Here is a 136,406-nt window from a genome sequence, read left to right as displayed (position 1 = left end):
TTTGTCCTGGTGGACAGCAGCAGCCAGAGGTGGCTCCTGGCGTTTGGAGTTGGGCTCAGCTCATCCTCCCCGCTCTCCCCAGGCACTGCAGCACCATCCCAAACTTCCTCTCCAGGATGGACCGGAGCCCGTGGGGCTGGAGGAGGTGGAAGGAGCCCAGGTCACAGCACGAGTTCCCCCTGGGGACACGGGAATGGGGCCTGGACACCCTGGAATCATGGAATGCTCTCAAAGCTCATCCTATTCCAAACCCCTGCCATGGGCAGGGACACCTCCCACTGTCCCAGGCTGCTCCAAGCCCTGTCCAGCCTGGCCCTGGACACTTCCAGGGATGGGGCAGCCACAGGGAAATCCATTCCAGGGCCTCACCACCCTCACAGGGAGGAATTTCTTCCCAATATCCCATCTATCCCTGCCCTCTGGCACTGGGAAGCCATTCCCTGTGTCCTGGCACTCCAGGCCTTGTCCCCAGTCCCTCTCCAGCTCTCCTGGAGCCCCTTTGGGCACTGGAAAGGGCTCCAAGGTGTCTCCAGAGCCTTCCCTTCTGCAGGCTCTGCTCCCTCCCAGCCCCACGGATCTCTCTGATGCACACATTGACCAGGAACTCTCCAAAGCCCAGGGAGTCAGGATCCACAGAGGGATCTGGGGGGTCTGGGGCAGTGCCCTGTGTCCATGGAGGGGTCCGGGGCTGTGCCTGTGTCCATGCAGGGACCCAGCAGGAGCAGAAAAGCCCCAGCTCAGCAGGGAATGGAGCTCACAGGGGCTGCTCCTGGCACAGCCCCTGGAACCACGCCAGGAATTCACAATGGAACGGAGCTCAGCCGATCCTGCCGGGACCTGCCGTGTTTGCGAGGCTCGGGCACACCCAGAAATTCAGGGCTTCGGAAAAAAGCCCTCAGCACCTGGGCAGGGGAGGGGGAGGGAGAGGAGGAACCACTTCAGAGCTGAGGAATCCCAGGTGAGTCAGGCTCTGACGCAGGAAGCAAACAGGGCTGGGGATGGTGGGACGAGGGCTCTGGGAGGGGACCCCGGGGCCAGGCAGCCCCTCTGCCCCTGTGCCCAGGGACACTTGGACCATCGGAGTTCATGGAATGTTCTCAGCTGCAGCAAAGCTGCTCCAAGCCCTTCCCAACACCCACCTCTACCTGCCTGAGAACCAACCCGAGGGTCCTAAAATCTCCTTTGTCCCAGTGCAGCACCAAGAGCAGCCCCCTGCCCAGAGAGAGGCAATTCACCCTTGAGAAAAGGGATAAAAACAACTGGAGCTTCATTCCCAAAGCTTCCAGAGCCTCATCATGGAGCCAAAGGCATCTGTCACTTCCTCTGGGCAGGAGAAGGGAAGCAGGGATGAAGACCCCACCACTGACATAAGGCTTGGAGCCTTTGGGGGTTTGGGGTGTGGAATTGCAAGTGGAGGAGTAAAACAGCCCCAGTTCAGTGCCTTGGCTGCAGATCCACTCTGGATTCACACCCCCTGCCCTCCACCATGGGTAAATCCAGCATTCCCTCAGCATTCCCTGGGTGATTCTCCAGAATGACCGACCTGCACCAGCTCATCCCCCAGCATTCCCAGTGCTGACTCCAGTTTAAGTCTCAGTTCCTGAAGTGAGGACCTCATGGAATCCCAGCTGCTCTCCTGGTTCAAACAACAACGGAAAACCCTCAGAAACTGGGACCCCAAACCCAGACTAAACCAGGGGAAATAAATCCAGGTATCTGGACCACAAGACACTCCAAAAAATCCCAGAGTTCATCTAGCCTTGGATTTGCCATGGGCAATCTGAAATTCAGGAGCATGAGACGTTTCCCCTCTTTGGATAGGAATGTCCTTCCCATCCTCTGCCTCCCATCCTGTGCCCTGGACCCAGAGAGCTGCTCCCAGATTTGGGTCCTCTGGCTCCTCGGTGGCCCTGGGCTGCTTTGGATCTCCCAGGGAAGGCCCCAGGAGAACAGGAAGTATCTGTGATCCAAAAGGGCCCCTCTGGAATGAAGGGCCAAAGGGAAATGGGGGTGCCCAGGATGGACCTGGCCCAGGTGTGCAGGAATTTCTCCCCTTTGGAGAGGGACTGGAGGAGTTTTGGGAGGGGAAGCTGACCCTGGAAGGGCAGAGTGTCTCCCAGCAAAGCTGCTCCCAAATTTGGGTCCTGCAGCACCTCAGGGAACCTGGTCTGGTTTGGATGTCCCAGGGAAGTCCGTCTGGGAACAAAGGAGCACCAAAAAGACACCTCTGGAATGAGGGGGTGCAGGGAAATGGGGTGCCCAGGTGTGCAGGAATTGCCCTTTGGAGAGGGGCAGGAGGAGTTTGGGAAGGGGAAGCTGAGCAGTGCTGAGTGTGCTCCCCTCATTCCCAAAATTGGTCGCACGGGATCAGCCCTGTCCGAGGTCCCCCAGCCGCTTTTGGGGAGCAGCAGCGGAGCCTCGGGATGAAGGGCTGGGCTCCCTCCATCCCTGCTCCCGGCAGTTCCCGGCAGCAGCTCCCGCCGTGCCCCCACCCACGGGACAGGCTGGGACCTGAGCCGGGATTTGGGATCCGCCCAGCCCGGCCCTGGCGGCACCTCTGCCTTACACAACCCAGGCACAGCTTGGGCACGACCTGGGGATCCCACCTGGGCCGGGGGAGGGCAGCCAGGACTGAATTCCAACACAAACTGCCCGAGTGTCCCCCAGGAGCCCAGCCCGCCCTGAGAGCAGGAAGGAGCAACTCAGGGCCTTGTATTTGGCTTTATAAAAGAGGCCTCGAGTGGCTCCAGCCCCTGCTCTGGATAAAATCCCAGTCCACAACTGGGAATTGCCTCTGGGCTGCTCACCCTGTTCCTCGCTCCATCCTGGTTAGGGGCAGCATTCCCACTTCTTCCCAAAGAGCCCCCAATTCTCCTCCCAGGCAGAGACCCCCCCAGCTGCACATGGATAAGGCAAGGGCAGCACAGACACACTCGTGGTGCTCCTGAGTCCCCCAAAATCCTGCTGCCCCAAGCCAAGGCCAGGCTGGGCTGGGCTCAGAACAACCTGGGCTATGAAGGTGTCAGGAATGGGATGGGCTTTAAGGTCCTTTCCCACCCAAACCGTCCTGAGATTCTGGGACTAATCCAGGTGTACCTGAAGGGAGGCATTGACAGAGCTGCCAGCTTAAACCCAGAATTCCAGCTCCAGCACAAATGGGATGAATCCCTGTGGATTTTGTTGGAGTTGGGCCCCTTTAACAGTTCCCTTGTGCCAGTTCCTGTGTTTTTTACTCTGAACTGGGAGTTTTTCACCAACCATCCCAACCACGCCAGGAATGGGGTGGGGATGTTTTGACAGGGAGCCCTGGATCACGTCCAGATCCCACCCAGCTCCCTCCTCTCACCTCTCCCCGTTCCTGATGTGCTTGGCTCCGAGTGTCAAGAGACTGGAATTTGAGAGAAAACAGACTCAGGGAGCAAACACTGCCCTTAGCAGGGGGAAATCCAGGGCTGTCGGGCCCAGGATCACACACGTGTGTGGGAATGGAATATCTGGGGCTAAACCTGCATCTGTAAAACACACCTCGGGGAGCATCCCTGAATCCCACCTGTGTGGGAGCATTCCTGAAAATCCGGGAGCACATCCCTGTTTTCAGTGAGGATCCTCGTTTTTCCTCAGCTGTCTGCACCTGGCTGGGAAAGGCTGGGGAGGCTCCTCCCGGCCCCGGGGCAGCTTTGGGAGCAGCTTTGGGAGCCGCTGTGGGCGCGTCCCCGGAGCCTCCCGATCCCTCTGATCCTCCCGCGTCCCTGCCCTGGGCTGGGAACGCCGCGCCTCTGGCTCCGACCCACTCTGCTGGTTTTGCACAGGAGGCAAATCTCGGTGCTGCAAAGCTCCCACATCAGCACATTGGCAGGAGCCGAGCCTTCCCAGCCATGCCGGCACACAAACGCCAAGGCCAGGGAGGGAAGGGGGGCTCCTGGAGCCTGGGGAGGTGCCCAGCTCCTGCTCCAGCCCTCCCGAGGTCCCTTTGGGGGTGCTGCTGGGGTTGGACTGGATGATCCGCAGTGTGTCTTCCGACCTTGGTGATTCCATGATTATCTCCCACCCCTTCCCTCTGAGCCAGCCACCTCCAATCCCCCCAGTCCAGCTGCTCTTCCACCCTGGGACCACGGTTCAGATGTCCAGGGAAAGCAGCTCCTGTCATGGGGAGAGCAGGACCTTTCCCTGTTCTGTCACCAACAAAACCTGGATTTCTGGGACAGGACATCACAGACAGGGGCTGGGATGAGCCACTCTGGGATCCTCCAAGGGGTCCCATGGCTCCTCTGGGCTTCCCAAAGCCTTGCAGACCCTTGGGATGCTCCTGCATGAGGTGTTCCCTCGGGGAGCAGAGGATTCAGTGTCCCGGCCCTGCACCCAAAACCAGAGTCCAATGGAACCAAGTTCTGCATCAGCCAACTGGGGCCATCCTGGGGGTATTTCCCAGGGAACATGGGGACAACCAGGGAATCCCAGAAGGGTTTGGGTTGGGAGGGACCTGGAAGCTTCCAGGGCTCTCTGGAATCTCCGGGTGCCCTGTGCCATCCTCTGCTCCTGTGTCCACACAACAGAGTCCCACGGGATCAGAGGCTTTATGGGCATTTCCACTCACTAAAACATTCCTTCACCTTCCAACTCTCTAAATCCTTAAAAATCCTTACAACTCTTCCTTTGGAGCCTGAAGGGGAACCAGCCCAGCTCCACCATGGAGCCCAGGTCCTTCAGCTCCTTGCAAAGCCTTTCCTGGCTGAGCCTGTCCCTGTGAGTCAGCCCTGCACAACGCCCGAGTCAGCACTTCCCACAAAGCAGCTGGAGCTGGGCCTGGAAAAACGCTGGAAAAACGCAGCCACATCCCCAGAGGGACCAGCTGAGACCTGCCAGGCTGGCACAGCACTGGGAATGTGCTGCTGACAGAGAAACACAGCCAGGGAGAACAGGGAGCAGCTCTGCCTCCCCCCCAGGCACAGGGCCCTGTTTGGGACATGTCAGAGTCTCCTGGGAAACCTGGAGCCAGCCCAGGCCTGGCCTTCCCCTCTCCCACAGCCAGGGAAAGCTCCTTTGGCCACAGGAATCCCCCCAGGTCAGATTTGCACTGTGGTTATCCAGGTGAGATCCCACCCCCAGCATCCAGAGCACGACCCTCAGCAGAAGGGAGCTCAGGAAGCCCAAAAATTCCTGGTTCCATTCCCGAGCCTCATCCAGGGTTAGCCAAGCTCAGGTGAGATTCCCATGTCCAGCCTCAGTGTTCAGGAGAATGGAGCTCACAAGGCCCAGGAGGTACTGCAGGAATACTCGATTCCCAAACCTCATCCACACTCAAAGCTCAGGAGATACTCCAGGAATGTCTCATTTGATTCCCAGTTCTCATCCAGTCACCCTCCTTTCCTCTTTCCCTCCTCTGCCAAGCAGCTCCCAGGCTCACAAATCCCATGGGATCCCTGTTCCCTCTCACTGACAGCACTTTTTCCACTCAGACCTTCCCTGCACATTCCTGTGCTCCCAGGTGCCCCCTCTGCTCTCTCCTGGCTTTTCCATGGAAACCTGGACACGTTTCCCACCTGCCCTGAGCACTGAACAAGGTGTCCTGGATGGAGCCCAAGCAGAAGCCCCCCAGATGATTGGAAAGGGCCCTTCCCAGGACCTCATGGCTGCCCAGATCCAAGGACAAGGCTGTCGACAGTTGGGATCCACAATGGGATTGAGGCAAACCAAAGGCAGCTCTCAGGAATTCATCCTGTGGAAGTTCTGAGGAAAGGACTGAGCCCCATCTGTGCCAGCAGTGGGGCAAGTGTGGAGGTAAAGCCCAAGCTGAGGAATGTGCTGCAGGTCCTGCTGCAGGGGCTGGGGGACAGGAAACCCTTCTGGATGTGCCCCAGTTATCCCCCAGGAGCTGGCACTGGTCAGGCTGGGAATGGCCAGGCAGACAACACAGGGGTGACTCCCACAAATCATTCCTAGGAGATCCACAAGGCCTGGACAGAACCACCACACATTCCAGAGGAGCCCTCACAACTCCCAAATCCCCTGTGTCCATGCACTGCCACCCTTGGAGATCCTGCAGGGGATGTTCCTGCCTGAGGGATGGATCTTCTCCAGCTGGACACGGAACCAGAGCAGCTCCCAGGGCCTCTGGGGGAGATATTCCATAGCTGCATACATTTATTACAGATTTGGGCAAAATCCTTCACAGAAGGGTTGTCCAGCCCTAAAAGGCTGCCCCAGGGTAGGGGCAGAGTCCCAGTCCTGGAAAGTGTCCAAGAAATGTGTGGATGTGGCACAGTCAGTGGTCACCTTGGTGGCACTGGGTTGGACATGATGATCTCTGAGGGCTTCTCCAACCTGAACAATTCCACGATTCCTGGCTCAGGGGTGTCACCTGCTCTGAGGGGACACCAAGACTCGCTGGATTAGAGGAGCTTTTCTCATAAAACCTTCACCCTCCTGCCTGTTTTCCTCACACAGGGAACGGGAATTCTACCCAAAATGTCAGCAAGGATCTCAACCCTCACAGCAATCCCTTCACTGAGCTTTTCCCAGCACCATCTCCCACAGATCCATGGAATAGTTTGGGTGGGAAGGGACATTAAACCCATCCAGTGCCACCCCTGCCATGGTGCCACACCTCCCACTGTCCCAGACTGCTCCAAGTTCTGTCCAGCCTGGCCTGGGACACTTCCAAGGACGGAGCATCCACAGCTTCTCTGGGAAATCCATTCCAGGGCCTCCCCACCCTCACAGGGAGGAATTCTTTCCCATTTTCCCATCTAACCCTGACCCCTGGCAGTGGGAAGCCATGCCCTGTGTTCTGGCACTCCATCCCTTGTCCCCAGTCCCTCTCCAGCTCTCCTGGAGCCCCTTTAGGCACTGGCAGGGCCTCCAAGGTCTCCCTGCGTCCTTCTCCTCTCCAGGTGAGCGCCCCCAGCTCTCCCAGCCTGGCTCCAGAGGGGCTCCAGCCTTTGAATCCGAGCTGAGAGTGCCTGGAGCAGGGGTGTCCGGCAGGGATGTTCCCAGAGTTAATGGAGATGCAGAGCTGAGGCATCCCAGGGCTGGCAGGTTTGGGAGCCTCCCTGTTCCCTCCCTGCTCCCTGTGTTTGATCCCTGCAGGATCCCAGGGAGCTGCTTTGATGTGTCAGCCTGGCAGCAGGGCCTGTCCCAGCACGACTGCTCCCAGATTCCTGCGGGAACAAAGCTGCACCTCAGCAGCTTCCAGAGGCTGGCACTGACCCCGGGGCACAGCAGGGACACCAGGTGACACAGAGGGACCCCTCAGCATCAGCTGCCCTGTCCTTCCCAGGAATTACAACCAACAACCCAGCAGAATGGGTTATTCTGGGATCCTGGTGCATCCCATCCCACAGGGCTGGATCAGATCCCTGCCCCACCACATGCCAGGGGTTTAATCAATTATCCAACGTGTGTCCTGCCATGGAAACGTGTATCAGATCCCTCCTGAGCCTCCCTGCCCCACAGCAGGGTCCCCACACAAGTTTAGGCAGCTCTGGCCTCGGAACTTTCTCACTCCCAATAAAAGCAGCTCCGTGCTCGGGGGAGGACCCAAGGCCAGAGCAGCTTTGTTAAACATCAGGATGGAATTCCAGGGGGCTGATAAGCAGCAATTTATGATCCTGACTGAACTGGGATTGTCAGGTCAGAAGAGATAAGGTCTGAGAGCATTTTCTATTCTCTGGAAGCAGATCCCCACCCTGGATCACGACTGCAGCCCCTTCCAGTGGGCCCAGCTCCAGGGGAACAAGGAAGCTCCAAATTAACTCATTCCAAGGAACTTGAGCTAAGAAATGATGGCAAAGATTGTCCATAATGATCCAATGGACTTCCGTGCCAAGGGGGAAAAGAAATCTGCCTCAGTTTGTTCCATAAGTGAACACAATGGGAAACCTGAGGTGTTGAAACAAAATCCCAGAGAGGGACTGAGGAGCTCCATGAGAAACTTCCACAATGTGCCAGCTTCTCCACCAGGACCAGGGAGGATAAAGCCTTGGAGACTCCAAGGAACCATTCCCACTTGGAAATCAAACCCAAGGGTTCATGGCCAAGGCACTTCCATTTCCAGAACTGACAGCCCAAGGAAGGAACAGCCAAATTCTCCCTGTTTGTGACCCAATGGAGCAGGACCTGCCTGCAGTCAGGGAATCCTGGAATGGTTTGGGTGGGAAGGGACCTTAAAACCCATCCCATGCCATGGGCAGGGACACCTCCCACTGTCCCAGGCTGCTTCCAGCCCCATCCAACCCGGCCTTGGACACTTCCAGGGATGGGGCAGCCACAGCTGCTCTGGACAAATGTGCAGAGTGACTCCAGCCTCACTCTTGGGTTTGTGGTTGGTTTTCCCACCAAGATCCCACCAAGGCTCTCCCCAGTTCACCTTCCCCAGAAGGAAGAAGTTCAACCTTTGCCCCAGAACTGGTGATACTGGGAGGGAAAAGCCAAACCCCCAAATGGTGGCTGGCTTGGGACTGCTCTTTTCCCAGCTCTCCAGAATCAGGTTCCCAGACTTCCACAGGCTGCCACCTCTCCCTTTTCTCCTGTAATTCCAAAGTGACAGGAGGAGCAAGAAGGAACCTGCCCTGAGCTGAGCCAAGGAAATCTAAACCTCTGCCCTGGGACCTGCAGGGACAAGTTCCTGGGCCCATGAATCTGCTGCCAACTCCCAGCTCCTGAAGTAGGTCCCTCCACTCCTGGGCTGCTTGGATCAAACTGGAAGTTGAGCTAATCCATTTTTTGCCAGTTAGAAATCATGGGGTGGCCTGGGTGGGAAGGGACATTAAAGTCCACCCTGCCATGGGCAGGGACACCTTCCACTATTCCTGGGTGCTCCAAGCCCTGTCCAACCTGGCCTTGGACACTTCCTGGGATGGGGCAGCCATGATTTAACATTGACAGAATTCTCCTTCATTTTCCCAGCCAGGGATTGCCAGGGGTGGGAGCTGCCCACCCCTCAGCATCAAAGCCAGACACAGCTGAACAAACTCTTTGAGAAAGCTTTTTATGGATATGATCCAGCTCTGGTTTGGAGATTCCCTCTGAGGAAATGCAATTCCATTTGCTAAAGTCCAACCCAGTTCCAGGAAAGGGAACTCACAGAAACTTCTAAATGTGGTAAATTTGGGAAGTGGAGAATGAAAAACCTGGATGAGCTCTGGGAAAGGGACTGCTGGTGGGGACTCATCCCTGCCAGGGCCAGGGGTGGAGAATGGGAAGGAATCACAGCTGAGTTGAGGAGTCTGAAGAATTCCTCCTGCTCCAAGGGCTCAGGAAAAGCAGCCATGGAAATGGCACAACGAGCACAGAACCATGGAATGGCTTGGGTTGGAAAAGCCCTCTGAGGTCATGGAGTCCAAGCACTCCCAGCACGGCCAAGGCCACACCGACCATGTCCCCAGGTGCCACATCCCCACAGGGCTGTGAAATCCCTGCAGGGCTGGGGACTCCCTCTCCAGCTGTGTCAGGAATTCTGGATGTGCAAGGGAGCAGTCCCTGGACCTTTGGCGCTCTCAGGTTGTTTCCTCTGAGCTCTCCAGTTCCTGCCTTGGCCCTAGAGTTCCACACTCCATTTTTCCCTGGGAATGTGTCCTTTCTGCTCCCCCAGCACGGGAATCTGGGAAACAGCAAAGTGTCCCTTAGAGGAAGTGACATTGAGTGTCACAGGAGTGGCAGTGAAGAGAAATCCAAAATAAAAATAAAAAGGGATCTCATCGATTCCAACCCAATCCCACTTCATCCAAGGGCTGGAAGCACCTGCAGAACCACCTGCAAGTGGAAGCTCCAACGTCTGAATTTGGATGCTTCAGCTCCCCTGCCTCGATTCCTCCATGCAAGGAAGGGGAGAGTGACCTCCCCACAGCAGGGGGGAGGCTTAATGAGTCCCAGAACTTGGTAGGTGACTAATTAATCCCTGCAGGGATTATTGGGAACAGGGCACAGCTCTGAGCCCAGGCTCCGGTTCAGCTCCTCAGGTTTTCCATCCCAAAAGTGCTGTGCAGTCACAGCCAAGATTCCCCATCAGGCAATCAAACCCATTCTGGGGATGGAAAAACTGAGGCAAACTGGGCTGGAGGCCAGGGACAATCCCAAAGCTCGGAGCTCAGGAGCTTCCCCAGGCACAGCCAGATGCTCATGGGGAGCTCTGCACTCCCAGAGAAGCTCCAGCTCCCTCAACAGCAGCAACCAGCCCTGGCAGGCCCATGCTGGGATCAGGGCCCTCCCTCTCCTGCCCAGTCCGGGTATCCTGAGCCCTACCAGGGTGACCAAGCCCAGGGGTCCCTCGAGGAAACCGAGTCAGGGTGCCCAGAGCAGCTGGGGCTGCCCCTGGATCCCTGGAGTGTCCCAGGCCAGGCTGGACAGGGCTTGGAGCAGCCTGGGACAGTGGGAGGTGTCCCTGCCATGGCAGGGGTGGGATGGGGAAATGTTTGGAGTCCCTTCCCAGCCAAACCATTCCCTAAATCCAGGATCTCCATTTCCCCATGACCATTCCTTCTCCTTGAGGAAGGAGCACAGAGATTTGCTGCTGTCCCAGAAGCCAACATGGCTTTAACCCCAGCTGGAATTTCTCTCTGTCCCACCCTCAGGAAAACCAGGAACACATTTTTGCCATATGGGAAATGCAGAATTGTGCAGATCCTTACAGCAGCTGGGATCCCTGGGATCTCCTCCAGGCTCTCCAGGCTGTACCCCAGAGCTGCTCTCACCTCTCCAATGCCAACACCCTCCTGGACAGCAGGAGCACGGAGCTGAAAGGAAGATAGAAATGATCTTTCCTCCTCTTTGCTGAAGGACTGACTCCATGCTGGGCTCTGCAGTACCCCAGGATCACAGAACCATGGAATTGCTCAGGTTGGAAAAGCCCTCAGAGATGATTGAGTCCAACCACCAACACAGCACCCCTGGCCATGTCCCCAGGTGCCACATCCACACTTTCCTTGGACATTCACAGGGATGAGGATGCCCACACTGCCCTGGGCAGCCCTTTCCAGTGCTTTACAACCCTTTCCATGAAGGAATTTTCTCAATATCCAACCCAAACTTCCCCTGGTGCAACTTGAGGCCGTTTTTCCCTTGTTCCCTGATCCCAAATCCCCCTCAGCTCCACCGTGCTGTCAGGGAATTTGGGAGAGGGGCCCCCCTAAGGCTCCTTTTCTCCAGGCTGAGAACAGGGACTTGTGACCATTCTGAGCCGTATTTGTGGCAAAAACCAAAGGATTTGGCTGTGCCAAAGCCAAGCAGAGGGAATTCTCAAACTGGGCCATTCCCAAGCTGCTGGGACAGAGCCATATCAGCAATTCCAAAGTCCAGGAATGAGAGATAAGGAGCCATTGTGCAGTTACAGACACACCAGGCATGGACAGCATGGAAAAACTGGAAAAATAGGAATTATCAACTCCAACCCACACTCCTCCCTCTGCAGCAGCCCAGGAGGACTCCCCAGGCACATCCTGGGGGGATTCCCAGTCAATAAGGAACATGAACCAGGGTCTTTCTGAAGGAAAAGATTCTTTCAGCCAGGTGCAGGGACAACAATTTGCTTCCTAGCAACTCTTCCTAGAATTTTTCACAGGGAAGCAAAATCCCCAAAGGAAAAGAAAGGCAGAAATTCTTTGCCCCTTTAATTGAGAGCAGGGACAGGGCCGGGCTGAGATCAGAAACATTTCAAAGGTGAAAGAAAACAGCACCAAATATTGACACAAGGGAAGGGAAACATTCCAGGGGGAAGGGTGTGGGATAAACCATCCTCCAGTGCCCCCAGCAGCACGGCTGGGAAAGAGCAGCTGAGCAGGAGGAAAGGCAGGAAACCACGAGATGAGTGACACCCCTGGAGTCAGCAGAGCTGCTCCAGAGCTCCTGGAATGCCAGGGAGCTGCTCAGTTCCCAAAGGGATTCATGTGCTGGAGGAGCTGCAGGATCCCTGTGCAAGCTGCATGTATGGGAAGGGCCTCAAAATTTTCCTGCAACCCTGCTCAGCATCCTGAAACACCCAGAATCATGGAATGCTTTGGGAGGGAAAGGACCTTAAAATCCATCCCATCCCATCCCATCCCATCCCATCCCATCCCATCCCATCCCATCCCATCCCATCCCATCCCATCCCATCCCATCCCATGCCACTGTCCCAGGCTGCTCCAAGCCCCAATGTCCATCCTGGCCTTGGGCACTTCCAGGGATCCAGGGGCAGCCACAGCTGCTCTGGGAATTCCATCCCAGGGCCTCCCCACCCTCACAGCCAGGAATTCCTTCCCAATATCCCATCCATCCCTGTGATCCATTCCCTGTGTCCTGTCCCTCCACCCCTGGTCCCCAGTCCCTCTCCAGCTCTCCTGGAGCCCCTTTGGGCCCTGCAAGGGGCTCCAAGGTTTCTCTTCCCATCCCCAGACCGATCCACACATTTGCTTTTCCCCCTACACTCTCCCCGCGGGGGGGAAAAAGGAATTCCCGGTAAGGACAAAGACAAATCCATCCCGGTTTTCCCGTGTCCCTGCTCACCTGGGCAGGAGCAGGACACGAGCACCACCTCCTGGAGATGCCACCTCCTCTCCTCTGGAATGGAGCTCACCTGGAACAAGGCTCGGGACACCCCTGGGCTTCCCTCACTCCCTTGGAGCAAGGAAAAGTGAAAGTTCAACAGAATTAGCAGCTCAGTTCCCTGGCACCTCTCAGGTGCTGAAAGGAATGGGAATAAAAACAAGATTTAAAACCCCAACACAGAATTTAGGATAAAATTCAGTGATTTTTATTCCAAGGACATTATTCCCAAAACACTCACCATTAGGGATGAACCCCTGTCCCAGAAGAGCTGAGCCAGGGCTGCTGGGAGGGGAATTGTCCTGCAGTGCCTCACCCGAGTCCTGAGGGGAGTTCTGGGTGGATTTTGGGAAAAGGTTCCTCATCCAGAGGGTGTCAGGCACTGGAACAGCTCCCCAGGGAATGGTGACAGCCCCAAGGAGCCAAAGCTCAGGGTGCTGGGATTTTGGGATCAGTGGCATTTTTGGGTTGTCCTGGGCCAGGAGTTGTAGCTGATGATTCCTGGGGGTCCCGTCCAACTCAGGGCACTCCATGACTCTGTGATCCTTGTGGGTCCCTTTCAACTCTGATTATTCCATAATTCTGGAGGTCAGGGAGTGCTTGAACAACACTCTCAGGCACTGGGTAGGATTTTGGGATGTCCTGTGCAGGGCTAGGAGCTGGACTCCATGATCCAGGTGAGTCCCTTCCAACTCTGGATGTTCCATGACTCTGTGATCCTCGTAGGTCCCTTTCAGCTCTGGATATTCCAGCAGTTCTGGAATGTCTGGATAATTTGAGCATTGGGATTTTGGGATTAATGGGATTTTTTTGGTATGTCCTGTGCAGGGTCAGGAGCTGGACTTGAGAATCCTTGTGAGGCCATTCCAACCAGGACATTCTACAATTCCTTGGGCATATTCCCTGTTATTCCAGGGAATATTCCTGATACACATGGAAAGCACATGTAGGAACTTGGACTCCAGGAGCACTTCTTTGAACAGAAAATAAGTTAAAACTTGTCCCAAAAAATCAGTCACGGATATTCCTTGCCTTGGATTCCCCCAGGAGGTCAAGGCCTGGTCCTAACAGGGATTTAGGAATTCCCAGACCTGCCCCCTTGCCCAGGACCCCGTGGATGTGTGAGGCAGTTTCTCAGCAGGAGCCCTGGGGATGGGCACTGGTGGATTTGAAGAGCAGCAGGCTCCTGTCCCAGCTGGTGCTGCCGAAGGAGCAGACGAGCTCCATGGCGCACTGCTGGGTCAGGATGCGGGTGATGCTCTCGGCCATGTCCCCCCTGATCTGCAGGGACCGGAAGTGCTCGAAGTCGCGGCGGCCCAGGCGGCGCAGGCGGCGCGCGGCCGCCCGGTAACAGCGCCAGGGCTGCGGCTCCACCAGCACGAACGTGCACAGCGAGGCCAGCAGGGCCAGGAACTCCAGCAGGCCCCTGTCCCCGTGGTTCAGGTGGATCCACATGGTCACGGACATGCAGAAGCCGATGTCGAAGGAGGAGCGGCCGAAGCGCTGCAGGAAGGAGCTCAGGAAGGGCTCCCTGGCTCTGGGGTCCATGATGTCCAGGCTGGCGAAGGAGATGGAGGCAGGGAAGGGGCTGCTCTGCTGGGCCCTCTGGATCAGCTCGGGGTCGATGTCACAGCACAGCAGCTTCAGCTCCTTCCCGGCTCCCGGCAGCTCCGTGCTGGAATCGCTGTCCTGGAGCCCCAGGAGGTGCTGGTACAGAGCCACGCTGAGCTCCTGTGGGAGGAAAGCAGGGGTTCAGGGACACCTCCTCTTGGGGGTTGAATTGTTCCCTTTTCTTTCTGTGGAATTTTTCCCATTGTTATGCTAAGTATTTGTGGCTACACCTTAGTAGCAACAGTTTTCTCTGGCAGGGGGGTGGGAGACAAGGGGAGACTGGAAAAGGAAAGGTGGGACAGGGGTCTGCGCTCTCGCTCTCTCGCTCGCTGGTGGAGTGGAAGTAAGACGGCCAGGGCTCCTACCAAGCATCTTCCCCCCCATCCCAGCACTGAGATCCACGCTCCCTGCCTTTGGACATCGCTCTGCTGCTCTCCTAGCTCACCCTACTACCTCCGGACACTCTGCTGAGCACCACGACCGACACCATGAGGGGGGAGTCACTTTCCCCATCCCCGCTCACCCCTGGGCCGCGGCCGCCATCACCCAGCCCTCTTCAACTGCGCGGGACCTGCCCTGCCCCCAGCACCGGGAACTGAGCGCAGGGAGAGAGGGCCTTGGCCAGAAGGGACTGGAGCGGAGCTAGACTGTTCTGTTGTCAATTTTTATACCTGTTGTTGTTTCTGCTGTTTTGCCTTTCTTATATTAGTAAAGAACTGTTATTCCTATCCCCATATCTTCTGCCTGAAAGCCTCTGATTTGAAACTATCATAATTAGAAAGGAGGGGGTTGCACTCTCCATCTCAGAAAAAGGAGTTCTTGCCTTTCCTTAGCAAATATCTGTCTTTCAAACCAAGACACCTCCCCAGAGCTTCCTCTCCATGGGTGTCCAAAGGAAAATCTGACCGAGATCAGCAAAAGATCTATCCTGGGAGTCCTGAGCACAGCCTGGATCTCCCACACTGAGGGGCTGCTCCACAAACCAGGAATCATGGACTGTGGACACACACATTCACAGAGCTAGGGAAAAGAGCTTATAAATTCTTTTCAGGCCTGGATTTCTCCTGACTCTCAGCTCCATTCCCAGGCTGACAAGCTGACTGCAGCTTCGGTTAGGGAGGAGTCTCCCAGAGTGGTAACATGGTGAAAAACAGAGTGGAATTCATAATAAACATTAACACCTGGTGTCTTTCCCGTAGGATACGTCCTGAGGTGCTGTCCCAAGGATGTTTTTCCCAATTGTCCAATGAGCTCCTGTCCTGTCCTGGCTGCACTGACACACTTTAAATCCGGGCTGACTGTACAATAAATTGGCCTTTTTTCCCTAAAGAGCTCCGTGTGTGTTGCTGTCTTTTCTCCCTCTCTGCAGCGCAGTAACCACACATGGACTGCTCCTGGCTGGAGGAAGTCAGCTCACCCCCTTCCACCCTGCCCTGGCACACCTTCCACCAGACCAGGTGGCTCCAAGCCCCCGGAATTCCCAGCCTGGAATCTTTCCACAGTGCATACTGATGGAAAGTTAATTAATCCTTAATTAAAGGAGATTCCATGGAGCTCCTGGAGCACAGGCACCAGGAATGTGCTCTGCTGGTGACAGGTGCCTCACACTGACCTGCTCCACAGGCTCACCTGGAATGGGATCTGGAATCTCCCTTAGGAGATGCCTCAGGGGGAATTCCAAAGCCCGGGAACAGCAAGACTGCCCCAGCCAGGGTCAGGGCAGGGTTCAGGTGGGATCAACAGTGCACCTGTGCTGGGCCAGGTGAGGCCACACCTGGATCCAGGGCAGGCCTGTGAGGGACTGGAATGTGTCTGGAGCTCGGAATGGACATGGGGAAGGGCTGGAGCACCAGTCAGAGCTGGGAAATCCCTGAGGGAGCTGGGAGGTCTCATGTGAGACCTCCTCACTCTCCAACCTGGACAGGAGGTGGAGCCATGAGGGGTCAGGATCTGCTCCCAGAAACTGAATCAGAGGAAGCAAATTCCAGGGAAGGTTTAGGTTCGATTTTAGGGAAAATTTCTCATGGAAAGGGTGGTTCCGGATAGGGAAGAAGTCCTCATTCCCAGAGGGATTCAACAGATCCAGGACAATGTTTCTTCCCAGTATTTCCCGTCTGCCCCACTCCCAGCATCCCAGGGGGGTGACTGTCCCACTGTTCCCAGTCCTCCCTCCACAGCCCCGGCACTGCCTGCCCCAGTGCTCCCCATCTGTGCCAGTGCCCCCAGCACTCCCCTCCAGTGCCCCCTCGCCGTTCCTATCTGCCTCCCTCGGCTCCTCCATCTTCCTCTGCCTTTCCCAGTATTCCCAGTTTATCCCATTGTCCTCCTCCTTCGTTCCCCACTAGTGTTTCCAGTCTGCACCCCAGACCAGTGTCCCATCCTGAGCCTTTTCCACGGGCTGGATTGTCCCCGGTGCCCCCGAGTCTGTTCCAGTGCCCTCAGTACCAGGGGACTGCCAGTCTGCCTCAGTGTCCCCAGTGCCTCACAGTATTCCCCACACCAGGGCGTCCCAGTCTGCCCCAGTGCCCCCAGTACCCCAAACTGGTGCCTCCCCAGCTGCCCCCAGCGCGTGCCGCCCCTCACCCCGGAGTTGCAGCCCACATCGAGCCCGAGGAGCGGGCGGGTGGCCGCGGGGAAGAGGCTGCGCAGGAGCCCTTGGGGCAGGAGGCTGACGCGCCCCTCGGGCGGGTGGAACCGGGAATAATTTGGGAAGTTCCCGTAAGGAGCCGCGCCGGGCTCGGGGACGCGGCTGCCCTGGCTCATGGGCGCCGCCATTTTCCCACTGCTCCCCGCTCCGGGCGGGAACCGCAACTGAACAGAAGCGTTCCGAGGCACAAACGTTCCGAGGCACAAACGTTCCGGGGAGGGCGACGCGGGCAGGGATAGGGACAAGGGACAGCGCCATCAGGGCAGCCACAGCCTCTTTGGGGTGAAAAGAAGTGATTTTAGAGAATTTGTGTAAAAAACCCGGTTTGAGCCCTGCCAGGCTGCAGGGACCGCGCCGACCGCCCGTGTGTCCTCTTTGAACGCTTCCCCCCTGCGCTGCCATGGCAACGCCGCGGCCCCAGCGGGGTCTCGGGCCTTGGGGTGCTTAAATAATGTGTTATTTAAACATGTACATTACTAAACATGTTATTTCCATGTTAATTAAGTAATATAAAAATCATATTTTATGATATAAAACATTAATTTGGTTCAAATAAATAGCATATTAATGCTACTTATATCAATGTTATTTAAGGCATATTTGACTAATATAAACCGATGTTATAAAATAAATACCATATAAATGTTATACACATAAATAACAAATAAATGTTATTTAAATCGCATTTAAATACATGATTGCACTAGGGGTGCCCAGGGCCCCACAGGCTGCAGCTGAGAGAGGTTTTAAAGCAGAAGAAAATGGAAATTCCATGTTAAAGGGGGTTTAAGAGGAGGGGCAGGTTCAGGCTTAAGGTTTGGGCTTAGGCTGGCACAGGAGGCCGAGTTTCATTCGCTGCTGGTTCCAAGCACAGCGTGAGGGGCAGAGGGCGCCTGGAGCTCACAAATGCAGGTGAAAGGTTCCTGCTCCCTGCATTCCCTTCTGTGTTTGCATGGAATCACGGAATGGTTTGGGTGGGAAGGGACCTTAAAATCCACCCCATCCCATCCCATCCCATCCCATCCCATCCCATCCCATCCCATCCCATCCCATCCCATCCCATCCCATCCCATCCCATTGATCCCATCCCATCCCATCCCATCCCATCAATCCCATTGATCCCATCCCATCCCATTGATCCCATCCCATCCCATCCCATCCCATCCCATCCCATCCCATCCCATCCCATCCCATCCCATCCCATCCCATCCCATCAATCCCATTGATCCCATCCCATCCCATTGATCCCATCCCATCCCATCCCATGCCACTGTCCCAGGCTGCTCCAAGCCCCAATGTCCATCCTGGCCTTGGGCACTTCCAGGGATCCAGGGGCAGCCACAGCTGCTCTGGGAATTCCATCCCAGGGCCTCCCCACCCTCACAGCCAGGAATTCCTTCCCAATATCCCATCCATCCCTGTGATCCATTCCCTGTGTCCTGTCCCTCCACCCCTGGTCCCCAGTCCCTCTCCAGCTCTCCTGGAGCCCCTTTGGGCCCTGCAAGGGGCTCCAAGGTCTCCCTGCAGTGAGGTGAGCACCCCCAGCTCTCCCAGCCTGGCCCCAGAGGGGCTCCAGCCCTGGAGCAGCTCCGTGGCCTCCTCTGGCCTCTCTGCAGCAGCTCCTCATCCTCCCTGTGCGGGACCCCAGCCACAAAAGAAAGGCGGGAAAAAAAGTGCAAAAATAAATACAATTTTCCCTCTTTTCCACGCAATGGAATTCAGGTGTTTGAGGTCTCCTCCAACTCTCTCTGGCTGGATTTAGGATCCCCAAATCCCTGTTTTCAACAGGCATGGGAAGCAGCTTGATCCCTTTCTCTTTTCAGCATCCCTCACACTCTGACAAATCTCCCCCCTTATCCTACATCCTTCTATCCTTCCTTTGATGGACTCAGTCTGATTAATCCAAATTTTTGTCCCAATGTCCAAAAGCCAAGTGCTGAATTTTGATGGAACCATCAGCCTTTTATCACGTCTCTGATAATATCAGGGAATGCTGATGATGCCTCATCCAAATGCTCTTGGACATCTCATTATTTGTGTGGCAATGTTCCACCTCATTCCTTTTTTGTTTCTACAGAAAATGCAGGAAAATCCCTCTTGGCTGCACAGGCTGTTCAGTATCACTTTCCAGGAACCAAATTTCCCACATTTGGGGTTTGACTTCTTCCCAAAAGCACAGACCTGCTGCACTGGGATTTCTGTCCTGGCCAATCCTCCCTTCAGAGCTAGATGGGAGTTTACCTCTCCCAGTGCAGGTTCTCCTTTCGGGTGGTGAGTTATTCCTGGAGGAGTTTTTTTCCTCCATTTACTCTTGGGGAAGCTCTGGCTGCTCTCCAGCACTGCAGAATATTTCCTTGGAGCTGGAGCCCTCTCACAGCTTATCCCTGCTGGATCCCACAAACCTGGGGGTTTTGAGCTTTCTGTGCTCTCTGGCACTGACCCCCTGCAGAACACTGCTTTGGACCTGAGGCCTGGGAGAAGGATTCCAAATTGGAGTGATGGAGTTAAAATCACGGGTGTGCAGTGAAATTGAAGTGAGTGATTTCACATGGTGAAGGGTTTGAAATTGGAGGTTTTTATAACACAGTAATAGGTATGGGACAAGATGGAGGATTTTGGATGGTGTCTCTTTCAGTGCTCATCTTCTTCTTCATTTTTGGTCAGTCAGTGTCACACTGAGGGCCATGGGAATTTGGTTATTGGGTTAAAAGGATAAATAATATAGGTGTTAATTCTCTATTGGACTGTTTAGCTTTAAGAGACCTTGTAGCAGCTGCATCCTCCTCCATTTTCCTCACTTCTAGCAGGCAGCTGGAAGTGCTGCTGAACGCTCTGTACTTTTTGATAATTAATAAACAACCAAGCCCAAACACGAGAAAATCAGTTTCCTTCGTGTATTTTATAATCCTGGCTCTGAGCGAAGGCAGAAGAGACTGAGACGAAGCACTAATTAGGTGATGCAAAACTCCCACCACTGTTACAATCCCCACTCACTGATGTTTGGATCCTGTGGTCACATAAACCAAGTGGGAAAGGGAGCAAATCCCTCATTCCAGGAACCCTTTGGCCCTCAGTTCAGATATTCCTCATCCACGACACCTGTTCCAGATCCATGTGCTCTTCATGGCTCTGTGTGAGATGTTTTCCTTACTCAGAACTGGGCAAGAGGTGACCTGGGCTCTGTAAAACTTTTGGGCTGTGCCATGATCTTGTTTATATTTTAAGGGATGAAGAAGCACCTGCACAACAACCAGAGCAGGAACAGGCACAGGAACAATTTTGCAACCATTTATTAGCAATAGTCAGAGAAGATACAAAATCCTATTTACAGTGAAATCATAGGAATGACAGCTCCAAAGGATTGGGATACAGAGCTGGGTGAGGCCTTGGGGTGGAGGACACGGGAGGAGGGGAGCAGCCCTCCATATCTCACCCCAAATCCTACATTCCTCAGGAACTGCAGCTCCCGGAGCAGGACAGTGCTCAGTATCCATCAGGGCTGGCTGGGATGGGATCAGTGTGGGAAAGGGACCAGGACACATGCAAGGGACACGGGAGAGCAGCGAGTCCCCCCCCACGCAGGTGCCTGGAGCGGGGTCATGCCAGGTGTTCCCTACAGGAGCAGAAAAGCCAGGATATATCAGCTGAAAGCCAGGATGCAGCAGCAGAAAAGCCAGGATGCAGCAGCAGCAAAGTTACTCCACACCAGAAGGAAAAAGAACAATTCCAGAGGGGGCTGCAGGTCCGTGTGTTCCTCCCCAGCTCCCAGCAGGGCATTTTGGAGGAGTTTTGGGACTATTTCAGAGCCAGAGCTCATCATGGAGCTCCACACTCCTCCCTCCAAGCCTGGAAAGCACAAATTCCTACAGGAGACAGCTGTGAGCAAAGAAAGGCTGCCCAGCCAGTCTGCTGAGGGCCAGGAAATTCCCTCTGGAAACTCTTATTTCATCCATTTTTAGGGTTCCTCCCGTGCCATTCCCAGCCCTGCCTGCTCAGCAATCCAAGGATTTGGTTCTCCTCAGCAGGAACCAGCAGGGCATGAACTTCTGCTCTCATCACCTCATGGTGTCCCTCATGGCCACAAAGAACCTGGCTCTGGTTGGGGTTTTGTGTCTGGTTGGGGTATTTTGTGTCTGACTGGGGGGTTTTGGTCTGGTTGTGTTTCTTTTGTGTCTGATTTTTGTCTGGTTGGAGATTTTTTGGTCTGGTGGTGGGTTTTTTGTTTGGCTGGGTTTTTTTGGTTGTGTTTTTTTTTGTTGTTTTGTTTTGGTTTTTTTTGGTTTTTTTGTTTTTTTTGGTTTTTTTTTTGTCTGGTTGGAGATTTTCTGGTCTGGTTATGGGTTTTTTTGTTTGTTTGGGGGTTTTTGGTCTGGTTGGGGTTTTTCTGTCTGGTTGGAGATTTTTTGGTCTGGTTGTGGGTTTTATGTTTGGGTTGGGTTCTTTTGTCTGGTTAGGGTTTTTTGTGTCTGACTGGAGGTTTTTTGTGTCTGACTGGGGTTTTTTTGTGTCTGACTGGGGGTTTTTGATCTAGCTGAGTTTTTTGGGGGCTGTTTTGGGGAGGAAGATACGGGGAAGGCATCACTCGTGCTCATTGGCACAGCCATGGAGGGGCTGGAGCATTTCCATTCCCTGCACAAGAACTTTCCCTGGCCACTGGACACGTGTGGCAGGAGGACTGGACATGTGAGGGGTAAAAGGCAGGGCAGAAGGAGCAGGAATGTGCCGTCCCAGCGTTCTGGCAGAGCCTCTCCAGCAGGGATTGCTGGAGGCAGCTCCGTGCGGGCATTCCCAGCGAGATGGGAGATACCGGCTCCTATCTGCAGCAAGGATCACTCCTGGAATGAGAGCAAAAGGGCCCTTATCTCCCTGGGGAGCTTTACAGCCCCAGATCAGCCAGCTGAGCCCCAAACAGGGAATGTGAGCATGGCCACGGTGGAAAGTTACCTGAGCACATCCAGAGCCACGCTGACATCCCCGTTTGGGAGAGGAGGAGTGGAAAACAGCCAGGGAGAGGGGACACTGCTGTTCCAGTGGCCACAGTCCCTGGGAATAACCCCTCAGGAATGGTCATTTGGAGCAACCAAGACAATTCTGGGAAGGTGTCACATTCTTAGGGTGGGTCACAGGATCCCAGCCCATTTCCCACATGGAATGGCCTTCCCAGCATGGAAACTCAGCCTCCTCCATCTCTCCTCTGGCAATTTTCCTTCCCTGGGATTCCCACCCCTCCAGTGAGGAGCCACAGTCCAAAGAGAACCAGCACATGGGGAAGGGAAGGGAAGGGAAGGGAAGGGAAGGGAAGGGAAGGGAAGGGAAGGGAAGGGAAGGGAAGGGAAGGGAAGGGAAGGGAAGGGAAGGGAAGGGAAGGGAAGGGAAGGGAAGGGAAGGGAAGGGAAGGGAAGGGAAGGGAAGGGAAGGGAAGGGAAGGGAAGGGAAGGGAAGGGAAGGGAAGGTGCTCAGCCCACAGCCAGATGCAAAGGATCCAGAGGAATTCTTCCTGCAGTGTCACCAGGGATGACCTCAGAGAGCTGCACATCCTGAACAAACAGGTTCTCTGTGCCTGGAACACTGAAATCCAGCTATGTGATCCCACACTCCACATTTCCAACAGCAGGAGCCACCAGGAATAGCGCAGAGGCCACCAAGCTCCAAAGGAATGTGGGAAACAGGGCAATGCAAGGATTCCCCAAGGCTTTTCCCTTAGCTCAGCTGCTTTTCCTGCCAGGGTCCAACCAAATTCCCTGCTCTGTTGCCCTCACTGATGTTTTGTCACAGCACTTTCACCCCGTGATGGGCAGGACTCAGAGGGCACCTGCAGCAGCCCCTGGAGCCAGGCAGGTCCTGCTCTCCTGCCCCCAGTGTCTGGACTGGTTTGGGTTGGGCAGGAGCAGGGGGAGCAGAAGGGACACGACACAAGCCCTGCTTTGCTCTCTGGGTCACAAAGGCCTGACAGCAAATGTACAAAGCTGCGGGAGGGGCACGGGGCTCCTCAGTGCATTCCATGGACACGAAGGGAGGGATTGGGTCAGGTTGGTGTTTTGAACCCTTCCACCTCTGCTTTTAAATTGAACCCCTCACATCTGCCAGCACAGGGAGGATCCTGCCCTGCTGCCCTCACTCCTGGCTGGAGCCAAAGAACTGCAGGAAGAAGGAGAAGATGTAGATGATGTCCAGGTAGATGTTGAGGGCTCCAAAGATGTATTCCTCAGGGCTCAGCGAGTACCGGCGGTTCCCCATCAGCATCTGCGTGTCCAGGGCCAGGAACTGCAAGGGAAAGGAGGAAACCCCGGGACAGTGACAGGAAGGGCTCCAATGGCAGGAGAGCCTCCGAAAGTGCAGCCCCTTTTTATGGGCTGGAACCACAATTTAAGAGCTCAGAACAGGGCAGTGAACCAGCTGCAACTTTCCCCTTCCCTCATTTCCCTCCAGATAATCAAACCCTGAGTGTAACTCCCACTCCAGGCCCTCTTCCCTCAGGCTTCCTCCATCCCAGCTCTGGAGCCACCCTCCCTCCTCCTCCTCTCCCAGAGCCCACAGCTTGTTATTCCCACACTTCCCCCGGGTGGGAAACACCCGAGGTGGTCACAGGGTGGCCTGGCCCCAGCAGGACATGGAGCAGCACCACCAGAAATCCCAGGCACGACTGCAATCCACCATTTTCTCCTCCCTCCCTCCCTTTCTTCCTTCTGCCATCCTGCTACACTCCATGGCTCCAGAGCTCTCCAGGGCTGCCCCATCCTCCAGGAGATGCTGCTTTATCCCCCCCAGAACAAATCTCAGCTGAGCTGCCCTGGCAGGGCCAGGCCCAGGCTCTGACTGAGGTTTATGGGGTAATTATCAGATGTTGAAGCCTCCTTGTATTTTACAGAGGGATCTTGAGCCATGAATCAGCACCAAGCTCCCCACACTCCCTTGGAGTGACTTTTATGGGTGAAGAAGGCAATTGCTCAACTGCTCCTGTTCCCAACGTGCCCAGTGGGCACTGCCTGGGAGCCCAGGGCAGACCCAGGCTGAGCCCAGGCTGAGCCCAGCCCCAGGAAACACCAGACCCTCCCCAGGCTGAGCCCAGGCTGAGCCCAGGCTGAGCCCAGCCCCAGGAAATACCAGACCCTCCCCAGGCTGAGCCCAGGCTGAGCCCAGCCCCAGGAAACACCAGACCCTCCCCAGGCTGAGCCCAGGCTGAGCCCAGCCCCAGGGAACACCAGACCCTCCCCAGGCTGAGCCCAGGCTGAGCCCAGCCCCAGGGAACACCAGACCCTCCCCAGGCTGAGCCCAGGCTGAGCCCAGGCTGAGCCCAGCCCCAGGGAACACCAGACCCTCCCCAGAGCCCTCCCCACTGAACCCCAGCACAGAGCTGGGACTGGCTCTGGGGACAGACCACCAGGAACAAGCCAAGCCTTTCCTTGGAGGAGCTGCTCAGCTCCAGGGCTTTTCCCACCTGTGTAAACCCTCCTAATGCCTCTTAATCCCCGATCTCAGCCTTCCCAGTTTTTCTGCACCTCTGTGAGCCAAACTCATCCCAGTCCTTGGCTCGCTCTCACCCAGCCAGCCCCGAGTCAGCTGTGCAGCCTCATCCCTGGATGCCCTGGCTCCCAGGGCTGTGCCGAGCTCAGCTCTGCCTGCTGCCCTCCAGAGGCACCTCTGGCCTGTCCCCAAGATCCCTGCAGAGCCATCCAGCCGGGATTGCTCACCCCACACAGCCTGGCACTCACTCCATGCCCTGTGCTGGCACCAGCACATCCGTGGCACCTCCCCTGCTCTGCCGGGCTCATCGCTGCTCCAGGGCCACCCCGAGCTCTGCAGTGCCAGCCCCGGCTCCCTGCCAGGCTCCAGGGCCACCCCGAGCTCTGCAGTGCCAGCCCCGGCTCCCTGCCAGGCTCCAGGGCCACCCCGAGCTCTGCAGTGCCAGCCCCGGCTCCCTGCCAGGCTCCAGGGCCACCCCGAGCTCTGCAGTGCCAGCCCCAGCTCCTGCCAGGCTCCAGGGCCACCCCGAGCTCTGCAGTGCCAGCCCCAGCTCCTGCCAGGCTCCAGGGCCACCCCGAGCTCTGCAGTGCCAGCCCCAGCTCCTGCCAGGCTCCAGGATTCATTGTCTGCTTCCCCTGCTGGATCCCAGGAGCAGCCACTCACCATGGTGAAGATCCCAGCCCCGAGCAGAGCGTAGATGGCGTGGAGCCACGGGACCTGGAGGCACAGACACGGACACAGACACGGACATGGACACACGGACACGGACACAGACAGACACACGGACACGGACAGACACACGGACACAGACATGGACATGGACACACGGACACGGACACAGACAGACACACGGACACAGACAGACACACGGACACAGCTGTCAGAGCTGGACACAATGGGCTACCCAGGACCTCATTCCCAAGGTGTGGACACACACATTTAGAGAGGTAGGAAATTGCAGCTTGGCAATTCCTTTCAGGCCTGGATTTCTCCTGACTCTCAGCTCCATTCCCAGGCTGACAAGCTGACTACAGCTTCAGTTAGGGAGGCAGTCTCCCAGAGTGATAACTTGGTGAAAACCAGAAGGAATTAATAATAAAGATTAACACCTGGTGTCTTTCTCATGGGACATCCGGACATGCTGTCCCAGGGGATGTTTGTCCCAATTGTCCAATGAGCTCCTGTCCTGTCCTGGTTGCACTAACACACTTTAAATATGGGATGTCTGTACAATAAATTGGCCTTTTTTCCCCAAAAGAGCTCGGTGTGTGTTGCTGTCCTTTCTCTCTCTTTGCAGTGCAGTGACCACACCAAGGCATTTGGCTCCCGGGGGAGGGGAAAGTTGGGAAGGTGCTCTAAAAGCCCAGGCTGGATTTGCTCCACTTCCAACTTCAACAGTTTCTTTGGGAATGTTTCTATGGCACAGAACAGGGCATGGGGCCCTGGTTCCTCTCTCTCTGAAGCCTTTGAATCCATTTGGCTCCTAAATTTCTCCCTCAGGTGTTTTTTATTCCAAACAGCACTTGTCCCCAGTGACTGTCCTATGGAAATCATGGAATGGATTGGGTTGGGTTGGGTTGGGTTGGAAGGGACCTTAAAGCCTGTCCAGTCCCATGGCAGGGACACCTTCCACTATCCCAGCCTGGCCTTGGACACTTCCAGGTGTGGGACGGCCACATGTCCCACTCCCAGCACTCTCCTGATGGGAACACTTTGGAGCACCCCCAGAGCAGATTTATTTACCCAAACACAGCTGATCCCACTGGAAGAAACACCAAATATTCCAAGAGCTGGACCCAGCTTTAGTTTGCCTGAGAGAACAGCTGGATCTTTGTCAGGGGAAGTTTGGGTTGGACATTGGGAAAAGGGTTTTCCCCCACCTGAAGAGCTCCCCAGGGCTGCCAGAGCTCCAGGAGCATTTGGTCAACACCCAGGCACAAGGTGGGACTGTTGGGATGTCCTGGGCAGGGGCAGGAGCTGGACTGGATGACCCTGGTGGGTCCCTTCCCTCTCAGGCTACTCCATGATTCTGTGATTAATCAACAAGCACAATTTAAATGTATTCAGCCGTGGGAGTCACAGGGGGAATTTCACTGGAACTGGGACCAAAGCTCAGCCCCTGCAGTGGCCCAGAGGAGCCAGGAGAAGGTGCTGCTTCAACCCGAGATGGGTTCAGCGAGGCCAGGGCTGTCGCTCCCTCTCCAGGGATTTCTGCCGGCTCCTGCCTCCCGGGCTCGTTCGCTCTGTGCTCACCTCGCCACGTGGCAAACGAGGAGGAGCTGTCTCTCCAGTTTCATGGCTGTGCTTTGGGCAGCTGCTCCAGCCTCACGTTCCCACTGGGGAGAGGAGAAGCTCAAGCCCAGACAGCCAAAATCCAACCCTCTGCAATGCCCAGGCTGGGTTTGTCCAGCACCAGCTCGAGGACTGGGACCAGTGGGAATCTCTGGAGGTCTCCCTTAGGGAATGGCTCAGGACAGAGGAGCTGGCTGGGAGGGGAGGGATTTGGGATCCCAGGAGCCTCTCAGGTGATTCATGGCCCCAACCCCTCTCCTGATCCATCCCCATGTCCCAGGGGCTGCCAGGCTCTCTGTGACACCTCCCAGGTGTCTCAACACCCCTGGGTGCAGCCCAGCCCTGCTCCAGTGTGCTTGGAAGCTGCTCCAAGAATTCCCCTGGTCTGGGGCCAGGAGTGGCTGGAGAGGCCAAAGGAAGTGGCTGGAGCTGTGTGAGTGCCTTGGGGACACCCAGGGGTGTCACTGTCCCCTTGGACGTGGCTCCTGAGGGTCACTCAGGGTCATTGCTGAGAAACGGAGGCATCAAGATTTGACCTCTGTGGGTGCTGGGTGTTAGTCCTGAGTCCGAGTCCTGCCCTGGAATTGGGACAGAGTTTAATCTGTTTATTTCTCTGGTTTTACTGAGGGGAAACTGAGGCCTGAGCAGAGGCACCTGTGCTCAGGTGAGACCCCATCTGCATCCAGGGAGGTGCCAGCACAGGAGGGGCATGGATGTGTTGAAATGAGTCCAAAGGGGGCCATGGAGCTGCTCTGAGGGCTGGAGCCAGGCTGGGAGAGCTGAGGATGCTCACCTGGAGAGGAGAAGGATCCAGGGAGAGCTCAGAGCCCTTCTGGTGCCTAAAGGGGCTCCAGGAGAGCTGGAGAGGGACTGGGGACCAGGGGTGGAGGGACAGGACACAGGGAATGGATCACAGGGATGGATGGGATATTGGGAAGGAACTCCTGGCTGTGAGGGTGGGGAGGCCCTGGGATGGAATTCCCAGAGCAGCTGTGGCTGCCCCTGGATCCCTGAAGTGTCCAAGGCCAGGATGGAGCAGCCTGGGACAGTGGGAGGTGTCCCTGCCATGGCAGGGGTGGGGCTGTGTGGGCTTTGAGGTCCCTCCTGACAGAAACCATTCCATGACTCCACCTCAGGAACAGCAGGAAACGTCCCCAGCCCTGGGCCAGTTCCATCCTTGAGCTGTGTGGAGTTGCCCGTGGGAAGGCTTTGTGAGAACACAGAGCTTTCCCAGGAGCTGGCCTGGGAGCAGAGGATTTCCCAGGAACAAACAAAGGCACCTGCTCCTGTTTTCAGAGGGTGCATTTTGGGAACTCTGTTGTCTATAATGAAAACATCAGTGTAAGAGGCACTGCCTGCTCTGACCAATGGGCTGCATTCTGTTCCTGCAGGAGCACTCCAGTGTATTTAAGGAGTGTGTTACAATAAAACTTTGTCTCTCTCTCTCTCTCTTTCCTGTCTTGAGAGCAGACCATGTTGCTGTGTCTTCTGGCTGTTCCAAGGGTTAATCCTTAACTAGTAGAGACAGAGCTGTATCCCATGGTCCATCCCAGGGAATGACCCCCCTGCTTTTCCATCCCTCCGTGGGGGTTCCCACCCATTTTTAGGGAGCTGGCCCTCTCCTCCCAGCATGCCCAGCATGGCCCAGTATGGCCCAGTTTGGTCACTCACGTATTGGTAGGGCAGGATGACAGCCAGGACCAGGCCCCCCAGGAACAGCACCATGAGCAGCACGAAGAGAACGCCCTGGTATGACGTGAAATCGAACTGTGGATGGGAGGGAGGAATGTCCTGATCCAGGGGAATGTCCCAGAATGTCCCTGTCCCATCCCAGGGGAATGTCCTGATCCAGGGGAATGTCCCTGTCCTGTCCCAGGGGAATGTCTCTGTCCCATCCCAGAGGAATGTCCTGTCCTGTCCCAGGGGAATGTCCTGATCCAGGGGAATGTCCCTGTCCCATCCCAGAGGAATGTCCTGTCCTGTCCCAGGGGAATGTCCCTGTCCCATTCCAGGGGAATATCCCTGTCCCATCCCAGAGGAATGTCTCTGTCCCATCCCAGAGGAATGTCCCTGTCCTGTCCCAGGGGAATGTCCCTGTCCCATCCCAGGGGAATGTCCTGATCCAGGGGAATGTCCCTGTCCTGTCCCAGGGGAATGTCTCTGTCCCATCCCAGAGGAATGTCCTGTCCTGTCTCAGAGGAACGTCCCTGTCCCGTTCCAGGGGAATGTCCCTGTCCCATCTCAGAGGAATGTCCTGTCCTGTCTCAGAGGAATGTCCCTGTCCCGTTCCAGGGGAATGTCCCTGTCCTATCCCAGGGGAATGTCTCTGTCCCGGGCACAGCCAGAGCTCCCGAGCCCCCCAGGACTCACCCAGGGCTGGTTCTGCCTCTCCATCCCAGCAGCCACCCCTGGCACAGAACCAACACTTCCCAAATCCCCGTTAGTGCCACAGGGAAGGGCTCAGGAATCCCAATCACACCTCTTTGTGTCCTTCTGTATCCCACAGCCCAACCCTCCAAAATTCCCAGTTGCCACCATACAGCCTCTTCCAGCCCCACTGACATCCTTGACACATCCCAATCCTCCAAAAATCCCAGATTATTCCCACACATCAGCATCTTCCAGTCACACCTATGGCACATCCCAATCCACAAAAAATCTCATTCCCATATATCAGCATCTTCCAGCCCCATTTACATCCCAGCCACATCCCTCCCTAGCACATCCTGATCTACTCAACCTTGTCGTGACATCCCCACATGCCCCAGGCTGGTCCTGTATCCAGAACCTTCCAGACACTCCCCCATGTGCCCCTTCCCAAGGGAGGCTCCCACAGTCCCACCTTGCTCTGGAAGCTGAAGATGGTGACGGACAGGCAGACCAGGGCTGTGATCCCAAGGCACAGCAGCACTGACTTGGTGTTGTAGTAACTGGAAAATGACCAGGAAAACCACATTTGATCATTCCCACAGAGATGGGAGGGGGGGATTCAGAGAGGCAGGAGCTTGGCAAGGAAAGCAGGAATCCTATGGGCACAAACAGAGCTGGAATTATCAATATTCCACATTAATGTAAAAAAGGAAGGATAGAAAAAAGCCTGGATGGGGATTCCTGCTGTTCTGAAGGATGGGGGGAAGGCAGGAGGATCCATCTGGGCCTCCAGAGCCCTGGAGCTGCCGTGGGCTCCAAATCCACCGATCCCAATCCATGGACAGACAGGGAATGAGGCAGATCCTGACTGGGAGATAACAAAACCAGAGTGACAAAAGTCACTGCAGCACGAGGGGAAACCAAAGGAGCAGCCCTGGGCTCCTGCCCAGCCTGGCTTTTGGAAAGGGGCAGGAAGGAGGGACTGGAGCAGGGACAGAGGCTGCAGACTCAGGCTGGAACGGTTTCCAGGCTGGATCTGGATTTTGCCCTTGGAAAAGCCAGTCCTGCTTTCTCTGGGGAATTTGTGCAGAGTCACTGGAGTTTTCCCCCTGGAGCTGCTGAGGCTGCAGATTTCTTTGTCCCAACACATCCATCACCAGCCCTGGATCGTGTCCCTCTCTCCAGGCTCCCACGTGAGCCAGGAGCAGATTTCCCAGTGCAAATGAGCGGAAGGGAACAGGCTGTGGGATACAAATTCCTGAAACTGCTGGAAAAAATTCCTTGGCTCACTGCAGCCCCACCTGCCTGGGGCAGTGAGAAATGTGGGATCAGTGTGTGGTCACCTCCAGCCCATCCAGGTGCTGCCCTGTCCCAGCCCTCCAGGGCTCTCCTGCAGGATTTGGGATTCAGGAATCCCCCAGTGCTGCCTCCCTTGGGACAGTCCTTGGAAACCTTCCTCAGAAAGTGTTTGCACAGGGAAGCTCCAGCTTTGTGTGGCTGCTGGGAGCCCCAGACAGCTCAGGTGGCCCTGGCACCCCAGGAAAAGGGAACTTTTTCAGGAACAGACAGGACACAGGACAGTGCCCAACCCACCTGGAGAGCATCGCAGTGAGATAGGCCATGGACAGAGTCTGGGGAAAGAGAGCCTGGTTAGTGCCCTCCTGTCATCACAGGAAATCCCTCAATCCCAGAGCAAAGGGCAGGGAAGCCTCTCAGACTCTCAGGAGAAGGAACTCTGGCAGCATTCAGAGCCCTCCAGTGACAGAGCCACAGGAGAGGGCACAGGGAGCATCCCCTGCTCCTGCATCCCTCCCACACAGGAGCCAGCTCCCATCCCACATTCCAGCTCCCAGCCCTGCTCCCACCCCAGTTCCCATCCCTGCTCCCATCCCAGCATATCTCACCTTCCAGCCCTGCTCCCATCCCAGTTCCCATCCCAGTTCCCACCAGACCCCACAGGTTATTTTTTGCAATTTTTTAACAAACAGAGTCTCTCTGGTTTTTTTTCTAGCTTCTCCCATCTCAGTGCAACCACAGCTCCCCAGCCCAAGCTCAGGAAAATAAGAGGATGAAATTCCCACTTTTCCCCAGGAATTCCAGCCCTATGCGTGTCCAGGGCAGATGTTGGCCAGATGTGCTACTCACAAAGATGCTGAGCAGGATCAGATTCCATGGGAAGTATCTCCTGCAAAGGACACAGGGGCCAGTCAGCAGGGAATCAGTGACCATGTAGGTAATTAGTGACTGAGAGGGTAATTAATGGCCATGAGGGTAATTAGTGCCCTGTGCACAAGTGCCAGGGGTGGTGCAGGGCACTGTCACTGCTGGCAGCCACAGGGCTTTTGGGGTCCCCCCGGGCCAGAAGGACAAATGTCCCCAGGATATTCCTGCATCCTCTGGAATGTTCAATTCCCAGCATCGAGAGCTGCAAACGGGGCACTTTCTGCTGCACAGTCACAGCTGTAATCAGACTCCTCAGGGCTGCATCAGGCCTGGAGCAGCTGTTTCAGCATCTGGAACAGTTACAGCTGTGGCTGCCCCATCCCTGGAAGTGTCCAAGGCCAGGTTGGAGGGGACTTGGAGCACCCTGGGACAGTGGGAGATGTCCCTGCCCATGGCACTGGATGGGCTTGAAGGTCCCTTCCAACCCAACCCATTCCCTGATCCCATGGAAACACAGCAGCTGCATCCAGGTGCTGGCACAGCTCCACCCCTGCCCCATGACAGGGCTGGGAGCCTGTGGAGAACATTCCTGCATTCCCAGACCCCAAAGTGATCCCTTTACCTGGGCCCCGAGCAGCAGGCGAGGATCAGGTAGGTGACAAAGAAAACAGCGCTGCAAGGAGAGAGGGAGAGTTCAGGGGGGAATCCAGCCTGGGATGGTGCAGGGGGAATTCCCATGGCATGGGGATGCTGGAAATGCAAACACTCGGTGGATCAAGGTGTTTCCTACCCCTGGTCCCTCTCCTAAGCTCCTTCCCGCCCTCAGGGGCCTCCCCTGCATGTGCCCCTCTCCAGGGTGGGACAAAACATCCCTGGCAAAGCTGAGGGCTGGGTGTAGAGCAGAGCCAAGGCCGGGTTCAGAGCCCGGGGAGCACCCAGAGGTGTTAATGACAAACAGGGCAGGAACTGGATTGGTGTTGGCTCTTAGGAAATTCCTTCATGGAAAGGGAGGTCGGGAGGAAGGGGCTGCCCAGGCAGTGCTGGAATCCCATCCCTGGAAGTGCCCAAGGGCCTGTGGATGTGGCTCTGGGGGACACCATCAGTGCTGAGTGGAGGGTTGATGGTTGGACTCGATGATCACCAGAGGCTTTTCCAACCTTCAGCATTCCAAGATTCCTTGGTTCTGTGAGTTTCTCACATGGAGGTGCGAGGCTTTGGCCCTCGTTTCCAAACCCTTTCAGGCTTGGTGGTGTCAAGACTGGAGGTTTTTAAACCAAGGGCTGGAAAAGTGCCCAGGCTCAGGCAGGGCTGGAAGGGCTGCAGGAGGGAGCTGCTCCCATGGTACATCCCTCCAGGAATGGGAATTTCTGACTTTTCATCCCTGGAAGTGCCCAAGGCCAGGCTGGACAGATTGGAGTAACCTGGGATAGGGGAAGGTGCCCAAGGTTGCCCATGGCAGGGGTGGCACTGGATGGACTTCAAGGTCCCTCCAACCCAGCCCATTCCAAGATTCCACTGCAGGAGTGCTTGAGGAAGAGCCCAGGGCAGGAGGATCCGTTCAGAAAAGGGCTCAGGGACGAGCCCAGGGCAGGAGGATCCTCCCGGCTCAGTGGAGCCAGACTTACAGTGCCTACCCCGCCCCGCCCAGGTCCTGGCAGGTTTTATCTCCCAGGATTTGACCCCTCTCAAAGCACAGCAGCCCCGGAGCTGAGGGAGGCTCTCCTGCCCACAGCTGGATGTTTTTCCAGGCTCTGGGAGCTGCTCCCCTGCTCTCCCCGGGGCAGTGGCTCTGGATGTGCCGATGGCTCCCGATAGCCACTGACCCTCGGCCGAGGCAGGGAGGTGACGGCAGAGCCCAGAGCCACGAGACCCCGGGCACAGAGATAAAGCCAGGCCCAGCTCTCCCACTGGGAAACCAGGAAAGCCAGGCTGGACACGGCTGAGCAGCTGGAAAGAGGCTGCTGGGAGCACAGAGCCAGCAGGGCTGTCCATGCCCTGGCTGCTCTGGATTTATTCACACTGTGCCACTGCAGCAGTGGGAAAACATCCTGGGGCTCCCAGGTTTATTTACAGAGGTCTCTGGTTAGGAAGGAGGCACAGGGCAGGAAAAGCATTTGGAGACACTGGAATGGAGGGAAGGGCTTGGCTCACTGGGCAGTGAAAAAACAGACAAAATTAAAGTTATGGAGTGGCCTGGGTGGGAAGGGAACCTAAAATCCATCCCATCCCACCCCATGGCATGCCACTGTCCCAGGCTGCTCCAAGCCCCAATGTCCAGCCTGTCCCTGTGCAGGACCCCAGGGCTGGAGCAGCTCTGCAGGTGGGGTCTCACCTGGGCACAGGGGGACAATGACCAAGGGGGAAATTCCTGCAGGACAGAACCCCCCCAGCTGCACCAAGGGTGTTCCCATCAGAAAAGAGCAGGGAATAAACTTCATGTGGGCAGGGAGCTGCGAGAGGTGACCCCCGAGGCCAAGGTGGGGACATGAGCATGGCTGAGCCTTCTCTCCCTGTCCCCTGGGAGGTGACACTGCCTCTCCAACCCCCAGCTGCCCTCTGGAGCACCTTTGGTTCCCTCCTGGAGCTGCTGGGTGCTCTCATTCCTGCTGTCTGAGGCTTTTCCCAGGTTATATAAGCTGCTGTCTCATCTCCTGATTTGGGTGTGAACTGATTAAAGCTGAGTTCACCACACTTAATGAGCAGCACTGACCCTGCCAGCAGCCTGGAAACCACAGAGGCAGGAGGTCCCAGTGCTGAAGTTCCATTCTGGGCTGGTCTGGGGGACTGAGGGATGGCATCCCAACTTCAGGGCTCTGGGATGGAGCCCCAGGAATGACAGCCCCACTCAGACATGGCCAGAACATCCAAATCCAGCCCCTCCCATATCCACTGGATATCATGTAATGGAAACCTCGGCAACCACCTGGCCTCCAAAGGGAAAATCCCAAAATTCAGCCTCAGGTACCCTGAACATCCTTCCAGGTGGCAGATATGGGGTTCTGCAGTGTTTCCTTGGATGCTCTGCAAGAAGCTCTTTGGAGCTTCCCCAGGGACATTCCCAAAATCAAGCCTCCAAGGTACCCTGAACATCCTTCCAGGTCTCATGTAGAAGTTCCTGACTGTTTCCCTGGAAACTCCCCAGTTTTCTCTGGTTTTCATCAGGAAATACTCAGGTATTTACTTCACCCTGATTTCTAGAGCCATTTTTGGGGAAGTGTTTGGAGTTCACCTCTCTGGAGTCTCCTGCTCATTCAGGTGAGATTTTTCCATCTGCTCACCTCAGGCTCACCCAAGGATTGAGCTGGGGCTGCCCCTGGATCCCTGGCAGTGCCCAAGGCCAGGTTGGAGCAGCCTGGGACAGTGGGAGGTGTCCCTGCCATGGCAGGGCTGGCACCAGGAGCTTTAAGGTCCCTCCCAACCCAACCCATTCCATGATCCATGACCTGCCCCAGCTGCCCCTGGACACTTTGCAGTGATTCTTCACACACAGGACAGGGAAGTGTTTGGGAAGTGTTTGGACACTCCCACATCCCCACAGCCCCATCCAGTCTGGATGGAGCACACAAGGGCACAGGAAAAGCCAGGGATACTCACTAGGAAGCCCAGTACCAGGCAGAGTGGGTCTGGATGTAGCCCTTGACCGGCTCACTGCAAGAAAGAAGAAAAGATCCTGAGCAGGAAAAATCCAATCCCTCCCAGCTCCCTGCTCAATGAACCCTGGGAGCAGCCCTAGGTGGGGATTAAAAACCCAGCCCTGAGTGAATCCCCTGGGCAGCCTGAGCCTGTGGAGAGGAATCCCAGCTGCTGGGTGGGAAGGGCAGCACTGGTCCCCCAGTTCCACACGAGCTGGCTGGGAATGGCTCCCACAGGGAATTAGGGAGCCCAAATCCTCAGGCTGGCAGTGATCCATTATTTATTCTGGAGGAAACATGAGCCACACACACCCAGAGCGCTCGGTCATCTGAGCTGGAGAGGAGGATGAGCAGGGCAGGGAGCCCAGCCCCTGGAGCTGGGATCTGGTAACTCCCACAGGGAAAACCCAGCAGGTACTGCCCAGGGGGATCACCCAGGATGGATGGTCCAGTCCCCAGCATGGGTGGGACTGAGGGAGCTTTGCTTTTCTATTGGAATACTCCGAAAAAAATCCAGGTGTGACCCAAGTCCCAGGAAGCTGCCCAGGGCCCGGGTCCCAGGTGGCTCAGGACACAGCCAGCACCTACCAGAAGGTGAAGAAAGCCACAATGACAACGGTGACCAGGAGCTGGACCATCAGGATGGCATAAACCTGCAGGGAGAGGTGATCCCTGCATCCCAGAGCCCTCCGAGGGCTGGGGGCTCCAGTTCTGGCAGCCCAGAGCACGGGGAGGGGGATGGGAGCACGGGGGGGGAGGGGGATGGGAGCACGGGGCGGGGAGGGGGATGGGAGCACGGGGGTGTCCCTCCCTCACCTTCCTGATGAACACCCTGCGCACGTCCCGGTCGTCCCAGCTGAAGGTCGTGAGCAGCTCCGTGTCCCCCGGGTACCCCCCGCTGCCGTAGCTGGGGCTGGTGCCTGCAGAGAGCCCAAAGGGAGCAGCTCCCACCCCAATCCCCCTCCCAAACGTGACCCCAGGGAGCCATCACAGCTCAGCTCCCCAAATTCCCAGGTGTTCTCTGCTCCCTTCCCACTCCTGGGCTCATCAGGACCATCCCTGGGAACAGAGGGGGGAACTCTCCCACAAACCATCCCAACACCAGGCTTGATCCCTGTCTGAGGAAGCACCAAACCTTGCAGAGCAATGGGAAGGCTGCGATCATCCCTTGCTCTCCTTTCCCTGGGTAATAAAGCATCCCCAGAGCAGTGACTCAGCGCTCCCAGGGGAGCAGGAGGATTCCCTCGCTGCTCTCCTGAGCTCTGTTTGCGTCGTGGCTTTTGTCAACAACGTCTCTGCTCCCAGAGCAGCTCCTGGCAGCTCCCTGAATCCATCCCTCAATCCCATTTCCGTGCAGGGACTCAGGAGGGAACAGCTCCAATGTCACCAGTGAGAAAAATCTTCCCCCAAATCCTCAGATCACCACACAAGTCATCTCTGCTTTGCCTAAACAGGAGCAGAAGCTCCTGCTGCTGGTTTTCCCCACCCCATCCCTGGCAGTGCCCAAGGCCAGGTTGGACATTGGGGCTTGGAGCAGCCTGGGACAGTGGGAGGTGTCCCTGCCAGGGCAGGGGTGGCACTGGATGGGCTTTAATGTCCCTTCCCACCCAAACCATTCCATGATCCCATGATCATTCCGTGCCCTCTTTGCTCCCCTTGCTGGAGTCCCCCCTTCTCTTCTTCACTTTTGTGCCATTTTCCTTCTTTACATTCCTGTCCCTGCCTGGTCCACAGATGGCTCCCCTCCTCCTAAATCTTCTGAGCTCAGGGATACCCAAATCCTCCGGGAAGATGGAGCAAAGACCCTCTCAGCCTCAGAGCAGACACCAGGAAAGCCAAACTCAAGGTCCTGATCCTGAATTTCTCCTGTTTTCCTGGTCAAAAGTTGCGTGTTCAAAATGCAGGAGCCCCACGTAGGTGCCCCCAGCAGGAAATAAGTCCCTGGTGCAGCTGTGTTGTCAATAAATCCCTTGGTCCTTCCTTCCTGCCCCACCAGCTGAACCTCCTGCGTGTTCTCCTGGATCCCTCATCGGGCCCAGAGAATTCCTGGGACACTTCTGAGCTCCTGCACCAAAGCAATTCCTAAACACCAAAACACCAAAATGGCCCCTAAACACCCAACTGACACCTAAACACCCAACTGACACCTAAACACCCCATTGGCCCCTAAACAGCCAGCTGGCACCTCAGTGCCTGGAGGAACTGAAGGGTTTTACCTCCTCCCTCCCTCCCTGGGTGTCCCCAGCACCCAGAGGGTTTTCTCCTCCTCCCCCCCCATCCATCCCCCCACCCAAGGCCACAGCAGGGCAGTGTGTGCTGAGGTCATTGTCACAGAAACAACCCCAAATTCACCTCCCTTCTCTCCAGGTGCTCCCAGTAAGGTGTGAGACATCCCATAGAGTGGGTTTCCCACCCAGAGACCCAAAATACCCCATCCCACCCCCTAAACCCAAAATACCCAATCCCACCCCATCTGGGCCTCACCTATCCTAATTCATTGTGACAGCAGAAAAATCCAGATGGTCCCCAGAGGCACCTGGGGGACTTATCCTCTCTTTTCCTTAGGGAAAAGGCTGAGAAACCATTGGAACACAGCACAGACACACCAGGGGGGAGTTGTCACTCCTTGGCCCTCCCCAGGCATCCCACCCCTGCAGCTGGGCAGGACAGGCAGCAGAGGATGGAGCAGGGCAAGGGCTCGGGAGTCCCCAGACCCCTAAACGTCCTTCCAGCATTTTCTCTGGCTGGAACTGTGCAGAGCAAGCCCTGAGCCACTCCCAGGGTCACATCCCAGCCCCCCCATCCTGACCCAGCCCTACCTGCAAGCCTGCAGCCCTTCCTGGGCACAGCCAGGGCTTTGTCCTTTGCTCCAGGGAGCTTCTGAGTGTTTGTTTGCCCAGGTATGGCCACAAGGATGCTGGAACAATCCAACCTTTGGCTCTGCCAGCAGCCACTCTCAGGGCTGTGACACCAATGGTGACACCAGCTGTGTCACTCAGCTGCTCTGAGAGCTGGGGCTGGGCAGGAGCTGCAGGAGGGATCGGGGGGGATCCCTACACCTGCTCCAGGACTTTCCCTCAGCCCCAGGAGCTGGGATGTCCCAGGGCAGCGAGCTGGGAATGGAGATTTCTCCTGCCATGGATTTACTCCCACATCTGGAAGGGAGTGAGGTCTCTGGGATGGCTGGAATGGCTTTTATTTACAGATATGGACTTTTATCTGCAGATGGAGATAAGGGTAGATGGAGAGGCTCAAGGGTAGATGGAGACTTTCAGAGATCCACAGAGACTCTCCTGTGCACACAGAGCTCACAGCTCACAGCTGCAGTTCTGCCCTGGGCCAAGCTGGGCACCACATCCCTGGTCCCCCTCTTAACCCTGGTCCCCCTCTGCCCCCAGGGCTCACCCCAGTACAGCCATGGAAGGACTTACTGGGATCCACGTAAGCCCAGCTGGGGTGGAGCGGGGCGGCGGGCGGGGCAGGGAAAGCCCCGGGTTTCATCCCTTCTCCTGCTGTCGCCTCCTCATAGGACGGGGGAGCCGGGGGGGCTGTGGCATTGTCCTTCTTGTCCCCCTGCCCCTCAGAGCTGGGGGGTTTGCTGTTCACGGAGAGCTGCACAGAAAGGGGCAAAGAGGGAGAGAGAGCTGAGTAAAAGCATCCCAGAAACCACCCTGGACAAGCCTGGCACGGACGGGTTCTGGAAAAGGGGGCAGGAACTGGGAGACATCCGGCCAGTCCTGAGCACCGGACACTTCCCTGCACCCCCGGCATGGGCATCCATGACTGAGGGGAGATGGGAAAGCCCCCGAGGTGTTAATTGGGATGAGAAGTTCCAGGCAGGGAGGTCTGAGGGGAGCCACGGAGCCCCTGCAGTGCTTCGGGCTCAATGTGACACCAAAAACATCCCAGGAATTCTCTGTTTCTCATCAAATTTCCTACATTGCTCCTTAAAAAGAGCTTTCAGTTCCTGGGCAGAAAAATCCTGAACTCTTCATTCCCACTTACACCCATTTTGGGGAGTTGCTGCCAGGAATGCTCCGGTTTGGCCCTCCAGAATTTTCTCTCTGCCCGTGTGGAGGCTCAGCTCTGCTACTTCCCAGCATTTGAAGGGTTTGGGATGGCAGCAAGGAGCCAACCTGGAGCCACCTGAGCACTCGCATCTCCTTAGGAACATGATCCCTTTCACCTTCCAGATCAGCCTGGGATAAACTGTCAGCCTGGGCTCCTCTGCTGCCCCCGGAGGAGCCAGCCCAGCCCCGGGAATGGCATCCCCACAGACCCCGGGGATGCGGGGCTGGAATCGCAACGAGCCCCAAACCACCAGGCATTAACAGAGCAGAGCGAGAAGGGCTCACAGCCCCTGAAAACACAGGAGGGGCCAGGCTGGGATGTGTCCCACGGGCAGATCCAGCGGTGCCACCTTCCCTGCCAGCCCCCAGGGACTGTCCTTCCCTGTCCTTCCCTGTCCTTCCCTGTCCTTCCCTGTCCTTCCCTATCCCTTGGGGTTAGGGGGACGAGACCATGCAAGCCCCCTCCCCAGCTCCCCAGATATCCAAGGACATCCAGAGGGATGGAGCTGCATCCAGAGCGTTGCCATGGCGATGGTGCATGAGCTGGCAGAGGATGCACAACCCCCCCCCCCCCCCCCCCCCCGGTCTGAGAGCATTGGAGAACCCCAAAATCGCCAAAATCCCCGAAATCCCCAATATCCAGAGCCTCTGGGCCGGGCAAAAGGTGCTCGGGGCATCGCCAGGTGCTGCCAGGTGGGGACAAGGATGGGACAGGACAAACACCTCAGGGACCCCCCAGGATGGGGGGCGGGGGTGGGGGGGAATTGCCACAGGTCCAACTGGGTTTGACCTAAACCACCTAAACCACCTAAACCCCTAAACCAGCCCCCAGCCCCAAAACCAACCCCAAACCAGCCTTCAATCCCAAAATCACCCCTAAACAAGCCCCCAACCCCTAAACCAGCCCCCAACCCCAAAACCAGCCCCTCCCGCCCCCCTGGCAGGGTCCGTGCACGGGTACCCCGCTTCCCCCTGCCCCCATCGTTTTATTCCTTTCATTCCTTTCCCCCCACCCCTCTTTCCTCCGCCGAACGCGCCTGTTATGCAACAGGGACGGGCTCGTCCTGCCCGCCCGGCCTCCCTCCTACCTTGCCCTGGGTCATGGCTCGGATGGACCCGGGCTCGGATGGAGCCGGGCTCGGGATGGAGCCGGGCTCGGGATGGAGCCGGGCTCGGGGTCCCTCCCAGCGCTTCTCCCGGAGCTGGCGGGGCTGGATGCGGCCGCAGCTCCCGCAGCCGCTGCCTTCCCCTTCCAGCAGCGTCCCCGGAGCAGCGGGCGCTGCAGGCAGGGCTGTACCACTGCACAGGGGAGCCGGGAGAGCCGGGATGGACCGGGAGCGCGATGGGATGGGATGGAGCGAGCTTCGGGGTCAGGGGGATGCAGGGATGGGCTCAGGGATGGAGAGGATACAGGGATGATCCAGGGCTAGGGAGGATACAGGGATGCGGTGTGGAGGAGGATGCAGGGACGGGATGGGGAGAACGCAGCGTTAGGGAGGATGTGGGGATCCAGGGCCAGGGATGATCCAGGGACAGGGACGATCCAGGGTTGGGGTGGATGTGGGGATCCAGGGACAGGGATGATCCAGGTATGGGAAGGATGCAGGGATAGGATCTCACCCCACAGCTGCCCCAGAGCTGCTGAAGTCAGGACTGGGATTTGCAAAGGGAGACTCTGAGGAGCTTTTGCTGCAGCCTCTCTGCTGCTGCCTCAGGGCCCACCGTGGGAGCAGCCCCCAAATATCCTGGGGGTGCCCTGGGGGGCTGGAGGTTCCAGTGGGACAAGAGGGGGTGGCATGAGCCAGGCTGGGATGGAGAGCAGGAGGGGGAATCCCACATGGACACGGCTCCTGTGCCCTGTCCTTGTCCCCAGTGGGGCACAGGGAGGGTCTGGAGGTGCCCTGGGCATCCCCACACCCATAGCAGATTATTGATCAATATTGGTGATCCAAGCCCCTGGGCAGGGGGGAATGGGGATCACCCTGCCTGGACCCAGGGAAGGGCACGGAGGGAATTGGGGTTTTCACTCGGGACAGGGCCTGGGGGGGAAATAAAACCTCAGCACACAGGGACACAGGAACATCTGCTCTTGTGCCAGCAGGACATGGGGGAAAATTGTCCCTTGGGAAGGGTGAAGTGGGTCCCATGGGCCCAGGACAGAGGAAGGGGCGGTGGAAACACAGTCCAGGAAACTCCACCTGGACCCCAGAGAGGGGCTGGAGAGGGATGGGAGCTCTCAGCAGAGCAGCTGTGCTCTCTGTTCCCCCAAAATTGGACAATTTGGAGCTGAGACCTGAGACCCTCCATCCCCCCTCCCGTCCCACCCCCCCAGCCCCTTCCAGTCACCCCTGAGTTTGCCAGGTCGATAACAGAGGTACAAACAATAAATCAGCTCTTCTGAGCACTCTGCTGGGAAAGGAAAAAAAAAAAAAAAAAGAAAAAAAAGACAAACTCCAGGCTCCCCAGGCCCAGCGCAGAGAAGCTGAGGAATCTCTTGAGGAATCTCTGCAGGGTAACGGGGTGGAAAATCCATCCCCATTCCTGGCTTCTGCGGAGAAGCCGGGAAAGGAAGAGTTAAAAGGAAAGCACGGGCTGGAAGGGCAGGAATGCAGCCAAGCAAAGCAGCGTCGGCATCCACAGACCCAGCCCGAGCCATTCACTTGGAAAGGGGCGACTCCGCAGAACCTGTCAGGATTATTCCGAATCAATTAAGGGCCACTTAACCACGGCTGCTCCAGGGCTTCATTCTCCTGGGGCTGGGCAGGTCCCGAGGGAGGGGGAGAAACTGAGCCCAGCGCTGGTTCCCGGATCCCTCCGAGAGGGCGAGGATGGACAAATAACCAAGGACAAGTGTGGGACACATATTGAAAAAGTCAGAAAATTACAGCCTGAAAAATATTCCAGGCTGGAGCTTCTCAGCTCTGTTCCCAGCCCATGAGCTGGTCCAGCTCAAGGCTAGGGAGAATTTCTCCCAGGGTGGTAATTTGGTCAAAATAAAAAGGAATTAATAACAAGATAGAACACCTGTTGTGGTGTGTTCCCAGGCCCTGGCAATGGGGTGTCTTCTCTCTGAACCAATCACCTTTTCTCTACTCTGGGAGTTGCAGTCATGCTATAAAACCAAGTGTGTTTCTGAATAAACTTGTCTCTTTCTGTCATGAAAGACGACCATGTAACTGTGCATCTTATTTCCACTGCACTTAAAGGGTTAAAACCCTTTTCCACGGCTACAGACAAGGATAGAGAAATAACCATGGATAAATAAGAGAGCACAAGGATGGATAAAGAACCTCCAGCCGGTGACCCCCTTCAAGCAGGGGCCTGGCCAAGGGGTCAAGGGCTTGGGAAGAGAAACTCCGGGTGCTTTGTGACACCAAAACCCCCCAGGCTCGGCTCCCAGCCAAGGCAGATTCCTTGGAGTGTTCACTCCAGACCCCACACTCTCCATCCCGGGCTAGAAAGGCTTAAAGAGATGAAACGTTGGGTCTGGAAGAGGAAAAACTCCCAATAAAGCAACAGCCACAGCAGCTCTTCGTGGATAAAAACAGCAGGGAAGAGATTGCAGCCCCTGCCCTGCTCTGTTCAGGGAACATCCTCAGGGGAAGGGACCCCAAGGATCATCCAGTCCAACCCCTGGCCCTGCACGGACACCCCAAAATCCCACCCTGTGCCTGAGAATTGTCCAAAGGTTCCTGGAGCTCTGGCAGCCTTGGGGCCCATGATCAGTCCCTGTTCAGTGCCCAGCACCCCCTGGAACCTTTCCCTAAACCCAGCCTGACCCCCCTGGCCCAGCTCCAGGGTCCCAGAGCTCCATCCCCACCCCTGAGCTCCCAGGGGATCCCGGGCTCCCCTCCTGGCCCGGCCTGGCACCAAACCCAGCACCAACCCCACCCCATGGGCTCTGAGGAGCCACCACGTCCTCCCTGAGCCAGGAAAAGCATCTGGGAGAGCCCTCAAGGCTCTGCTTGGTCCTGGAGAAGATGAGAATGGCTCTGCCCAGCCTGAAGCCACGGAGAGCAGATCCCTCAGGCTTGCAGGGACCATCCCTCCCCCAAAAACTGCTCCAAGCCTGGATCCTGGTTCTGCTCTTTGAGCTGGAAGCTCCCAAATGTGCCAGAGTCCTCCCAAGGTGTTCATTGTCTCCAGGGTCCCAGTCCCACAGGGAAAAGATCCCAGATCCAGCTCTGGCATCCCCATCCAGCTCCAGCCCAAACCCGACTCTGGCCATTCCCCTCCTCACTCTTCCTTTTAACACTCAGACTGAGAAATAATGGTAATAAAAATCTCTGTCCAGGCCACACCCGGCCAAATCCACCGGGGATTTTGCAGGATTAAAACAACTTTGCTGAACCCTCAATCACATCAAAAACAAAGGAAAGGGAACTTGATGGGATAATTAAGGGATTTGCTGCACCAACATCCACAGTGGCACACCCAGAAGCCCTCAGTAAATACCCTCTCCCTCATCCCGAGAGGGAAAACCCCCCCTGGCAGTGAAAGCTCTGCCATGGACTTCAAAATAAAACATTAAAAATTCAGGAATTTACCCCAGGCTGCTGAATTATCCATGGATTATTAATGCTAAACCCCTGGTCCCTGGATGGGGGATTAACATGCATCTGGGAACATCAGGGAATGCATGGAGAGGGGTTTGGAAGATGAAAGAAATGAAAACCTCCTTGTCCTCAGCCAGCGAGCTCCCCAGGGCTGTCAGCCTTGGAGCTTCATCTCCATGAGAGATGGAAAGCCAGCGAGGACAAGGGAGAATGGTTTTAAACTAAACCAGGAAAGATTCAGATCGGATGTGAGGAAGGAATTCCTCCCTGTGAGGGTGGGGAGGCCTTGGAAGGGATTTCCTGGAGCAGCTGTGGCTGCCCCATCCCTGGAGGTGTCCAAGGCCAGGTTGGAGCAGCCTGGGACAGTGGGAGGTGTCCCTGCCCTGAGACTGGATGGGTTTAAGGTCCCTTCCCACTCAACCTTTCCATGATTCCCTGCTCCCATCTCCCTTCCCAGCCAGCTGCTGCCTCTTGGCTTTCAGCCAGTGCCCTCCTTCCTCCCCAGGATGTTCCTGAAGGATGGGACAACACCCCCTACACCCACAGGAGAAGGAGCTAGACGGAGCCTTTGGGGTGGGAATGTTCTCCTGGGTTTCTGCACTCAGGCCTGGAGAGCTCCTGTTGATGCCAGAGCTGGAACCAAACCCTGCTCCCAGCACCCCCTTTATGCCTCTGCTTTTCCATTGCCCGGAGGGAAACCCCACAATCTGAGCTGTCCCCCCGTTCTTGGGCTCCCAGCTGCCAGGGAACATTAATACATTAATTATAGCCCTGAGCAGCCCACTTTAATTACCGAGGCTTGGCTGCTGTGGTGGGCAGGAGCTGCGAGGAGCAGCAGCTGAGGAAGCTCCTGGTTTATCCCTGAATTTTGCCTTGGGACCAAGGCAATGGCAGGATTTGGGTGTTTGGAGAAATTTGGGCCTGGTTTATTTCTTGGAACACCTCCAGAGCTGTGGTGTGAGAATTCCACAGATCGCAGTGGACAGGGGGATAGAGAAAACAAACGGAAGCGAAATCCGCGATCCCGCGTCAGAGCAAACACCGAAATCCAGCCCAGCTCTGCCCAGGATTAAACTGTGCAGCTCTCAGGCCTTGGCAGCCTTCCCTGCCCGCTGCCAGCAGAGCCTGTCCTGCCCCCGGGTGCTGCCAGGGCTGCTGCAGGGCAGGAATTGCACAAGAACTCCCAGTCCTGCCTGGGAGGGGGAGCAGAACAGGTTTGGGGACACTCGGAGCGACACCTTCGCACCACTGAGCAGCTCTGGGCTGCTGTGAAGGGACTTTATATAACACAGCCAGGATGGCCACGGCATGTTTGGCATTCTTCCTGCTTCAGGAGTGACTGTGGTGCTCACATGGCTGCGTCATGGGCAGCACAGGAGATGGAGGAAGGACCTGAGTGATCCTTGTGGCTCCTTTTCAGCTCAGGATGTTCCAGGTTCTGTGGTTCCAGAACCCAAATTTCCAGCAATTGGCTCAAAATCCAGGTTTGCTGCTGTTCTCCTGGAAGGATCCTCTGCCTTTGGCCTGGAAGCCCAAATTTAGAAATAAGAGCATTTCCCATCTGGCCTAAGGATGTCCCAGGAATGGAACTGTAGAATCAGAGGAGCCTGGAATGGTTTGGGTTGCAAGGGACAAGGGCAGGGGCACCTCCCACTGTCCCAGGCTGCTCCAAGCCCCCTCCATCCTGGCCTTGGGCACTGCCAGGGATCCAGGGGCAGCCACAGCTGCTCTGGGAAATCCATTCCAGGTCCTCTTCTCCCTCACAGGGAAGAATTCCTTCTCAATACCTGAACTACACCTCTCCAGGTTTTTGCAGCAGTTTGTAAACCAAGCCCATGTCTGATGCCTCTCTGACCTTCATCCCCTCGCTTTCCTCCTTTGTGTGGCTCCAGACATCCCAAAAGCCATTTCCTTCTTGTCTTTCCTCCCTAAACCCCACCTTTCCCATAACATCCCTGCACTCACATCCTTGTTGGATGTGAAGATGCCTGGAAAGCACCTTCAGCTCCTAAACAGGGGAAGATTTCCCTGTTCCACCACGAGGTAACTGCTCCATCCCTCCCAGGACAGACCTGTGGCTGCCCCCCAGCTCTCCCTGTCCCATGCTGGGACCTTTACCCCCCACACCTCCAGGCAGAATTCCTTCAGTCTTAGTTTATGTTCTTTGTGTGTGTTTTCCCGGGTTTTGGGGTACAGTAAAGCTCCTCCACCCCCAGCGAAGCCCAGCCCCTCTTGGATTCCACAGCAGCAGATTCACGAGCTCAACTGGAGCAGCAAAATGAAATTCTGAGCTCCCTGGGCAGCTCCGTCCCCACCCAGGTGAAGATTCCAGAGCTTTCCTCACGCTGGACTGGCTGGCACGACCTCGAGGAGCTGCCAGGGCTCCCCGAGCCTCAGCACAGCTCAGAGAGGCAAAGCAAATCACAGTGACAGCACGGGCACGGGCACGGGAGGAAACCAGAGCCACAGCCCAGATTTAGAAACAAAACTCCTCCAAAAGTCTCTGTACCGTGGCAGGAGGGCAAATCCCAACCCAGGCCAGACCACACCCAAACCCCACTGCAATCCATTCAGCACAACGAAAACATCCCACCCTGAACCTTCACCCTCCCCTTTCTCCTGCACACTGGGAAGGAGAGAGGCTTCCAAAAACACACTCTGGATTCTGTTTCTGCCTCGGCGTTGAGAAGGGATCTGAGGAGGGCTGGGAAGGAGAAGGAGAAGGAGAAGGAGAAGGAGAAGGAGAAGGAGAAGGAGAAGGAGAAGGAGAAGGAGAAGGAGAAGGAGAAGGAGAAGGAGAAGGAGAAGGAGAAGGAGAAGGAGAAGGAGAAGGAGAAGGAGAAGGAGAAGGAGAAGGAGGGACATGGAGGATGGAAGGTGAAAGAGGTGATGAAAAGAGATGGAAGGAGGGAAGATAAATGGCCCTTCCACTGAAAATTGAAAAGCAAGAGGTTGGATCTCCTGTCTGCACTTCCTGTATGAAACCAGAAGTTTTGGGAGCCTGTCCCAGCCCTTTCCCAGCTGTTGATCCCACAGAGACCTCTGCAGAATCCATGCTGGTGGGAAGGGCTGCAGCCAACCCTGATGGTTGTGGAGGTCTTTCCATGGGGGTGTCCAGCCTGTGGAGCTCTTCTGACCTTTTCCTTGCTTTTCTCACCTCCCATCAATCTCCATGGGAGAAACGTCCTGAAGCACCATAGGAATCATGAGAAGCGTCAGGGTTTCGTTTGCTGTGTCTGGAGGTTGCCAGAGCAGCTCCCAGAGGCATCTTGGTGAGATGGAACTCTGGGAATTCATCACAAGCTCCCAGCCTTGCTCCCAATGCTGTCCCAGAGCCCAGCAATGGTTTCCAATCCCTTCCAGCCCAGGAGAGACAGCTCCAGGCAGGGCCAGCTGCTGGATGTCCTCAGAAACCATCCCTGTCCTCCTGGCCCTGGGCCAGCCCCAGCCCAGCAGCTGAACTGCAACTTCCCTGGATCCCATCCTGGTGGGATGGACCTGCAGGGGTCAGCTGGTCCTGCACAAACCCCACTGGACTCAGGAACACAGCACTGGGAATGCTGGGGCTGTCACAGCCCAGCTCAGAACCCAGATCCAGCTCTGCACCCATATCCCAACCACACACCCAGATCCAGCTCAGTACCCAGATCCCAGCTCTGCACCCAGATCCCAGCTCTGCACCCAGATCCCAACCACACACCCAGATCCAGCTCAGTACCCAGATCCCAGCTCTGCACCCAGATCCCAGCTCTGCACCCATATCCCAACCACACACCCAGATCCCAGCTCTGCACCCAGATCCAGCTCAGTACCCAGATCAAGCTCAGTACTCAGATCCCACACCCAGATCCCAGCTCAGCACCCAGACCCAGCTCAGCACCCAGATCCCAACCCCACACCCAGATCCCAGCCCTGCACTCCCCCAAAGCAGAGGCAGAAGCATCTTCTTACTCAGAAATTGATTTGAAATTGTTCCATGTAAAGGCCAGGAGGGATTTGGTGCAATCCCGTTTTTCCTCTGGCTTCCTCTGATTGCTGTATCTCAGCCTGAAAATGATCCTTGGTTTTTTGCCCCTGTGGACCCCAAAGTTCCCTGCCCTGCCTCTGCTGCGTCTGGCCCATGAGGGCCTTGGGCTGACCTTGGGCTCAGGTGAGAGAAGCCAAAAACCTTTTTCTTTTCCCTCAATCCCAGCTGGTTTTTAGAGGGATTTTTGGTAATAACCCTCTTCTTTCCCTGCCCATCCCTGCACCTCCTGACCAGGAGCAGCTCCCCAGGAAAGGCACTGGCACAGGGATAATGTGCAGGGGACAGGACAGGAGGGGACAGGGAATGAGAACCTTGGATCCCCAGGGCTGCAGGGGACAGGAACAAGGGATCGCAGGTGTCAGGTGAGATGGGGACATGGGACATCATTCCCAGAGCCAGCACCAGGACCAGTTCCCAGCAGCATCTAACACTGCTTTTCATTTTCTTTTTTAACTCCAGGGTCACCTGCGGCTGGCATCTCCCAGAGCTCATTCCCTTCCAGCCCATGGCCCCGGATTACGGAGATTTACATAAAATGAGGAAAGCCGAGCTCAGCCCTGCCCCGTGTCACTGCTCGGTGTCACCGCACGATGTCACAGCCACTCCCCAGTCCCACCCGCAGCACTGGGGCTCTCTGAGGCGTTTGATTGTGCAAACAAACCCCGGTGGAGCCAAGCCGAGCTCTCCTGCCCAGCTCTGTCACCAGGGTCGTGTCCCACCCTCCCTGCTGCTCGCTGATGTCACATTCCTGCCCGGGCAGGTGGCAAAGAGCTTCCAGCACCTGCCGAGGCCATGGGGGCTCCATCACTTGGGAGCCTGCTGGTTCCTGGATGTCCTGGAGTCTGCCTGCAGTTGTTTCATGGATTCATTATTTTCCTATAAATGTTTGTTTGTCCTGGCATGAACTTCAGCACCCAGACATGGGAAGAATGTTCTCCCTTGTGACCTACCTTAGGTGGGATTGAAGGGAAGTCCCAACTTCCATCTCTGATGTCACAGGATATTGGGAACAGCCAAATCCCAGAGCAGCTGTGGCTGTCTCATCCCTGGCAGTGTCCAAGGCCAGGCTGGACAGGGCTTGGAGCAGCCTGGGGTAGAGGAGGTGTCCCTGCCATGGCAGGGGTGGGACAGGATGGCTTTAAGGTTCTTTCCAGCCCAAACTGTTCCATGATTCCTGCTGGGCCAGAAGGTCTCCACAGCCCTGGGAATGTCCTGATCCCAGCAGGATCCACAGCCTGGCTCTGGCAGCACCAGTCTTGCTGTCTGCCTGCACTAAAGCCCAGGCAAACATTCAGGACTGAACTTGCAAGTCCTTGAGATGGGACAAAGGAACCAAGCAAAGCCTCTGAGGCGGGTTCTGCTCCTGGCCCACACCCAAGGTCCCTTCAGGAGGCACTGGAGGGAATCAGGGCTGCAATAATCCCTGAGCCTCCCCAAGGAACAACAAACACAGCCAGAGCCAATGGAAGCTTTGTGTGAAAAGAGATTTAGGAGTCAGCCTGAGAGCAGAGGTGGGGATCCTCTCCCTGCTTTGCTCCCCAGGGTGAAGGTCCTTTGGATGGAATTGGGCAGTGGGAGAAAATCCCTTCTCCTGATGGTCACCAAAAAGGACCTTAACCCCCACAGCTCCCTGCTGGAGAGGGGCTGGGGACAAGGGATGGAGGGACAGGACACAGGGAGCAGATTTCCACTGCAGAGGGGAGGGATGGATGGGATATTGGGATGGAATTGTCGCTGTGAGGGTGGGGAGGGCCTGGAATGAATTTCCCAGAACAGCTGTGGCTGTCCCTGGATCCCTGGAAGTGTCCAAAGCCAGGATGGAGGGGGCTTGGAGCAGTGTGGGATAGTGGAAGGTGCCCTGCCCACGGCAGAGGGTTGGAATTAAATGGTCTTTAATATCCTTTCCAACTCAAACCAGTCTGGAATCAGGTAGTAGGAGCCAAATCCTGAAAATCCCAGCTTGGAGGACAGTGAGAGACCTGTGTTTGATCCTGTTCCTGCTGAGAGACCCCCACTCACAGCCCCTCCTGTCTGGACACGATCAGAACATCCAGGGTGCAAAAATTGGAGCCAAACTGCTGCTGCTGCTGCTGCTGCTGCTCCAATTCCCAGCTGGAAGCCAGGCTGAGGGGTTCCTGCCCCTGCTGATCCCAACACGAATGAGTCCAATCCTTCATTCCCATCTGCTTCCCGAGCCCAAGGCTGCCATTCCCCACACTCTGCTGAGGAACAGGATGGGAACAAAGGCTCTGGCACAGCCATTTTTCCAGGCAGCCAATAGAGAACCTCAACCAAGAACAGAACTTGTCACAATACAATTCAATTTTTTTTCTCTTAAGGGCTGCTCCTGGAGAACTCTCAGAGACGATTTCAGTTTTACCCATTCCAGTTTTCCCCCTTGTCCTAGGGTGATGTTATGGTGTTTGTATCCCCAGTCGTGTGTTCTGTTTATGTTTGGTATATGGATGGAAAATCTACTGCTGCTCTGGCACAACGGGTACGTGAATTGAAGGAAGGCAAGACCCAAAGAGGAAGTTCCACCAAAAGGAGAGCAGCTCCAGTTGCCCGTAGCCAAGCTGCCAAGTATGATGATGATGATGATGATGATATGTCTGATCCCCTTGAAGGAACCTCTAAGACATATGTCCAAGGAAAGAAGGATGAACAGGCTTAGAGGGGCCCTGCCTCTAGCCAGGGAGAGGCGAGGGAAAATCGTGTTTTCTGGACTGTGTGGATTCGTTGGCCTGGCACATCGGAACCACAAAAGTATAAAGCTTTGGTTGATACTGGTGCCCAATGCACATTAGTCCCGTCAAGATATGTGGGGGCAGAATCTGTTTCTATTGCTGGTGTGACAGGTGGATCACAGGACTTTACCTTGGGGGAAGCTGATGTGAGCTTGACTGGACATGAATGGAAAAAACATCCTATTGTGACTGGCCCAGAGGCCCCATGCATTTTGGGCATAGATTACCTCCGAAGGGGGTATTTTAAAGATCCAAAAGGATTCAGGTGGGCATTTGGGATAGCAGCTGTGGTGACAGAGGGCATCCAGCAATTGAACACCTTGTCTGGACTGTCTGAGAATCCAAGTACTGTAGGACTCCTGAAAGGAGAAGAGCAAAAGGTACCAAGTGCCACTTCCATAGTGCATCGCCGACAATACAGAACAACTCGAGATGCCGTGGTTCCCATCCATAAAATGATCCGTGAGCTGGAGAGCCAAGGGGTGGTCAGCAAAACCCACTCACCCTTCAACAGCCCCATCTGGCCTGTGCGTAAATCTGAAGGAGAATGGAGATTGACCGTAGACTATCGTGCATTGAATGAGGTGACTCCACCACTGAGCGCTGCCGTGCCGGACATGCTGGAACTGCAGTACGAGCTGGAGTCCAAGGCAGCAAAGTGGTACGCCACTATCGATATCGCCAATGCATTTTTCTCCATTCCTCTGGCAGCAGAGTGCAGGCCTCAGTTCGCTTTCACATGGAGGGGAGTGCAGTACACCTGGAATCGACTGCCCCAGGGGTGGAAGCACAGTCCTACTATCTGCCATGGATCCAGACTACACTAGAAAAGGGTGAGGCTCCAGAACATTTACAATATATTGATGATATCATTGTGTGAGGGAACACAGCAGCAGAAGTGTTTGAGAAAGGAGAGAAAATCATCCAGATTCTCCTGGAAGCCAGCTTTGCCATCAAGAAGAGTAAAGTCAAGGGACCTGCTCGAGAGATCCAGTTCCTGGGAGTGAAGTGGCAAGATGGACGGCGTCAGATTCCTACTGATGTCATCAACAAAATCACAGCTATGTCCCCACCAACCAACAAGAAGGAAACTCAAGCTTTCTTAGGTGCCATAGGCTTTTGGAGAATGCACATTCCTGAGTACAGTCAGATTGTGAGCCCTCTCTACCTGGTTACCCGCAAGAAGAACGATTTCCACTGGGGCCCTGAGCAGCAGAAAGCCTTTGTCCAGATCAAGCAGGAGATTGCTCATGCAGTAGCCCTTGGCCCAGTCAGGACGGGACCAGACGTGAAGAACGTGCTCTACTCTGCAGCCGGGAACCATGGTCTGTCCTGGAGCCTGTGGCAGAAGGTGCCTGATGAGACTCGGGGCCGACCATTAGGATTTTGGAGTCGGAGCTACAGAGGGTCTGAAGCTAACTACACCCCAACAGAGAAGGAGATCTTGGCTGCCTACGAAGGGGTCCAAGCTGCCTCAGAGGTGGTTGGCACAGAAGCACAACTCCTCCTGGCACCCCGACTGCAAGTGCTGGGGTGGATGTTCAGAGGAAAGGTTCCCTCCACCCACCATGCCACCAGTGCTACATGGAGCAAGTGGATTGCCCTCATTACACAGCGCACCCGGATTGGAAAACTGAATCGCCCTGGGATTTTGGAAGTAATTACAAATTGGCCTGAAGGTGAAAGTTTTGGTGTCACAGATGAGGAACAAGAACCAGTGACACGGGCTGAAGAAGCTCCACCATATAACCAACTGCCAGCAGAGGAAACACGCTATGCTCTATTCACCGACGGTTCCTGTCGCATTGTGGGGATGAATCGGAGGTGGAAAGCAGCCGTATGGAGCCCCACGCGACGGGTAGCAGAGGCCACTGAAGGAGAGGGTGGATCCAGTCAACTTGCTGAACTCAAAGCGGTTCAACTGGCCTTAGACATTGCAGGAAGAGAGAAGTGGCCAAAGCTTTACCTTTATACCGATTCATGGATGGTAGCCAATGCTCTGTGGGGATGGTTGGAGAGATGGAAAGAGGCTAACTGGCAGCGTAGAGGAAAACCAATTTGGGCTGCCGAAGAGTGGAAAGATATCGCTACCCGGTTAGAGAAATTACCTGTGAAGGTTCGCCATGTAGATGCCCATGTTCCCAGAAGTAGGGCTAATGAAGAGCAGCAAAACAATGAGCAGGTAGATCAGGCTGCAAAGATAGGGGTGTCGAAGATAGACCTTGATTGGGAACACAAGGGAGAGTTGTTCCTGGCTCGATGGGCCCATGATGCCTCAGGTCATCAGGGCAGAGATGCCACATATAAGTGGGCACGAGACCAAGGGGTGGATCTAACCATGGACAGTATTTCTCAAGTTATCCATGACTGTGAGACGTGCGCTGCCATCAAGCAAGCCAAGCGGGTGAAGCCCCTCTGGTATGGGGGGCGGTGGTCCAAGTACAAGTATGGAGAGGCCTGGCAGATTGACTACATCACACTGCCTCAAACCCGCCAGGGCAAGCGCTATGTACTGACCATGGTGGAAGCCACCACTGGATGGTTGGAGACCTACCCTGTGTCTCACGCTACAGCCCGTAACACCATCCTGGGCCTGGAAAAGCAGGTCCTTTGGAGGCATGGCACCCCTGAGAGGATTGAGTCAGACAATGGGACTCATTTCAAGAATAGCCTTATCAACACTTGGGCTAGGGAACATGGCATTGAGTGGGTGTACCATATCCCCTACCATGCACCAGCTGCAGGGAAAGTGGAAAGGTACAATGGACTGTTAAAAACCACCTTGAGAGCATTGGGTGGGGGATCTTTCAAAAACTGGGAGCAGCATTCAGCAAAGGCCACTTGGTTAGTTAACACCCGGGGTTCCACCAACCGAGCAGGCCCTGCCCAGTCTGAGTCCCTGAATATTGTAGATGGAGACAAAGTCCCAGTGGCACATATCAGAGGTTTGTTAGGGAAGGCAGTTTGGATCAATTCTGCCCCGAGTACAGACAAACCCATTCGTGGGATTGTCTTTGCTCAAGGACCAGGTTGTACATGGTGGATAATGCAGAGAGATGGAACAACACGATGTGTGCCTCAGGGAGATCTGATTGTGGGGTGAGGCTCATATGCAAATATCATTGTTTGCTGGATGTTACTACCATTGTCTGTACATTAGATCACACAGACATGAGAGAAGGAAATGTGTAAGTGTCGAAGGTTTGAGCAAGTGAGATGGAAGAAAATGTGTTCGAGTAAGTAAAAGACGGAGTTTTTACTTGATGAAGGTTTTGCATGGTGTTTAGTATGTTCACGATATGGAGGTAAGGGGTGGAATGTCCTAGGGTGACGTTATGGTGTTTGTATCTCCAATCGTGTGTTCTGTTTATGTTTGGTATTATGTCCTGTGCTTTCAGGACTGACTCTGAAAGTGAAGCTTTGTTTTGTCTCGTTATCAGCCGGCTCACCTCCCCCATGGTCTATGTTTAGGAGAGGCTTTGCTCGCTTGCTTTCGCTCCTGCTTTTTGCTTTTGCCCTTGCTTTTGCTTTTACTTATTAGTTAGTTTAGCTAGGCAGTCCAATTTTTTTCTCTGGACTGTTTGTTTTTCTTTTCCCTTTCCTGAATACCATCTGAACCTGTTCTGGACCTGGGAAACACCAAGAAACACCGGCAGTCTGCGTTCTGTCACCTGCAGCAGTCATCTCCAGCGCCAGAGACTGATAACTGGGAGACCACTCACAGGACAGACTTTCTGAGTTTGTCATCATTTCAGAGCGGTGAAAGAGTTTTTTTCATCTGGTGCTCTTCATTTTTTTGTGCTGGGGAGTATTTTGCTTGTTAAATAAACAGGCTTTTTTCCACTTCTGAGGAAATTCTTCTCAAACCCGGTGGTGGGGGGAAGAGTCATGGGGGTTTGCTTTCTGGGGGCTCCTTCGGGAGGTTTTCCCCCAAATTTGCCCTAAACCAGCCCTTTGTGGGACAGAAATCTTGCATTTCAAGGAACAGCAGAACCAAAACCATCAAAGTTTGTACAAAATTTTCTCCTAAGCCTTATTGCAGCAGTGGATTCTCCGGTGTCCAATGAAAAGGGCATTTGCTGCCATGGGAAGCAGCAGTTCAGGCTGTTTTAGAGGAGGGGGAGTTGCCTGCAGGTGCTCCCTGCTCCCAGAAAAGAGCAAAAAACGGGATTTCCAGCAAGGTCTGGGCAGTGCATGGGACTCCTGAGACAGATCAGATGCAAGCAGGAAAAGTGAGCGTTGTTTATGCAATAAGTGTTTCTGTGGCTCCGAGGTATTTCAGATGGAATGGAGATACCTCGGGATGTTTATACTTTCCTGGAAGCCAGGGGAGCAGAGATATCAGGGCCATCTAAAGCACTGGAGGAGCTCTTGGTTGTGCAAGAGCCATTCCCTGCCTTGCAAAACTTTCTTCAAAATGTGGCACCTTCAGAACATTCTTCGAAACGTGGCACCGAGACCTTGGCTGTGCACCAGCTCGGGGTTCAAACACAGAGTTCAAACACGAGGCATCAAACATGGAGTTCAAACATGGAGTTCAAACACAGGGTTCCAAACACGGGGTTCCAGACACGGGGTTCAAACACAAGGCACCAAACACGGGGGTCAGACATGGGGTTCAAACATGGAGTTCAAACACGAGGCACCAAACACGGGTTCCAAACACGGGGTTCCAAACATGGAATTCAAACACGGGGTTCAAACACAGGGTTCAAATATGGACACCAGCTCAGGGTTCAAATATGGGCTCCAAACAATGGGGCACCAACTTGGGCCTCCAAACATGGAGCTCCAAACATGGGGCTCCAAACACGGGGTTCAAACACGGGGTCCAAACACGGGGTTCAAACATGGGGTTCCAAACACAGCACTGCAACATGGGACAACAACACACTTCCAATCATGGGGTTCCAACAGAGGGCACCAAAATGGGGTCCAAAATACAGGGAACACACACAGGGTTCTGACATGAGACACCCAAACAGAGCTCCAAACACGAGGCACCAACACCGGGACCAGCATGGGGTTCAAACACAGGGACCAACACACCATTAAAAAGATGGAGTTCCAAACATGGAACAGTGCAACACAGGCACCAACACGGGGCTCCAAACATGGAACAGTGCAACACAGACACCAACACAGGGTTCAAACATGGAACAGTGCAACACAGACACCAACATGGGGCTCCAAACATGGAACAGTGCAACACAGACACCAACACAGGGTTCAAACATGGAACAGTGCAACACAGACACCAACATGGGGCTCCAAACATGGAACAGTGCAACACAGACACCAACACAGGGTTCAAACATGGCACCAACACCGGGCTCCAGCTCAGGGTTCCAACACAAAGTACCAACATGGGCACCAGCATGAGGCACCAGCTCAAGGAATCCACATAGGGCACCATGAAGAGATTCCAACATGGGACATGAGCACAGGGAATCCCCGTGGGCTCAAACATGCACTAACACAGGGTTCCAAACATGGGGCTCCAGCATGGGGCTCAAACCTGAGGCACCTACATGGGCACCAACACAAGGTTCCAAACACCAGCACCAACAAAGGGCACAAATACAGGGTTCCAAACACGGGCTTCCAACACAGGGCACCAAAATGAGGTTCCAAACACAGGACACAGAGAGGAGGCACCAACATGGGGTTTAAACATGAGGCACCAGCACAGGGCACCAACGTGGGGTTCCAAACATGGGGCTCCAAACATGAGACATGAACGTGGGGCTCCAACACAGGGCACCAGCATGAGGCACCAGCTCAGGGCTCCAACATGAGGCACTCACATGGGTTCCAGCTTCCTGCAGATGCCAACCCTCTCCTCGAGATCATTAAATTTGCACTTGGTCCCAGGGAGGGCTGATAACACCGTCACACTCCAGGGGCTGGGGTAAACAGGTAAAATACTGCACTATCCCAGACTCCTTGCATTCCCTGCAGGGCTGGAATGCTCCTGGCTGCTCCCAAAGCAGCAGCACACCTGGGGTGAGGTGGGAAGCCACATCTCCATCACCTCCAGCAGCTCCAGGACCTCCTCCTAGACACAAGCACAGATTCAACAGCCCATTCCCAACCTTTCAGTCTGGGGGGTCTCCCGTTTTTCCCAGGCACGGGGCAGTGCCTGGAGTCAAGGTTTTGTGCCATGGATGGATTCCTCTGTAAAACCAATGGAATTACAGTACTGGAGGTCTCTGGGGAAAGCTGGCATGGGCTGTTCTGATGGAAAACACCACCTCCCAGCAAATGCCAGAAACACCACCGTGGAAGGAGCAGGGCCCTCCACAAGGCCTCTCTGGTGAGCTATTGCCTAGATAAGAATTGCTTGGTCATGGTGACTGGGCCAAGAGACATTTTTCCCACCTCAGGACCCCACTTTATCTCCTTGTAAAACTATTGGTCATATTTCCTCAGCCCTAAATGACTGGCCCTTCTGTCAAGCCATGCTTTCCCTGTAAAAACCCTGCTTGTGCCCAGTTCAGTGGAATGAAGCTGCCACTGGAGCCTTCACAGAAGCTGCCAATAAAGGATTCTGTGGAACAGCCACACAGCTTTTCCAGTCTCTTGTCCCTGAGTCAGCTGGGGAACCGTGCGAGCTGAGCTGAAATCACTCAGAGCTGGAATCACTAAAGGAGCTGAAATCACCAAGAGCTGAAATCACTATAGGAGCTGAAATCACTCAAAGAGCTGAAATCACTATAGGAGCTGAAATCACTCAAAGAGCTGGCATCACTAAAAGAGCTGAAATAACCAAGAGCTGAAGCCACTAAAGGAGCTGAAATCACTACAGGAGCTGGAGTCACTATAGGAGCTGGATTCACCATAGGAGCTGATCACCTGAAGCCCAGGCCTTGCTTGCACTGGTCCCCTGTGGCTGAGATGCCTGGGACCCCTGGGCAGGCTGTTCCTTGTGGGACCTCGCTATCCAGGATGTCCGTGGCAGCCGGGGTCAGGCTGACCCCCGGCACCAGCCGGTCCCAAAACACAGCTCTGAGCCTTTCCCCACAGCCCAGCACCACAGGAACCCCCAGCCACAGCTCCGAGCTCAAAACAAACATCTCCAGTTTCAGCACCAGCATCTCCAAGCTCAGTACAAACAAGCTGCAATGAGTTTTGCATCTCCAGACAAAAGTCAGGACCTATGAGGTTGGACTTTTAAGTTGCTCAGAACTAATCCTGCTGACTTCTCCTTCCTTTTAATTAGTCCTGAGCACTGAGACATCCCCACGCTCCCCACGAGTAACCACTAATCAGGCAGGGTATGAGCTCCAGTAATTACCCGGATTTGCTCTCCATCCTCCCTGCAGTAATTGCAGCCCTGAGTAACTCCTGCCCTGAGCAGGGCTGAGCCCTGTGCCAGGCATGTGGAGCACGAGCCTGGCCAGGACCACGATCCTGAGCCTCAGCAGCACCCAAATCCCTTTAGCCCCCAAACCTGTTTTACAGGACTGACTTCATATGGAAAAGCTCTGGCTGGAGAGATGGTGGGGCAGGCACAGTCCAAGGGGAGGATTTTCAGAGGAAAAGGTTGTATTGGACCACAGTCCCACCTTGTTCAGACTCAGCCATGGGCTGGATTCGGTTTTTCCACAGCCCCTCACTTGTTAAGAGTGATATTCCCACAAAGCATTTTTTAGAGGGAAGAAAGGGGAGAGGGAAAGGAGAGGGGAGAGGGAAAGAGAAAGGAAAAGGGGAAGGAGGAAGGGAAAAGAGAAGGGAGAAGGATAAAGAAAAAGGGAAGGGGAAAGAGGAGAATCAAGGAAGGGAGGTAAGAAGGGAGAAGGGGGAAGATGAGAACAGTTCCATTGGAAGGGACCTGCATCCATCCTCTGCTCCCCCTGGGAGCTCTGTTCCCAACCTGTCATGGAGAAAAGAACCTTCACTTATCCCTGTGGGTCCCTCCCAGCCTGGGATATCCCATCATTCCATGAAAAATTCCAGCAGTATGGAGCATTTGCCATCAGTCCCATGGCACTTGCACAGCTACTCTGGAATGGAAAAATTCTTTATTGTAGAGCAAGAGCCTGTGTTAGAGCCCAGAAACGGACACTTGGTCCTGGTGCTCTGCATCCCTCTGGGATAAAATAAAATGGACCTTCCTCCTACAGCACCACAGAGTCGGCTCTGGAGAAGAAAATCCAGCTCCTCAGTTTCCAGTAAAGCCACCAACCCCAATGACAAGGCAAGGAAAAGGTTTTGCAGACATGACTCAGGAATGGGAAATGGAGAAAAGGGAAAAGAAACTTCCTGGGCAAGGAGCAGATGGGAAGAACCAAATCCCAGAGAAGAAATTCTTGCTCTGGGACTGACACCAAGAACTCAAAGGATGTTTCTGAAGAGCTGAGTTGGCCAAAATGGCCATAATTAGGGCACAGGTGCTCCAGCCCTGGGGTCATATTTTCACATGGGAGTTTCCAAAGTCTTTGCTTTGGGATTGGTTGCCCCTTTTCTGGGTAGGAAATCTGTGCCCAGGCTGCAAAATCCTGGTACTATGAGGGGCTGAGCTGTAGAGAATCACTTTTGTGCCTCCCCTGCACTCACTTTTCATGGAATCATGTAATATTCTCAGTTGGAAGTGACCCTCAAGGATCATTGAATCCAACTCCTGGCCCTGCACAGGACACCCTCAGGAATCCCTCAATGTTCTGGGATTTTTCTGGTTGTTAAATCACAGTCCATGGCCTGATTTTCAACACAACCTGACCTCAGCTCCAGCTTCACAGACTCCCCATTGCTTCCTGCCCTTTCCATGCTCCCAGGGCCCAGGAACGTGTGGGGATAGATCCCAGGTAAAGAAGGCCAGGAGAAAGGGAGAAGGAGAAAGGGAGAAGGAGAAAGGGAGAAGGAGAAAGGGAGAAGGAGAAGGGGAGCAGGAGAAGGGGAGCAGGAGAAGGGGAGCAGGAGAAGGGGAGCAGAAGAAAGGGAGCAGGAGAAGGGGAGAAGGAGAAGGGGAGCAGGAGAAGGGGAGCAGGAGAAGGGGAGCAGGAGAAGGGGAGCAGGAGAAGGGGAGCAGGAGAAGGGGAGCAGAAGAAAGGGAGCAGGAGAAGGGGAGAAGGAGAAGGGGAGCAGGAGAAGGGGAGCAGGAGAAGGGGAGCAGGAGAAGGGGAGCAGGAGAAGGGGAGCAGGAGAAGGGGAGCAGTCCTTCAGTCCTTTCCAGCACTGCTGGAAGCTGATCCATGACCTCCCGAGGGTGGCGAGCGCTGCATTCCCCGGCTTTAATAGAAGGGGCAGGATCTGATGTTCCCTCAGCTGGAACACAGAAGGAAAAAAGCATCAGATTTCCTGGGACCATGATCCCCGCTGATCCTGTGCCACCCCACTCCCCAGATATATAAAGGATGCCCCAGGTCATCCTCAGGGACACAGCAGGAGGTGGCACTGAGGTGGCACTGAGGTGGCACTGAGGATACTCCGGGCAGGATCGACCCTGGCAGCCTCCACCATGTGGGAGCTGCGCTCCATCGCCTTCACCAGGGCTGTCTTTGCGGAATTTTTGGCCACTTTGGTGTTCGTCCTGTTCGGCCTGGGCTCCGCGCTGAGCTGGCCGTCGTTCCCAGCCCCGAGCACGCTGCAGATCGCACTGGCCTTCGGGCTGGCCATCGGGACCCTGGTGCAAGCCCTGGGCCACGTCAGCGGCGCCCACATCAACCCCGCCGTGACCCTGGGCTGCCTGCTGGGCTCGCAGCTCTCGCTGCTCCGAGCCCTGTTCTACGTGGTGGCCCAGCTGCTGGGGGGGGTGGTGGGCGCTGCCATCCTGCACCAGATCACCCCGGCAGACTCGCGGGAGGGCCTGGCCATCAACAAGGTGAGCACTGGGCATGGGGGAGACTGGGCAGGGTCTGTGGTGGGTGGGAGGATGGCGACTGTGGCCAGCAAAGACCCTCTGGGGCCAGCGAGGACACGTGAATGGCACAGCCCAGCACCAGGACCCTGCTGCTCCAAGGGTCCTGCCAGGAGCAGGGAGGAGGGCAGGACTCATCTTCTTCCTCTGCTTTTAGGGCTAAAATTTCCTTTTTAGGAAATTTTAGGAAATCCATTTTAGGGGAATTAGGAAATTTAGGAAATAACTTTAGGGCTACAATATTCCTGAGGTCAATCACGTATTTCCCATTGAGCCGCTTCTTCCACCTGAGAAATTTTTCCTCTTTTCATATTGGTGCCAAAAATGCCCCCCTGTTTTTAGGGCTAAAGGCAGAGGAAGGATCCAGCTGGCCACAGACACCTCCCCTAGAGTCACAACCGTCTCATTTCTCCCTGGGGCTCTACTGGGGAGCCCTTGGATTCTGGGGGTCCCAGGGGTTTAAGGAAGGACACACCCAAAATGCCAGCTCTGCATTCCTCTTGTCCCAGGCTCATCCCAATTTCCCCTCTGGTGTGGGTACAGGCAGCCTTTTCCTGGCTCTGCTTTGGCAAAACCACAATTTCCAGGTTGCTGAAGTGGTAGAGAGAGGAGAGACTTGGGTCTAAACCCCAGATTGTTATTAGAGTCAGTTAATTGCTTCCCATTGTGATGGGATGGTCACAGCAGATCCAGCTGGCTCATCCCAAAACACAACACATGGATTCCCCAAAGCTTCACAAGGATCTCGGGCTGGTTTCAGACAGAGAAAAAATAAAAAGCCAGGGAAGCTTAGGAAGCCATGGGGGATTCTCCAATGGTATCTTGGCCTCCAACACCCCTTCCCCACTGCTGCACATAACAACAGGAGGGGGAAAGGAATTGAAATCCGAGGATTCACTGTCCCCTCTCCGTGCCCACTCACCATCCCAGGGCACAGGCACCTGCTGGGATCAGCATCACCCAACCCCAGTGGAGCAGGGGAGGAGCAGGGAGCTGGGCTGGGAACAGCACATGGAAATCACTTTTCCCACTGCCAGGACTCGGCTGCACTGCCAGGGTGATTAAGAGGGTTAAAAAGAGGGATTGTGGTTTAATCTGAACAAGGGCATTTAGGCTGGTAATGACCGAGGGTAATAAAAGCCAGAGGTTTAAGGGAGACTCAGACTGCTCCAGCTTTGTTGGTTTACAGCTTAAACCACCTGAAAGTGGGAACTGGGGATTTCAAGAAGTATTTTTCCCCTGTGGGCTGTTCATCGTGTGGCTGCCTGCACAGATTATCCCTGTGCATAAAAAGGGACAGGAACTGGGGAGGAGAATGAGGAAAATCTGGCTCTGGAGCTCGGGCAGGAGGGCATTTAGGACTTGCTGAGATCACCAAGTGATGGGATTGGGTTTGGGGGGACACAGAGAAAGAAGGGACTGAGTTGGAGGGGAGGAGGTGCAGCCAGGAACAGCTCCAGATCAGACCTGACAAATTCTCTGAGTCAAAAAAAGTGGGGAAAGGGAATTTTTTTCTTTTTTCATGCTGAAATATTTCTTTTCAATGTCTTCAAAACTTGTAAACTTTTCCAAAAGGCATTTTGAGTACGAGGAAAAGAAAAAAAAAATAGGAAAAATACCCAAAAAATGCCAATAAAATTTCCTGAGAAGTCAATCAAGCATTTCCCATTGAGCCACTTCTTCTACCTGGAAAACTTTTTCTTACTGGTGCCAAAAATCTCCCATTTCCTTTGGCTCCCCCCGATTTTGGATTCATCCCCCCCATTCCCATCCCCTCACAGAACTCAGCCCTGGAATGTTTTTCCTCCTGTTCCAGCTGCACAATGAGACCACGACGGGGCAGGCGGTGACGGTGGAGCTGTTCCTCACCTTCCAGCTGGTCCTGTGTGTCTTTGCTTCCACAGACGAGCGCCGTGAGGACAACCTGGGCTCCCCTGCCCTCTCCATTGGCCTCTCCGTGGCCGTGGGGCACCTCCTCGGGGTGAGTGGATCAGCCAAAACTTGGCACTTGTGGGGTTCTTTCTTTGTTTTTGCCCAAAGTTGGTCTGGCTGCATCTCCGGGCTTCACAGGGGTTTGTAAAACCCATGGGTTTTCAATAGGGAGAGGGGAAAATCCCACCCAAGCCATGGGAGAGCTGTGGCCTGAGCTCAGCTTTTATTTAGCATGAAAAACTTGATTTTCTGGACTCTGCCTCTGCTTGAGTCCCATTGGGAGTTCCAGGGGTCCACGGGATCTCTCCTGGAGCGACCGTGTTGGCAGCTGGAGCTCTGAGGAGCAGGCTGAGCAGTTTGGGATGGACACTCAGGGAAATCCCACCTGGGTGGGTGGTGATCCCAAGCAGTGCACACAGGAGATGCTGCTGGTCACAGCTCACCTTCCATCCTCAACATCCACGAGCCTCTGAGGCTGTGGGACCGTTCCTCTCTTGTCCTCAGAGGCAGGAGAGGGAATTTTCTGCAGGGCTGGGAGCTTGGGCTGCAGCACAGCAACACCAGGGACACACGAGCTCAGACACCTCCCGGGGCTGACTCAGGTGGTGGCGGCTCCTGGAATCCCTTTTCCTGGAATAGGAATGCTGGAGGGTGAAGCCGCAGCTCAGGGGATGAATCACCCTAATGACACCCCGACATTTTTTAAAAAGTGGTAAAAGGGTTTGATGCTGACATTAGCGGCCGTGCTGCTCCCGGCAGATCCGTTACACCGGCTGCTCCATGAACCCCGCCAGGTCCTTCGCCCCCGCTGTCGTCGTCGGAGACTTCAGCGACCACTGGGTGAGAACTTGGCTCTGGGGTTGGGTTGGATGAGGCCCCCAAACTGCCAGTATTCCTTGAAACTCACCAAGCCGGGCAAATTCCTGGCATTTCCATGCCAGCTCCCAGCTGGAGGAGAGATGGAGAGATTAGGAGCAGGAGGTGGGGCTGCTGGGTGCTTAATTGGCTTTTCCAAACTCCAAACTGGGAGCATTGCAACAGGATCAGGGTGTGAGGTCTGTTGACATGACTTAGCACAGGCAACAAAACCCATGGAGCGTGGAGCTGCTGACAGTCCTGGGGAACTTTCCTGTTCCTGGATCTAGGTACACCTTTGGGAACACTCCCTGGCTCCCCAGGGAATGGCCGAGGCTCTGAGCCTGCCAGAGCTCCAGCAGTATTTCAGCAATGCTCTCAGGCACAGGGTGGGAGTGGCTGTCCTGAGCGGGACCAGCAGCTGGATTTTGAGGATCTTTGTGGGTCCTTTCCAGCTCAGGAGATTTCCACGATTTTATTGTTTTCATCTGCAAAGAGCCCAGCTGGAGGCAGAGCTGTGGTGGTTGCTGATGTGTTCCGAGGTGTTTGGCCCAGTCTGGTGCCTCCTCCCACAGCAATCCATGAGTGGGTAGGAAAATGCTCATCTAGATGATGCCACATCACTCAGCACGTTCACAATGGGGCTGTCATTAATGCAGAGTCTGAGCAGAGGGGGAATGGTGGGGGAGGATGGTCGGGAATATCCAGGCACTGGAGGGGAGCTCAGATCCCCAGCAATGCCCAAAGCAGAGCCGACTTCGTGTTCTGTTCCCGGGAAGGAACCCAGGCCCCTGGAAAGCCCCTCAGCTCCTCCCCACCCTCCGCAGCCAGGCTGGGATTTGCTCACCCCACACTTCTCTCCTCTCCAGGTGTTCTGGGTGGGCCCCCTGATCGGGGCTGCAGCAGCTTCCATCCTCTACAACTACATCCTGTTCCCGCAGGCCAAAACGCTGTCGGAGCGCTTGGCCATCCTCAAGGGCTGCGAGCCCGAGCCCGACTGGGCCGAGCGCGAGGCGCGGCGCCGCCAGTCCGTGGAGCTGCACTCGCCCCAGAGCCTGCCCAGGGCCATGGCCGAGAAGGTGTAGCCAAACCTGTCCCTGGGCCGAGAGAGGAGCTGCAAACCTCTGCCGTGGCTGTAGTGCTCGTGCCGAGGAGCATCTCACCTCTCCCCTCCGCCCCTTCGCTCCTCCTGGGGCACTGACGCTCACTCCTCTCCCGGGGAGATGCTGTGCTGGTCCCACCCGCCTCCTGCCCCCAGCTCTCCCCATGCCCGGGGGCTTTCTGATCTGGGGGAGAGCCAGTAAATCCCAACCCACAGGAACAAGGGATCTCCCCAGGATTCCCTCTCCCACGTCCCCCTGGCAGGACACGGAGCTTGGCTGGGGCTGTTCCTCCCCGGGGAGCTCCGAGGAGCCTGGAGAGTGTTCATTACCCTGGGTGTGGAGGTTGCCACCCGATGCCTCATTGCTGCTGCACTCTGCTCCTGTCCCGGGTCCCTGCTCGGTTCTTGGCTCCCCCGCAGGAGCTGGAGCATTCCCTCTGAGCTGTGTCACACACGATGGGTTCTGCTGTGAAAGGGACCAAAGTGCCCCTTCCCACCCGCCACGGACACAGAGGTGCTCCCACTCGGGCTTTCCAGGGAAGGTGGGACTGGAAGTGTGGCCATGAGTCCCTGCAGACCCCACTGGGGAGCGCTTGCAAATTCTCTCTCCTGTGAAATGACAAGCCCAGGTAACAGCCCAAACTCACACCCACCTTATTTTTGGGCTTGTTCTTCCTCTCTCTCCCCGGTTTTCCTTCCTTTCCCTTCTTCCCTGTTCCCCTCAGACGCTCAGACCACCTGAACACACAGAGGAAAGATTTCACACCCAACGTGTTTCAGGTGTGAAGAATCAGAATCAGAATCATGGAATGGGTTGGATGGGAATGAACCTCAAACCCCACCCAGTTCCACCCCTGCCGTGGGCAGGGACACCTCCCACTATCCCAGGCTGCTCCAAGCCCCGTCTGTCCTGGCCTTGGACACTTCCAGGGATATGGAAGCTTTCCCAGGTTCTCTGGGAAATCCATCCCAGGGCCTCCCCACCCTCACAGCCAGGAATTCTTTCTCATCTCCACCACTTCCTTCTCACATCCCTTTCTCATGGCTGCATCACTCCAGACCCTCCAAACCCTTCCCACCCTTCCCTTTGCCCTGTCAGGACCTGGTCATGGTCCTCAGCCTGGCCAAGGAATCTGGGTTGGTCTTTGGGTGAACTTTGCTCTTTCAGCCATTGATTTAACCCCATTTCACTTGCACTGCCCCAAGTTCTCCATTCCCAGAGTGAATCCCAGCAGTGTCTCCAGCACTGCCCCATCAGTGTCAGCCCCACCAGGATTTCCCTGGAAAGGCTCTTAATGGGAATATTTAATGAGACTGGGCCCCATTCCCAATCATAAGGGATGATTTCTGGATCGTTCTGGAACATTTCCCTCCCCCTGTTGTGACAGGACCCCCCCACCACAGGGTGCTCTTCTCTCTGCTGCCAGGCCCCATCCCCTCCTCCCATCACATCCATCCTTGCCTTTCTCCCCGTGCTCTTCCTCAGCTCATGGAGTGGCTGTTGCTGGAGGGCCAAGGAGGGAGCCCAGCTTTGGTCTGGCCCAGCCCAGCTGTTTATCCACAGCCAATCCATGCAAACCCCCCCAGAGGGCTTTGCCAAGGCAGCACTCCCAGCCCTGGTTTGATCCACCCAAAAACAGGGATTCTGCTTCCCTTTGCTCCTCCATGGTGAATTTGAATTTTAGCTCAGAAGAGGCTTCTCAAAAATTCCCTCTGTTCTCAGCAATGACAATAAAATCATGTTTTAAATAAATCCCAGTGTCAAATTGTATTTCTGTTATCAAATGCTCACTTATAAAAGTCGTATGGGGGTTTTGATGCTTTTTAAAGGAAAATAAATCCAAGTATGTGTGCTGGAAAATCCCAGCAGACTTTTCCAAAGTCACCCTGGGCAAGTTCTGCTGTAGAAAAAGCCACAGCTGAGTTCAGTTATTTATTCAAATCAATGTTGGTGTGTTCAATGTCTCTTCTCCAGATCAAAGCATTTCATTTATTATTTACCCTGACAATGTTTAAACCTCACAGGGCCTGAACCTGAGGTTTAATGTCTGAGAATGGCTCTCCTCTTTCACATGAACCGCTTTAAATTCCCTTTTACCCCCTGAATTCAGACAGGGGAATCAAATACTGACACATCTATGACAAATATAAAGTATAAAAAAAATATAAAGTGCTATAAAAACCTCCCAGACCCCAAACCCCTGAGCCAGGTGGCTGAAGCAGCCCCAGTCTTCCTGGGACTACAAATTCACCTTCCCTGTGGAACTGTGCCACTTCCCAAACTTGCCCTGTCAGGAAACCTCCCAGACATTCCAGATTGCACTGGGGGAGCTGGAATTGGAGGGCAGGATCAGGAGCCCAGAGCTGCCAAGGACCAACCATAATCCTCCCTAAACTGGCAGCTCCTGGGGTGTCAGATGCCAAGAGAATGATTTGAGCCAGGATTTGGAACATTCCCATTCCTTCCAGCCCCAAACCATGAGGTTCCTCTTCTCCCACCTTGGGGTCAGGGAGCTTTGGGCTGATCCTTCATCAAAGCTGTAAAAATTCCATTTTACATCCCCCACATCCCCTTCCTTGTCCTTGCTGCTTGGCTGCCACGTTCCTGGAGCCATGGAATTGTTCAGGTTGGAAAATGCTTTGGAGACCTTCCAGTCCAAGCGTTTCCCCAGCACTGCCAAGGCCACCCTGGCCATGTCCCCAGGTGTCACAGCTTTGAAATCGCCCCAGGGATGGGACCTCACCCCTGCCCTGAGCACCTGTACCTGCTCCATTTCCCTTTCCATTGAGGAAATTTCCCCCAAAATCAAAACTAAACTAAACCTCCCCTGGCCCAGCCTGAGGCTGTTCCCTCTCCTCCTGTCCCTGTTCCCTGGGAGCAGAGCCCGACCCCCCCTCACTGCCCCTCCTGTCAGGGACTTGTGCAGAGCCAGGAGGTCCCTCCTGAGCCTCCTTTTCTCCTTCTGAGCCCCCCCGGTCCCTCGGGAGTTCTCCAGACCCTTCCCTGGAGCTCCAGCCCCCAGGGTCTCTCCTGGAGCAGAGACCCAAAGGGACCCCAGGACTGGAGGGGCTCAGCAGAGCCCAGCACAGGGGCCGTGCCCTGCTCCTGCTCCCCCAAATTCTGATACAATTTCAGTTAATCCTAAGGAATTCCCTCCTTTCCCCACTCCAACTGCAGGGAGGAGCATTGTCACACCCACCACTGATCCCTCACCTGTTGTAGGGACCCAAGAGCATCCAAATCCCTGCTCGAGGAATCTGGGAGAACCTGGGAGCACCGACCTTGATCCCAGTGGAATTACAGTACTGGGGGTCTCTGGGGAAAGCTGGGGTGGGCTGTTCTTGCTGGAAAACACCATCTCCCAGCAAATGCCATAAACACCACGACAGCCGGTCCCAAAACACAGCTCTGAGCCTTTCCCCACAGCCCAGCACCACAGGAACCCCCAGCCACAGCTCCGAGCTCAAAACAAACATCTCCAGTTTCAGCACCAGCATCTCCAAGCTCAGTACAAACAAGCTGCAATGAGTTTTGCATCTCCAGACAAAAGTCAGGACCTATGAGGTTGGACTTTTAAATTGCTCAGAACTAATCCTGCTGACTTCTCCTTCCTTTTAATTAGTCCTGAGCACTGAGACATCAGTTGATGTCTCATTGATCCCATTGATCCCAGTGCCTGGAGGGTTTCTGCACCACGTGGGAAAATGACTGGGAAGTAAAATCATGGCCTGGAGAAGTCCAAACTCACCTGAACGTTGGAAATCCCAGCACAGGACAAACCCCTTCAGCCCCTGGTCACACCTGGGGACAGGGAGGACAGAGCTCAGCCCAGGCTCACCTCGCTGGGGGACAGAGCTGAGTTCTCTGCTTGGGATTTCTTGGCCTGAGCTTCCAAAATTCTCCCAGTCCCAATCCCAGAGGCTGTGTGAGCCTCCAGCAGTCACTTTGCTGCAGTGCCATGACCTACCTGGGATCAGGTACATCATTGTTTTCCATCATTATTTTTATGGATCTCTTTGTAGATAAAGAAATATTTCCCAAGTTTTCCTTGAGGAGGAGGCAGGGCCAGGTGTAGGAAATGACCACAGACCATCCCAGAAGGTGCTGGTGCTCCAGGGGGAAGCCAAACATCCCAAAATTCTTCAATTCCAAGGGCTCTGCCAAAGGATCTGCTGGAGAGAATGAAGGTTCTGCTTCAATTTTTACCCAAACTTCCCAGCAATCCAAACAATCAAAAGAAAAATCCCACATTTCCAGACACCACTCAGTGCCAGAATCTTCAGCTCCAGATCTGATAGCACACGGGATGTTCCTAGCATGGGTCTATTTAACTCCCCAGTGAACATTTTTAAAGCTGACCAATTCCTTGGTGCATTTGCTCTTTCAGAGGCAGAACCGGGGAAAAATTGGATTTCCCATTCCTCAGCTGTCCATGTATTGTCCCCAGTGTTCTGCTGTGAACTTTTGGGCACTTGGAGCCAGGGAATTATGTGAAAATCTTGGGTTTTCATAGAACCATGGCAGGGTTTGAGTGAGAAAAGACCTTAAAGCTCATCCAGTGCCACCCCTGCCATGGCAGGGACACCTCCCACTGTCCCAGGCTGCTCCAAGCCCCAGTGTCCATCCTGGCCTTGGACACTTCCAGGGATCCAGGGGCAGCCACAGCTGCTCTGGGCACCCTGTGCCAGGGCCTGCCCACCCTCACAGGGAGAAATTTGTTCCAAATATCCTGTCTAACCCTGCTCTCTGGCAGTGGGAAGCCATTCCCTGTGTCCTGGCACTCCAGACCCTTAGAAATTGTCTCTTTTCATCTTTCCTGCAGCCCCTTCAGGCACTGAAAGGCCACACTGAGCTCACCCCAGAGTCTTCTTTTCTCCAGGATGAACAATCCCAGCTGTGCCAGCCTTTCCTCCCAGCAGAGCTGCTCCATCCTCTGCTCATCCTGCTGCCTCCTCTGGCCTGGCTCCAGCAGCTCCAGGTGCTCCCTGTGCAGGACCCCAGGGCTGGAGCAGCTCTGCAGGTGGGGTCTCACCTGGGCACAGAACCTCTGCTCTGGGGGGCTCAGCCCAGGCTCGGGGGTCTCTGGGTCCTGTCCAGCTCACACCCCCCAGCACCCCCAGAATGCTTTTAGGAGTTTTCAGATTCCTGCACTGATACCAAGAACTCATTAATTTATTGATGGTGTTTTTCAGGTGATTCAGAGCCTGGTAATGATTTCAGACCCCTCTGCCTTGGTGCAGATGAACTCCTCCAGCCCAGGTAGGATGGCAGTGCCAAGGGCAGGGGGAAATCACCTTCCCAGGGACATCTCCCTCCCCACATCCTTTCCATTTATTCCTGGGTGTGCTCCTTGTAAACCAAGGAAGGGCTGCACAGGTGAAGATATTTCCACAGCAAACACCTTTCCAGAGCAAAAACACGGCTGCCCCCAACTCTGAATCCCGAGGACACAACAAACAGCCCCTAAGAATTCCCGTGAGCAGAAAGGGGCCTTGGGATGTCCCTGGTGCCGGTGGCTTTGCTGGGAAGGGCTGGAGCTGAAAATCAGGACACTGGGGGTTCATCCCACCTTCCCCACTCTGTGATCTGATTTTCCAACCGGGCTTTTGCTTTCCCTAATCCCATGGGACAATCTAACGATGATTTCAATGCACATGAACTCCTGAGGAGGCAGAGCAGCCCCAGAGCTGCCCCGGGACCGCCAGGAGTCGCTCAGCAAAGAGCAGAGCTGTCGTTAATCTTTGTCACCAGCCAGCACCTAAAGAGCGTTCAGGTGGCATCCGTGTGACAGAGCACGGGTCACCAAGTCATTGTCACGGTGACCCCCGGCACCACTGCAGGCTGGAGCAGCAGGGACAGCAGCAGGGGACGTGAGAACAGCCCCAAACTCGGTGTCACAGCGCTCTGGCTCTGCAGCCAGGACTAAAGGAAGCCAAAGCCTCGTTGCTGCAGGGCAGGAGAAAGTGGAAACGCCACCAGCCCCAGGCCAGCGGTGTCATCCCTCAGCTTCAAAGGAAGGGCAGCAGATGGGGTCAGATAAGAGATCCTTGAATGCCCCAACTGAATCACCTGCACAGGTGCATCCCAAAGCAGCCCAAACCCTTCCCTGCAGTCCCCAAACTGAGGATCATGAGGGCAAAATTTGATGCTTCTGCTCTGTGATATTTCACTTTTTCCTTATCAATGTCTCATTACGAAATCCAGGAGCTGAGCCAGCAAGAAACTCCTTTTCTCTTGAATAACTGAACCAAACTTTCTCCTCTGATGTCATCCCAACCCAAGTCTTTGGGTCATCTAATCCCAGCCCACGACTTTAGGTCATGGCTTGGATTCGAGGATCTCAGAGGTCTTTTCCAGTTCAATTGATTCTGTGTTTCTGATCCCAGTTCCAGCAGAATTGGTGTCTCCTGTTCAAGACATCCTGGCACTGTTTTTATTCCTGCCTCTATTACTGGGCCAATCCTAAGGTCCTTGGCTGAGGTATGGAGCCAGGTGAGGAGGAAATCCCAAACCCTGGCTCAGCAGCGTTTGTAACCTGAATTTGGAGCAGCCTCTGCCAGGCCCCGAGGTGCAGCACAAAGCTGAACCCACCAGAATCAGCGAGGAAATGCAAATTAACAACTGCAAATTAACAACAGCCCCTCTCAGACTCTGACAACGAGCTGGGTGACAGCAGGGACTGACAGGGACCGGCACAGGGTGGCCTCAATGACACACATTGCCTGGGTGAGGCAGAGCCCGGGTGGCCCCAAGTGAGGATGAGGCAGCAGGAGCCTCCCTCCCACCTCCTCCCCACCTTGGGGTCCCCCTCCAGAGCGGGGGATTGGGGCAGGTTTGGTTGTGTTGTTTATCTGCCAGTGCGGAAGAGGAGGAGGAGGATGAGGAGGAGGAGGAGGAAGGAGGCAGTCAAACCTGCCCTTGTTGCCAGAAGCCTGCTGGAGTTGTCTCCTGCAGGACGTGTGAGTTGAGGCGTGTGTGACCCCTCCTCGTGGGTGTCCGTCTGTCAGCACCACCTGCCCCAGGCCTGCAGCACCTTGCCCAACTCCATTAAACCTGACACATCAAAGCACTTTCAGTTCAGCCAAGCTGCTCGGGTGGCAGGGAGCCACGGGGAGCACGGGGAGCCTTCCAAATGCCAGGGCTGGCATCAGAGGAGCCGAGCAGGAAAAGGTGAGAAAAGGTTCCCAAACTGCCTCGGGAAATGAGGCTGTGCGTGGCTGTGTTTTCCAAAAGTTTTCTCTGTCATTCCCAGCCCTATTTGATGATATCCCCTAGTCAGCTGTAGGATTTGGCTTGTTATTACCCACAGCTGGGAGGCTGAAGAGCAATTTTTTTGTATTATCAGCCAAAGCGTGGAGGAGCCAACAGCAAAATGCACCAAGGGAGATGCAAGACGGGGACATTGAGGAAGAATTTGAAGGATGGGGACAGGAACATTTTATCCAGCTGGAGCCACAGACAGGGCTGAAGGGAAGTGGCAAGTAATTATGGCAACTGGAATCCAGCCAGGGTGTCTTGAAATACCAGCTTGCAAAACTTTCACCAAAACACGCCAACGGAGCAGGTGTTTCGAGGATAACAGATCTGGGCTTTGACTCTGCAATCAGCCCTGGGATCAGCAGATCCAGGAGAAAACGATTATCAGGAATTAAGGCTGTAACAGATCCTCAGTCCCTCGAGGCCCTCCAGGTCTGTTTTGCTCAGGATTTTGGGTACAAAGGAAGAGAAAAGCTCATTTATTTCCAGTTCTGGACAAGAAGTCCCCTCTCCTTGCTCTGGACAGGAACCCTCCTGGTGCTTGACCCCCCAGGCCTGACAGCCTCCTCAGAAGGTGGCAGTAAATCCAACTTTTTGGATTTAGGGAGGATTTTACCAATGTCCTGCCTGCAAAGCTTTGCTCCCTGAGTGCTGGAGCATGGCTGCCCCTGCAGAGGAACCTGGCAGCCAGGGCCAAACCCAGCCTGGGCATCATTTGGGAAAGGAAACGTGGATCAACCGAGCAAGGAGAGCAGATCTGGCACCCAACCCCATCTAAAAAACAAATCCTGGCACAAGGCTGAGAGGGCTAGGAGAGAACCAAGAATTCTTTGTTAAGTGTCACCTGAGACCTTTTCCGCCCCAAACTCTGTCCCCAACAGCTCCACGTGCTCAGCCCCGAGAGCCACCCCCGCCACTCCCTGCCAGCCGAGCGGCTGCAGATGGGTTTGGGATGGAGGGCAGCGCCCCAGGAACATGAAAGGAGATGTGTAAACACAGCCTGTGTCCATACAGAGCCTGTGCTTGGTGCTGGCATTCCCAGGAGCGAAATCATTGCTCGTTGAGCAAGAGCTGGAGAGGCAGAAAGAAAAGAAAAGGAAAGGACGCAGGGTGGCAGGGGAGGAGACGTCATTCCAAGCTGGGAGCAGCCCCCAGCGCCAGCTCTTGCTCCAGTGCTCGGGAAGGAGCAGCAGAGAAGAAAGGAGCAGAGGTTCCAGCCAGGCTCTGCACCAGGAGCCCTCTCTATCCCATTTCTCCATCTACACACCTCAAGGAAGCTCCGGCTCATCTACAGCTCCCCAGATGGACAAAGCTTTCCCCAAAGCCTCCCCTGGACGGCTGCAAACCATTTGTTTCCTGAAGCTGAGCCCTCTTGACAGCCTGGGAGAAGCTCCAGGTGTTTGATTTTCCTTGACATTTCAGGGTCCCATGGAAGCGGAGCCCAGCCCCAGGAGAGCTCCAGCCCAACAAGAGTTTTCTAACAGGAGCAGTGTGCAAGCACAGGGAGGAAGGGAGGGAGCCAATACTAACTACACCTGCACTAATGAAACACCCAGGACCTGGCGAGAGGCAGTAAAAGGGAAAAGCAGAGGAGGGAGCTCAGCCTCGTTATGCAAGCTGGTTATTTAACGACCACAAAGACACTCTATAGGGGCTCTTTGTTTGCAGAGGGAAAGGAGAGAAATGCCACCAATATCTGAGTCACTGGTTCACCAAGAGGCTCCGAAGACGTTTTCAGATGGAAACTTTTCCAGGTTCACATGGTAATTTGGGAGGACTGGCTCATTCCCTGGCTCCACCCACCGCCCTGTAACACAGCTCCTGCTGCTCTTGCATATATAGATAGGTATGGCCCTACACCTGGCTGCACACACCAGAGCCCGGACACAGAGCAACCCTAAACTTTCTTCCTCCCTGGCTGACCTCTACCTGCCCCCACCATGAAGAAGGAAATACTAACCCTGGCCTTTGCTCGAGCCGTCTTCGTGGAGTTCCTCTCCACGCTCATCTTCGTCTTCATCGGGCTGGGCTCGGCGCTGAAGTGGCCATCGGCCCTGCCCAGCATCCTGCAGATCGCGCTGGCCTTCGGGCTGGCCATCGGCACCTTGGTGCAAGCCTTCGGCCACATCAGCGGCGCCCACATCAACCCCGCCGTGACCATCGCCTTCTTCGTGGGCAACCAGATCTCGCTGCTCCGCACGCTGCTCTACGTGCTGGCCCAGCTGGTCGGGGCCATCGCCGGAGCCGGGATCCTGTACGGCGTCACCCCGGCCAACACCCGCGGCAACCTGGCCATCAACGCGGTGAGTCCTGCCCGGGGCTCTCCCCTCTCCTTTCCTCCGGCTCCGTCGGGATGGATGCTCGGCGCTCTGTCCCGCACGCACGGCGGGCTGGGAATGGGACGGGAGCGAAGCCGAGCTCTGACATGACGGCTTTATTGTGCGGGTGATGAGTGGGATGTTTTTCCCTCCTTTAATGAGGGCTTCCTCTATCCCGAGGGCCCCGTGAGTCACCGCACCATTGAGATGTTCCCTCTCCACCTGGAGATTAGCGCGGGATAGGAGCCGTGCCAGAGGCAGGGGGCAGGGAGGGAGCAGAGCCCAGTCAGACCAGTACGGGCGCGGGGAGCAGGAGCCCACTGGAACCAGTGCGCTGGGGGAACTGGGAACCGAGAGGGACCGGGAGAATGGTGGGGAAGAGCTGGAGAAGGAGCGAGGGGCAGGACGGTGTCCAGGGGCTGCTCCCAGGGGAGGAGGGGGACAGCGGGAGGACCCTCGGAGATAAGCGGGAATGAGGCACAGCCTGAAACCCTCGGGGCAGTGCTGGGAGAACGCCTGGAATGACAGAGCTGGAGCTCCAGGCACGGACAGGTCCGGACCCCCGGGAGCAGCACAGACGTTCAGAGGGTTCGGTCACTGGGATGAGGAGCTGCAGTGCCTCTCATTCCACAGGTTCTGCATCCCAAACAAGCTAGATTTAGATTAAAAATGAGCTGTGGTGGGTTGGGTCACTTTGTCCTTCCCATGCCCAGTGGGGTCAAGTCTCCCTGAGAGTCCCCAGGGCTTTGTGCAGTCACTGGGACACAACAGCACATTCCACCCGTGACCTTCATCCCAACCATCACCCTCCTTCCCATCCCAGCTACCCCTCATCCTCCTGGGCATGTGCTCCACAAAGTGCAGGGCAGAAGTCAGGGTACAGCAGTCTGCAAGGATCAAGGAAATGCAGGAAAAAAGGGATTTGTTTGGGAAGCACTGAGTGTTGTGGAGACAGGGAAGTGGAGAGAGGTGTGGAAAGCCCAGGGAAGGGACAGGCTTGGGGAAGAGACAGATTGTGGAGAATTGCAAAGAAAGATCATTTCTTTCCTTTCAGAGAAAGACCAGGGAGCTCACGCAGGGGCCCTGGGGGGCTTCTCACCCAACTTCACCTCCCAAATCTACCAGCAAAGCACCCGGGAGCCCTGGGGAGGGTTAATTATTGTCACTCTCGTGGTTCCAGATCAACACCAACGTGACCCCCGGCCAGGCCCTGGTGGTGGAGATCATCCTCACCTTCCAGCTGGCCGCCTGCATCTTCGCATCCACGGACAACCGGCGCAGCGGCGTCGGCTCCCCCGCGCTGTCCATCGGCCTCTCGGTCACCGTGGGCCACCTGGTGGGGGTGAGTCCAGGGTCCTGTGAGCACTGAACTGCCCAAAATGCCCTCGTGCACTTGGTCCTGAGGGAGCTGCTCCGGAGGAGAAAACACGGGAGATGTTGGGGCTCTGTAGTGGTGAGGGGCCATGTCCAGCTCTCTGGGACAGAGACACTGTCAGGGGCCACTTTGGTCACTCCCTGCTCCCCAGGAGTGGCTCGGAGCTGCTCCCTAACCCAGGCTTCTCTCCTCACCTCCAGATTTACTTCACCGGCTGCTCCATGAACCCTGCGCGCTCCTTCGGGCCCGCGGTCGTCACCAGGAGGTTCAGCCCCGCACACTGGGTGAGTGCTGGTGCCACTGGGGACGGGGACAGGGCAGGAATGCCGTGGGAATGACAGGGCTGGGGGTTTAGAGCCCACCCCAGGCAGGAAGGATTAAAAGGGGCTGGAGAATGAGGGAGGTTTTGCCCCTTGATGCATCAGGAACAGTTAATCCCCTGGCACAGAGCCAGCCAGGGGACAGAAATGAACCCACCCAGGGTTCAAAACTCATCCAGTCCCACCCCATGCCATGGGGAGAGACATCTTCCACCAGCCCAGGTTACTCTAAGCCCCATCCAAGCCAGCCTCGGGCACTGCCAGGCACAGAAATCGGAGCCCTCTGAGCACCACTGGTGCATCATCTGAGGGGAAGGAAACCCAGGAGAAGCCCAGCTTGGTCTTTCCTCTCACCAGCACTTTGTGCAAGCTCAGCCCCAGACTCCCAGAGCAGGTTTGGCTCTCAGTGAGCACAGGCTGAGGGGTTTTCAGCCCAGGGAGTCTCTGGACAGGCGTTTTCCTCTCTCGTGTGGCAGATGTGGAGCAGGGATGGGTGGTGGTGCCGGGGCAGAGCTGCAGCCCCGGGAGCTGCTCTCACCGTGCCCCTGCTGCTTTCCAGGTGTTCTGGGTCGGGCCCATCCTCGGGGCTTGCTTGGCCTCCCTGCTCTACTTCTACATCCTGGTGCCCTACTGCATGAACATGTCTGACAGGGTGGCCATCATCAAGGGCACCTACGAGTCCGAGGAGGAGTGGGAGGAGCAGCGGGAGGAGAGGAAGAAGTCCATGGAGCTGACCCCGCCGTAAGAGCAGCAGGAAGAGCCAAGGCGAGGGAGGGGAGGGAGCCCCACAGAGGGCTCGTGTGTGCCCCAAAGCCAGGCCATGCCCACAGCAGCTGCAGCTCAGACTCTCAATCCAAAGCCTTCCCCTGCAGCCCCCGTGGACGCAGGAGGGCCGGGGGCTCTGTGTGTGTGTAAAGAACCCCTGCATGAGCTCTAGAACCTCTCCAGCTTCACAAACCCCTCGGCTCCATCTCTGCACCGTGGCAGGGCCCCAGGCCCCGCCTTGGGCCACCTGCAGGACCTCACCTGGCCCAGGTATGGGAACACCTGGGGGCCCCTGGGGGAAGGGGAACTGCTTAGGGCAGGGGGTGCAGCTACCCCCCAGTCCAGGGGCTGCTCGTAGATGCTCTTTCACCTTTCCTGGTGCTGGGAGTCCTTTTTATTCCCAAAGAATGAGACTTTTTGGATTCTGTGTTGAGATCTTTGTATTATAGTTTCTTATTTATTGCAAATAAAGGAAAGTTAAAAAAAAATCCTGGGTGCAAATCAGCTCAAGTCTCAAAGTTTAGGAGGGAAAGTGGATTGAGCTGGACACAAACTCATCCCAAAGGGTTGGGGAAATAACAATTCAGACCCTGAATCCTGTGGGAGCTGCTGGTTTGGGAGGGGAGAACATGAATCTTGGGAAGGATGAGTGGGCACTTGTGATGGAGTGGGGAGGAGCAGCAGGTGCAGGGCAGCTGGGAGCCCATCCCGGGGCTGGCAGCAGCAGGAGGGATCCTTCCAACCCTTCCCACACGGCCGATGTGACTCCAGCCCTACCAGTTCTCCCAGACAGCTCCACAGTGCCCTCAAAAAATGACCCACAACTCCCCAGCCCCTCAGCTGTGCCAAACCCACACCTTCACCTGGCCTTCTGCTCCGGCCCTGCTCTTCCAGTTCTACCACAACCCTCTGCCAGAGCAGCTCCCGGCCAAGGCACTGGCACAGGGACACCTGGATGGGGACACCGGCACTGGGACACCGGGACAGAGACACCAGGACGGGGACACCGGGACAGGGATAGCAGGATCGGGACAGTGGGACAGGGACACTGGGACACCTGGATAGGGACACGGGCACAGGGACACTGGGACGGGGACACCCACCCTGGCCCAGTTCCCTCCCAGCTCCAGTCCCCATTCCTGCTGCAAGGGGAGGATCCCAGCACAGACACCCAGGGCGGTGGGAGCCCCTTCCCTGGGGGCTCCCCCATCCCACGTTCAGCTCGATCCCAACCCAGAGGCTGCAGCCTTGGCCAGGGGGATGGGCAGCCTCACCTGGATTGTGGCATCCCTGGACCTGCAGTCTCTGGGGAGCAGCACCTTCACTCCCCCAGCTGTCCCCAGAAGGGGTTGGGGACAAGCAGGAGGAGGAAGGGAGGTAGAAGAGCCAGGAAATTAAACCCTGCAACCCCCCCAACCATCCTCAGGGGTGGGCTGAGGACCCCCTATGCCTCAGTTTCCCCTTTTGAAGGATACTGGGCCCCCTTCCCATGGGGAGATGGGAAAAACACAGGCCCTGGGGAGACTGGAGCATGTCCAGATCCCAGAGACCCCTGCCAGGGGCTGGGGCAGGGTACCCCGAAGGCTGCCCTCAGCCCCCCCAAACCAGGAATCTCAACGATCCCCCTGATCTTGGAGCTCTGAACCCCATCCATCCATCCGGAGCAGGGATAGGGGAGTCCCAGTGGGAACTGGGGACCACAGCCTCCCCCAGATGTGCCCAACCCCCCAGTCCCTCCAAGGGATCAACAGCAGGGGAAGGAGCCCGGGCTGGGTGTGAGCCCTCCCGGGATGAATCAGCTGCAGCTCCAGCTCTGTGTCAGCACAAAAACCATCCAGGGCCCAGCCCTGAGCCCAGCTCAGGCACTGCTGGGGGGTTTGGGGTCAGTGGGACCCCAAAGTGGGGCAGGTGAGGCTGAGCCCAGCTCAGGAGCATGGAGCCCAGAGCTCCCTCCCCACTCTGGCTTCCCTGGGCCCTGGGGATTTGATCCAGGCAGGGGGGTGAATTTAATCCAGACTGAATTTTGGCATCCAGCAAACCCCATGACCTCACCTGGCCAAGGGCAGGGCCCAGGGCAGGGCTGGGAAAGACTGAGGTCCTCCCACCTGTCCTCACCTGTCCAGGAATGGGAACAGCAGCACTTGAAAACCAATGGAGAATTTATTATTTTTACTTCTTTAGCATCCCAGCTCCTTCAGATCGATTTTTAATGATTGGAAGGCTGGGAGGCAGCAGTGCCCCACTCGCTCCCTGAGCAGAAATTGGCTTTTCACAGGAAAATCCATCTTTATTTCAGCAGAACCAGCAAGGCCAGGTACAAACCTGTGTGCTCACAGCTGATTTACCTGCAGTTCTGTGCTGGTTCTCCTGCTTCTCCCTAAAAACAGGAGTTCCCATCCCCTTCCCTAAGCCACACAGCTTCACCATCGTTTAGGGCATAAAAAGATGAATTACACTTTATAACAAGCTTTTTTCACCCTAATTTAAATGTTTCTCACCAGGTGAAACCACTCCAAAGGCACGTTATTACCATTCCTGGGTAGTTTTGCTCTAATTAAGGGTTATTCCCTGAACATGCCCACGAGCAGCTGCTCTGCTCTAAGAAGATTTCACAGATAATTCCTCACTCCTGAGTACCTTTTCCATCCTCAGGTAATCGCTGCTCAGCTTTAAAAATTGGATTTTTTTCCTGGAAGGAGGGCAAGCCCAACGATTTTCACAGGTTGCAACAGTCTGGAAACCTCACATTTTTTACACATCAAAGGGCTTTCAGGTCTGCTGAAGTCTAACTAAGGGAGATATCCACCAGCTAATTTAAATTCCCTGAACCCCAAGTTTTCTGGACAGGGGGAGGAACCAAGGGCATGAGAAGCAGCAAAACTCAGTGGAAATGGCCCAGTTAAGGATTTTTCATTGGGATGCAGGAGCTGCTTTGTTTCTGCTCCTTGCAGAGGGTGAGGCCCAGCTCTGTCCAGGAGGGAGCAGGGACAGAGCTCCACGTCTGGGGTGCATCCCTTCCACCCTGCTCCCAGCTCCAACTGGTTTATTACATCCCTGAGTGCTTCACTTGAATCCTCGGGTCCTGGAGAGCAGAGCCTGGTCTCACCTGGAAGCTCAGCCCAGCTCACTGGAAAGATGAGGAGAAAACAACCCAGGAAATCCCAGGGAGGGAGAAAAGCATCAGAGAGGGGATTGAATCTCAGCTGGGAAATCCGAGCAGCCCAGGAAGCGCCTCCCTGCTCCAGGAGGAATTCCAGGGGGGCACTGGAGAGCCCCGAGCAGGCAGAGAGCAGCTCAGGAGAACCACGGAGGAGCTGCCCAGGAGACAGAACATGGAACAGAGAACAGAACCCAGGATACAGAACCCAGGATACAGAACCCAGGATACAGAACCCAGGATACGGAACAGAGCAGAGAACTCAGAATAGAGAACACAGAGCACAGAAAACAGAAGAGAGCAGAGAACAGAACCCAGAATATAGAACACAACCCAAAACTCAGAATAAAGAACATAGAACAAAAAACCCAGAACAGAGCACCAGGCTCCACAGCAGGAAACTTTATTCCTGCAAATGCTGACACTTCCAGAGCATTTCCAGGGCTGAAATGCCTCGGAGAGGAGCGAGCTGTGCCCCAGGGGGAGAGCCCAGCCTGGGTGTTGGCATTAGTCACGGCACAGGCTGTGCCAGCACCCACCTCCTCCGGAGCCTTCCTCCTCCTACTCAACCTCTGCCCAGCCTGTTGTGCCATGAGATCCCTCGTTAGGAGCCAGGAAACAGCTCCCAGGCCACCAAGGGACAACAGCCACCCTTCCTGTTGTCATCCCGGCCAGGAAGGCGGCCCCTGCCTGAGCAGCAGCTCCTGGAATTTGTGCTTGGCTCCCTGGCTCAGCTCGTGGGGATTTGGGGGTCAAAGCAATGCTGGGTCAGGTTGGGCACCCTCCAGTGCTGGCAGTGCCACCAGTGCCACCAGTGCCCTGCCTGGTCCCCACAGGGCACCGAGACCCCAGTGTGTGCCTGGGAGAGGCAGCACCACCATTCATGGAAAGGTGAGAATTGCCAAAAAACACCTGGGACATTGAGGAGGCGAATGGCTGGAGATATCCAGAGAGCAGGGAGGGCAAGAGGAGATCCAAAGGTGCTTCTGTTCCCACCAAACCTCCTACAGCCAAAAAAATGCCTCTTTAATAATTCCTAACAACTTTAATGAGTCCCAACTTAGCTTTTAATAAGTCTCAACTCGACTCTGCTAAGTTCCAATTCCTTCAGCCCCTAAAATGCCTCTTTCAAGCCAGAACAGTTGGGAGTTTTTAGCAGATGTCCCAAGGTGGGGACCAGGAGGGGACAGGCGTCCCCCAGCCCTGGCCCAAGCCCTGGGTGCTCTGGAGCAGCACCCCAGAGAGAAAAGGGTGTCCAGGGCATCTCCTGGTGCCCTCTGCTGGGACTGTCCGTGGGAAAAGGAGTGGCCAGGAAAACCCTCCCCTGAACAGCTCCAGCTGAAGGAAATCCCCTCTTGGGAAGGAAAACCTTGCCAGAGCTCAGCCCCAGCACCCCATGGCAATGGAGGCTCCGTCCCAGCGCTGGCGGGATCGTGGCTCTTCCTGCTGCCAAGTTTCCTCTTGCTCAAGGGTTTGCCTTGGCTTTCCAGGATCTGTTTGTTCTTAATCACCTTCCAAACAAAGTCCAAGAGCGGCTCCTCTGAGGGCTGACATCAATAAAAATCACGCGTAAGAAGAAGGGAAGATAAAGGCGCCCTGCAGGCCTGAGCTCGGCCCAGCACAGGGCCTTTGCTGGGGAAGGTCAGGGACGACTTCCCAGGCTGGAGAAAGCAAGAACCCAGCAGGCAAGGAGGGGGTTAAGCTCAGCTTTGTTAAACTGCAGCCCTGGGGTGAGGCCTCGGAGCTGCCCCAGCTCCTCCAGCCAGGCTTTGGGCTGGGCTCCCCCAAAACAAAACTCTTCAAGCTCGGTGCCTCCATCCAGCTCCAGGATGTGCAGGACAAGGAGGACAAGACCTTGAGGGCTCTCTCCATGCACAGAACCACTCAGGAGAGCTGGGACCTGATCCATGGCAGAAATAACCCCTGAAAAATCCTCACAAACCAGCAAAACAAACCAAATAAATCCCCTGGCATGAAGCCTCCAGGATCCAGGCCTGGCTCTGCCACTTGACATTAATCCTGCTTGGCAGAGGACACGGGAGCTCCTGTGCCCAAGAGCAAGGTGCAGCTGCAGGTTGGGATAAAGCCCTCTTGTGCAGCCAGGATTAAAAACGGGGATGAAAACAAACTTCAATGTCCAGTACAATCAGCCTTTTCTACAGAGTCCGAAAGAAAAAAAAAGAAATCAATTCCTCTTCCCCAACTAAATCAATTCCTCTTCCCCAACAAATCTTTCAGCTTTTTCCAGAGAGGATTTTTCCCTCCTGTCCAGGAGCTGGTTTCTCTGGGGACAGGGCAGCTGGTTTCCTGCCAAGCAGCCAAAGAAAATGAGCCCTTTCTCAATCTTTTTAAAAATTCCTTATTTCTAAAGCTACTTATCCCAACAGCCAATTGTTTCTGCACTGAGAGCCCCTCACTTGGAGATCAGAGTCCACAGGAATTCTGAAAGCTTTTATCACCCTCGCGGGGAAGGGATATAAAACCCAGCTTGTTTTCTTATCTCTTGGAACAGAAAACCCCCATGTGTTTCGCAAAGGAGCCCTGTAGGAACAGTTAATCAGTGGATAAAAGCATGTTGGGTGTGCAAACACAACCTTATCCCACTGCTGACATCAGGGCTTGCATCTCCACGGCTTTGTCCTGGATTTCAGCCACGTTGTGTTTGGATTTTGAACTCAACTGCAGAGCTGGGCTGGGCAGAGCTCGGCTCTCCCTGCCTGCAGCAGCATCCCCGCAGCAACCAGAGCTGTGCTGGAGTTTGCTCATCCCTCCTGCACCATCCAACCCCCAAATGCTCCTTTCTTGCCATGGAAACGGAAATGTACCTGAGAACACCCCCCATGCCAGCAGCCACCCTCATCCCCCAGGCTTTGCAGCAAAACCACAGCTGGGTGCCATAAACAAGAACCCTCCCAGGGCAAGGAACAACCAACCACCCTGGGCATGGCCCCAGACCTTCCATGGATCCCAGATCTTCCATGTATGAGCCATCCTGGAGCACTGACCCCACACCATCCATCCATGGATGAGCCATCCTGCAGCACTGACCCCACACCATCCATGGATGAGCCATCCTGCAGCACTGACCCCATCCATCCATCCATGGATGAGCCATCCTGCAGCACTGACCCCACACCATCCATCCATGGATGAGCCATCCTGGAGCACTGACCCCACACCATCCATCCATGGATGAGCCATCCTGGAGCACTGACCCCACACCATCCATCCATGGATGAGCCATCCTGCAGCACTGACCCCACACCATCCATCCATGGATGAGCCATCCTGCAGCACTGACCCCACACCATCCATGGATGAGCCATCCTGCAGCACTGACCCCACACCATCCATGGATGAGCCATCCTGCAGCACTGACCCCATCCATCCATCCATGGATGAGCCATCCTGGAGCACTGACCCCACACCATCCATGGATGAGCCATCCTGGAGCACTGACCCCATCCATCCATCCATGGATGAGCCATCCTGGAGCACTGACCCCATCCATCCATCCATGGATGAGCCATCCTGCAGCACTGACCCCACACCATCCATGGATGAGCCATCCTGCAGCACTGACCCCACACCATCCATCCATGGATGAGCCATCCTGGAGCACTGACCCCACACCATCCATCCATGGATGAGCCATCCTGGAGCACTGACCCCACACCATCCATGGATGAGCCATCCTGGAGCACTGACCCCACACCATCCATGGATGAGCCATCCTGGAGCACTGACCCCATCCATCCATCCATGGATGAGCCATCCTGCAGCACTGACCCCACACCATCCATGGATGAGCCATCCTGGAACACTGACCCCACACCATCCATGGATGAGCCATCCTGGAGCACTGACCCCACACCATCCATCCATGGATGAGCCATCCTGGAGCACTGACCCCACACCATCCATGGATGAGCCATCCTGGAACACTGACCCCACACCATCCATCCATGGATGAGCCATCCTGGAGCACTGACCCCACACCATCCATGGATGAGCCATCCTGGAGCACTGACCCCACACCATCCATGGATGAGCCATACTGCAGCACTGACCCCACACCATCCATCCATGGATGAGCCATCCTGGAGCACTGACCCCATCCATCCATCCATGGATGAGCCATCCTGGAACACTGACCCCACACCATCCATGGATGAGCCATCCTGGAGCACTGACCCCATCCATCCATCCATGGATGAGCCATCCTGGAACACTGACCCCATCCATCCATGGATGAGCCATCCTGGAGCACTGACCCCACACCATCCATGGATGAGCCATCCTGGAGCACTGACCCCACACCATCCATGGATGAGCCATCCTGCAGCACTGACCCCATCCATCCATCCATGGATGAGCCATCCTGGAGCACTGACCCCATCCATCCATCCATGGATGAGCCATCCTGGAGCACTGACCCCACACCATCCATGGATGAGCCATCCTGGAATACTGACCCCACACCATCCATCCATGGATGAGCCATCCTGCAGCACTGACCCCATCCATCCATCCATGGATGAGCCATCCTGCAGCACTGACCCCACATCCATCCATGGATGAGCCATCCTGGAGCACTGACCCCATCCATCCATCCATGGATGAGCCATCCTGGAACACTGACCCCATCCATCCATGGATGAGCCATCCTGCAGCACTGACCCCACATCCATCCATGGATGAGCCATCCTGGAGCACTGACCCCACACCATCCATGGATGAGCCATCCTGGAGCAGTGACCCCACACCATCCATGGATGAGCCATCCTGCAGCACCAGGAGCAGCAGCAGATCCAGCAGCAAATTCAGCACTGGGCTCTTTCAGCTTTGGCTGTTGCTATTTAGGACCAGTTCTAGTCTCAAAACCAGCCTAACTCAGGCACTGCTGGAGTTGTCTCAGGTGGAGCCAGCTCCTGCCGCATCTTGGGGTCCCAAATCCTCCCTTCTGAGCTCTGAGGATGGTCAGGAGAAATCCTGCACCTTGTGCTGGGCCAGGGCCACGTCTGAATTCCGGGCTCAGACTGGGACCACTCACAACAAGACCCTGAGGGGCTGGAGTGAGTCTAGAGGCAGGAATGGAGTTGGGGAAGGGAGCACCAGGGAAGGGTCTGGAGAACTCCTGAGGGACCTGGGGTCTCAGCCTGGAGAAAAGGAGGCTCAGGAGGGACCTTCTGGCTGTGCACAACTCCCTGACAGGAGGGGGGAGCCAGGGCGTGCTCAGGCTCTGCTCCCAGGATTAAAGTGCCTGGGGAAGTTTAGGTTGGATACTGGGAAGTTTCCTCAATGGAAAAAGCTGTCCAGCCATGGCACCAGGGCAGTGATGGAGTCACCATCCCTGGAAGTGTCCAAAACCCATGGGAATGTGGCCCTTGGGGACTGGGGTTAATGCTGCCCGTGGTGGGGGACTGATAATCTTGGAGGTTTTCTCCCAGCCTTGATGATTCCAGGATTCTACAACCTTGGGAAAAGGAGGACTCCGACAATCCCAGGCGGCCAAAAAGCCAAACTTCCCAAGGTGAAAGAGCTGAGCTGAGCTGAACTTCGCAGCTCCAGGTGAAGGAGCTGAGGCCAAAGGGTCCTCAGTGAGCAGCTGCAGCTCCCGGGGCCCATCATTCATCCCCGGGGGAAGAGCAGCCTCGGCGGCTGAGCAAACACGGGCGGCTTCTGTCCAAGCAGGCAAGTGAATCTGGAGGCACAATTTGTCATCTAATTGCAGCCACACCCCCCAGGATTAATTGCTGCATTTGAATGCAAAGCAGGGCAGATTTATGGCCCCATCAGGTTTCATCAGCCGTTACAGGTGATTGATGCCCTGCTAAAAGCACTGCAAACAGCAGAAAAGAGCCCTAATAGGGGGTTTTTTTTCAGACTTTGGAGTATTTGGGTTGTTTAATCATCCCGAAGCCTGCAAGAAAGGCAAATTAAAACCTTGGCCACATTTGCTCCAGACTCCACTGAAGATTTTTGGCTCATCCATGAGGAGACTCTGCCCTGGGAGGGTATCTAAGATTTCCACAGAATTTGGGCAGGAAGAAGAGTCAGGGAAAGAAGAGTCGGGATGTTTTTCCACATTGAAAGCTAGAGAGACATTTAGCAGATATAAGCCTTTAACCAGGATAAACCATTAACCACCATCTGCCTGTCTCAGATAAAGAGTGGAAATTAAACCCCACTCCGAGATCAGCGCTTGTGAGGCTGCAGGTGTGTAACCACTGAGGTGCTGGGCCAAAACCATCCCTCAGCCTCCCAAAACCATCCTTCAACCACTCAAAACCACCCAAAACCATCCCTCAGCCTCCCAAAACCATCCCTCAACCACCCAAAATCACCCCACAGTCACCCAAAACCATCCCTCAACCACCCAAAACCAGTGCTTGCAGCTGGTGATGCCCAGAGCTGCCCCAGTTCAGCTCCTGTAGGGTCCCAGTATGAACCAGCAATCCCTGGTGCTGGGCTCTGGGGGCCCGAGGCTGCTCACAGCACCCAAGGGTTCCCCAAAAACATCTGATAATACCAAAAAAACTCTTTCCTCCATAAAGGAAAGGGAAGCCAACCTTTCACTGTAGGGAATTGTGCTGGGAGTGAAGGAGAACCCAGGAGGGTCAGGGAGCAGGAGGGAGCACCAAGGAGGGCCAGGAAGAAACAGAGATCACTGAGGAGATCCAGGGATGAGGGAGAACCACCAAGGAGGGCCAGGGATCACTGAGGAGATCCAGGGATGAGGGGGAACCACCAAGGAGGGCCAAGGATCACTGAGGAGATCCAGGGATGAGGGATAACCACCAAGGAGGGCCAGGGATCAGGAGGAGCAGGTGAGGGCCAGGGCTGGAGACCATGCAGGGCTTGGAGCCCAGTTTTTTTAGGCAGTGGTGGCTCAGGTGGGTGTGTCCCATGCCCTGCTGCACCCAGCAAGGCTGAGGAATGGGTTCAGCCAGAAGAGGTGAAATGCTCACCCAGGTGAGAGCACTGAGCCTCCAGCCTGACCTCCAGGTGACCCCAAAGACCAGCTCCCGGGGATGAGGAGGAGCAGGGACACCACGGGAGGTGTCACCGTGGCTGGGGACCCACAGGTGTCCAGATCCCAGGGCTGAGAGCCCCATGCTCGACCCCAAAACATTTCACCTGCAAATCCTGTTTTTCACCCATCTCCCAGCCCAGCAATGGGCTCAAACTGGTTTCTGCTCCAACCCCCAGCCTGTCCAGGCTCATGTCCCAGTTTCCCAGGGGAAAGGCTGTCCTTGGTCCCAATGGCTCCGTGTCCATGACCAGGGATCGTGGACATTCAGAGCTTGGGGACAGGAGAGTGCTGGGAGCTGGGACAAGAGTGACCTCACCCAGTTTGTCATCAGAAATGTGAGAAGAGTCATAAATCCATCAGAAATGGGGATCCACCACAGGGATCAGCCTGAGCTGGGTTTTGGGAAGGGCCCAGTTTTTGACTTCTCACAGCTCAACCCATCATGTCCCACTCTTGGCACCGTCTCAGCTTCCCATTCTCTGCTCCTCCCTGGCACCAAGCCTGTGGGACAGCAACTCCAAGATGTTTCCTGCCTAAAAAGCAGGACAAAAGGGAGAGGAAATAATCCCCAGCCCTTCAGAGCTGCCAAAATACCTGGTGAGAATGCAGAGTTTCACTCTGCAATGGCCCCTCCCTTGGCTCTTCAACACCTGCAAAGCAAAACAGAAAAAAACCAGCCCAAAAAATGCTGAGACCAAACCCAGGCACTCAGCGTCACCAGGGAGTTTCCAGGTGGAACCAGTGACCCAAGGAGGTTTTTCTTCACCAGTTTTGCCTTGACCACTCCAGCACCTCCAGCTGTGGTGGGGAGGAGGAGGCCACAAACTCCTTCATGAAGAAAATGGGACTGAAAAGCGCTGATTCCAGGGCCCCGGGCTTGGAATCACGGCTGGGGGACAGATGGGGACATTTCCCAGTCCCTGCCCTGGGTTAGACGCTGGGCTGGGCTCTGTGGGCAGCAAAGGTCCCTCAGAGGAGCCAAGGTGAAGCCAAAGCCTTCATTCCTCCCTGTTAGCCATAAATCCCCTCAAAATGAAGCATCCCCTGGTTTGGCCCCACCTCAGCAATCTGGGTTAAATTTAAGAGCAGGTTTAAGCATAAACTTCCCTGCCCATGGCAGGGACGTGGAACTGCATTTAAGGTCCCTTCTAACCCAAATCATCTGTGATTCCATGATGAACTCATCGTGTTCCCAGCCTGATTCTGGACAGTCCAAGCAGGACCCACGATCCCCATGGGAGCAGCCTCGGCTCCTCCTGCCTCTCTCCCCTCCTGGAGATCAGTTCATCCTCATGAGAGCTCCTGGGGAAAACAGGAAAAGGGCTCGGTGGGAATGGATGAGCTTCTCTGGAGTCCATGGATGTGGAGTCTGGACACATTCCAGGAGTTTTCCCTCAACAGCGTTTTGGTCTCTGTTCCATCAGCACAGGATGCTCCAGAAGCCTCAAAGCTGCTTCTCCAGGGATGCTCCCAGAGCCAGAGTTTGACCCCAAGCCGTCCCAATTCAGCGGTGACGTCACTGTGACGTCACTGTGATGTCACCGAGAGCACCCCCAGCCTGGGCCCTCCCGCCCCCCAAAAAGAGGGAATGGCTGCGGTCCTTGGAGGGGCAGGATGGGAGTTCTGGAGCCTCGGAGAAGGGAGCAGGAGGGGCGAGGATGATGAAGGGCAGGAAGGATGGGCAGAGAAGGACAGACAGACAAACGCTGCCACCTGCTGTCCGTAAAAACCTCTCCAAGTCCTGAGCTGGGATGAATTCTGCTCTGCAGGATCCCAAAGCTCAGGATCCTGCCCGTTGTGCTCCTCCAGCCCGGGAGAGCCCCGGGAACCCCACCCAGCTGGGAAAGGATGAAAAGGATGGGTTTGGAATGGGGAAAGCACCACGTCCCAAAGGCTACAGAACATCACCCGGGGGCTGTGGAGAAAGGATCCCATGGGACATTTCCTGAGGCCACTCCAGCACTGGGATCCACGGTGAGAAAACCGAGGAGCCCAAGAGGAGCTGAGCTGGATCTCCCCTCCCTGAGCCGCCACCTCCACGTGGCCTTCCGGGCCAGGGGGACATTGCAAACAGTGACATCGTGAGCTAATTTGGTGGCATTAATAACAAACATCCCACCCGAGTGACGGGCAGGAGAGCTGGCCCTCTCCTCCCCAGATTCTGCTAATTAATGTCCCCCTCCCTCGGGTGATGTCAGGCTCCCTCCAAAGGCCGTGAGTGGCCCTCATTAAAGGCTCCTCAGGATGAGTGTCCTCCCCACACCGACCTTATTTTGACAGTGGCAGTAATTACAGAATTCTCGCTGCTGGAATGACAATAATTATCCAGGCACGAGCAGAAAGGTCCTGGGGGCAGACTCGGACCTGGAGCCCTCGTCTGTGCTGGTGGGAGAGACAAGGCCCAGCTCTCCCTCCAGGAGAGTCTGCAGTGCTCCTGTCTCCCACTGCCTGGGAGAAAAGGCATAGTCAGACCCCCAAACACCAAACCCTGGACATTCTTCCTTGGCTGGAAACTCCCCAGAGATCTCAAAACTGCCCTGGAAACACCTCCTGCTATCCACAGGCCGAATGCAGAGACCTCAGGAGCCCACCTGAGCCCAGGTGGGGACAAGCTCTTCAGGGAGCTGAGGGCTCTGTCCCGGGCCCACCTGGGAGCCTTTACCCTCCTGCAGGCCCAGATCCAGCTCTTTAGGGTTGCCCTCAGTTTTCCTCTTCTCCTTTTTCCTTTGCTGGATTCAAGGATATCAAACAAACGAGCCCAGTTCCTATGGGACACCCTGGAAAACGATGAACCAACGAGTTCCAGGTGTTCCCAGGGCTTCTGGGCTGAGCTTGGATGTCCCACGGGGATCCAGAACTGCAGCCCCTCACGGGGCCTCGTTTCACCCCCAAATCCCATAATAAATCACAGGGAATATCCCCAGTTTCAGGTCTGGACTCAGGGAACCACACCAGGCTTGGATCACAAGTGGGATCTGCCTGGCTGAGGAGCTGCACCAGGAATTTCACACAGCAGGAAGTGTCTGGAGGCACAAATCCTTGTTTTACACCTTTGCTCTTTTTTCCTTCTTGTGTCTTAGTGAAGGTGCTGGAAAGGGCAGCCCGTGGGCAGAGCAATCGGTGCAGGACACGCTGTGCCAGCAAGAGGCCACCTCACCTGAGAGGAGGAAACCCACAGGTCACTGCTCTGGTCCAAAAAGTGGGGGGAAAAACCAAGAATATAAGAGAAACAGCAACAACAATGTAAAAAAAAAAATTCATTGAAGGCGTCAGTTGGAAAATTCGCCAGTAAGGATATTTTCTGCAGCAGCCCCACTCCAGAAAAGCTGTAATGATTCACAGTGACCCATCCAAGGAGAAGCAGGATCCCCGTGACCTACCTGTCAGCTCTGGGCATCCTCTGGACGAGCTTAAAAGCAGCAGGAAGGAGAAGAGTTCAGCCAGAACCGGCTCGAAGAAGGAAAATCGGATCTGGTGTGGAGAGAGCAGCTCTTTGCCCAAGGTAGGTGCCTCCTCCTCCCTTCCTTCTCCCAGTCTCCCAAAGAATCAAACCAGATGAGGAAAGCATTTGGTGATGGGCAACAGAAGTCTGATTTTTGGCAAATAAAAGGTGGGAGGTGGCAATTTATTCCTACATAATTTCTGAGGTATCCAGCAAAAATAAGGAATGTAAAATACAAATAAATCTGCTCATCTTTTCCGAGCTGTGGGAAAGTTCTCCAGCACTGTGATGATAATTCCAGGATAGAAATGTCACCCCCAGATAGAAAAGGGAGGCTGGGATAAAGTTCATTGCAAATCATTTTACCTTTGGGTGTCATTCTGCGTTCCCATGCCGAAGCGCCGGGAATGTGCCAGCAGGGAATGGCGAGGATGGGATTTCTCACTCGCACCCATCCCAGCTGTGCCACACTCTGGGAAGGGGCTGTCCCAGCAGGATCGGCCCCAGGCTGTGCTGCCACGACTTCCTGCAGGGTTTGGGAATTGCAGCCAGGAAATTTGCAGTTGGGAATTGCAGCCAGGGATTTCCCCGGGTTTCTGCCTCCCCAGGAGCTCAGATGGTTCGCTGGCTGTACCTGTCCGGGCTGGTGTTTGCCGTGCTCATCCCGGCCGGATGGCAGGTGGCTCCCGAGGACTTGGAGGACCTGGCCAGGTACTGGGGCTGACTGGGGCAGGGCTGTGGGAGCAGCTTGTCCCTCTCTCTCGGCTGCTGGGGGGGTCCGTGGGGCTCTGACCCGGCGAGCAGCCAACCTTCCCAGAGAGAGGGTCCCACAAGGGACAGCCTTCTGGGGGGTCTGGAGCCTTCTGGGGGGTCTGAAGCCTTCTGAGGGGGTCTGGAGCCTTCTGAGGGGGTCTCTGGCACGTCTCTTAGTCACGGGTAAACCTCAGCAAGCTGCAGCCTGTGGCCACAAGTGATCAGCTCTGATCAGTGATTTCAGCTCAGTGATTTCAGCTCTGTCTGCGAGGCCATCCCAGGCCGACTCAGGGACAGAGAGACAGAAGTGTCCCTATGGCGATTCTACAGAGATTCCTTTGTTATCCAGCAGCTCTGGGAAGGGCGTGAGGGATGACAGCTCCCCAGAGAACTGGGGGAAAAGCCAGAATTTTTATGGGGGAAAGCAAGGGCGGTACCAAGGGGGAAAGACCAATGGGTTACAAAGGATTACCATGGGCACTAGGGCATGGTGGGATCACTGAAGCCTTTGGGGATAGCTTACCATGATAACAAAAGATGTGCCAGCCTAAGGAGCATCCTTCCAGGATGGTTGACATAAGCTAATCACAGCCCACCCAAGGGACATTTCTCCAGGGCAGGGCTGCAGGCAGAGCCATGGCAGGCCCATCGGCCTCCACACCTCTCCATTCCTATTGCTGCCCCAGCTCTCCCTATTCCAGTGTCCCTGTTTGTTTTGTATGGATCCCAACAAACCTTCCTGGCTCCCCACAGCCCAGGACATTCCTCTGTAGGGAACCCCGGGATTTCCTGGCTGGGTCAGAGCAGGGACACCAGGGCAGGCTGAGGCTGAGCCCCCTCTGGGATGGTGCTCCCATGGCACAAAGTCCTTTGGGAACCCTCTGTGGTAAATCCCCAAATCACCCTGGAGCTGCAGGAGGATGATCCAAACCTCAGAGCAGCCCCACATTCCTGCCGTGGGGGTTGGGTTCCAGCAAGCAGGACAGAGGGGAATGATTTGGGACAGGACTCTGGATATATTGGATGCCAGGAAAGCCCAGGCCAGGCTTGGTAAATCTCCGGAAACTGAAACAAGAATTGTGTGTTTGATTTGTAGGAATCCATGAAATATTCCAGATTTCTTCCTCTGCACTATTCCATCTGCTCTGGGGGATGCTCTGCACAGGGCTGGGGTTTGGGGGGCACAGCCCTGCCCTGGGCACCTCCTGTGGGAGGATCCTGCTGGGGTGTTCATCAAACCCCGTTTTGCTCCTTTCTCCTCCCACCCCGAGCAGATGGGAGTTGTTTGGAGCCCAGAACTCCCCGAGCTTCCCATCCCACATCAAGAGACACTCAGAGGGGACCTTCACGAGCGACTTCACGCGGTACCTGGACAGGATGAAGGCCAAGGACTTCGTGCACTGGCTCATCAACACGAAGAGGTGCCGGGAGCAGGGAGAGGGGTGGGATTGTGCTGGGGAACAGCGCCCAGCACCCCAATCCTGATCCCCATGAGAGCTGGATGGGGCCTGGAACAGTGCCAGGCCACAGGGAATGGCTTCCCAGTGCCAGGGGGCAGGGATGGGTGGGATATTGGGAAGGAATTCCTCTCTGTGAGGGTGGGGAGGCCCTGGAATGGATTTCCCAGAGGAGCTGTGGCTGCCCCATCCCTGGGAGTGTCCAGGGCCAGGCTGGAGCCCTGGGCTGATGGAAGGTGTCCTCCCATGGCAATGGGTGGAACGAGATGAGCTTTGAGGTCCCTCCCAACCCAAACCATGGATCTGGTGCCAAGGCAGGATTGGACACCCTTTTCCTGATGCCTCATGGCTCCTGGGGATCCTCTGGTCTCTTGTAATAAGGTCAGGAGAATTAAGGCATTTGGGGTGGGATGGGAAATCTGGGATGGGAAGGGGCTGTTTCATCCTCCCCGGGATTTGTCCTCACATTTTCCTCCTCATTCCAGCGTTCCCTTGGCATTTCTGGGGCTTTTTCCTCTTTCAGCCATTCCAAAGGTGTAGCTCCTCTCTGAACGAAGGAACCCTCACTGCCCTTTCCCAGCTCCTGATTTTAGCAGGAGTTTCCATCCCCTGACGCTCTTTGGGGTTTGTTTTTAAGGTACAATTAACAGCAAATCCAGGCAGCAGCTTTGCAGCCACATCCCTGCAGGAACGCTGGACCTCTCCATCCCCAGCCAGGACTGGGAGCTCCTCGGGAAGGATTTGAAGGATTCACCCACCCCACACAGCTCCTGGAGCCATCCCCTGCCCCATGGGAAGGATTTGAGGGATTCACCCACCCCACACAGCTCCTGGAGCCATCCCCTGCCCCATGGGAAGGATTTGAGGGATTCACCCACCCCACACAGCTCCTGGAGCCATCCCCTGCCCCATGGGAAGGATTTGAGGGATTCACCCACCCCACAGAGCTCCTGGAGCCATCCCCTGCCCCATGGGAAGGATTTGAAGGATTCACCCACCCCACAGAGCTCCTGGGGTCATCCCCTGCTCCCCACCCCCATGGATCAAACCTGGCTTTCTCTGCTTTCCTTTTCCCTGCACTTTTCCCTAAATGCCAATAAAACCTTTTCTCAATCCTGCACTTGGCTCCTGACGTCTCCAACCTTTCCAAGCAGCCCGCTGGGATCCTGCACAGTCTCAGGGGATTTCCAGCCCCTGATTCCCCATTTGCTGCCTCATTTTTCCCTCAATTCCTCAAGTTTCAGATAAAGGGATAACCAGGATGTGCCCACCTGATCCCACAGACCAGAGCCAAAAGAAATTGGAGAGAAATTTAGGAAAACCCCTGCAGTAATTCCATTTTTGGTGTTAAATTATTCCAATTTAGCCTGGATCCAAAGAACCTCTTTGGAGTTAATTTAGTTCTAATTAATTACAGGGCAAGTGGGCCCCAAAAAAGCCCAGAAAGGCACAGAGGGAACAGCTCTGGATGGAGAATTTCACCTCTCCAGGGTATTCCTGGAGTCCCAGCACAGCCAGGGCTGGCACAGGGGACACATGTGACACAGCTATTCTCAGTGAGAAATGAATTTAATTTAATTTAATTTTAAAATATATAATTAAAAATATATTATTTTTTAAATAGAATCATTTTAAGATAAAATAATTGGGAAAAAATTAAAATAGAATAATTAGAAAATACTTCTAAAATTGAAGAGTTTAAAAATTAAATACTTTGAAAATATAATGCAAAAGTAGGATAATTTTTAAATTAAATAATTTTAAAATTAAAAATACATTAATTTAAAAATCATATCATTCTAAAAATAAAATAAATTAAAAATATTTTTTTAAATTAAAAATTTCCCCCCTTGGTTTATTTCCAGCCCAAAGCATTCCCAAACTCCCTTGGGATAAAATAAATAAAATTATTTCAGTCTATCAGAAAGAGAAACAACTTCATAATTTTCACAGAGAGCACAAAAACAACACAAAGAAAGTGTCAGCACCTCGTTTATTCCCTGTTTGATTTATTCCCTGTTTACAGCCTGTGTCATCCCCATTCCCATGGATTTCCTTTTGGGAATTCTCTGGAAGTGGGAGGGAATTGATGGCAGATTTCACTTTCTGGGTCATTCCAAAGATATTTTGGGTTTGTTCCTAAAGCAGCTCCAGGAACCGTTTGTGGAAGCTTTTCCCTCTCTGTTATTTTCCCCTGCAGAAGGAAATATTAAATCCCCCCAAAATTAATAATAATTAATAAGTAACAATTAACAATTCCTTCCTGGAATCCTTCCTGGAATCCTTCCTTCCTCTGGAAGTTGAGGAATTTCCAGCCCATCTCTCTGCTTCCAGAGTGAAAAAGAAAACAGGAAAACCAAAATTGCCCAAGTGTAGGATCCCACTGATCCCAACTTTCCCTTTCTCCAGACCTTATTTCATTTTTCAGCCTCCTCTCCTTCCTGACAGCCCAAGGCAGCTTTTCCCACTCCATCCCAGGCTGGCAGGAGTCAAACTCCACTTCCCAAACCCCATCCATCAAATGTGATGGAGTTCTGCCCTGCCTGGGGAGGTGGCACTTCCATCCTTTCACAGCAATTCCACATCTTCTTCCTCTCCCCAGCCTTTGTCCTTTTGGGGCGGTTCCGTGCAGGAAGAGGCTCCTGGATGGGTGGGATGAGCTAAGGCAGGAGTGGCCGTGCCCCTGTCCCAGCTGCAGATTCCAAACCTCCCGAGGGCTGGGGGAGCTCCTTCTCCTCTGGAATGTTCTCCCTTCCCAGCTCCATGGCCCCCAGACTCAGTCACACATCCCGGGGGGACACCAGAGCCCCCCGAGCCCCCAAAATGGGGAGAACCTCAGGGCCTTCCCAGGCTCTCCCTGCAAAGCAGCAGGGAAAAGGAGGAGCAAAAGGCACTTCCCAATTCCCTGCTGGCTCAGAAAAGGCTCTGCAAGGACAAGGGTGAAGGAAAATCCAGAGTGCAGGGAGGTGACAGGAAGGGAAGTGGAGGAACAAGGGCAGGGGTTCTGGGAGTGCAGAGCTCCACATCTCACCTGGCTGCTCCCACCACCAAAATCCAGGGATTTTATTTTTAAGCTTCCCTTATGACTAAAAAGGGACATTTCTGGATTTTGCCACTTTCAGGCCGGTGGCAGAGCCCAGAAAGGAGTCTCAGAAAAGATGGGGAAATTGAGCATAGGGAGGAAATGCTTTTTCTTTGTCTTATCCCGAATGCTCAGGGGTGGTTCATCCCAATTTATGAGATGCTCCCAGCACCACCATGGAGAGCATCCCTCTTGTACCAGTAAGAGACAGAAATTATCCAAAGGAGGATCCCAAACCAGACCAAAACCCCGGCTGTGAGGAAGGAGAAGGTGCCAGATCAAGCAGGGAATGGTTTTGTACATTCAGAGTTTATATTTGGAAAAAAAAAAAAAAAGAGAGGAAGGAGAGGAGGAATTCGAGATTAAAAAAATAGAACTGATGGGAAGCGGTAGCGGAGCCTCCACCACTGCACAACAAACACACACACGGACACACGAGGCTGGACAACACGGACACCCCGGGCTGCAGCACCGGGGAACAGGAAACTCTGCATGGCTTTGTGGGACCCCTCGGTGGGAAACGAGCCGCTCACTCCTCCGTGTCTGCCTTGGCACATCCCTGAGTCACATCCCTGCTCCTCGACGGGGGCGTCGAGGCGCCTAAACGTGGGAACAGGGGGAAAAGAGGGAGAGTGTCAGCAGTGGGAAACCCAGAACAGAGATCCGGGAATTGGCCAGATTGGAAAAGGGATTTAAGGTCATCAAATCCAACCATCGACCACCATGTTCACCACTGGCCTTGTCCCCAAGTGCCACATCCGAGATTTTGGAACTCTTCCAGGGATGATGACTCCACCCCCGCCCTGGGCAGCTGTGCCAGGGCCTGGACAACCTTTCCATGAAGGAATTTTCCCCAGTATCCAACCTGAACCTTGCCTGGTCAACCTGAGGCTGTTCCCTCTCATTCTGTCCTTATTCCCTGGGAGCAGATCCCGAACCCCCCGGCTGTCCCCTCCTGTCAGGGAGTTCAGAAAGTTCCCCCTGAGCCTCCCTCTCCCCAGGCTGAGCCCCCCAGGTCCCTCAGGAGTTCTCCAGACCCTCCTCCCGCTGCTCCAGCCCTTCTCCTGCTCCATTCCTAGTCTGGAGATGCCCCAGCCCCTCAGTGCCTCTCTGTGTGTGGGGTCCCAGTCTGATCTCGGGATTCCGGGTGCAGCCCCCACAGCTCCGTGCGGAGAGGGGCCGCTCTCCATGGTCCTGCTGCTCCTCCCAGGAATGTGCCCTCTGCTCGGCCAAAGCACAGGGACGCCCTGGGATGTGCTGTCCCCACAGGGTCCCACCACAGCTGGGCTTTTACCTCTTTCCTCCTGCATTCAGAGCGTTTCTGTGTTCATGGTCAGAGCCTTCCACACCGTGGTCTTGGACATCTCGTCCGAAATGTTAATCTCGGAAGGATCAGCCCTGCAAGGAATATTCCACATGGTGCTGCATGAGGATGGGTCTGATCCCACCAGGAGCACTGGAACCAGGGGAACAGGAGTGCTTGGAAAATCGGAGCTCAGCTGGAGAGGATGGTTTGGCTGATGAGGAACTTTGGGAATCAAGCCTCAGAACTGCAGACCCACAGCTCCTGTTTCCCCCTGTCACCTCTCAGGTGGGAGCAGGAGGGTCTCCAGATGCCAGAAAGCCACTGGTGATGCAGTTTTGGAATAAAACAGGAATTATGCAGCCACTGTGTGGGGTCAGAGCTGTGCCACCACCTCCTAAATTGCCAGTAAATTGGGATTTTCCCACTAAGATGACTGGACATAAATCTGCAAGCGGAGAAACCTGAGCCAGACACTTCCCACTGCTCCTGCCAGGGGTCCTGACCTGGGGGAGCTTTACCTGTCACTGCTGGGCTTTGGGGTGTCCACCCTGCTGGTCTTGCCCAGCTTCAGCTGAACAGAATTCGCAGCAGCCGCTTCCATCATTTTCTGGGACTCCTGAAAAGAGATGAATCAAGTTCTCTTTCCTTGATCCAAGAGGGAATCAATGAAATTCCAGTAAAAACCTGGCATGCTGCCCTCTCCTCTGACCCCTGGCACCTTCAGCAGCAGGTAAAGACCTTCCCCTGTGGGTGTGCCTGGGGTTAGTGACACTGCTGGGAACAAACCATGACAGAAATATCATTATTTTTATTATAAGATTCATTTAAAAATTATAACAATGTCCCTGTTCAGGTGTGAAACTCCCTGACAGTTTAGAGAAAAAAGTTCAGAATGTGGGATCCAGGCTGTGAGATCTGTTTGATTCAGTTCTGATGTTCCCTCAACAGCTGTTACCCAGAGAAGCCGTGGATTCCCATCCCTTCCTCCAGCCTGGAGGTGTCCAAGGCCAGGTTTGATGAGCTTGGAGCACCTGGGACAGTGGGAGGTGTCCCTGCCCACAACAGGGGTGGCACTGGATGGGCTTTAATGTCTGTTCCCACCCAACCCATTCCATGATCCCACGATTCCAAGATTTAAGGATGAGCTGTGACATGAATAGGGAATCTGTCCTAGGTTACAATGTAAAGATGTGCCCAAAAGTGAGAATTCTGTCACCATCTGTCAAACCAGCTGGGGCAGTGATCCTGATCTCTGTGGGGAATATCTGCTGTTGATGGGCCAGGTGTTAAAATCAGGTGTTGCAGTGTTCTTTATCTTGCCCACAGCCCATCCTCCCTCCAGGAGATCTCTCCTGTTCATGGCCATGCAGTCCCAGGGCAGGGCTGATCAAATTCCATCATCCCATTGGGAGATGCTCCAGCCAGGGCAGGAGCCAAGAATTTCCTACCCAGATAAAAACTGAGATTTGGAACACCAACCCCTTACCCACTGGGTTCCAGAGGACAAGAGCCACCAGACCTTTCTACAGGATCACTGCTTCAACAGGAGCACCTCACCTGGACTGCTGCCACCACCCTAACCAGTGCAGTGCCACGCTGTGTTCTCACTCTGCCAGTGGTTTTTCTTTTGTACTATTGAATGTATTTGATTTTTTCCTATTAAACTGTATTTCTGACTTGGAGTCTCTCACTGGTTTTGTTTTCAAACCAGTACAGAATCTCACAGCCTAGAGGAGGTTTCCAGCTCCTGGCATTACCTCCTCTTCTTTGGCTTCATTTTTGGCATCGTCCAACTTCTTCTTCTTGCTTTCTGGCATGAGGTCATCCAGGAAGCTGAGCTCCCGCTTGGAGAAGCAGAAATCCATCACTTTCCGGACAAAAACGAGAGCCAAAACCTTCAGGAAGGAAAGGGATGATGGGTGAGGCCAGAGCTGGTGCTTCCATTCCTGCAGGGCTGCAAGCACTGGGAGCACTGGGGAGCACTGGGAGCATCAGGAACCCTGGGAACACCAGGAATGTCATCTCTCACTGTAGAGAGACTCACAGCTGCTCTGTGAGCCAGAGAGGATTAATGGATAAGGGTTATTTCTGAAAAGTATTCTATCGAGGCCTGGAGACCAAGAAAAGAAGAAGGAGAAGATAAGCAAGAAGGAACCTGAGCTGGGAAAAGTAAAGTTTTGGGGGAAACAGAGGCATAGATTTTTACACCAATGAATGTTGTGTTGATCTACTGTAACCAATGAGTGTAAACTTTGTAGAGTGTATAAAAGTGTAACAAATGGGATTTTAGCCTTCTGAGGTGTAGCGTGTCTATGTGTGTGTCACCCCCGCCCCTACAGCGACCTCTCACCATCATGGGGAAGATGATGGCAGCACGGGAAGCTTTGATGGCCCAGAGCAGCACGAGGCAGAGCAGCTGGATGAGGGTGAAGAGGTGCACCTTGCGCAGGGGCACGTGGCGCAGGTAGATGAAATCCGGCTGGTGCTTGGCCGGCATCCAGAACAGCTTCAGGCGGTCGAAGAACTGCAGGGAAAAGGGAGCACTACCAAAGCTCCTGGAGCTGCTGAGATGTGGAGTTTCCAGGAGCAAGGAGAAATCCAGGATCCTGTTCTGTTCCTCCTGGGAGCAGCACCTGTTTTCCCTTCGCGCCATCCAAAAACCACCTGGCTTTGCCCACCAGATTCCAAATTATTCCAGGTTTTTCTCTTGTCAGCATCTCTTGGCCCAGGGAATCCCCAGCAAGGATTCCCACCAGTGGAATTTTCTTCCCTTCACACCGAATTCCCCCAGTTTCCCATCACCAAACACCAACCTGTCCTAAAGCCTGAAACAGAGAGCGCTGAGCTGGGCCCTGCCACTGCTGAACTGGGCCCTGCCACTGCTAAGCTGGGGCCTCCCAGCCCTAAAAACTTTCTGAGTCTCCACCCATCAGTCCCTGACACAGAACATTTGAATTTCCTGCTCTCAGAGACATTTTTTCCCATCCCAAGACCTTCAGGGAGAGGAAATTCCCCGGAGCAGCCATACCTGGATTCCTCGGAGTGACGAGACCCCCATGTACAGAAAGACCCCATAAAGCACTGGCATCGGGATAAACTGGGGAAAAATGCAATAATTAATGGCTTTACATTTCATTTGCAGTATTGACACTCTCTTTCACCACTCCTTTCTCAGGCACTGCCTGAAGATTCCCAGCTTTCCCATGTTGGATTTTATCCAGCACAGATTTTGTTCTCTGTGTCAGGCTGAGCTTTTTAGTAACATTTCATCAGAATAATCCTCTTTTCCAGAGAGGTTGGAGACAAAGAGGGGATTTCATCCATTAGGGCCACATTTCATCCATCTGAGACCTCCTGTGGGGGTAAAAAATGATCTCGAAAAACTCTTGTGGGAATGCATGGAAGTGACATCTCCTTTGAGCCTGGAATTGGGATTGAGTCCCTTTTGAGCCTGGAGTTGGGATTGTTTGGTGGGAAGAACAGGCAGGGAAGCCTGTGAGGGGAACTCTGAGGGTTCAGCTCCTGGGAATGGCTCTTATGAGGCTCTTGGGGAGGTGAATAAAGCCCTGCTTGTCTGAAAATGCTGAACTCTAACCCAAAACGGGGATGAGTGTGTTGCCATTTGCGTGGCAATGTCTGGGGAGCAGGGATGGCCTCCATGAGCTGCTGGAAGTTTCTTCCATGTCTGGCAGAGCCAACTCCAGCTGGCTCTAGGATGGACCTGCTGCTGGCCAGGGAGGGAGGGAGGGAAGGAAGGATTCCAGGAAGGAAGGAAAGAAGGATTCCAAGAAGGAAGGAAAGAAGGAAGGAAAGATTTTAAGCTTTGGTTTTACTTCTCATGGTCCTGCTGTGATTTTGACACTAATAAATTCAATTAATATCCCTAATTCCAGCCTGTTTTCCCATGATGATGATTGGTGAGGGATCTGTCTCTGTTCTTATCTCAAGCCATGAATCTTTTTGCTCTATTTTCTCTCCAATCCAGCTGGGAAGGGCGGGGATAGACCAGCTTTGGTGAGATCCAGCCAGGATCCCTCTCACTTGTCTGGTGGACACTTGGGAATTAAGGGATTTGGATTGTTTGGGTCTGAAGGGCTGGGAAGTCACCGAGGCTGGCTCCCATCCTGACTTGGGCATCACCTCCTGAGGGAGAGAGGCGCTGATTTCACATCCCCTCCCAAACTCCCGTGGGTCACCAGGTGGTTCCCATCCCGCTCTCACCTTGAGCACAGAGGTGAAGAAGACAGAGCAGCCCATGAGCACGAAGATCATCAGGCCGGTGACTCTCTGCTCCCGGATCCCCAAGAACTTGGGCTGCTCGCCCGGCGCGGAGCAGTCGGACTCCACTTTGAGGCTGTTCACGTGGGTGATGGACAGCACGGTGGCGGCCACGAACCAGGGCAGCCCCATCACCGAGCACACCCCGAGCATCACGGCCACCATGAACAGGTCCAGGTGGTACCCACAGCCTTTCTGGGGAGCAAAAATGGAACAGGGGACTCAGGGGACTCAAACCCTGCTCAAGCACAACTCCTGGGAAATGTAAATAAGGTTTGAAATAAGAACTGGAATCAAACGCAGATTTCACGTCTTGCATGAAAATCCGGCAGGATTAGACAAAGTGGGTCTGGAGGGTTTTATACCAATTTTTAAATTTATTCCTTTTTCATTCATGAAGGAATTCCCAGCACTTGCAGGTAGGACGTGGCTCTGAGTGATCCCTAGAGTTCATTGAGACCCCCACCCCAGCTGCCCCTGACATTTGGCAAGAACCCCACCCTTCCACATCATTCCAAGATTCTCTTGCTGCTCCCAAAAGTTGTCTTCCCCTCCCTGTGTCCAGCAGAGCTTCTGCCAGGCAGCCTGGTGTTATCCCAAACCTTCCCAAAGCATTTGGGACAGGAGCTTGTCCCAGCCCTGCAGCCCGAGTGGGGTGGGGATGGGGTCACCTTGAGCCTGTGCTCCTTCCTGTTGACGATGACAGCCGTGATCTGCTGGTCCATGAAGATGAGGATGGTGCAGAGCAGGGCTGGGATGAGCGCAGCCAACACGGTCCACCAGGGGTTGGGTCCAATGGGGTTGATGAGCCACCCACGGTCATCCCTGGTGGGCTGCAACACGTGGTGGGATCAGCTCCCAGCCCCAACCCTTCCCTGGCCTCCACTCCCCTCCATCCCTGGGTCCAAGCATTTCCCAGCCCAGGCTTCGTGTCACTCTCTCCCAGGGGACTTGGCTGTGCCAGTGTCCTCTGTCCCAGAGTCCCCTCTGCCCCGGTTTTGGGGCTGTTTTCCCAAAAGACAGGAAGGAATTGGTGCACTTGGATGTGGCAGAGGAGATGCTCACACCACCAGCACCTCCTCCAGCCCAGCCCTGTGATTCTCCTGCTCAGTGTCTGGTTTTGGGGCTGCCTCCTGATTTCCAGGGGGGGACTGATGCTCTTGGATGTAGAAGAGGAGATGGTTCCACCATCAGCACCTCCTCCAGCCCAGCCCCGACCTGCCCTGACATCACCTGGTGGTACCTGAGGTGCCAAAAAGCCTTCTCCACCAATCCCCAACCCCGTTACCTTGAACATGTGGGGGACGTGGAGCTTGGGGGACGGGATCCCAATCCCGAGGTCGATGAGCACCATGATGACAATGGTGAGGAACACAGCGAAGTCACTCACTGTGGATCGGACCTGGGGCGAGAAACCGGGGCTGAGAGGGGCCAGACACGAGATGGGAAACCTGGGGACACCCACCATGCTTGGATTGGTTAATCCCTAAAATCCCACCGCTCCAAGGACATGCTCCCTTGGATGGGTATTGCTGCCACGTTGGAGATCTGGGGATCTGGTGTGGGAAAGTAGAAAAAGTTTAATTAGGGGGCAAATTCAAATTTTAATTCAGGCATTAACAAAAATACTAAAAATTAGGAAAGGTGCTACGCTTCTGGGTAAAATGGGAATAAGGCACTGAGGCATCATTCGTTCCTGTTTTTCCATGGCAACTCCTCATTTGAATGCCACTCCAGCAAACGATGCTCAGAAGGGGAAAAGAAATAAAAAACTTTGGAAGAGCTGATTTCCCATTGCCTGGGCCAAAAACATTGCTCTGGAAGAGGTCATGAGGCAGGTGGGGAATGCTACAACCTCTCTGCACTCATGGAAGTGAGGGAGGGATATCCCAGGTCAGCTTTTCCTGAGCGGTGGCAAATCCTGCAGTGCTCCAGGAACAGCATTTTGGGAAAGGAGATGGAGTCTGGCACAGGCCACCACCTTCTACCTACTCTGGTAGGGAAGTAACGGCTGGTTTTAAATTTCTTCAACAAACTCGACAGGACAAAGGTGGAGAAGAAGAGGATGCAGCACCAGAAGAGGACGTTGGGCGCGTAGGGGCCGTTGTGTCCACAGGCAGGTCCTTGGAACTCCCCGTGCAAAGAGCGACATTCCTGGAGAAACAGAGCACCGGGACAGGGAGGAAAACTGGGATAATGGGGAGGGGGGTGTTGAGGGTCTTGGTGCAAGGTAATGGGCAGCAGCGGCTGAACAAGTGACACACGGAGCTGGAATTGCAGAGGGGAGCAGAGGTGGGGTGGGGTGGGACACCATGGACCCACAGCACATCCTCCACTCCACCATGGCTGAGCAAAACACTGGAGAGGAGGGAAAAGCTGGAAATTTGTGGATAAAGAGGGAACAGGGAAGGAGGGCTGGGACAACCATGGGATGGAAAAAGAGACAAATCGTCCCTTTTGCAGTCAGAGCTCTCAGGACAAGGCCAAAAGGGGCTGGAGATGTCCCAAGGAGCTCCTGTCCCATACCTGAGCTCTGCTCCCAGGGACAGTCCCTGTGGGGCTGCTCAGACATGCAAATTCACTCAAGACCCTACAGACAACAGGGCCTGGAGTCATTAGGAAGCAATTAAGGGAGCCAATCACTGCCTTCAGGCAGGAACTTCAGTCCTGCAAATGCTCCAAGAATCAAAGCACTCAACCTTGATCGAGGTCCCACAACCCAGCTGAGGGGGACAGTTCTTATCCCCAGGGCTGGGGACAAAGTGAGCTGGACCAGGTGGGATGGGCAAGGTGAACTCTCCCTCCCAGGACCAAACAGGTTAACAGTACTCATGAGACTTAAGCAGGGACTTCCCAGAGCACTTTGAAGCCCAAAGCCACCTGAAGATGGTGGCTGTGAACGCCCCTGGCCTCCCCTGGCCTCCCTGAGGAATTGGTGGCCAAAGGCACTTACGGTCACTGTGAGGTTTCCCCAGGTGATTCCCGACACGTTGATCCCATTGCTCCGCCAGAAGCGCAGGGTTTCGTTGCTGGGATGAGCCGGGGGCTCACACTTACAGCTGGAGGAGGGAAACCAGGACAGGGCTGAGGGAACAGCACCAGGACAGCCCAGAGGCAGCTGAGGGGTGAGGAGGAAACACAACACCCACTAATAGATGGTGAGGAGGTCGAGCTTGCTGTGCATGTGCACGGGGAAGGTCTCCCGCAGGTGGCTCAGCTTCTCCAGGGCCTCGTAGATGAAGATGATGCAGATGAGGGAGGCGAAGGCCTCCTCGGTGAAGCGGGTGATGTAGCACACCAGGCAGCTGGCGTCCGTGGCCACCAGCACCACGCAGAAGAACGCGGTCCAGAGCCCGATGCACGTCCGCAGGGACAGGTAGGAGAGCTTGTATTCCCTGGGAAACCACAAAAACTCCTGGGGAAAGGCCAGCACTGGCCTTGGAGCCAAGGCTTTCTCCAGAGAACATGAGGAACAATGTGGGAGCGTGTGGAGGTTGAAGGTGGTAATTGAGGCTTCCATGTCCTTGAGGTTGCAGGGTGTGGGTGGAGAAGCCAAGTGTTTAATTAGCATTAATTAATGTTATCTTAATGCCTTGAAGGCTGATGGAGGTTGTGAAGATTCTCTCACATCCCCCAGAGCCCCGACACCAAAACCAGCTGGGTTTGCCCCAGTCACCCACAGCCAGCTTGGGGCTGAGTGAGAAGTTTAATTCCAGTGAGGGGGGTTAATCTCACACCAAAGTCACCAGGAGGAAAAGACTGTCATAGAAAAGAGCTATTTCCCAGGAAAAGCTCCTACTTGTTCAATAATATCCCCAAAACTCAAAATATTCCAAGTGAAAATTACATGGATATTTGGGCAAAATCTATTTCCTCTTCCAGCAAAAAACAGGTTTAAAAGTTTTGTACTCAGTGGAAAACAAATCCTCCCTCATTCCCAAACCTGAGTGATTTTTCTCACCTTCCTTGGGCATCCATCCAGAGCCTCTGGTTCCTCCTTCTCCTACTGCTTCATTTTAACCCTAAAATCTCAAAATGACCCCAAGCCAAAAACCCCAAATGACCCCCAAGCCCAAGGGCTCTCACGCTTCCAGTGTGACAGCAGCAGCATGAGACCACTGTGACCCAGCAAATCTGACAACTCCCACCGAGAAAATGAGAACAAAAACATCTTCTCCCTGCCCAAAAAAAGAAAAAATTCCCCCCCCCCAAAAAAAAATAGAAGAAAAACATCTCACTTGCAGAATTTGTAGAGAATCTTCTCAAAGACCAGGACAGGTCCAGTGCTGCCGAGGATGGTGAGGGGCTGGCCAGCAAAGAGAGAATAAACCACGCCTGTCATGGATGCTCCCAGCAGTGACTCCATGGCACTCTGAAAGGGAAGAGAGGGAGCAGGGAGTAAATAAATCATGAGGGATAAAAACCCCCCCAAAAAACCTAAAGGAAGTTCCCAGCAGCCAAGAGATTTCAAAGATTACAGAGAGGGTTGGGTTGGAAGGGACCAACGGGTTGGGTCGGTGGGGACTGGTTTGGGCTCCACACACTCCCCATGGGCAGGGACAATTTCCACCAGGCTGGGGGGTCACTCTGGGGCGTTTCCCCCTCCCCACGCTCCCGATAGAGAGAGGAGCTCACGATGTGGCCGTGGGTCGCCTCCCCCAGCAGTCCCCCGAAGGTGATGACAGGGGACATGCAGGCACAGTAAAGGAACAGGAAGGACGCCAGGCACTGCAGGCTCAGACCGTCCCGAAAGTCGCTCCAGAACCATGGGGCCTTGCGCTTCACATCCAGGACCAGACCCCCAAAGAGCCTGCAGGGAGGGAAACCAGGCTGGTCTCCTGGGAGAGCTCCTTTGGTGTCCTTTGTGCAGAAAATGCAGAAACGCCTGGACGTGTTTCCAGAACTGCCCCCGCCCCAAAGCCAGGAAACCTGAGTGTGCTGATGCTGGGGCTGGGCTCACCTGCCCAGGTGTCCCCCCTGCCCAGATCTCCCACCTCCCCAGATGTCCCCTGCCCAGCCCAGGGGAGCAAGGTGGCAACGTGGAGCCCTTTCAACTGATCCAAGTGACCCCAAAAGCTGCTGGAAAGGGAGGTGCCTGCTCAGATTTTGGGGGCAAAACAGAAGAAGGCCCCAAACCAGGAGAGCTCCCACCTCCCAGTCCGCTCCAGTTCAGGGCCGCTGTGTTTCTCTGGTTTGCTGTGGGAAGAACTCTCATCCAGAGCTCCTGGCATCTTCCTCTTTTCCTGTGGACATGGAATTCAACTCAAAACAGGTATTCTTCAGGTGTATTATCAACCACCAACTGGTTTTGTTCCTGGCCTGGGTGTGGCTGTGCCAAACCAGGAATTCCAAGTTTACCAGAATTTGGGTTGTTGTTGCAGCACCCACCTGGGAGGGGACGTTTTTGGGGGGCTCGATTCGGATGGATGGGTCCCACTCTCCTGGCGGCAACACCGTGACCTGATCCAGGAACTCATCAATGCCAGCCACGAGGTCAGCCCGGTCCTTGGCTTTGTAGGCAACATCGTGGAAAACCTGCCCAGAGGAGACTCCCAGGTGAGAGCACAACCCATCCCAGGTGAGGGCACAACCCGCCCCAGGTGAGGGCACAACCTGCCCCAGGTGTCCTCCCCAGGGCAGCTCCCCTCTGGCTATGCCAGGATCACCTTCCCCAAATCTCCTGCTGGAAATGTCCCCCCAGCAGGAGGAACCCGGGCACTGTGGTGCTGTGATCATCTCCTCCATGAGGTCACTCCCTCATGGCTTGGAGGAGGAGAAGTTCCACCACCCTGGCAGTGCCACCCCTGGGATGGGGAAGCCCTGGATGTGGGAAGGGTGAGGTGAAGGAATCCCAGTGGGATTTCTGCCCTGCCACACTGAAGGTGTTGTGTTAAAGGAGAGAAGTTCTGGCCCAGGAGATGCCACCACTGGGGACAATGTCCTGGGTACCCCGTAGGGAAGGATGGGGTGTAGGATGCCCCCAGGGGGAACTTCAGCCCCCAGGATTTGGGGTGATGTAAATCTGCCTGGTTTGGGGGTGAGAATGAAGGGCTGGGACAGCAAATCCTCTTCCTCACTGTTCCAGGGACAGGGAATGGTGAAGAACCCCAAAAGTGACCTGGAGATCCCCCTTATCTGTCACACCTCATCTGTCATGGTGGTGGCCATGGACCTGCCGATCTCGTGGTACTGATGGGCTTTTCCTCCTGGCCCCAGCAGAACAAACAGGAACCTGGGCAAGGAAAACCAAACTGAGAGAGGGGAATGGGGCTTCACTCCAAGAGCACCCCGGGAAATCCCTGGGACCTCAAAGGGGAACGTGTTGGTTCCCTGCCTCCTCCAGGGGCTGAATTGTTCACCAAAACCAATCACAAATCTCATTTTGGGGCCGCTTTCATTAAAATTGGTCCATAGGTTCCAAAGATCCAGCAGGGAAGGGAGGAAGGTGAGGAGTGCCATGGCAGAAATGTGCAGCTCCCACTTTTTCCCTTGGGTCCCAAATCGTGGGGCAATTTCAGGTGGGTTTGGGGTTTGTTTTTTTAAATAAAAACTTTGTGTTTCTCCTTCAGACCTTGTTGGGATGGGAACTTCTGTCATTCCCGACAGGAGCACAGCTGGGGTGAGGCGGACAAAGGCCACGAGGGGCTGGTGGAGGAAATCCAGCTCTCCCACCAGCACGTTGGACGCCTCCGCTCCGCTGGGAATCTTCTTCATGAAGTGCAGCTCCGCCTGGGCAGGACCAGCCATTCTTAGGGAATCCCCCAAAAACAAAACCCTCAGGGCTCCCCTGGAGGTGTGGGAGAGGTGCAGGGGTCTCACCTTGCTCAGGTCCATGGCACTGGTCTCAGGGGTCACCCCGTTTTTAGCTTCTGCAGTGGTGGGAGAAGGGTGAGGGGTGAGGGTTTGGGCTGGGAGGGAAGAGAAAGACACTCAGAAAGGAAGGAAAGGAGGAGCTGGGGTGGTTGTTATTTGCCAGAGCAAGTCTAATGGGGACAAATCCACCCAGAAACCCCCATGTGGTGCCAAAGCCTGGAGAAATCCTCAGCTGGTGTCAAATCCCTGGAGAAACCTTCACCTCAGGCTAAAGACAGGCAGAGGACCTCACCTGGAGCTAAAGCCCCAGGAGAAAACTTCACCCAGTGCAAATTCCTGGAGAAAACTTCACTTGGTGCCAAATCCTAATAAAAAACTTCAGCTGGTGCCAAATCCTAATAAAAACCTTCCCCCGGTGCCAAATCCCTGGAGAAACCTTCACCCGGTGCCAAATCCCTGGAGAAACCTTCACCCAGTGGCAATCTCCTCCAGAAACCCTCACCCAGTGCTAAAAAACCAGCAGGAACCCTCACCTGGTGCCAAATACCTGGAGACACCTTCACATTGTGGTAAAGCCTGGCAGAAACCTCCAGCTGCTGCTAAAACCTGGCAGACACCTCACCTGGCTCCAAACCCCACAGAACCTCACCTGGCTCCAAACCCCACAGAACCTCACCTGGTTCCAAACCCTGCAGAACCTCACCTGGCTCCCAACCCCGCAGAACCTCATCTGGTTCCAAACCTGCAGAACCTCATCTGGTTCCAAACCCCACAGGACCTCACCTGGCTCCCAACCCCGCAGAACCTCACCTGGTTCCAAACCCCACAGAACCTCACCTGGTTCCAAACCCCACAGAACCTCACCTGGTTCCAAACCCTGTGAACCTCACCTGGCTCCCAACCCCGCAGAATCTCACCCAGCTCCAAACCCCACAGAACCTCACCTGGTTCCAAACCCCACAGAACCTCACCCGGTTCCAAACCCCGCAGAACCTCACCTGGCTCCCAGCCCTGTGAACCTCACCTGGCTTCTCAAGCAGGTGCAGGTCCTGTTTCTTGCTGACGTCGGCGAAGGAGCGCACGATGGGCAGCAGGTTGTTCCTCTTCCTCTCGTTCTGGTGGTGGTGCTTCTTCAGCAGCACCTCCCGGACCTTGGCCCGCGTGCGCTCGTCGAACTCTGGCGACGGCTCCTGCTGGGCCAGGATCAGGTCTGGGTGCGACAGGGACAAGGTCAGAGCGTGAACCTGCCCTGCCAGAGCCACCCTGCCTTCAAAGCCCTGAACGCCAGGGTGTGAAGGGAAAATGAAATCAATGTAATAATGTGAGGAAATGGCCTGGAATCGTTATTGAATGAGGGTCAGCTCTTAGGGAGAGCCAAAGGGCCAGGTCCTGAAATACTCAAAAATGTGCAGGACATTCTCCTTTATTGCTGTAGAACATTCTCCTTTTGCTGCAGAATATTCCCCTTTTTTGCTACAGGACATTCTCCCTTTTACTGCAGAATATTCTCCTTTTTTCCTGTAGAACTTTGTCCAGTTGCTCCCTAACCCAAAACCCGTTTCCCAACGGACCCCACATTGCCAGCAAGAGCTGCACACCCAAACCCCACTCTCATCCTAGAAAGCACACGGGGGCAGCTGCAATCCCCGATGCCTGGGCAGGATTTTGGGGACCAGGTTCCCCCGGTACCGGCGATGTCCTCGATGCTGGTGGCGTGCACGTCCAGCAGCACCGTCCCGTTGATGATGCAGCTGCGCAGCTCGAAGAGGCTGTGCAGGGACAGCGTGGCCACGTAGGGTTTGCTCCAGCGCTCGCCCCCATCCTCCACGTCCTCCTCAAACTTCAGCCACCTGTGGGTTTGGGGTGGGATCAGCCAGAAACAAACGGCTCCAGCCCGGCAAGCCCTCGGATGAAACCGTGGGGTGGCTGGAGGAAGCTCCTGCAGCTGGGAAAGCTCCATAGCCCAGAGAACAGGGACTCCTCTGCCACCACAGCTGGCAGCAGGATCATGGAATATCCTCAGCTGGAAGGAAGGGACCCACAAGGGTCACAGAGTGCAACCCCTGGCCCTGTGCAGGGCACCCCAACAATCCCACTGAGAGCGTTGACCCTGACCTCTGAAATCATGGAATATCCAGAGATGGAAGGGACTTATCACAGGATCATGGAAACTCTGGAATTGGAAGGGACCCACAAGGACCATCAAGTCCAACTTCTGGCCCAGGACAACCCCGAAAATCTCACTAATCCCCAAATCTCAATGTCCAAGCATTCCCTGACCTCTAGAACCATTGAATCTCCTGAGTGGGAAGGGACCCCCAAGGATCATCAAGTCCAATCCCTGGCCCTGTCCGGACACCCCAAAATCCCACCCTGTCCCAAAGAGCTTTGTCCAAACGCTTTTGGAGCTCTGGCAGCCTTGGGGCTGTGACCTTTCCCTGGGGAGCTGTTCCAGTAGGGGAAGAACCTTTTCCCAGTATCCAACCCCTCCTAGCTTCCTGCCATTCCCAAATCCCAGGGATTTACCTGGCTGTCTCTTTCCACTCAGCATCTTCCCCCTCCTTCACGCAGATCTCATCCAGCTCCGTGAACAAGTCGTGGGGGACGTGCTGCTCATCCTCTTCCGTGCCCAGGATGAACTGGACCCGCTGGGATGGGGTGTCTGGGGACAGGAGGAGATTCCCAATCCCATTACTGAGCCTGGGTCCCTCCCAGCACGCCCACATTCCAGTGGCATCACACCGGGACCAGTCCAGCCATAAATGCTGGCCTGGCCCCTCTCCCTCAGCTCCCACAGAGCCCCGGGGAGGTGGAGCCTCCATCCCATGCTCCGTTAGGATGGGATGCTTTCCTTCCCCACGCCTCCCGTTTTACACCAGGATCCCTAAATCCATTATGGATTTAACTCCAAAGCCAGAGAAAAGTTTGGGGAAAGGGGAGTCTTGCCTTTAAAAACCACTTCTTGATAAAACAGCCACACAAAATATCCATGGGGACCTGGCTGGGAAGTCTCATGGTGGCCACTACAGCAGGACTTTACATTGGTATCCCTGCAGGATTTACACTGGTATCCCTGCAGAATTCACATTGGTATCCCTGCAGGATTTACACTGGTATCCCCGCAGACTCACACTGGTATCCCCGCAGACTCACACTGGTATCCCTGCAGGATTTACACTGGTATCCCTGCAGACTCACACTGGTATCCCCGCAGACTCACACTGGTATCCCTGCAGACTCACACTGGTATCCCTGCAGACTCACACTGGTATCCCTGCAGGATTTACACTGGTATCCCTGCAGACTCACACTGGTATCCCCGCGGACTCACACTGGTATCCCTGCAGGATTTACACTGGTATCCCTGCAGGATTCACATTGGTATCCCTGCAGGATTTACACTGGTATCCCCGCAGACTCACACTGGTATCCCTGCAGGATTTACACTGGTATCCCCGCGGACTCACACTGGTATCCCTGCAGGATTTACACTGGTTTCCCTGCAGACTCACACTGGTATCCCCGCAGACTCACACTGGTTTCCCCGCAGACTCACACTGGTATCCCTGCAGGATTTACACTGGTATCCCCGCGGACTCACACTGGTATCCCCGCAGACTCACACTGGTATCCCTGCAGGATTTACACTGGTATCCCCGCAGACTCACACTGGTATCCCTGCAGGATTTACACTGGTATCCCCGCAGACTCACACTGGTATCCCCGCAGACTCACACTGGTATCCCTGCAGGATTTACACTGGTATCCCCGCGGACTCACACTGGTATCCCCGCGGACTCACACTGGTATCCCCGCGGACTCACACTGGTATCCCCGCAGACTCACACTGGTATCCCCGCAGACTCACACTGGTATCCCTGCAGACTCACACTGGTATCCCTGCAGACTCACACTGGTATCCCCGCAGACTCACACTGGTATCCCTGCAGGATTTACACTGGTATCCCTGCAGACTCACACTGGTATCCCTGCGGACTCACACTGGTATCCCCGCGGACTCACACTGGTATCCCTGCAGACTCACACTGGTATCCCCGCGGACTCACACTGGTATCCCCGCGGACTCACACTGGTATCCCCGCGGACTCACACTGGTATCCCTGCAGGATTTACACTGGTATCCCCGCGGACTCACACTGGTATCCCTGCTCGGCGGGCACCGTGTCCTTCTCCCGCTCCCGTTTCCGGTGTTTCTGGCTGTGGGCGCGGTGGTGCCGGTGGCTCTGGCGCACCAGCGGCATCCGCACGCCCACGTACAGGGTCCGGTGTCCTGGGAACACGGCGGGAATCATTGGTGGCCCAGGCAGTGCAGCCGCCCCAGGGGGCACCCACAGGCACGGAAGGGACCCACAGGGATCAGCAAGGTCCCACACAGGACACGCCCAAAATCCCACACTGGCTTCCCTTCATGTAAATTCAGTGCATCCCTGGCTTTCCCACACTTGTCCTTTTTTCCAAGCCCGTTTTACTCAAGCTTCACACAAAGGGATGGTTTGGGGTGACCAAAACCCTTCTCAAATTCCAGCTTGGGCTGGACAGCACCACCACCCACAGCCCTCAGATTCGCTCATTAAGCAGGAGGTAATACAATAATTATAGTTTTGAAATCTTTTTATGGCAGAAGGTGACAAGGAAAGATCAAAGGAGTCCCATGACAATGAACTCCAGGAGGAAAACAGGGAATCAAACACATCAAATTATTCTCCTGCCCTCTCCAAGCCAGGAGCAGCTGCTGTGGGAAAAGCAGATGGGAATTATCCAACCCCATGAACACAATTCACACCGGGGCCTCCACCAGGGCTTTTAAAAGCCAGAGCATTAAAAAATAAATCAATAATTTGTTGTTTAATCAAGAACCACAGCAGGTTTTGCTGCTCATGATGTGACAACGGGCAAGGGGCGTTGTGGGGACTTTTCCCAGGGTCTCGTGGCCCCTCCAGCAGGATCCCAGCAGGATCCCAGCAGGATCCCAGCAGGATCTCAGCAGGATCTCAGCAGGATCTCAGCAGGATCCCAGCAGGATCCCAGCAGGATCTCAGCAGGATCCCAGCAGGATCCCAGCAGGATCCCAGCAGGATCCCAGCAGGATCTCACCTTCCAGCTCCTCCTTCTCATAGTGGATGTTGACCACGTTGCTCGTCCTGCCTTGGTCAATCACGGCCTCCTCGTCATGTCTCTAACGAGGAGAAGGGAAAATTTGGGGATGGGTCTGTGGAGCTCCCTCCACCCTCCCTGTCCATTCCATGAGGACCACGGCTCCTCCTCCAGGCACAGCCCGAAAAACAAGGAAGGTTTTTTTCCCATTCCCAAATAAACCCATCTGTGTTGTACACAATGGGAGTCCATTACACGTGGAGAGGGACTTCAGACCCAAATTTGGGCATTTCAGACCTAAAAAACCCCAGCTGCCTACTTTGTTTTTGTGGTTCCTTTCTTTAAAAAGAAAAAATACACAGGGATTTCCAAGCTGGGCAGAAAGAGCCACTTTTGGTCTCAGGGTGGTTCCTGCAGGACTCCCTGGGTGGCTCTTGGCCACAGGACGTGGCCACCAATGCCCTCCAGAAGTCCCCAAGGTCCTGCAGAGGTGACTCTTCATCCCAGCAAGTCTCAGGCTCCCCTCGGTGCAAGTTCTGCATGGAAATCAGCGTTTTCCATCTTTTAATTGAGATTTCTGAGCGACCTGTGCTCCCTGTCCATGGCAGAGGGGTGGAGCAGGATGATCCCATGGTTTTCTAACCCAAACCATTCCATGATTCTTTTATGCCTCAAATGCTAAAGGAAAGAGGTCACCTCTGCTCACCCTCCCCTTCCTTGTCCCCCTGAACAACCCGAGAAAACCAAAATCCCATCACCTGTGCAAACAAATCCCCTGCAATGCCCAACCACCCACATTTTCTATGAATTCCCCAGTTATTCCTCATTTAAAGGTTCAAAGGTTTGGGAGGTTGAGTGGATGAGGTTCATCCTCGTGTCAATGCCATTGTGGCAACTGAAAATGATTCAAACAACAAAAATCACACCCAGATTTTGATTCCTAAAACTGAAGGTGGAAAAGGAGCAAAACCCTGAGGGAGCTGGGGGAACTGGTAGGGCTGCTGGATGAAATTCCAGGAGCAACAACTCCCTCGTGCCCTGGGAACCAGCACAGAGCAACCACAACTGGAATTTGGAAGGAAAATTTCCAGTACCATCAAGCAAACCCTGCCCTTGTATTGCCAATGATGCCCCAACCATGAGGTTACTGGAAAATGGAGAATGAAAAATGGATTATGATTTCAGCTGAAAAACAACAGGGAATCTGCTCTTCATCACCCAAATTCCTGCTTTAACCAATGGGTGGAAAACCTTCAGGTCCCAGTCACTGGTGAGTTTGATGGAAGAGGAAGAGGAAGAGACCTTCCCATTGGGAATGGGTTGCTGGTTCCTGAGCCCCAATTCCAGAGTTGACTGCTGCTCCCTCCCCATCATTCCCAGGTTGCCCAGCAGCCGGACTCTCCCTTGCCAGTGGCTTTTCCATCCCCCCTCCAGTGCCACCTCTCAGCCCCCTCCTGCCCTTCCCAGCACCCTGAGCACCCAGAGCTGCCAAAAGGGGCCAAACTCCAACCTGGGAAAAGGCACGGGGTGAAAGGGCTCAATAAATGGCAATTAAAAATGGGAATTTTAATGAAGTGGCAGGGGGTGTAAAGGGAGGGATTTGGGATTGGCAGATTCAAGCCTCCCGTGGGTGACACAGGCAGCCTCTTTCTCCCCCATTTTGTCAAACTGGTCCTGCACTCCAGGGAAAATCCAGCAGGATCTGGGGGAGTTTTGTCTCCCTTGGGGGATGCACAGCCCCCAGCAGAGCCCCGGCCGTGCTCCCCGGGGTCTCCCAGAAAGGGTCACGTTGTCACTGCCATGACCTTGTGGGTCCCTTCCCACTCAGGACATCCCATCCCCGTTCATCCTGGTGGCACTCCCTGGTTTTGGGGGACTCCGGATGGATCAGGGAGTCAGAGTCCCCCAGGACAAGGTGGCACCTTGTGTCCCTCAGCTCCACAGACAAAAAGGGATGGAATCCGAATCCGTGGTGCCAACCCAGGGGTTTTTTACAGCCACGCTCCCCAAAACTCTGCCCACTTGGAAAACACAGTGGAGGGAAAGAACCCGGCTCTGTTTTAAGGAAAATTCTGCAGAACTGGATGAGAACACCACATCCTGCCAGGGGAAGGACAATCAGCGTTTGGGTGGATTTTAAACCCAAATTCCCAAAGAACAAGTGAGGTACAAAAGGTCAGGAAAAGAAACATCATGGGCAGGGCTGATTTCCATCCAAATTTCCTGCAGAAAATCAGGGAATTCCAGGAAGGTCTCGCTTTGACACAAGCCCCATCCCTTGGGAGATCCTCATCAGCCACAGCCAGTCCTGCCACAGGACAGAGGCTCCGGCTCAGACTCGTTTTCCTTCTGCTCGCTCTCCAGCTCTGCCTGACTTCCCGAGCTGAGCTAATCCAGCCTCTCCATCCTCCAGACTCGTTATCTTTAATGAGCTCCCTCCCCGGCGCCGCCGGACTCAAAGGTCACCTGCCCGGAAAGGTGACCCGGCTGTAAAATGACCCGGCCGGGGAAGGCGACACCGAGGGCTGAGCAGAGAAAATCCCGCGGGGATCCAAGCTCGGAGCTCCACTGCCGGGTTAAGAACCAGGATTGAAGCTCCAGGAGCTTTAGGAGGGGCAGGCGGGCACCTGTGGGTCCAGGGATGCTCCCACATCCCATCGTCCTTCCCTGGACAGCAGTGTCCCCAAAATCACACGGAGGTGCCACCGAAGGAAATGGGGGACCATTTCCAAACTGTCCCAGTGCCAGTCGGCCACTTAGATGGACTGGGAGGGGTTGTTCCCTTGTTCCCCTGAGGAAATTCGGGGCATTTCAGGATTTAGTAGCTGTGGAGCCGTGGGTTTAGGATGGGATGGAACAGGAAGGAGGGATGGCTCCAAAGCCCGAGTCATCCCAGGACACGTGGATGGGATCAGCCTTCCCTCTCCATCCTCCTCCCCTGCCAACCTGGGAACCATCAGACCATCCAAACTGGGCTGGGAAGGGGACGCCGAGCTTGGCATCGCTCACCCTGGGGTTTCAGAGCAGCCAGAGCTGTTTCAATTTGCTGTTTTCTAAGGAAAAAAACCTCAATTTGGCTGCCTGGAAGTTATTTTTTGGGAGACTGGAAGGAATTGTTGCTACTAGGAATGGAAGGGGGAATGGCTGGAGCAAAGCAGGAAAACCCATTTCAATCCTCCTCCATGTCACAAGCTCGGTGTCCTGTCCCCCTCCCCAAATTTATATTTTGTTGGGATTTTGTGTCCCCCTGAGAGATTTTGGGAGGTTCTGCCTCAGTTTCTCTCACTCCCTTCAACTCCTCAGGTTAGGAAAGAAAAAATCCTGCTCTGGGGATGTTTTGGGATAACTGAAGATGAGGAAAAGCCCCAAGCAAAGGCTCAGAACCAGCCTTGAGGTCTCCTGGTCCCCAGCCCAAGGAGTGGCCACCAGCAGCGCTGGGAGGATTGATGTCACTCACCTCACCAGAGGTGAAATTAATAATTAATTAATAACTGGCCCACTGTTCTTATGGGATGAGGGCAGCAGGGGGTACCCGGGGCTGCTGAGGTGGCAGAGCAGAGACCTCCCCTCACCCCCCTCCATCCCCCTCCTGCTGGACAAAGCCATCCCTGGGGCCCCTCGGACCGTGTCACCCCCAGGGACCCCTCCTGGGCCAGGACCTGAGCTGGGACTGGACCCAACTGGAAATGGGGAGGGGACACACTCTGGACCCCCAAAATGGGGCTGGGGAGGGACAGGCTGGTCACACCAGGACACGACGGTCACCAGTGCAGGGGGGACAGAAACTCCCTTCATGCAGTGATTTCCAGGCAGATTAATTAATTCCCAGCCTCTCATTAATTAATTCCCCGCCTGTGGTGGTCAGAGCAGCTCCAGCCGGTCCCATGGGGGCGGGGCAGGGGGGGACAGGGACAAGGAGACGCTGGCGGGGGGGGACAACCCGGCTGCCTCCTGCCCCCCTCTCGCAGCGGGCACGGGCTGGGGGCACAACCCCGGAGCCCCCCGGGCTGTGACTGGGGACAGTGATGGGTGACAATGACTGGGGACAGTGATGGGTGACAGTGATGGGTGACAATGACTGGGGACAGTGATGGGTGACAGTGATGGGTGACAATGACCGGGTGACAGTGACCGGGTGACGCGGGGCTCTGCGGGGACAGGGCCCTTTGTCCCCTCTCCAAGGGGCCGATCGGGGCGGAGGGGGAGCAGGAGGCAGAGGAGGCACAAGCAGATGCAGAGGAAGGGACGGGGGGGGGGGGGGGCCCAGTCGGTGCAGGTGCCCTTCCCCCCCTTCCCCTCCCTCCTGCGCCCCCCTCTCGCCCTTCCTTTGCGCCCCCCCGCCCTGTCCCCACCATTTCAGAGGCCGGGCTCCCCTTCCCACACCCCCGGCCCCCAATTCATGGACACCTCCCCCCTCCCCCTTCGCACGCCCCTCGGGGCCCCCCCCATTGCAATTTCCTCCCCTCCCCGCCCCCCCCGCTCCCCTTTCCCCCCCTCGGTCGGAAATGCCGCAGTGAAGCAGCCACGGAGCATCCTCCGGCCGCACCGGGGGGACCGGGATCCCCCCCCCGCCGCCCCCCACCTGGTAACTGAGGATCCCATCGGGCTCGTTGCTGCCGGCGGGCATGGCTGGGCCGGGGGCCCGGGCACCCCCCCGGGGTGGGGGCCAGGGGGGGCCGCCGGCTGCAGCCCCGGTGCCGCTCACACCGGCTCCAGCATCGCCCGGCGCCGGGGCCAAACCCCGCCCAGGGCCGGCGGGAGGAGGAGGAGGAGGAGGATGATGAGGAGGAGGGCGGGGGGAGGAGGCAGGGCCGGGGGGGGCGATGCCCGGCGGGTTTCCTGCGGCCGCGCTTGGGCAGCACCCCCGGCCCCCCCAATTCCCCCCCCCCCAGCATCGCAGCCACCCCTCGGCCTTCGACATCGCACCCAGCACCGCCCCGCTGCCCCCCAGCATCGCCCCCAGCTTCCCTCCAGCACCTGCCCTCAGCTGACCCCCAGCCCCCCCCATTCCCCTCAGCTTCAGCCCCCCTCCAGGATTACCGCCCCCAGGTGCCCTGCAGCAACACCCCCAGTATCCCCCCCCACCCACTATCCCCCCCCAGGTATTCACCCCCCCAGTATCCCCCCCCAGGTATTCACCCCCCCAGTATCTCCCCCGTTCCCCTCTCAGCCCATCCTCCCGTCCCCTCTGACATTTTCCCTCTCCAGAACCATCGCCCACCCTCGGTGCCCCCCCAGCATCATCCTCATCCCCCCCAACATCCCCCCGACTCTGCTTCAGCCCCAGCCCTTGATCCCCTCGGGTGTTCCCTCAAATCCTCTCCGGAGTCACCCCCAAATCCCCTCAGAACCCCCCAGCCCCCCCTCCAGCAGGACCCCGATTCTCCTCCCCCATCCCTCCCCAGCATCACCTTCAGCACCATCCTGACCTCCCCACCCACTCCCCTCCCCTCGGGAATCTCCCCCCAAACCCCCCCTGTCCCCTCCCGGGGTCCTCCACCACCTCCCACCCCCTTTTCCCTCCAGCTGGGGCCAAACCCGGCCTTTTGCTCCCCAAAAATGCCCTTGGCCCAGCAGGAACGGCTCAGAAATTTGGGAGGATTGTCACCTAAAACTCCTCCAAAAACGACACTTGGAAGTCACTAACTGCTCGGAAATGCACTTTTTTTTTATCCCATTTTCCAGTCTCTGCTTCCTCGATCTCGTGTCCAAACACAACAGGATCACGGAACATTTCCCTTCCCTTAATGAGGGATGAAAATCGAGGGTCAGTTATTAATTAACAGAGGCATTAATGACTTCCCATCTTTGCTGGTGGCACAGATGGGCTCCTGCTGCAAACGGGGGGAGAGATGATCCCCCCCCCATCCCTCATTTCCGATGGCAATTCCCAGGAGGTTTGGGACAACCACAGCAGTCAGAGAGTTTTTCCTCACAGAAATGCTGTTCCTGGGCGGGAAATTTCCCTTTTTCCTCACTCTCCCATTAAAGGGATGAAATCCTGCCCTGCCTCACCCCTCATTTCTTTTGTCTGCTCTGAAAATGTGGCCCCAAAAGAATTGGATGTTGGAATTTGGGGGTGTTTGGGCACAGATTGGTGTCAGAGCACCCCCAGCACCAGGGCCACCCCTTCTCCCTCCCACAGCCCAGACCCTGAATTAGAAATCCTCAAAAACGAGCATTTTCCAAACAAAATCTCATTTCCAGCTGCATTCTTGCTGCCGTGTTTTCCCCAGGAACATCATCACCAGCTCAGCTCCATCCCTGCTTGGAAAACAAGAAGGGGGCACCCTCATCCCGGAGTTCTCCTGGCACAGCTTTCACCCAATCCCCCTTTTCCAAGTTCTCCTGACGGGAATCTGCCCTCACCCGGCTCCTGCCTGTCCCAAAACGACTCCCACCCACCTGGGGCCCGACCCGGCCCCACCAACCACACCCCACCCACGGGCCCCACCAGCACCCTGCAATTAAAGTTATTTCAGAGACAGAGCCACGTTCCTGTCCTGGAAAAGGCTGGACCCAAAAAGGAAGCTCCGTGTCCCTGGGACCAGCTGGGAGGGGGGGGATTAATTCCCCCACAGCTAAAAATGCCCTGGAGAGAGGCCAGGTTTGTGGAGCTCCCATTGCTGTCCTTCCCAGCTCTCCTGATAGAGGATCTGCACAAAATTCCCTCGTGGCTCACCCCAAACGCTGCCAGGGGGATTTTCCACAGCATTTTGGGATTGCAGAGCCCCACCAGGGGCTTTGACTCCTGACAAATCTGTGCTCCTGCTTTGGGAATTCGGTTTCCCAGGTGAGGAGACCCTGGCTGGGTTTCTCCTTCCAGCCAACTCCGGCCTTTTGGTTGGAATAATGGGATATAATAATCCCATTGATTATTGCCAGTCAATGGGAATAAATTGATGGAATCCTTATTCCAGCTTTGGGTCTGCAGCTTCCAGGGATTCGCCTGGGAAATGAGGGTTTCTCCCCTAGGAAGAGCACAAAACCCTATCAAATAATCCCAATTAATTTGGAGATCCACAGGACGAACCTTGGAGCAGATGAAGGTGGTGGGAAAGTTCGTTGTTATGTGAACAAAAGCTGGAGAAAAATCCCAAGGAAACCCGGAGAAAAATCATTTTCAGTGAAATAAAGGCCCCAGTTCTACCCAGGGCTGGAAGCAGCTCCAACATCCACGTGGATGGAGAATCCAAGGTGAAAGCTGCAGATCCAGAGAAAGAAGTTGCAGGATTTGTCTTGGAAAATTTTTCCAAACACACAGAAGTTTGTCATGAATAAATCCATTAACGTGGCTCCGTTTTGGGGAAGAATCTTGACTCCTGACTTTTCTGTGCTGCCCAAGAGGAGATGTTGGAGCTGGAGATCCCAATTCTTCCCAGTGCCTGGAATTACTGGAGAACCTGGCTCTCCATTTCAACACAAGTTTCCTCAAACAGATGTCAAATCCACTTCAGGAGAAACTTGCAAAATAGAAAAGCCTGAGATGAGATTCTTCCAAAAGAAAAGAGGGATTTGGAGCTGATCCAGGATTTGTGCCTCAATTTCCCCACTGCTGCAGTGAATTCCTTTGGGAAGCACATTGCACCACTGATGGAAGTGCTATAAAACACTCCAATTACTGTTAATGAGTTAAAATAACTCTTAGTGACCCTGAAAGCCTTGAGATTCTCCCAACCTTCCAGAAAAAGCCAACATGCCTTCCCAGACATCCCTAATTATTTATGGAAGATTCATTTCCACTCAAAGGCAAATTTTGAGGAATTCCCTTTTCCCAGGAGTCAAAGCTCCCCCTCATCCCCGGGATGGGATCATCATCAACATCCACAGAGATCAATAACCCAAAACACACCTGGGGTGATCAAATCTGAGAGTTCATTGGGCATGGGGAAGGATGGGGAGCGTGGGAACAGCTCCCAGTCCAAACCAGCAGCAGGATCCCAGAATCCTCACCAGCCACAGAGCCCCAAGGCTGGAAAAGCCTCCGAGGCCACCAGGTCCAACTTGGGAATGTCCAGAGTCTGTCCCGTGGGTCAGGGTGCAAATGCAGGGATTTCCCTTGGGAAGACGAGTCCTACTCCAGGTGGGCCAGAAGGTGGTTCAGATATTCCGTGTGTCCTGCTGCATCCGAGGGGAAAATCTCCTGGCACAGGTCACAGGCTGGAGCAGCCTCACAGCTGGGGTCGGTCCCCAGTGTCCCCTCCTCCAGTGCCCAGCCCGGAGTCCAGCACGTCTGCAAGGAAAAAAGGGATTTTGGGACAGAGAGACCCCCAGGAGCGCCCTGGGCCAGCACCCAAAACCTTTCTCCAGCCTTCTGTGTCCAAAAAGGGCTGGGCTGGAGCTTGGGGGAGCTCGAGCTGCCCCTCACCCCACCCTCCACAAATCCCACGGGACAATCCCAGTGTGGCTCCCGAGCCTCCCCCAGCGCTTCCCACGAGCCAAACCAGGAGGAAAATTGGCTTTGAGTGACAAACTGGAGCACATTTGTCACCTGTCCCTGTGCCATTGTCACTTGGGGGCTGACAGGGCCCCTTGGGGCCTCCCAGACAGACACGGCCCCGCTTCCCCCTTCTTTAAAAACTCCCTCCCCAATATAGCCCAAAATCAGGAATTATCGCTGGCAATACCCAGCCCCTGAAGCCATGAAAGAATTTTTGAGGGCTTCACTTTGGAAAAGGAATGAAAAAAAAGGGGTTTGGCATCTCAGGGACCCTGGGGTGAAGCTTCACCAGGAGACCTGAGGGGCCAGAGCTCAGGGAGATCTTTAGAAATCCCTTCAGAATGACAGGAATCACTTGGAATGATTTGGAAATGTGTTTGGGGTGTGGAGGTCAGAGAGGATGAAGGAAATACTTTGAAGAAGTGTAAGATTTGAAGGAGGTTGAGAGAACTTTTCCCACACTGACTCCCCCAAGGGATCCTCAAAGCCTCCATAAGGGATGTCCTGGCTGGACCTCAGGGGTTTCCACGCACCCAATTTCCCTGGGAAGCAGAAAATCGGGTACCCAGAGGCTTTGTCAGGAAATAACCCCACTGTGCCACACTGCCCGTGTGCCCAGGGTGAGGGGGAGGAGGGTGAAGGGTCCCTGATCCCACAACTCCAGCACGGAGCGAATTCCCTGCCAGGCTCCCGAATTACCTTCACAGGCCCTCGGATCTCCACCAGAGCCTCGTCCCTGGGAGCATCTTCCCTCTCAAGCACCTCCGGGACTTCGTAGAGATCCAGAAGGTTTGGGAAGGAGCCCCCAGCCCCCGGGTTTAGTGCCTCCAGCTGCCGAGGGCTGCAGGGAGCTCCCCCTCCTTCCCAGGGCACGGGCAGGATCCAGGGGCTCGTCCGGGGGGGCTCATCTCCCTTCTCCCCCTCGGTGCTGCCAAAAGCTGCGGCTCCTCCGGTGCCAGCGCCGCTCCCAGGGCTCGGCGGGAGCCTCTTGGTGGCCCGGGGCTGTTCCATGGGATAAGCAGAGCCCTCCAGGGGGGGTGTGGAGGGTGCTGGAGCTCCTGGGGGTTTTCGGCAGCTCTCAGGTGACCTTTGCCCATCCCCTGTCACCACATCCTCCGTGCACTGCACAGGCAGCGACACCGGGATGTCTTTGGGAGAGAGCGAGGCAGAGCCGTCATTCCTGGGAATTCCAGGGGTTTTTTCCCTTTCCATTGCTCCCTTTTCCTACTGGGCTGGGGGAACCCCTGGGCTGGCAGAGCTCACCTGTCCCCTCTGGAGTCTGGGCCAGCAGAGGAAGGACCCTGAGGACAAGCAGGGAGGGCTGGAGGAGCTCCCTCAGGAGCCTGGGACATCCCTGTGTCCCCAAACTCCAGGTGCATCCCAGGAAAGGCTTTGGTTTAAGTCCTGGAAGGACACGGGTGGAAAGGAGGGAGCCCCAGGGCCGGGAGGATGCAGTTTCCCAGCACAGCTTTGTCCGAACCAATCCATCCTGGTCACAAAATTCCGGTTTTAGGGTTGGGAAAATGGTGCCAGATCCCATGGAAGGGATGCGAGTGTTTGGGGAGGAGAGGAGAGTACGGAGAGGGGGAATCCTTGGAAAACCAGAGGGTTTCTGGGTGTTTTCTGGGTTCCCCCCAGCCCTGTCCCACCCTCTCCAGGCGATGCTCTCAGGGCCAGGAGTGTCCCTGGCAGCGACCCCCAAAAAACACGAGGGGCTCAGGGCACGTTCCTGCTCGGAGCCCCTTCACCTCACCAGGGGAATTTCCTGAGGACACCGGGATGAGGCCGGGAACGGCCCGGCCGGGATAAAGGAATGGGAACGGCCCAAATGTGCAGTCTGGGGACCCCGCAGGCCCCACTCACCCAGGACCGGCCCCTTCCTGGCCCTCAGCCTCCGGAGGAGCCTCCCCTGCTCCGAGCACAGCTCCTGCAGCCTGGCCACCTCCCCCCAGAGCTGCAGGAGCACCTCCTCCATCTCCATAGGGGACAGGGAATCACCTGGTGATAGTAATGACAACATATTAATAATCACCCACTGGTAATTGCTGATACCCAGAGGCAGGGAGGAGCTGCCGGGGTCACCCCGGGCTGCTGGGATGGGGAGGTTCAGGTGCTGCAGGTGGGGAAGCATTCCCAGTTCTCTCATCACTTATTCAGAAAAAAAAAAATAAAAAATAAGAGGTTCTTCCTAAGAGGAACCAAGCTGGGCTTTTCCACCTCTCCCCCCACACCTTCCATGAGCTCCAAACAACCGAAAAATCGCATTGAGTAAAAAAATCGACCTGGAGAAAGGTGTGTTTCCAACTCGGTACCAAAGGATCGAATTTTTTAGGCATGAGAGCAAATAACTCCCAACTACAAACCCATCAAGGAATGATGTCCATGGGTGGGGATACAATTTCCTTTTTTTAAGCTGTTCGGCCCCTTCTCCTCCCAAAAATACCCCAGGGAAGCACCAACCAGCATCAATTAACCAATACTGGCATTAAGGAGGGAAATTGTGTTCCCCACATTTGTCCGCTCTTCAACAGCTGTATTATGGATTAAACTTCCCAGTTTCCCATCTTGCACCAATTATTACCGAGCGAAAAGATAATAAATAAACCCAAAGCTGGGCACAAATCTACAAAGGGGATATGAGAGGTTCATAAATACGCAAAATCAGCCCGGCTTCCTGTCAGCTCCTCCAGGTTTGCCGCCGCTCAGCGCTGCAAGTTTCAGCTCGAGGTTAAATTTAAGCTCGGGTTTAAATTAGGGGGTTTGGCTGGAGGGCTGGATGGAGCCGCCTCCGACGCTGTGGATGCACCGGGAGGGATGAAGAGCAAAAATCCCGAAGGAAATGCACCTGGAGCAGGGAAAGGCTCGGAGGCAAGGGTAAGGTTTGCTCCCAGCGCAGGGAATTGCGGTGCTCGCCCCACACCGGGGGGTGACTTCACCCCAATTTTGGCTCTTTGGGTTCCTCTGCTCCTTAAAACCTTAAAAGTAAACATTTTTCACCACCCCACCCCCTATCCCCCCCCAGACAGCCAGCAGTTCTATTTGGCCTAAGAGTTGTCTGTAAAGACGTCAATTAATTATTAATTGGAGTGTGACACGGAGCCGCCGCTCCCTAACAAGCCTAGAAAGATTTTGTTATGGATTTCATTCCATCCCTGCTGGGGTTTTTCGGGTCTCGACTCCTTCTCATTTCTCCCAGACTTGGTGCCACCAGGACGAAGCTGCGGGAGATTTTTTATGTCCCAAAAAGCCTCTCCCAAGCTGCAATTAAAAGCAGCAATTTGGCAGCACAGAATTCCCATTTTCGGGGTTGGCAGAGCGGCTCCGAGGGGCAGAACCGGGCGCGGGGGAGTGGGGCGGGTTCAAGGAGCCCAAAATCCCATCGGCGGACCCCAAAACCCTTCTCTTTCTCCCAAAAGTGACTTACGGTGGCGAGGACCGTGCTGGCCCTGCCCGGTGGCCGCGGTGACGCCGAGCTGAGAGTGGCGGCCGCTTGAAAATCGAGCAGCAGCAAATTCGGGGGAGGGAATTTCCCCGTCGGGTTTTGAGCGAAGAGCGAAACCTCTGAAGCAGGAAACGAAATAGGCGAGAGCGACGGCTTCGAGATGAACTCGGAAAAGCCCCGGGGAGGGCGACGGAGGCCCCGGGGGGATCGTGGGGCGAGGGTTGGCTCCCATCGGTGCCTCAGTTTCCCCTCATACCTTATTCCAGCTCATTAGCGCTTTAATTTGGGGCTGATTGGTGTTTGTGCCCCGGAGACTTCATCCCCTGTAAACCAGTTAATATTCCAGCTAATATCCCAATAATCCCGATTAATTCTCGCTCTGCTCCAGCTCAAATCTCCCAAATCCTCCGCACAGCGCCGGAGCCAAAGGAAAATCCTGGGCTGGGTGATGGAGCCCACCCAGGCCCGTCCCTCTGGGCTTTACCCGTGCCCGTCCTGCTTCTCCCAGCACGCCCAGTGCCAGGCGCTTACTGGTCCCCAGCACACCTGGGGTCCTACCCGTGCAGCTCCCAGTGCCCCCAGTGCCAGTCCCTTACTGGTCCCAGCACCCCTGGGCTCACATCCTGTGACCTCCACAGGTTCCTGAGGTTCCCAGTGCTCCCAGTACCAGCCCCTTACTGGTCCCAGCACAGCACCGCTATTTCAGGTGTGGCCCCAGGACATGATGCTATTCCCGGACGGGCAGGCAGCTCCAGGACCTGGAGTTTTCTCCTGGCAGGCACCTCTAGGACCCAGCGTTTTTCCTGGGCCAGTGGCTTTAGGAGCGCGGCGGCCCCGCCCCGTGCACCTGCCCCGGGGGCGGGGAACAGAGAACAGGTAGCGCAGGTGACCCCGCCCCACCCGGACGCACCTGCGGCCCCGCAGCCGCTGTGGAGCCGGTGAGAGGGAAGGGGACGGGGGTCCCGCTGCTGAGCCCTCTTCAGCTGTAAGGGGATCTGGGGGTCTCTGTGCCGAGCTCTTGCTGGGGGAGGGGGCCCCAGGGTCCCAGTGCGCAGTCCCTGCCCCAGAGAAAGGGGGTCCGGTGATCCTGGGGGTCGTGGTGCGGCGCCCCCCACCACGGTAAGGGAGTCTAGGGTTCCCGGTGTGAAGTCATTGCTTCAGGGGAGGGGTCTGGGGATCCCAGTGGTCCTGGTGAGGAGCCCCCCCACCACAGTAAGGGGGTCTGGAGGTGCTGGTGTGGACCCCTCTGCACGGCAGGGAGACAGGAGGGTCCTGGGGAGGGAGGGACCCTCCTGGGGTTGGGTGCTCGGGGGTCCCGGTGCAGAGACTCCTCCGTGGAAGGGGGTTCAGGTGGTCCTGGGATGGAGCCCCCGGGGCGGGGGGTCCGGATGGAGCCCCCTGAGCAGCCCAGCGGTTCCAGGGGTGCGGCAGTTGCGGGCAGGGCAGGGGGAGCACCCAGCCCCCGTCACCCCCGTGGGGCAACCCAGAGCCCCCGGCGGGGCAGAGACCCTCACCCAGCCCCCACCTCCCATCCCACACCCCTGGGAGCGGCTCCAGGAGCCCGGGGCTCATCCCGAGGGATGAGGGCAGCACCTGCACGGGGGGAGCCCGACAGGGTCCCGATTCCTGTGAGCTCCCCCCCCTCGCACTCCTCAGCACGTCCAGTTCTTCCCACCGGACCTGAATCCCACCGGGAACGATCCTGCTTTCCCTGCTGCCCTCCCCCCTCCTTCCTGCTCTTGGCTTTTCCCAGTCCCTGCCCCTCCCGATGTCATCGTGGCTCGCTGCCACGTGGAGCTGGTGGCCACCTCGCCTGCGGCAGCGTCGGTGTCAATTCACTTGTATTTTATTTCTTTTCCTTTTTTCCCTCTACTAGTATATATCTGTTTCCGCCTCTCCTCACCATCCCTCCCTCCCTCCCACATCACGGGGGCTGCTCCTCGAATTCCCACCGAGTCCTTCTCCTCCTTTTCGGACCCCAGCAGGCTCTCCGGGGTCATTTTGATGTTTTTCCAGGGTGCAGGGCCAGCCCCGTCGCAACACGGGATTTTGGGGATGGGATGGAGCAGAACCCAGCCGGGAGTTTGCAGGGCGGGGAGCAGAGAGCGCAGGTGCTCCAGGAGCTCTTTTGGAGCTCTACCCTAAATCCACTCCAGCCTTTCGGGGGGAAATTTTTTATTTGTATTTGGGTTTTTTGGCCCTTTGGGGGAAGGGATTGGGGCCCCCCGGGAGCGGCAGCTCTTGTTGTGCACGGCCCGTGTCCCCCTGCACACCTCAGTGTTCCTCTGGGTTAATTAGCACCGACACCTAACGAGCTTCGTTAGCAACATGGCAGAAAGGAAGCTCAGACAGTTGTGGGGTTGATGAACAAAAAATGGGGTTTTTTTTGTTCCCAAAATCCGTTGCTTTTCCCTCCCTCTCCTTGTACGGTGATGAAAACCTCGGTGCCCGGGGGCACGAGTGGGATGGGGGCACCCTCGCTCAGCTTCGGGCAGGAATTCCGAGGAAATGGCAGGAAACACGAAGGGATTGATGCTTTTTCCTCGATTCTGCTTTTCCGTGGATGGGCCCGGGGACCTTGGCAGTGAAGCGTGGTCCAGCTTTGATCCCGCGGATCTCAAAGCGGGGACCCGGGGAGCCCCCTCCTCCCCAGCCCAAACTTCCTCGCCCTTGAAGTTGTGGCAGGTGCCCTTCCCCGCCCCATTTCCAAGGGAATGAAAAGAAAAGGGAAGAAAGGAATCAAGGGAAGGGGGGGGACCCCGAAGTGAAGGAGGAGGAGATGGCGGTGAATGGATCCCGCCGGGCTCGTCCATGCTCCGGCGGCCGCGGCTCACAAAGAGGAGCCGCGGGAAGCTCGGGGCTGGTGGGAAGCTCGGAGCCCCCGACCCATCCCGGGGCAAATTCGGGAGCTGGCGCCGAGCTCCCGGTGGCCGCAGCAGCGGACACGGCACCGGGCACCGAACCTCGGCCGAACCCGGAGCACTGCATGGTCTGCTCGAGTTTTCCTTCTCAGGCAGGAAAATGCCCTGGAAAAGGCTTTTTCCCAGCCGCCAAAAATACTTCGGCAAATTTTTGGCTCTGTTTTAACTTCGGCGAGCGAGGGGAGGCTGCAACCTCCAGATCAGCCCCAGAAGAAACTTTTGGGGGGTCCTGTGTGTGGTTGTGGGGGGTGGCACATCCTCCGGCATTTATTAACCCGCACTTTTCCTGATGTTTTAATTTTGGGATGGATTTAGGGGTTGGAAGGGCTGAGGGAGAATGAACTTTACAGGTGTCGTTTGTGCCAAACGTTATATTAATATATTGCTATATTACTAATGCTGTATTGCAATATTGACATGTTAATATTACTAATATTACCTTACTATGGCAATATATTAATGTATTATGTAGCTATTGTATTATTATGTTATTATTTGTTATTAACCTGGTTAGTGGGAGTTTCCCAGCCTGTGGCAGGGGGTTGGACCGGACGATTTTCAAGGTCCTTAACAAAAGTATTTCATTACTTGGTTATATTTTTATATTCGGTTTAAGGTGCAATGTAATCTATTTTAAATACAATATAATCTATTTTAAATACAATGTGCTGTATCTTCAGTACAATATTTCTATTTTGACATCAAGGGAATGTATCTAGGCCGGGAATTAACTGCAGGTGTTTCTCCTTCCCCCAGGTCACAGGAGCACAGCAGGACATCGTGATGCACCCCGAGCCCCCACATTCCTGAATCCCCCAGCCCAGCCCGAAGAACTTTCGAAAACCCACCCAAAACCCCAAAATGAGGTTGTTCCGCCGTCGCTACAGCCCCTTGAAGGTGGCCTTGGTCGGCGCCGTCTTCGTCCTCTTCCTCTTCATCCTCCAGCGGGACGCGGGGAGCAAGGAGCCGGGCGAGGAGCCGTGGCTGCGGAACATCGTGCAGGGCAAGGACCAGGTGCTGGACCTGATGCTGGGCGCCGTGCGGGACCTGCGGGACTCCATGCCCCGCCTGCAGATCGGGGCCCCGCAGCCGCCGCCGGAGCCGCTGCCCAGCGCCCGCTCCTGCCTGCCCGGCGTCTACACCGCGGCCGAGCTGCGGCCGCTCATGGAGAGACCCCCCCAGGACCCCGCCAGCCCCGGAGCCGACGGAAAAGCCTTCAAGAAGGATCGCTGGACGCCCGAGGAGACGAAGGAGAAGGAGCGGGGCTATGAGAAGCATTGCTTCAACGCCTTCGCCAGCGACCGCATCTCCCTGCAGCGAGCGCTGGGTCCAGACAGCCGCCCCCCCGAGTGAGAGCCGGGCTCGGAACGCAGCGGGGCCACCGAGCGCTGCAAAATGGCCACGTACTCCCTCAGATCTGTCCCCTCGCTCGCCCTGAAATCTGGTCCCTTACTCCCTTAAATTTCATAGGAAATTAGAGCAGATTGGGGCCAGGATGTGACCCAGCACTGGCAGAGAGGATTGAATGGAGACAGAGCTGGAAAAAAAAAAAATCATTTATTATTTCACCCTAATTTTGGCCCCTTGGTGGCGGGTTTAATGGCAACAGGCTCTTTGTGTTTGCCTGTACCTGCTCGGTGGCTCCGGCACCTCCCCGCCTTCCCCTCCTCTCCCTCCTTTATTCCAGCGGCTCCAGCGCTCAGACTTTTTCTTTTCTTAGCCGAGTGGAACAGCCTCGGACCCCGCTGGGGTGGGGGGGAGGGAAACGGGGAAACTCCAGAGATTTCCCCGCCTGCCCTCGGCCAGGGGCTGCCGGATTAAAGCGGGCCCCCCCCCAGCCCTGCCCGCGAGGGGGGGTGGGATGGGGGAGACATGGGGGGAATTCGGGATGGAAAAAGCCTTGAAAGGACGGAGGAATCCAGCCCCCCGCGCTGGCAGGCGATTATCCGTGCTTAGCAGGTGTAGCGGTGACAAAGGGGGGACACGGAGGCCGGGAATGGGACTCACTCAACCAAAATCAATGGGAATCAAAGCAGGGATGGGTCCAGAGGGGCCAGAGCTGCTCCCCCGCTGTGGGGTTTGGAGGGGGGGAGGGACATCGTGGGGTCACTCCAGCCGTGCCTCGCCCTTCACCCCGCTCCCCCCATTCTGTCCCCCAGGTGCATCGACCAGAAGTTCAAGCGCTGCCCTCCCCTCCCCACCACCAGCGTGGTCATCGTGTTCCACAACGAGGCCTGGTCCACCCTGCTCCGGACAGTTTACAGCGTCCTGCACTCGTCCCCGGCCCGGCTGCTCCGGGAGGTCATCCTGGTGGATGATGCCAGCACGGACGGTGGGTGGGGACCACGGGGGCAGAGGGAGACGGGAACCAGGGTGGGATGTGGGGTCAGAGGGAGGCAGGACAAGCTGTGGTGGGATGTGGGAGCAAGGGGGATGCAGGAGCCACAGGGAGCTGTGAGGGCGCAGCTCTGGGGCCCAGAGAAAGGCAGGATCCATGGCAGGGTGTGGGATCAAAAGGATACAGAAGCCCTGGCAGGATGTAGGGGATGCCGAGCCCCTTCCCAAGCCTGGAAGCAGCAGCTCTGAGGCACTCGGAGAAGCGGTTGATGTTCCCAGCATCCAGGATCTCCCGCAGCCGCTCCCGGAGCACCCCTGGGAGTTTCCATTTCACATCCACTCCGGAGAACCTCTGAGATTTTCCCTTCCCAGCACTGCTGTTAACCCAGCCCTGGGGACAAATCGGGTTACCCACAAACCTCCACCCTCAACCAGCTGTAACCCTCGTTAATTAGCACCCAGAGCTAATTAACCCGGGGTTCAGTGTCGGGGCGCTGGGAGGAGTGGACTCTGCCCTTGTCCCAGATAAATTCTCCCTTTCCACCCACGGGCTCCCGAGGAGCAGGAACCTCGCGGTGCCCCAGGGCTTCATTGCCGCAGAACTCGACTCCCACTGTGGCTGGACGTGGGTTGGACTCGGGTCCCCTTCCCAGGACGGTTTTCTGGGAGTCCCAGCTCCTGGCTTGGCTGCATCTGCCGACAAGTCCCGAGTTCCTCTGGTGCCCTCAGTAACAATTTGGTCTGGTGACACTTCAAGCACAGGGATGTGACCTCCTCACCCTGTCAGTCCCCCAGTCCCTCTCCAGAGAGGGATTAGACGAGAGGGGGCTTAGACCCTTATAAAACTCGTTTTCTTTAGCCGAAAATACACTTGGGTTTGGGGCAAAGGCTCAGGTGTCCCTGAACCCAAACCCAACTGCAGGGTCCAAGAAGCAGAGGACGGGATGGGGCGGGACGGGCTGGTGGGCAGCAGGATGGGCTGCAGGGACTGGCACCTGCCCCTCTGACGGATCCGGATGCTCTGCCCACCCGCAGAGTACCTGAAGGAGGAGCTGGATCGCTACGTGGAGCAGCTGCAGATCGTGCGCGTGGTGAGGCAGCGGGAGCGCAAGGGGCTCATCACAGCGCGGCTGCTGGGGGCCAGCGTGGCCAGCGGGGAGGTGCTGACCTTCCTGGATGCCCACTGTGAGTGTCCACCCCATGACACCCCTGTGTGCCCCCCGGGTGCTGGGACGGCGCTGTCCCCGCTCCAACCCTGCCCCGTGTCCCAGGCGAGTGTTTCCACGGGTGGCTGGAGCCGCTCCTGTCCCGCATCGCCGAGGAGCCCACGGCCGTCGTGAGCCCCGACATCGCCACCATTGACCTCAACACCTTCGAGTTCTCCAAGCCCGTGCAGAACGGGAAGCAGCACAGCCGGGGCAATTTCGACTGGAGCCTGACTTTCGGCTGGGAGATCATCCCCGCCCGGGAAAGGCAGCGCAGGAAGGACGAGACCTTCCCCATCAAGTAAGCCCAGCACGGGGCACTTCATCCAGCTGCGTTTGCTCTTTTTTCCGACAAATTGGTGGTGTCCTTGGTTTTGGTGCCTCCGGGTGGGCGGTCCTGCCCCTGCCCAGCGGGGTTCTCCCCTGGCATTCTTGGCATGGGGATCTCGGGGAGTTTGTGCCCGGGCATGGTCAGAGCTGTGGGGATGGTGGAGGACAAATCTCACCGGGGGCTTGGGGAACGCGGGGCCACAGCGGGTCTTGGGATGGCCTCGGGCCGCCTCTCGCTCCGGCAGAGTCACTGTGGTCACTGCGCTAAAAAGAGAGAGAAAGGACAGCAATACCCATGGACTTCTTTAGGGAAAAAAGGCCAACTTTATTGTACAGTCAGCCCGGATTTAAAGTGTGTTACGTGCAGCTAGGACAGGACAGGAGCTCATTGGACAATTGGGAAAAACATCCTTGGGACAGCACCTCAGGATGTATCCCACGGGAAAGACACCAGGTGTTAATGTTTATTATGAATTCCACTCTGTTTGTCACCATATTATCACCTTGGGAGACTTCCTCTCTAACTGAAGCTGCAGTCACCTTGTCAGCCTGGGAATGGACCTGAGAGTTAAGAGAAATCCAGGCCTGAAAAGAATTTCCAAGCTGTAATTCCCTAGCTCTCTAAATGTGTGTGTCCACAAGTTACCCATTAAAGATTTAATTGCTGTCTATGCCCAGGTGCCCCGGCACAGAACAAGTCACCTGTGGATCAGGCTGCGCCAAAATTTTTATCGCTCTGTTTTACCGGCAGAGAGAGCCTGAGTGGTTTTCCCACCTCTCCGCTGGTGCCCCAGGACAAGCCGGGTGCTCCCACTGGGAGACACCGGACACCCCGCCTGGCGCCGTCCCCACCCCGGCCGCGGGACCGCCTTTGTGCAGGGGTCACCTGGGAGACGCTCCTGTCCCAATAAAGGCCCCTTTCACCTCCAGCCGGGCACTCGGCTCCTGTCTCCAGCAGCTCAGCCAATCCTTGGGGTTTATTCTTTTTCCTGAATAAAAGCGAGGTTCTGTTCCAGCCTCAGATGGAAAAGATTAGGGAAGCGGGAGGAGGGATTGGGGCACCGAGCTCTGACCTCCCCCTCTTTTTGGCGACAGGTTTTTGGTAACAATATCCCCTTTTCACTTTGAGTCCAGCAGGCAGCGAGTCCCCTCCGTGTCCCGCTGTCACCTCTGTCCCCTCCCAGCAGCCGGGCCCGGCCTCTCCACCAAAACACTGCAGCTGGATGGAGGGGGACTCTGATTTTGGGATTGTAATGTTCCAAAACTCAGATTTCTGCTCTTTTATTTTTTTACCCCTTCTTTGCTCCCCGCAGGTCCCCGACCTTCGCAGGTGGCCTCTTTGCCATCTCCAGGTCCTACTTCGAGCACATCGGCTCCTACGACGACCAGATGGAGATTTGGGGGGGTGAGAACGTGGAAATGTCCTTCAGGGTAAGGATGGGGGGTCGCCTTCCAAGGCACCTCCAGGGAGTTCCCTGTCGGGGGGCCCGGGGGCCGGACCCCCCCACCTCAGGTGTGGCTTCCCTGCAGGTGTGGCAGTGCGGGGGACAAGTCGAGATCATCCCCTGCTCCGTCGTGGGCCACGTGTTCCGCTCCAAGAGCCCCCACACCTTCCCCAAGGGCACCCAGGTGATCTCCCGGAACCAGGTGCGCCTGGCCGAGGTGTGGATGGACGATTACAAGGAGATCTTCTACCGCCGGAACCAGCAAGCCTCGCAGATGGCCAGAGAGGTACTGGGCGCGCTGGGAGGACTGGTCCTCCTGGGAGCTCCGCCTGAGCAGGGGGAGAGGGGGGAAACCACACGCAGGTGGACAGAAGTACCAAAAGCTTTGAGTTTTGCTTTCCCTCTCTGGCCAGAATGTTTCCTACTAGGAAAACGTCGGGGTTTATGATTTTTTTTTTTTTTTTCCCTACAACATCAAAACTTTGTGCCAAAATATCTCCGGGCTCTTGGGGGAGCCTGTGGCTACCTGCCAGGTGACTCCCCCACACTTGTGGGGTCACCTGTGGGACTCGGTGGTGGTCACACCATGAGGATGATGACAAAGCTGGGGTGACTCCCAGCTCAGAAAGGGGTTTTTGGGGGTCTTCCCTGCTGTTTTCTGAAGTGAGTTCCATTTTCTCCCGACCATAGAAGACGTTTGGTGACATCAGCGAGCGTCGCAGGCTGCGGGAGCGGCTGCACTGCAGGAATTTCACCTGGTACCTGCAGAACGTCTACCCCGAGATGTTCGTGCCCGACCTGACCCCGACCTTCTACGGAGCGGTGAGTGCCGGGATGGCCGGAGCGCCCGGGGGCTTGGGCTGGGAACAGCAACGAGGAGAAGAGCCCGAAGGTTGGGCTTGGGGGTTTTGCATTAAACCGGGGAGGGGAGGGGTTAGCGCTGCCACATTTGTCACCGCTCACAGTGTCTGTCTGTCACCTCACCTGTCACCGCTTTGGACTCCGGCTAAGCTGGAATCCGGCAGAGCGGGTTTGGGGTGAGCTCCAGAATAGGGAACCCGCGGCAACGTGGATTTGGGTTAAACTCGGGGGAAGGGCCCAAAAGTTCTCTGAGCCCCAAACACCGTCCTGGCGCAGGGAGGGCTGGAAAAACTTGAGCTGGGGATGGGACTTGGAGCTCCAGCTTCATCCCGAAGGAATCTGGGGACGGGCGGGATGCAGGACCCCATCTGCAGCCACAAGGAAGGGGGGGACAGGCAGGGTGTGGAGGGCTGGCTCCGTCCCTGAGGGAGCTGCGGACAGCAGGACACGGAGCTCAGTCCCCGAGGGACAGGACACGCAGGGTGAGGGGCTCCGGCCCCATCCCTGAGGAAATCGGGACAGGCAGGATGGGAACTCCGGCCCCATCCCTGTGGATGGAGCTGCTGCAAAAGGCCTTTTCCCCAGGCTGGGAGTTGCTGGATCCTGAGCCTGCCCCTCCTCAGCCAGGGTGATGTGACAGCAGCAGGCACGGCCGGGTGACAGCCGGGCCGGGTGCCGGGTGCTGGATCCCATCCAGCTTTTTTCTTTCATCTTCATTTCCTGAAACTCAGCCCGGGAGGCTTTCCTTTGGCTCCGGGAGGCGATGGCTCGGGCGTTCCTCGTGTCCTGGAAAGAACACGGGACCCGGACCCGGCGCTGCGGGGGGGGGATCGTGTTTGCAGAGCCATAACCCAAGAGCCCTGCATAGCCAAACCAGAGTGCTACGCTGGCTCCTCTGAGACCTTTTTTCCTCCACTCTCCCCACCTTTTTTCTCACTCCTGCCCCGTCTCATTTCCCCCCCTCTCCCCTCCTCACCCCCTTTCGCCTTTCCCCTCCCTTTTCCCCTCTTCTCCCCTTTCTTTTCTCTCCCTCGTTTTTCTCCCCGCTCTTTTTCCCAACACTTCTCTTTCCCCCACGCCACAGATAAAAAATGAGGGCACCAAGAGCTGCCTGGACGTCGGGGAGAACAACCACGGTGGGAAACCTCTCATCATGTACCCCTGCCACGGGCTGGGGGGCAACCAGGTGGGCCCCCAAACCACCCCCATCATTTCCCCATCATCTCCCCGGGGATCAGCTCCCTGGGCGCGGCAGTGACGGCCCCGCTTGGCTCTTCCCGCAGTACTTCGAGTACACGAGCCAGCGGGAGCTGCGCCACAACATCGGCAAGGAGCTGTGCCTGCGGGCGGGCGCGGGCACGGCCGAGCTGGGCGAGTGCCAGTTCCGAGGGAAGCCCGGCCGGGTGCCCGCCAGCGAGGAGTGGGACCTGGCACAGGTGAGGAGACCCCTCCGTGCCGGGAATCGCCCCTGGGCACGGTGCCCGCCGCGGTGCTGCTCCCCCGGCCCTGTTTCCACTCGGGCACATCCCGTGCTCACCCTCGGCCGCTCATTGATCCTTTGGGTCATTTCTCGGCAGAATCGGCTGATCAAGAACTTGGCCTCGGGGCTGTGTCTGACGGCCCGGGGGAAGCACCCGGCGCTCGTTCCCTGCGACCTCACGGACCCGCACCAGCTCTGGTCCTTCACCTAAAGCGGAGCGGAGCCCCCGGCCTGCCCCGGCCACGCTCAGGAAACCAGGATCCAAAAAAACTTCCTTGTTCGCTTTAATTTAAGACGTGAAAGCCTTAAATATGCTGCATTTCGTGGTTGCCTCGAACTGAACTTCGTATTTTGAGAGCCGGGCTCTGCCCTCACCCCGCGGACCCCGAAACGCAGCGCTGGTGGCGGGGACGCCCCTGCGGATGCTCCTCGGCAGCCGCTGCTCGTCCTCCTCACCCCGGCTCCAGCCAGAGACTCTTCAGTTCACATCGGGCGTTACAAACGTGGATGCGCCTCCCCACATGCGGAATCTGGACGGGAAATTCCGGCGAGGAGGAGGATGGTGACCGTGGGCTCCTCCCGTCGAGGGGGGATCGTGGCTTGCGGTGGCCCCTGGCGGGCAATGGGAGAAGTTGGGATCTGTGCCTTAGGAATCAAGTCGGATTTGGAGGGGGGAGGAAGCCGGATTTTTGTTTTTATTATTGTTATTATTAAATGATAATGATTCGTGGGTGCGATTCTGCTTGTGCTGAGCAGGAAAAGTTTTCCCAGGGTGGCACCACAGAATCTTTCTGAAGAAGGTTCCAGGTGTTCCAGATTCTTTGTCTATGCCAACTCCTGTAGCTGCCATTTTTGTTGCCGTTTCATTCATAGTGGGGGGGAAATCTTCCTGGACATGACCGGAGAGGGGAGAAACTGTCCTGGACACACAACCTCAAATAAAGAGATGATTTATTTTAGACAAATCCTGTCTCTGGACCTTCTGAGCTCCCCACACTCACTTTATATCCCACCCTCTTATGGTTCTAGAAATTCCCTTTTTAGTCCAAAACTGAGTTTACGTCTCTTTGTGCCACAACCGGGGGATCAGTGTTGGATTGGGGTGTCCCTGTGTGGGGTGGAGCCATTGCTGCTGTCCCTGGCCGCGTGGCCCTGGTGCTGACAAACAACATGGGATTAGTTGGAGATTGTGGTCCTGTGAAATCCCATGTTTTCCTTGGAGATAAGGATAACCAGAGGAGGGAGATGCAAAGATGATAAAGGTCACCTGTTGGTTCTGCAATGGACAGATCCGAAGATCCCCAAAATCCAGGAGTGTTGTCCAAGTGTCCAAACTCACGGAATCATGGATATCCTGGGATGGAAGGGACCCACTGGGAACCAGGAGTTGTGGAACATCTGGAGTTGGACAGGACACAAGTTGTGTCCGCCTCTTGGTCCTGCACAGGACAACCCCAAAAATCGCATTACTCTACAAATCCCACATTTTCAGCCCAAAAATGAGTTTACGTCTCTTTGTGCCACAACCGGGGGATCAGTGTTGGATTGGGGTGTCCCTGTGTGGGGTGGAGCCATTGCTGCTGTCCCTGGCCGCGTGCCCTTGGTGCTGACAGATCAAACATGCCGA

The 136,406-nt window shown here is 55.5% G+C and overlaps 8 protein-coding genes across 10 annotated transcripts; 4 read left to right on the top strand and 4 right to left on the bottom strand.

The window, feature by feature from the left end:
- Positions 1-12,701: 12,701 nt before the first annotated feature.
- BCDIN3D (BCDIN3 domain containing RNA methyltransferase) lies at positions 12,702-17,032 on the bottom strand. Its single transcript, XM_014893792.2, has 2 exons — positions 16,711-17,032; positions 12,702-14,247 (listed from the first exon to the last, which is right to left on the bottom strand). The coding sequence occupies exons 1-2, from the start codon at positions 16,900-16,902 to the stop codon at positions 13,651-13,653; spliced, it is 789 nt and encodes a 262-aa protein (XP_014749278.1). The 5' UTR covers positions 16,903-17,032; the 3' UTR covers positions 12,702-13,650.
- Positions 17,033-22,180: 5,148 nt separating this feature from the next.
- FAIM2 (Fas apoptotic inhibitory molecule 2) lies at positions 22,181-40,054 on the bottom strand. The gene is made up of 12 exons (XM_014893789.2): positions 39,854-40,054; positions 38,127-38,307; positions 35,512-35,615; positions 35,284-35,348; positions 34,658-34,711; positions 31,686-31,736; positions 31,046-31,085; positions 30,494-30,531; positions 29,373-29,460; positions 28,202-28,297; positions 24,902-24,955; positions 22,181-23,038 (listed from the first exon to the last, which is right to left on the bottom strand). Exons 1-12 carry the CDS (start codon positions 39,866-39,868, stop codon positions 22,889-22,891), a joined length of 936 nt encoding a protein of 311 aa, XP_014749275.1. The 5' UTR covers positions 39,869-40,054; the 3' UTR covers positions 22,181-22,888.
- Positions 40,055-59,555: 19,501 nt separating this feature from the next.
- Positions 59,556-63,826, top strand: AQP2 (aquaporin 2). The gene is made up of 4 exons (XM_014893793.2): positions 59,556-59,918; positions 61,771-61,935; positions 62,646-62,726; positions 63,611-63,826. The coding sequence occupies exons 1-4, from the start codon at positions 59,556-59,558 to the stop codon at positions 63,824-63,826; spliced, it is 825 nt and encodes a 274-aa protein (XP_014749279.1).
- A 9,122-nt stretch (positions 63,827-72,948) lies between these two features.
- On the top strand, positions 72,949-76,276 carry AQP5 (aquaporin 5). The gene is made up of 4 exons (XM_014893794.2): positions 72,949-73,404; positions 74,600-74,761; positions 74,995-75,078; positions 75,674-76,276. The coding sequence occupies exons 1-4, from the start codon at positions 73,042-73,044 to the stop codon at positions 75,857-75,859; spliced, it is 795 nt and encodes a 264-aa protein (XP_014749280.1). The 5' UTR covers positions 72,949-73,041; the 3' UTR covers positions 75,860-76,276.
- Positions 76,277-89,517: 13,241 nt separating this feature from the next.
- LOC106864511 (pro-glucagon-like) lies at positions 89,518-92,813 on the top strand. Its single transcript, XM_014894137.2, has 4 exons — positions 89,518-89,574; positions 90,123-90,225; positions 91,542-91,688; positions 92,362-92,813. The coding sequence occupies exons 2-4, from the start codon at positions 90,131-90,133 to the stop codon at positions 92,369-92,371; spliced, it is 252 nt and encodes an 83-aa protein (XP_014749623.1). The 5' UTR covers positions 89,518-89,574; positions 90,123-90,130; the 3' UTR covers positions 92,372-92,813.
- An 885-nt stretch (positions 92,814-93,698) lies between these two features.
- Positions 93,699-116,964, bottom strand: SLC4A8 (solute carrier family 4 member 8). Of its 3 annotated transcripts, XM_088180604.1 has the most exons (25): positions 116,901-116,963; positions 112,319-112,400; positions 111,360-111,494; positions 109,730-109,865; positions 108,893-109,053; positions 108,228-108,413; positions 107,210-107,298; positions 106,962-107,119; positions 106,535-106,622; positions 105,779-105,925; positions 105,542-105,633; positions 105,026-105,200; positions 104,629-104,762; positions 103,540-103,785; positions 103,344-103,449; positions 102,383-102,544; positions 101,679-101,792; positions 101,062-101,223; positions 100,334-100,585; positions 99,141-99,209; positions 98,463-98,636; positions 97,870-98,007; positions 96,631-96,728; positions 96,101-96,204; positions 93,699-95,406 (listed from the first exon to the last, which is right to left on the bottom strand). In XM_088180604.1, the coding sequence occupies exons 1-24, from the start codon at positions 116,943-116,945 to the stop codon at positions 96,117-96,119; spliced, it is 3,237 nt and encodes a 1,078-aa protein (XP_088036730.1). In that variant the 5' UTR covers positions 116,946-116,963; the 3' UTR covers positions 93,699-95,406; positions 96,101-96,116. The 3 variants fall into 3 exon arrangements, with proteins under 3 accessions (XP_088036730.1, XP_088036729.1, XP_088036728.1); XM_088180603.1 differs by having other exon boundaries at positions 106,962-107,298; positions 111,338-111,494; positions 116,901-116,964; XM_088180602.1 differs by having other exon boundaries at positions 106,962-107,298; positions 116,901-116,964.
- A 2,415-nt stretch (positions 116,965-119,379) lies between these two features.
- On the bottom strand, positions 119,380-122,743 carry LOC148220850 (uncharacterized). The gene is made up of 3 exons (XM_088180882.1): positions 122,622-122,743; positions 121,458-121,906; positions 119,380-120,551 (listed from the first exon to the last, which is right to left on the bottom strand). The coding sequence occupies exons 1-3, from the start codon at positions 122,737-122,739 to the stop codon at positions 120,393-120,395; spliced, it is 726 nt and encodes a 241-aa protein (XP_088037008.1). The 5' UTR covers positions 122,740-122,743; the 3' UTR covers positions 119,380-120,392.
- Positions 122,744-127,897: 5,154 nt separating this feature from the next.
- Positions 127,898-135,123, top strand: GALNT6 (polypeptide N-acetylgalactosaminyltransferase 6). The gene is made up of 10 exons (XM_014894043.2): positions 127,898-128,470; positions 129,281-129,453; positions 130,494-130,643; positions 130,730-130,964; positions 132,307-132,424; positions 132,524-132,724; positions 133,129-133,260; positions 134,384-134,485; positions 134,583-134,735; positions 134,877-135,123. Exons 1-10 carry the CDS (start codon positions 127,983-127,985, stop codon positions 134,988-134,990), a joined length of 1,866 nt encoding a protein of 621 aa, XP_014749529.2. The 5' UTR covers positions 127,898-127,982; the 3' UTR covers positions 134,991-135,123.
- The last annotated feature ends 1,283 nt before the right edge of the window (positions 135,124-136,406 follow it).

The sequence above is a fragment of the Sturnus vulgaris genome, chromosome 30 (genome assembly GCF_052056855.1).
Source record: "Sturnus vulgaris isolate bStuVul1 chromosome 30, bStuVul1.hap1, whole genome shotgun sequence".
In the NCBI taxonomy this organism is placed as follows: domain Eukaryota; kingdom Metazoa; phylum Chordata; class Aves; order Passeriformes; family Sturnidae; genus Sturnus; species Sturnus vulgaris.
The sequence above is the reverse complement of the archived record's forward strand: the minus strand, read 5'-3'. Positions and strand labels throughout refer to the sequence as shown.

What these genes read in the sequence shown, in the direction of transcription:
- LOC106864511 (XM_014894137.2), top strand. Translation starts at nt 90,131, where the DNA reads ATGGTTCGCTGGCTGTACCTGTCCGGGCTGGTGTTTGCCGTGCTCATC. An exon ending in GACTTGGAGGACCTGGCCAG is followed by an intron (nt 90,226 to 91,541) that starts GTACTGGGGCTG and finishes CACCCCGAGCAG; the next exon opens with ATGGGAGTTGTTTGGAGCCC.
- FAIM2 (XM_014893789.2), bottom strand. An exon ending in GTGGCTTTCTTCACCTTCTG is followed by an intron (nt 34,712 to 35,283) that starts GTAGGTGCTGGC and finishes TCTTTCTTGCAG; the next exon opens with TGAGCCGGTCAAGGGCTACA. An exon ending in CTCACTGCGATGCTCTCCAG is followed by an intron (nt 29,461 to 30,493) that starts GTGGGTTGGGCA and finishes GTCATTTTCCAG; the next exon opens with TTACTACAACACCAAGTCAG.
- AQP5 (XM_014893794.2), top strand. Translation starts at nt 73,042, where the DNA reads ATGAAGAAGGAAATACTAACCCTGGCCTTTGCTCGAGCCGTCTTCGTG. An exon ending in GCAACCTGGCCATCAACGCG is followed by an intron (nt 73,405 to 74,599) that starts GTGAGTCCTGCC and finishes TCGTGGTTCCAG; the next exon opens with ATCAACACCAACGTGACCCC. An exon ending in GGTTCAGCCCCGCACACTGG is followed by an intron (nt 75,079 to 75,673) that starts GTGAGTGCTGGT and finishes GCTGCTTTCCAG; the next exon opens with GTGTTCTGGGTCGGGCCCAT.
- GALNT6 (XM_014894043.2), top strand. Translation starts at nt 127,983, where the DNA reads ATGAGGTTGTTCCGCCGTCGCTACAGCCCCTTGAAGGTGGCCTTGGTC. An exon ending in GGATGATGCCAGCACGGACG is followed by an intron (nt 129,454 to 130,493) that starts GTGGGTGGGGAC and finishes GCCCACCCGCAG; the next exon opens with AGTACCTGAAGGAGGAGCTG. An exon ending in ACGTGGAAATGTCCTTCAGG is followed by an intron (nt 132,425 to 132,523) that starts GTAAGGATGGGG and finishes GCTTCCCTGCAG; the next exon opens with GTGTGGCAGTGCGGGGGACA.
- AQP2 (XM_014893793.2), top strand. Translation starts at nt 59,556, where the DNA reads ATGTGGGAGCTGCGCTCCATCGCCTTCACCAGGGCTGTCTTTGCGGAA. An exon ending in AGGGCCTGGCCATCAACAAG is followed by an intron (nt 59,919 to 61,770) that starts GTGAGCACTGGG and finishes CTCCTGTTCCAG; the next exon opens with CTGCACAATGAGACCACGAC. An exon ending in GAGACTTCAGCGACCACTGG is followed by an intron (nt 62,727 to 63,610) that starts GTGAGAACTTGG and finishes TCTCCTCTCCAG; the next exon opens with GTGTTCTGGGTGGGCCCCCT.
- BCDIN3D (XM_014893792.2), bottom strand. Translation starts at nt 16,902, where the DNA reads ATGGCGGCGCCCATGAGCCAGGGCAGCCGCGTCCCCGAGCCCGGCGCG. An exon ending in ATGTGGGCTGCAACTCCGGG is followed by an intron (nt 14,248 to 16,710) that starts GTGAGGGGCGGC and finishes TTCCTCCCACAG; the next exon opens with GAGCTCAGCGTGGCTCTGTA.
- SLC4A8 (XM_088180602.1), bottom strand. Translation starts at nt 116,945, where the DNA reads ATGCCCGCCGGCAGCAACGAGCCCGATGGGATCCTCAGTTACCAG. An exon ending in ATGGGATCCTCAGTTACCAG is followed by an intron (nt 112,401 to 116,900) that starts GTGGGGGGCGGC and finishes TCTCCTCGTTAG; the next exon opens with AGACATGACGAGGAGGCCGT. An exon ending in CCATCATCTTCCCCATGATG is followed by an intron (nt 98,008 to 98,462) that starts GTGAGAGGTCGC and finishes TCCTTCCTGAAG; the next exon opens with GTTTTGGCTCTCGTTTTTGT.
- LOC148220850 (XM_088180882.1), bottom strand. Translation starts at nt 122,739, where the DNA reads ATGGAGATGGAGGAGGTGCTCCTGCAGCTCTGGGGGGAGGTGGCCAGG. An exon ending in CAGGAAGGGGCCGGTCCTGG is followed by an intron (nt 121,907 to 122,621) that starts GTGAGTGGGGCC and finishes TCTCTCCCAAAG; the next exon opens with ACATCCCGGTGTCGCTGCCT. An exon ending in AGATCCGAGGGCCTGTGAAG is followed by an intron (nt 120,552 to 121,457) that starts GTAATTCGGGAG and finishes TTTTCCTTGCAG; the next exon opens with ACGTGCTGGACTCCGGGCTG.